At 39.2% G+C, this 144,179-nt stretch overlaps 2 protein-coding genes across 5 annotated transcripts; both read right to left on the bottom strand.

Annotated features, from left to right (window-relative positions):
• Window positions 1-55,386: 55,386 nt before the first annotated feature.
• On the bottom strand, window positions 55,387-99,677 carry SMYD1 (SET and MYND domain containing 1). Of its 3 annotated transcripts, XR_014173535.1 has the most exons (11): window positions 99,517-99,677; window positions 86,631-86,807; window positions 77,350-77,563; window positions 74,905-75,035; window positions 72,029-72,067; window positions 67,437-67,629; window positions 63,575-63,667; window positions 60,821-60,984; window positions 59,852-60,020; window positions 59,483-59,746; window positions 55,401-56,716 (listed from the first exon to the last, which is right to left on the bottom strand). XR_014173535.1 is itself a non-coding variant. In XM_081932151.1 (10 exons), the coding sequence occupies exons 1-10, from the start codon at window positions 99,660-99,662 to the stop codon at window positions 59,588-59,590; spliced, it is 1,485 nt and encodes a 494-aa protein (XP_081788277.1). In that variant the 5' UTR covers window positions 99,663-99,677; the 3' UTR covers window positions 55,387-59,587. The 3 variants fall into 3 exon arrangements, 2 of the variants coding, with proteins under 2 accessions (XP_081788277.1, XP_081788278.1); XM_081932151.1 differs by having other exon boundaries at window positions 55,387-59,746; XM_081932152.1 differs by lacking the exon at window positions 72,029-72,067 and having other exon boundaries at window positions 55,388-59,746.
• Window positions 99,678-119,243: 19,566 nt separating this feature from the next.
• On the bottom strand, window positions 119,244-141,433 carry BTC (betacellulin). Of its 2 annotated transcripts, XR_014173641.1 has the most exons (7): window positions 141,294-141,433; window positions 135,874-135,978; window positions 133,218-133,323; window positions 130,935-131,081; window positions 126,798-126,905; window positions 124,746-125,171; window positions 124,473-124,513 (listed from the first exon to the last, which is right to left on the bottom strand). XR_014173641.1 is itself a non-coding variant. In XM_081933802.1 (6 exons), the coding sequence occupies exons 1-5, from the start codon at window positions 141,337-141,339 to the stop codon at window positions 126,800-126,802; spliced, it is 510 nt and encodes a 169-aa protein (XP_081789928.1). In that variant the 5' UTR covers window positions 141,340-141,433; the 3' UTR covers window positions 119,244-125,171; window positions 126,798-126,799. The 2 variants fall into 2 exon arrangements, 1 of the variants encoding a protein (XP_081789928.1); XM_081933802.1 differs by having other exon boundaries at window positions 119,244-125,171.
• Between the last annotated feature and the right edge of the window lie 2,746 nt (window positions 141,434-144,179).

The following is a 144,179-nucleotide window of genomic DNA, read 5'->3' as shown; positions in this document are numbered from 1 at the left end:
TTGATGGTGGGAGACATCAGATCTCTTGTGGTTTTCCATTTTTGATCATATAATCCTAGCTTAAAAGGGAAATGTTCTGTGTATGGAATTTCCCTGTACTCTTCTCCAAATTTTAACTAGATTAGGTTAATTAATATGGGGGAGGGGGGGCTTACCATTGCCTGTCTTTACAATAAATTGCGTTCTACTTGCCTCCAGGCAAATAAGAGCAAAAGAAATGAAGATAAATTAATTTAGGTGCATCATAAATGAGTTGCAACAATCTGCATAGCCACTAGAAAGCAGCAAAGAGTACAGAAAAACCTGCTTCGCTACCTTCAAGTGGGCATATAGATTATGAAGTCCAGCTATGGTAATTATTGCAATTAATTAAGTAACTCATTAATTCCAAGACTAGCTGTAAATTTATATGGTGGTAGGAGTTACCGGTATTCTCAGTCTCAGATTTTAGTCTTTATTTCTTTATAAGTATGCATGTTACAAATATTGTCAGGTATATCACTGAGATTCTGTAAAAAGGTGGACAATGTTTAGGTTTGCTAGTTATATCTTATTTTTTTCATAAGGACTTCCAAAATCATCAACCAGAGCTTTTGCTAAAAAGCACACTAGGTAGTATATTGGATTCTTGGAAATAAGATACCAGATTCATATTACAGTAGAATACTAGAGGTCAGTTTCTGGTATTTTTTATATGCAGGCATAGACAAGCTGGCCATTGCCTTCTTTTACCCCTTATAAATATTGAATCTGACTTTTTGAAACTTTGCTCTTGTCTAGTAACAGATTTGCTACAAACTTTCCTCCTCGGAATTGTGTCCCAACTCATAAATATTTTGCACTACAGTCTGCAGAATCCCTATATAAAACCCATTTAATGTAATTTTGGATAGGCATATTGGGCTACATATTATTGTCTGCTATTGTTAGCTGGGAATCAGCCAACTTTCCTGATCCTTCACATTAAATGTTAGATCTTTGTACAACACCATTAGTCATGACAACCATAATTTATTCAATCTAATTTTCTAGTTTTGATCAGCACAGAGAAAATACCACCACTCAACTCCCTCTAACCATAAAAAATTAGTTCATAACTTTCTCCTCAATGTTGTTGCTTTTTCAATATTATGAACTGTGCATGTGCTGACATATATATCAGAGACAGCATAAGGGAACATGTGACAAAATGTGTGAGATGACACTGTAAGGTCACTACTATTCCTCCAACTGACCAAAAGAAAAAAAGAATACCACAGTGCTATAAACTCATCACTTGAGCACTCACAAAATAGACTGGACAAGCATTTATGTAGGATGATATAAGGATTCTTATCCTGAGTAGGGGGTTCTACTAGAACATAGACCCTTCCAGTTCTGTGATTCTATGAATATCTCCCAGAAGGTTCTATTCCCACCAGCTCAAGTTTCAGTTAAAAAAAAAACAATTGTGGAAGTTACAACCAAGACTTTTTGGAAGACATGAAACTGCCTGTCCCTATTCAGTGGCCTTGAAATATTGAATGATTTGGGAAAGGATGGAATGGAACAGGGGAAATGGAATCCCAAAGCATCACATGCCATTTGTACTTCACGAGAGGCCTTTATTGAACTAATCCAAAACTGGAACATTTTGCAGTGTGAGATTATCACCAGGCATAAGACTTCATGCCATGGTCTCTGTGCAGTCACCTGTAAAATAAATGATAGATCCTGGATTGTGGCTTGAAAACAATAGAAAATGGATTCAAAAGGTTTGAGAAACAATTGTAGCCTAAGTAGAATATATACAGTAGCTGCCCCAGATCTCTATGCTCTTTGAATTGGGCTAATGGATTAAACTAAGTAACTAACTAGGGTACAACTACAGGAAGTAAGCCACCTTGAATTTAGAGGAATATATATTTTTTAAGGAAATATACATTGGGTTATGTAAGAGGATGAACATTGAAGGCCATAAAATTCATAATTCAGGAAGGAATCTGACAGTTTCTTTTTTCTAGAAGATCTTCAATTCCTCTAAATATTATTGTAAAACCAAGTTGAATTGTTATAATTTCTCTTTGATATACATTCACTTAAAAAAACCAGATCAGTTGGCAAATGATAACTGGTGTTAAATAAGGTTCTAATACTCACAAAGCTGCAAGCAATAAAAGTATGATGGAGGGGGAAAAAAACCTCCATTCACCAAAGTACAGTGAGCTATATTTACTAATAAACACAGCCGCATTGCCTGCTTGGATTTATGTCAATTGCAGCAGAAAGAGGGAGAAAACTAAGTATGTTTTGAGATCAGCACCAACATGCCAGCTCCATGACAGCTGAAGAAGGCAGGGGTCATGTTTACTGCAAGCAAAGACACACGTTACAGCCATATTATATGTGTAGTACGCAGATTGTATTTGTTTTTATTTCAGTTTGGAATAAGTGGACCAATGCTGCTTCTTTTTCTGTGATAATAGGCATATTCCACCAGAAAGACACACAAGTTCCTCAAGAATCCTTGTACTACCCCATTTATATACTGGGAAATATCATACAGAAATATGTTATCCCATCGTTTTATAATAAAAAAACAATTTCTTTATTTGCATGAATATGGAGGAGTTTTTTGTATGCTTTTTTCTAGCGTGCATTATCTATGATTTAACTAAGAGCAAACTGAATCAGTCCTATTTTTTTTCTTTCCCGTTCTTCTCTTCTCTTCTCTTCTCTTCTCTTCTCTTCTCTTCTCTTTTCTTTCTTTTTTGTATCCCCTCCTGGCAACTGCCTAGACAAGTCCCTGCAGTTTTCTTGGCAAGATTTTTTGGAAGGGACTTGCCCTTGCCTTTTTTTAGGGCTGAAAGTAAGTGAGTGACCCCAAGGTAGCTTTATGCTTAGCATAGCACTAGAACTCACAGTCTCCTGATTTCTAGCTTGGTGCCTTGACCATTACACTAAAGTGGCTCTTTTAGAAGCTTTATGTTTCCTAATTTCCAGGCTCTTTGTATGTAGTGATAGCACTAATAATACAAATTTCTACGGCTTGCATATTTTCCAATTTATTTGACAGAGTGGCAAAAACAACACCTATTATCTTCCTTACCTTACAGCACATCCCTGACATTAAGAATATTGGGAAATTTAATCTGCTAAGCACCTCAGTTTTCTCCCCATATAGCTATTGAATGTCTTTACCCACTGCTCCGGAGAGAAAAGCTATGTGAAGCTAAGTTACTCTGCTCTTCTTACTATGAATGTTCCTGCTGTTGTTTAGGAGATTTGGACCAATAGGAACAAAACAGATTACCAGTGTAAAGCATAAATGCCAACCATTGCATTCATATTCTGTCCTTATGAGTTCCAGACAAGTTTGAGCTACCACCAGAGAGATAGAAGGTAAGATTTTGAGCTGATCAATCGTTGCTCTTCTCTTTTAGTTTTCTTACTTTTTTACACAATTGACCAGCAATCAAACTTGCCAAGATTAGTAATTTAATCCTCCCTGAGATGACATAAGATTTAATGGCGGACAGATAATTACAAATGCATAATAATTGCTTCCTGATTTTTGCTCCAAAATACATAGGAATGTGCTGAAAATTCAGATGAGTGGACACAGAAGAATCCCAGAGATTAGAGACTGGACAAAGATGACTATTTTATAACACCGTTTTTTTGATGTTCACAAGCAGAACCTGTATTATGAACAATCATGCATAAATATGTCCTATTTGCAAACCTTTAGAGAATTATATATAGAAGCTTTCTTGGCATTATTGTAAAATGCAGGCTTTAATTTTCTGGTCTTAGCTTCCTTCTTGATTTTTTTGACACCTTCGTAAGGATAGATGTGACTTCTGAGTGCTGTGCCAGACACCATAGGTTTGTACAGTTTCTTTTTTCTTTTTAACTATAAACTTTAGATTCACTGTGACATTCAGGGTCACCTTTTCCTAGGATTATTTTATAGAAGTAAAACTTCTTCTGTCCTAAAACTTCTTTTTGATTTTTTTTGTTTATTTATTTTTGTTTAAACCAGTGATTCCAACCTTTTTTTGGCCATGCCCCACCTAAGCATCTCTAAAATACTGATGCCCCCCCCCTCCCGTGACATATAATTATTACTTTATCCAAAAAATGAACTCTATTCACACGGAGGAAGCCTAAAAGGCCATTAACTTGGTTTAAACAAAGTTCAAATTGCCATAATTAAAAATCAAATTGCCCCCCCCCCCATGGGGCATGGGCCTCACTTTGGGAACCACTGATTTAAACAAATAGTTACATTAAGCCTATTGGGAAGCATGAAATACCAATTTTGCTTGATATTTTATTTTTAAAATTTAAAATGTCAGTGTTTGCTATTGAATTTCCATGGCCATCTTGGGGAGCTCTGAGCACTACAAAAAAGTGGGTGTTGAGAGTAAATGTAGCCTTGAAAATGTGGAGCATGTAGTTTAAAAAGCAACATAATTGACACCTCAGCTAGTGCATCAAAGTCAACACTGTAGCTGAGGTCCCAACTTTCCCAATCCTGCAAAAAGAAAAGAAAAAGCACACTAAATTCTTTTAATATAAGCCAAACTGCATGACTCGTTTTGTGCCCTACAGCTTCCTTTTCTCACCATTTGAATGAAACTGGGTGAACAATCTGCCAGCCTGGATTTCTGCTCAATAAAATTAATTTGATGTCAGGACAAGCATTCCACTCTATAGGAGGAGCTACTCTGTGTGCATTTGGATAGAAGTAAGTGTGTGTGTGTGTCTGTGTGTGTGTGTGACTGTGTGTGTGTGTGTGTGTGAATAAGGGACTGTATTTTTTTTAAATGAACAGTTCCCAGTGGAACAGCACTTTAGTGTTTGGGACAATCCACAGATTGATGTTGGCACTTCTCAAGGCTTAGCTGGCAAGAAGATCTTACCCGAGACAGATTCCCTGCTGGGATGATGTTTAGGGAATGTAAATGGAATAATGAAGTCTTTCCAGCTTGGGGGATATCAGGTCAGGGTTTGGAATTTGGTTTCTGTGGAAAATTATTTTCTCTACCTTTCTTTTTTAAGTTCAACCTAGCACTTGTTTGGCTTATTTCCTAGCAATGTGTTTACTCTATTTGAAACTCTATGAGCAGTTTCCTATTACTATATAATGTCCAAGGAAAAAGTTTGTGACTGTTTGCAGGGATAGATGTTCAGTTAATGATAACAATAAACATTCTCTGCTGGTCTGAACTTGAACTTATCCATGCAGTAATAGTTACCATCTTAATTGTTAGCATTCAGCTTTGACATTCAATGTTTTATATCAGCGTAACATCAATGTGGAGGAGTGTAAACTTTCAAGGTAACCTTCCCCAGAATGCTGCCGTTGCCTAAAAGTAGAACTTCACAAATTTCTAATGAATATAATTGCACATTTTAAAAGTGCCAATATGGGGAAAGCTACTTCAGACTTCCAATACAACCCTCTGTTTTATATACAGTATACTATATTGTTTATTTTTGTCCTATTTATCCTTTGCTAAAAGCCTTGCCTTTTGTGGAATGAGGCTCATAACCTTTACAGTCTGAGTGAGTAACTATAGCCATAGTCAGCTCCTGAATGCATATATGCTTTACTCTGTTCTGAACTATCCCAGATTTCTGGATTCACAAAATAATTTGACATATATGTTAACTAAATAAATGAATTTGCATCTGTAGCAAATGCATAAAAAGAAATCAAGGTTTAAATAGTCAGACTGTTTGATTGTACAAATGCTATCATTATCAGTAACTGACCTACTTAAATGTGTTGTGTTAACACACTGTGATTCTGCATTAATTTACACATAGTTTAGATAAATAATTTTCCATTTATGATCTTAGGACAGCTGTAGAAACTTTGGATAGCTTGCAGTGCAAGATCCAATGTAAAAACCAACACATAAAGAACTAAAATCTTACTGTGTTACTGTAACTCTCAAAATCTCATGCATCTTTTTATACTGCTTATTTAAATAAACATTAATTTTGTTTGTTTATTTATGTTGTTTTGAGTTGAATATACAAAGCAAACGAAAATACACAAAGTTAGAAAATAAAACTAAGATGTACAAGGCATATAGTTCATAAATACAAGCTCCTATATCAACACTTTAACAGCTGTGTTTCATTTTATACTGTTATGTAGTTGGGGCCATGAATTTATCCTTTAAAGGATAAGGATAAGTCTTTTAACTAAATAGAGCATAGAGAATCCACTCTCTCTGTTTTGATGTAAGTTTCTATGCAGTAGGAATACAGTTCAAAAGAATATGAGCATCCAAGAATATTAAATTTGGGATCCCAAAGATGTCATGTGCCAGTGTGCCTGCAGATGCATGCCTACAGATGCCACTCTAATCCATGGAAAATCAGAGAGGCTTACAAAATTCTCCCGGTAAGAGGATTAAAAAGTTGCTTCATAGTAATAAAAAAGGCCAAAAAAAAAAAAAAAAAAAACCCCAAACAAATCCCAAAGTGCAATTGCAATAAAATTTATAGCAATGGACTAAATGTGTATAGACCAGAAATGGGTTGCTCCCAGTTCGGCCGGGTTCAGCCAAACTGGTAGTGGTAATTTGGCCTGGGTCACAGAACCGGCAGCAACCCAGGCTGGCCATGCCCCCAAACTGGTTCCCCATTCTCCATTGCCATTGCTGGCATCTTGTTTATTAGCTTTTAATGGTCTTCGTGCATGTGCATAACCATTAACAGTGAACTGTGCATGAACAAAACATGCATGCAAGGAACTGGTACCGGTTGCATAGGAACCCACCCCTGGTATCAATATACTATAACAGAAGTTTCTTGTCACATGTTTCGCCTCTAAGTCCTGGAAGGGCCAAGTCTTAATGGCTTTCTGGAATGTTGGCAGAAAATGGGGGAAGGTGTCTACTGTTCCAAGGAAGTGAGGCTTTGACAGAGATGTCCTATCCCAGGATCCCTTTGGATAATGTTGTGGGAGGGGAGAAAAAAGAGAGCCCAAGCAAAAAACAGTAGAGGTAGGCAGTCCTGAATAAGTCCATGTCAATACAATACAATACAATACAATACAATACAATACAATACAATAGTAGAGTTGGAAGGGACCTTGGAGGTCTTCTAGTCCAACCCCCTGCCTAGGCAGGAAACCCTATACCGTTCCAGACAAATGGCTATCCAACATCTTCTTAAAGACTTCCAGTGTTGGGGCATTCACAACTTCTGGAGGCAAGCTGTTCCACTGATTAATTGTTCTGTCAGGAAGTTTCTCCTCAGTTCTAAGTTGCTTCTCTCCTTGATTAGTTTCCACCCATTGCTTCTTGTTCTACCCTCAGGTGCTTTGGAGAATAGTTTGACTCCCTCTTCTTTGTGGCAACATGTCATATAGGGATTTATAGATGACAAGCAGTCTCTTGAACAGTCCAAGTAATCCTGGGCAACTCCCAAAACAGATGTGTTACATAGGAATACCTAGTGCAGTGATGGCCCAAAAAGTGGCCTGAAAATAGGCCTGGGGAAATGGCCCCCAAACCAGCCTGTTTTTTGGCCATTTTTTTGGCCATTTTCTGGCCTGCGAAGAACAGTTGGCCGGCATGCATGTGCACGCCAGAAACTACAAGAGCATCTGGCAATGGCACACATGTCCACAGAGAGGGCTCTGCGTGCCACCCCTGGCACATGTGCCACAGGTTTCCCACATTGATCTAGGGGCACCCATCACTATTTGGGCTGCTGAATGCAGTCCAGTTGAAATTTCTGAGTGACCAGAGTTATCCTTTTAAGACTTCTGCATACATTTGACTATGATTAATTGATGTATTCATTAAACTTAAGCTGATTTTTAAGATAATATGCATCCTACTCCTGAAACCCAGAAAATAGGATAATATGTGCATTTCATAATTAAATGCCTCCAAGGAATAGTAGAAGTTAAAAGTTTTTATTTTATTTTAAGAAATCTAAGGGAACAAGTCCTTCCCCAAATTATTTTAAGGTTTATGTTTCTATATATAAAAAATATTTTGTAAGGAGATGGGAAAACTAATATTTTGTAGGCAAGGCCATTGTACTCAACTGGATGAAAATATAGATTCAGATTTGTCCTCATTTGTGGAATCTAATTTGTAAAAATACTTTTGCACCACTTTGAGCAACCTACAGTCACCTCCACTGCAGAGCTGCCACCTTGATCCTACCTCTTACAAACAAATGCCAGCAGTTACCAGACATGTGCAGATCCAATTCATTCATTAAGCTGTATGGAGAAGCTTAGCTGCAAAAGCAGGGCCAACGTTCCATTCCCACCTCTGTGCAGATTACTTTGTGATGGGGGAGGGAGGGGGAGGGAACCAGTTTTGTGCTTCAAACTGGCAGGTTTCGTATTTTAAACAGACATCAAAGGCCAGTCTGGAATGTGTGTGGCTTTCCAAAGGAGGGAGAGATGTACACCTAGTGATCATTATAAAGATATTGTGATTATTATCAAGGCGTAAAAACCAGGAGAAAGAGAGCATCATGCCTGCCAACAATACTTTTTATTGTTTTCTCTCAAAAGCATTTCATTAAGCAGTATAATCATTTTAATATTCATACTGCTTTGCAGCCATATTTTCTTTCTCTCTCGGAACTTTTCAGTTTGTTCCATTCTGGAACATGTTCTCCTTGGATCTCGAGGAAACTTTCTTACCCCTCAGGGCAACAGGTGCCTAGTCCACACAGCACAGAATTAGCACAGAACAGCCAATCCCACTGACACAAAGAGAAAAGGGGATTTTTTATATATGTACAAAAAGAGGGCTAATTAATGCAGCTAAATCAAAACAATTATATTTGCCCAATTTATCACAGGGACTTCAATGGTGAGTTGTTTGCCACCCAAGAATTTTACTTTGCTTTTCAATGCATTTTACTCAACCAGGGAAGAGATACTAGAGTAAGTTCAACCTCCATGACTGACACCTGGAAGCTAGAAACTGCCAATCTTGGGATCAAAACTTGATCCCAAGTCCCAGGTGTCTATAAGACCGATGTTCATTTTGGAAGATCCTTGAAAGAGATGCTTGTAAAATACCATACAACATGTGAATTCCCTCTCCATGGCTGCCACAAACAGTAGATCTGAGATCATTCCATGTTCAATTTTGATTAGAAATGTATGTAAATAAAATGAGAAAGGAGCTTTTAATCTGTGTTAATATTTCATATACAAACGTTCACAGTGTGTGTATGAAAGAGAGAGAGAATAACATATTTAATACTGTATTCACATATGTAATTAGCTTTTCTTGATTTAAAAAAAGCCAAATGCAGTTATGACGGTTGAAAATAATGAAAGTTTGAATGGCATGGTGGAAAAACACATCTGATGTTCCTTCCACTGAAAATGGCTCCATACAGGAAGAAAGGTACAAGGCAATCTGTCTACTATGGTTTATTTCAGTCCTTCTCAATCATTCATCGTATGTTTTAGGCTCCAGACCCTTATCATTTTTGTTGCTCTGCTCTGCACTCTTTCTAAGGTCTCAACATCTTTTTTGTACCATGGAGACCAGAATTGGATACAGGGATTATTAAGGGGGAACTAGGCATAATTTAATCAAGTCCTAATAGAAATGAAAACACTAAATTCCTTGGATTCCTATAAATGGTGAAGGATAGCAAATCAAGAAATAAAGCTTGGTTAGACATCTGTTAGGGAAATAGTAGTTAAATTGTCAAGTGACTCTAGAAATTAGAGATGGCAATCATCTAAAGCAGTGTTCACCAACGAGAGTCCATGGACCACTGGTGGTCCATGAGAATATGTTGGTCCTCCGCAGAAAAAATATTTGCATTTTTTATATTGCACTAAATCAGGGGTCCTCAAACTGCAGCCCCTGGGCTGGATACGTGTAATGAATGTTTGTGTTGCTGCAGAGAGTCTCCCCCTTTGGGGTCTTTTCATGTCAGTTGGAGGAGGGGAGAAATTCCAACTTGGAGTCTGCTTCAGCCTCCTGGTGCAGGGCTTTGGCCGAAGGCTGGAGGGAAATGCCACTGGTGGCAAAGAGCTGGAGGGCCTTGTTCCAGTTGGATTGCATCATGGCCTGGAACATAGTCCTCAGTGAGATGTTTCTGCTGAGCTTCCTTCTCGATCAGATCCAATTTTAACTGAGCCAGATGTTTTGCCAACCCTTTCTCATCGTGGCTGCTTAGCTCCAACAACTGCTTCCTGTTAAGTCCTTGCGGTTACGACCGCAGGGTGTCAATCAAGGGAAGAAGCCATCTTATTTGGTCTAATGCGCCTACCGGCTGGCGGGAAAGTTGCAGCCAACCAATTGATTATCTCTCTGATAGCTTAGATATGAAATGCTGTCAGAGAAACCAAGAGTTGCTCTAAACTGTTCTGTTGTTGTTCTAATAAAGAAGTTAATGGTTAAACGTTTCTGTTCTCCTCAGTCGCTCAGTACTGAGCACTGGTGACAAAGATGGAATCATCTTAGAACTAACCACTTCAGATCCCCGATCTGCGCTACAACAGAGAATTAATCACCTCAGAACTGACTGAATTTTTTTTGCTATGACAGCCGTGCCTCAGTTTGCCACATTCGGATCAGGTCAAGAGTCCTGAGATGCTTTCATAGAATGATTTGAATGTTTCCTGCATGCAAATGATTACGCAGGAATATTGGACGATCGCAAGCAGGGATATTTTTTAAGTTCCCAGGGGGTGGAGATGTTCTCCATAGCCTGAGTTCTGTCAGTCCCAGCTCCTGTACACACCATCCCTTGGGAGGTGTTGCTGGGGAAACTGAAGGGCCACTATTCACCCGCTCCATCTCACATAGTTAGTTGGCATGCATTTCACCAATGCACGCAGCAAGATGGCAAAACGGTCAGCCAATATATGGCTTCCCTGAGAAATGAAGCCATTCAATGTGAATTTAGGGACTTGGAGGAGGTGCTGCTGGAACAGTTGATTTGCGGAGTTAGAGATTTGCAGTTTCAATGCTGCTTACTAGCCTGCTCTGAGTTAACGCTTCAGGTTGCGATTGATGAAGCCCACGTGGCTGAGCTGTCAGACTGCTCCACGGCTGAAATCCATAGATACCAGGCAGCCCACAGCCAAGCCTCAACTCCAGCCACGATTAATCAGCAAGAGTTTGATGACGGCAATGAGTACCTTGAGGATGAAGATATGAATTGCCTCAAGTTAGGTCCAGGACAGTGAGGAAAATTGACCCTTAAATTGCCTCAGACCGGCTGTTTGAGCTGTGGCGGGAAGCACCTGAGGGCTACTTGCAAATTCAAAGTGGCCACTTGCAGGAGTTATGGAAAAAAGGGCTACTTTGCGTATGTTTGCCAGGCCATTGTTCTTGTAGTGGACCAGACAGGAACACAGTTCCCCAGCAGATAGCCAAGCAGACCCCTAGAAGACCGCTACCCCATTGGTGAGAGCCAGGACCAGTCCAACTGATCAATTAGAAGCACATCTGAGGGGAAACCTGGCCAACCGAAGATGTACCTCAATGTTTGCATTGAGGGAGCTCCGTGCAGAATGGAAATAGAGATGGGGTCTGCCAAGTCTATCATTGCATGGAGCACCCTCAAATGCCTTATACCATCTATCACCCAATGCCGACTGTAGCTGCAAATTAAGGGATTATCAGGGCAACCTTAACATTTTGGATAGTGGGCTATTCCAAGTGGAGCATGCCACTTTTAAAGGGCCATTGCCGCTAATTGTTGTGGCTGTGAACCCTGCGCTATTGGGGTTTGAATAGTTTGCAGCTTTGGGGCTTTCTATTACAGGAGTCCATGCCACCATGATGTCCGATGACTGCACCGACATGGCCAGGGAGTTCGCAGATGTGTTTAGCAACACCCTAGGTAAATATACAGAGTCTCCAATAACCTTCGACCTAGATCCGCAAGTTACCCCAGTTAGATTAAAAGGCGAGGCAGATTTCCTTTGCCTCATGGGCTAAATGGGAAGCTGAATTGCATAAGTTATTGGTGCAAGGCATTCTGGAACCTGTAGATTATGCTAAGTGGGAGACCCCTATAGTCAATCCTATCAAGGCGGACAGCTCCATTAGGATCTAGGCTGACTATAAATCGACCATAAATAAAGCCCTTCAAGCCAACCTATACCTTGTCCCAGTGGTGCAGCAGCTGCTGCACAGCTTGGGACAAGGCTTGGTCTTTGCCAAACTTGATTTGGCCCAAGTGTACCAGCAGTTACCTATTGATGATGCTTCGGCTGACATGCAGATGATTGTCACCCATAGGAGTGCCTTCCCATGCCGTTGACTCCAATTTGGAGTCTGTGTCGCACCAGACATATTCCAAAGTATTATGGAGTGGCTGCTCCAAGGGATCCCTGGGGTTATCCCTTATTTTGATGATGTGCTAATCTCTGCAAATAGTCAAGCTGAGGTCAAGGACAAATTAAAATGTGTCCTGCTATGTTTCCGGAGCGCAAGCCTGCAATTAAAAAGAACAAAATGTCATATTGGAATTGCTGCAGTTGAATTTCTTGGGTATCTGATCAATTCTAAAGGAATCCATCCCACTCCCCCTACCATCCAACCAGTAATGGCTGGGCTGAGTGAGTGCTTTGCTCGGCCAAAGAAGCTCTGAGTAGGATGAAGGCAGGAAGCTTAACAGACAAAATTAATTGCTATCTGTACACACAACAAATAACTCCCTGCCTAGTGTCCAGCAAGAGTCCAGCTGAGCTTCAGATGGGCTGACGACTGCGAACCATATTAGACAGGTTACACCCATCCTACGCAGCCCAACCCTCGCAGGAGGTGCAGAGAATTAACCGGAAGTTTCAACCAGGGGACTGGATGTTTGCCCAAAACTGCAGTGGAGACTTGAAATGGTCAAATTACATATGTAACTGGGCCTATTCTTACAGGATCCGATTAGACGATGGACAAATATTGTGGCGCCACATAAATCAGCTACGGCGCTGCGACCAATCGGCAAGTGCAGACACTGGATGACCACAACCACACCACAACCACACCACCAGATGCCTAAGGCCACCTACCAGCCCCAATACCATGTTCCAGATGAACCCCTGTCACTGCCTGAAGTGTTCTCATCGAGAGTCTCACTTGCTGATTCCGAAAGGCCTACGATTGTGGAGTCTCTAGCAGATGGCGATGCGAAGGTTCCAACAATGGAGGGGCAGCCAGGACATGTTCCCTCTCTGGCACTGGCCCAAGAACTGAGATGCTCTGGGCATAGTCGACAGAGGCCCGCCTACTTAAAGGACTAAGCCTGGGAAGAAGGAGTATTAGATCCTTGCGGTTATGACCATGGGGAGTCAATCAAGGGAAGAAGCCATTGTATTGGGTCCGATGCACCTGCCGGCTGGCAGGACAATTGCAGCCAGCCAATTGGTTATCCCTCTGACAGCTTAGGTATAAAAAGCTGTCAGAGGAACCGAGAGTTGTTCTAAGCTGTTCTGTTGTTGTTCTAATAAAGAAGTTAGGGTCCTGTGGGGCCCTAAGGAGCCCGGGCAGGCAGGTGAAAAGTGGAGGGGAGGGGCGGGTAGAGGCTGGCAAGGCACCCCTTGACATGAGTGACATCAAATTGGCCATGCCCACCCAGTCACATGACCATCTAGCCATGCCCACCCAGCCGGTCATTAGGCAGATCATAATAGTGGTCCTTGGAATTTAAAATTATGAATTTAGTGGTACCTGAGGTGCAAAAGGTTGGTGACCACTGATCTAAAGAAACTTGACTGTCTTGCATGGCCTCACTTATTCAGCAACGCCTTTGCATCTGACAGCCTTAACACAGAAAATGTAATGCAAACTGGATTAAAGAGGAGGGATGCTTATTTTGACATTAGAGATTAAAGAATGGCTGTCTGCTGAGATTAATTTTTCCCCAATTTAGGTCTGATGGACTGCAGTAAGTTTTATCAGGAATAAGATTTCATGTAATTGGATCTCAGCAAACTGCAACACAAGCTGTCAGTTGCCTAGTAGAAAATGCAAAACATTCAGGTTTGTTTTGCTTTTGTCACTTTTAAAGTACCTTTTTCTATCTCAGTAGATAGTAATACCTGGATGATTTTGTCTGGTTTCCAGAGCTAAGCAGAGTCAGGTGTGGCTCTCATGTGGAGAAGATTCCTTCAGGAAATATAAAGCGATAGATTAGAGAAAACTAGGAAAATGAAAATGTGTTGTGGAAGAAACAATGCCAAGCACTTTTGTTTCATTGCTAAGCCAAAAAACCTACTTGTTTGTATTCATGAAGCCTTGAAGAACCAAGGCTGACTTGAAGGAGTCTTAACCTGACCATAGAAAAAGAAAGACAACATTTAATCAATGTTTAGCCTTACCTATTAAAAATAACAATTAAAAAACTTGGAATAAGTGCTTTACTGCAGTCTTGCCCTTCTCCTCAACACAGCTATTCCATAAAATGTCTCTAATTGTCCACTGATGCAAATGAGTTCTCATTAGTTCTTGGATCCACTGTAAAGTATTTTGAATATTTTTGTGCTTCATTGATCCTTTGTATAAGCCATAGGAAAAGTGCAAATGGAGAGGTGCTCAAGAGTTCCTTTCACTGACATGAACAAACATGTCTTTGCAGTCTGAGGTACATACAAATTCAGCATCTCCTTTGTCATACATGTGCTACTAAAACTAAACCAATAGATGCTTTCTTACTGGTAAGGAAAATTTGTTTTGAATTCTAGTATTATTCTTTGGTGAATTTTGACAATCCACTGATGTTGAGAGAAGCATTAGTGAGATAGAATGTGTTTGTTTGTTTGTTTGTTCGTTCATTTGTTCATTTATTGGTTGATTTAGCTACTCTTCTCACACTGGTTTGCCTAAATTATGCTTTGTAAAAGTAATTATTTGCAATAATTCAATTGAACAAACGATACAAGGTTCAAATCATCCAAGCTTATGCGTCAATAATAAACTATAGTGGTGATGAGATTGAAGAGATTTATGATGATATGGCTCTACTTCAAGACAAAGAAAAATGCTGATACAAAATACTAATGGGTGACTTTAATGAATGAATAGGAAGAATACTAACTTGAGAAAAAGCAACTGGCCCATATGGAAGTGGTGAACGAGATAATAGAGTTAACAGATTAGTACAGTGATGGCGAACCTTTTGTGGCCAAAAGCAGGAGCGCAGAGGGGTCGTGCCACACCCATAATGCTATGGGCACGACACCAGTGTGTATGCATGCACGATCAGCACTCCCCCCATTTTAGGTGAGCTTTTTTCGCCCTCTCCAGGCTCCTGAGGCTTTATAGGTGCCTGGGGAGGGCAAAAACAGCATCCCCTCTAAAGGCTTCAGGAGCTTTCCTGAAGCCTCCAGAGCATGAAAAACCAGGCTTATGGGCAAGCCAGAAGTTTGGGAATGGACTTCCGGTTTGTTTGTGGGGTCAGTTTTAGCCCTCCAGAGCCTTCAGGGGCCTTCAGGAGGCTTCCCTGAAGGCCCCGGAGGGCAAAAAACAACTCTACGAGCAACCTGGCAGTGACTTCCAGTTTGTTTGTAGGGCCTTTTTTTGCCCTCCGGAGCCTTCAGGGAAGCCTTCTGAAGGCTCTGGAGGGCTAAAACCGGCCCTACGAGCAAACTGGGAGTAGGTTCCCAAACTTCCGGTTTGCCCATAGGGCCAGTTTTTCATGCTCCAGAGGCTTCAGCTCCTAAAGCCTCTGGAGGGCGAAAAATGGCTCAAAAGAAGGCCGAAGTCAGCTGGCCAGTGTGTGCATGCACGCTGGCCAGCTGACAGGGCAACACCTCACGTGCCCAAATAAATGGCTCTGCATGCTACCTTTGGCACATGTGCCATAGGTTCGCCATCATGGGACTAGTAGATTTTGCTAAAGGATAGGATCTTTATGTCATAAACACATTTTACAAGGAAAAATCTAGCAAAAAATGGACATGGATGAGTCCTTCTGGTACACAAGCAAAATTGACTTCACATGACATTGTGTCATGTGATAAAACCATATTCTGAAATTGTACTGTCATCAATCACTTTAATGTTGGAAGTGACCATAAAATGATACAAGCTAAAGTGAATATAGACTGTCAAAAAGAGCATATAAAAATGATAAAGAATCCCAAAAAAATGAAAATAAAGAGTGATAAGCTGTTAGAGAAGAGCAGCAATTTTGAGGTTAATTTACCAAATCACTTCACTCTATTGCACGAGTTGGAAGAAATGATTAACAGTATGGAACAAATTAACAACAATTCATGTCCTTAAATCTGCTACATCTATAGCACCACAAAAAAAATATTTTGTACAGTCAAAACTCTCTGCTGAAACTATTGATTTAATGAAAAAACAACAGACAACGAAGAATACTGAAAGTTTCATTAATAAATGGGAGTACATTGAACTTCAAGAAGAAATGTGTCAGTTTAACATGAAGCTTGTGTAAAAGGCAATTGAAGAAAACAAAGGGATTAAAAGAGCAAAATGCAAGCTTGTAAATACATGAAGAAATAATTTTGTATTAAAATATGAAGATGGCTTTGTGTGTAGAACATGACAAGAAATGTTAGAAATAATTGGAAAATTCTATTCAGAGCTATACAAAGATCAAGATTGCTCAAAAGTAGTAACACTCACAAAAGAGGGGAAGCCAGATATCCTAGTAGTAGAATGCCATAAAATCAGTGAAAAATGGCAAAGCTTCAGGAAATGACTGAGCGTATTATGGTTGAAATGCTGAAAGCTGATGGTCATAGTTTACACCACATACTAGCAAATCTATACTCAAGATGCCTCAAAGAAGAAAAAATATCTAATGTGATTTGAATAATCAATGCTGAAAATGCTGAAGTGATTCTTATACACAAAAAGGGACATGAGATGATATAAAGAACTAGCACCCAATAAGCCTTCTTTCAGTCATCTACAAGGTTTCCACCAAGATAATAGCAAAAAGAATATTGAGAACATTAAATGATGCACAGCCAAAGGAGCAGGCAGGGTTCAGAATTGGTTAGAACACAATGGATCACATCCAGGTTGTTCAGCAAGTCATTGAAAGGCACAATGAGTACACCATCCTCTGTTCATGGCTTTCATTGACTCCAAAAAGACATCTGACTCAGTATTCCAGCAAACAATAATCAATGCATTGCTCAAACAAGGTATAGACACTGTTTACTACCTAAACTTACTGTAATAAATATATGAAAAAACAATGACAATAATTTGCTTTAATGATCTTAAAGTGGAAATCAACATAGAACAAAGTGTACAACAAGGTGATGCAATATCTCATACCCTTTTCTCAGTGTGCCTTGAAATATTTACAAGCTAGACTGGGCAAAAAAATGGAATAAAAATTAATGGCACCTATTTGAACCACTTAAGATTTGCAAATGATGTTGTTCTCTTCTCACAAGACCCGGAAGAGTTACAAAGACACATGCAAAAGCTGCTCAAAGCAGGAGAACCATTTGGCTTAAAAATAAACCTGAAAAAAACCACAATTTATGTTTAATAAATTTACTAAGGAAAGAAATAATTATTTCTGGAGAAGACATAGCAATACATATACCAATAGCTTGGCCAACAGATCTCAATGGAAGGTGATTTTTTTTAAAAAGAAACTGAACAGCATGTTAAATGTGGTTGGCAGGCATTTGGTAAGTTAAGTGTAATTTTCAAGACCAATCTCCCCCTATGCTTGAAGAGAAAATTTTTTTTTATCAGTGTGGGCTACCTGTTCTAACATATGCTAGTGAAACATGGACACTAGCTTTGCAATCAATACAAACTCTGCCAAGGGTACAAAGAGCCATGGAAATATATATACTCAGCATCACAAAACAAGATAGAAAGACCTGCACATTGATTAGAGAACAAATGGAAATATACAAAACCATCAAAAGAATAAAAGAAATGGATATGGACTGGTCACATAGCAAGAAGAACTGAAGGCAGGTGGACGAAAGCAGTCATAGGAAGGATTCCACTTGATAAAAAGCATCCACAAAAGAGACCTAAAACAAGATGGAGCAATAACATCTGCAAGTATTGAAGGCCCATCTGGCAAGGAAAGCTCAAGACCATATTGGTTGGAAACATGCAAAAAAGGCTTTCATCCTGCAGTGAATAGACAATAGCTAGAATAATGATGATGATTTCTTATACATTTCTCTGGCTTCATCTGATCTCATCTCTGGTGAGCCACTGGCCACATTCAGACAGGGATAGGCACTTTAATGTCTCTAATGGGAGTTCTGGCATGACTACAAAATCTATGCTGGTTGCAACTTGGAAAGGGGCAAAGCCAGTACTGCTCTGTACTGTATTGTTATATGCCACCTCTGCAAATGGGAGCAGGTCTTCCCAATTATCTTGCTGACATAACACCTCAGATACTGCTCCTATACACCATTAGTATGTTCACAGGCACCATTTGTCTGAGGATAATGCAAAGAGTTAAGACCTTGGATGATTCCTAACAATTTCAAGAATTCTTTGCAGAATTGAAAAGTGAATTGCACTCTTCAATCGGAAATAATTATTTTGGGACTCCCATGCAGATGATAAATCTCTTGCACAAACAGATTTGCCAATGTTTGTGTGGAGGGGATTTTTGAGGATGCTACAAAATGTACTTGTTTTGAGAAGAGATCAGTGTTACAGTGTTCCCAGAGCTTTCAGGTAGCTCAACAATGAAATCCATGGAGAATTCTTTCCAGAGCGCTGAGGGGTTAGCCACCTGCTATAATAGCCACCTTTGCTTGCCCCCCATTCCTTTTGCAGCTTCACATTCACTAGCCACATAGCCTTCAATGTCTTTTTTCATGCTTGGCCACCAAAATTGATGTTGGATCAGGTGTAGGGTTTTAATGAAACTAAAATATCCTGCATTTTTAGAGTCATGACTCTGCAACACTAAGAGTCTTTGGCTGGTGAGCACAGAGTTTGATTCCCACCCATGCGACCCCATCGCATATGCACACATTGTCTGTTTTTAAAGAACCATGTCTTGGAGCAGGGCTGTTTTTATTTCTAGGGTCATGCCCTTAGCCAAATTGGGCTGCATTTTCAGTTGGGCACTGGTGGTGACCGGTGCCGCTATTTGATTTGAGGCGATGATGGCATTGACCACCTCTTCCTTGGCACTACTATACTGGGGCATTCTGGACAGGGAAACTGCTAGGAAGTTTCCCCCCTCAGGCATGCGGGGGTTTTATGTGAAGCTAAACCGATTGAAATATTATGTTCATCTCACTTGTTTAGGAGACAACTTAGGGGTAGTTTTCAATGCCCCCAGATTCTTATGATCATTCCAGTTCTTGTCCCATTTCAGGAAATGTTTCCATGTGAGTAATGCCCATCTCACTGCATAAGCCTCTTTTCCCCCAAATCATCCATCTACAGTATGCTCCGGCTCAGGCAGTTTTTTGAAGTGTGAGTGCATGGTTGTAAGAGTCCCTTGGGATCCTTCTGGTGAAGGACCACTGTGACTGCTACACTATTTGCATTTGCTTGAATGATGAAAGAGATATTGGGATATGAGTGTTTCAGAATTAGCTCAGTAGTGAATAGTGTCAAGTTTTTCAAAAGCCACCCAGCATTCCATGGACCATTTAAGGGGATTTCCAGACTTAGGTTTTCCCTCCCCCTTTAGTTTTTACCAAATTGGTTAATGGCAGAGTAATTTGAGTGAAGGCAGGAATGAATTATCTATAGAAGTTCACAAAGCGTAGTTAGCTCTGCAACTGCTTTCAGGCACATGGTGCCTCCCATACTAATATCACTTGAACCATTTCTGGATCCATTTCCACTCTCTCATGGGAGACCAGTAGCCTAGTTAGTCCAATCTGAGTTTGTGAAATTTACATTTGGAAAGTTTCACATACAATTGGGCTGCCAATAGTTTTTGCAGGAACACCTTGTCAGATTTCCTAAAAATGCCCCAACTCCCAGCGTTGTCACACCTCTACCAGCTTAACATGCTCATCCATGATTTTGGTATAAATTAAAATGTCATCTAAACAGACCAAGACTCTCTAGAATAAATATTCATGCAGGATTTCATTAATTAGTTGCATGAACATGGTGCATGCCACCTGTAGGTCGAAAGAAAGAATCTTAAACTGAAAGCAACCTAATGGGCAATTGAATACTATTTTCCATTTGCCCTCTAACTGTTGGAATGCTACTGGCATTTTAAGTTTACAAAATTGCATTCCAATATCCTCTACTATGAATGGGTTTATAAGATATTGGGTATATCCAGAGTCCAATAAAACTGCTAATTCCACTTGCCATCCCAATGAGGTTACTTTTAATTTTACCCTCACTGCCATTAGTTTTGAGTAACCACACACCAGTGGATCATCATTGCTGCTGCCATGCTCTCTGACCAGCTTCTGACTTTTCACTGGGATATTGTCCTCCTTGTTGGAGGGTGGGGAGAATCCTTTGACTTCATCTCCTTCACTGATAATAGTCTTAGCTTTGGCCGTAGCTTGCTCTCTTTTTGGTGGGCCATGCCTCATTGCTGGACCCTCCCTTGCCGATCTTTGATGGGCCTTCTTCTCCAGTGCTTTACTCATCCACTGCCCTCACTCTATGGTTTTACAGATAATGGTGAGGTCCACCTTCACCTCATCAGCCAGATTATAACACTCCCACAAGGTTCTTGTGCCCACAGGACAAGCAGGTGGTCAGGACCTCTGACTTGAGGCCTTTTTGGAAATATTCCAAGTGTATACAATATTGTGGCCAGTCTGGGAGATTGTTAGTCAACATCAGAATTATTGGGTGTAGGCTGTAATTGATCGTCTGTCTTGTCAGATGGCCTTGATCCTTCCTTCCACTTTTTGGTCTTCCAGGGGATTTATGAAGCATTGCCTCAGGGAGATCATGAATTGGTTGAAATCATTCACCTCCTCGGTGTCAGCATCGTGGAGTGAAATCACCCAGTCAGCCTCTTCTCCCTCCAGAGTCACAGTGATGTAGTTCACCTTAGCTTCATCATTTGAGAAGTTTGAGCCATGATGCACCATGAAATTCCAAACCTGGATAATGAAGCACCCTAACCTTTCTACTAAACTTCAGCAGAACTCCACTGAACTTCACTTTCAATTCTGGGATTGGATGGTCATCTTGCGTCACTGGCCATGCTGAGATCAGAGGTGCAGGGACAGCAGGCTAAGCTGCTGGTGCTGGTGCCTGCCCAGATGCTGGTGTGGGCTGCTCCAACCCTCTGGCTCATGGTCCTGTTGGAAGTCTCCTTTCGGGTTTGTTGTAGGTTGTGCCATCCCCCCAGACAGTATGGCGTGGCTCTGAATCCTTGGGTGATGGTCACCTTTGTCAGTGGTTGCTCTGCTTTCCCAATGCCAGGAGACCATTGGGGCCATTTCCTCACCCTTGGTATGCAGCTGGTACGATTGGTGAACCTTGAGGAGATTCAGCCCTTACTTTTGTTTTCTCCAAGTCTTCCCCATTACATTTCCCCCCTACCCAGAGTTCATGGCAGTCTGTCACCAAATAGTAGCAAAGCACAAGCAAGCATGAGGTGGCAGTTGACAATTAGTTGGGGAATGACATGAATTTCATTTCCTTACTGGTCAGTGGTTGGACATGTTTACTAGAAATGGGTTGGGAATTAATCCTGTGCACAAGCATTGTATACATTCTCACACAAATTCTTCAGATCACTCTACGTTTTCCTAGGAGGGTTATTGGATGAATGGAGAAGCCGGGTTAGGAGGAAAATGATGATAACCTCTGCTTCCCACAGATCCTTGTTCTAGAAAACTGGAGTATCATAGATGCTTGAGCATCATAGATCCATTATAGCTTGATGAGAAGTGGCAAGAACTTAGGTTAAGCAAACATGTTCCACTTTCAGCTCTACTAATTTATGGCTGGGCTGTATATTATCATTTCTGAAGCCAACATGATACATTTGTTTGTTTGTTTGTTTGTTTGTTTCCTGTCTAATTGTTCACAAATAACTCAATGTAGCAAACATATCCAGCATAACTTTCTCCTCCTATTTTCCTGACAACAACTCTATAGGATGAGTTGGGCTAAGAGAGAGACTGGCCCAAAATCATCCAGCTGGCCTGTCATGGCTGAAGTGGGACTACAACTCAGTCTCCTGCTTTCTAGTCTGGTGGTTTAATCACTAGACCAAAGTGAATCTCAAACACATAAGATGATTCTTTACCAATTTTGCATATTGGTTAAGGACTTGTATTTTCCATACTAAACATAGCATTTTCCTTTAGCAGGAGAAAGAATCATATGATTCAGTATCATGTGTAGTTTGGCAGTAAGTAGAAAAATTTAGGCTTTTTAAATTTTATTTTATGTTGCAGAAAGCGATAATTAAGCTTTACTTAGATTTTCAAATAAAGACTTGCCATGCAAAACTGTTCAAGACCACACATGTATTTTAAAAAATCCAGGGCTGGAGGTGGGCTTGGGACATTTCTCTGCTTGAAAGTGGAGATCTGTGTGGTCTCTTTGGCTCCCTTAATATAAATCTATAAGCTTAATAGAAGAAAGTACCACTTTTATCTTTTGATCTTTGCCTTTTAAGCTATTTAGCAGCTCTGAGTAACACCGAGTGGAATGGGGGATTGGCTTCATTTTCTGCAAACATATGTACATAGATGCAACTCTCCATGACACAATATGTATGATTGTGTATTGCAAAGATGGCACACATCAAAGAGATATTAATTGACCAGAAGGCCTGGCAATGTAAATTAAGAACAACTGCAAGCTTCACAATGTGCCATTTCCACCCCCAATCTCAGGTAATAAATTTGGGAATCTATTAAGAAACCCATGATATGGAAAGATTAGATCCATCAAATACAATTTACAATCAGTTCTCCTTTATAGATCTCAATTCATTGCGTAGTTTTTACATAATTCATACCTATTGCAATAAGGCTTTTATAAAAATCTTTTAATGTAGATGGATCTTGATGAATGCTACTAAGAATATTTAAGTTTCAGAAACAGTTACGTTTCTATTCTTCAAAAAAAGTCTCTGTCTCCAGACCTATGGTTTCATTATGTGAGTTTCGCCTATTGAGTAAAGATATTGTCTTTTATAAATAATGATGAATGAGGTTAATTGAATATTCTTGCAGCATCTCAAAATTTTATTGAATGAAATCACTCAGTAGTTTTCTCAATTGTGTGTTTTTAAAGTTATTACATGACTAAACCAAGATCAAGAGGCAGTTAAATGAGTGTGTGTTAATATACTACGGTGTGTATAATTCCTAGTTGGTAGGGTGCGGGCAACAGTATATTGGCTTGCAAGGTGAATCCCTAGTTTAGAAATCCTATGTAATACAGAAAGTGTGGATATGCTTGTGATTAAAATTGGGCTTTGGGATGCTTGTGACATACTGGACAAAATATGGCAAAATTGGCCAATAATGTGGTTAGCATTAGCAGGGAATATTGCATATAGAATGACTACAACTAAAACAACAACCTGCCATATAGTTTTCTTAACTAAACAGCATTATGTAAGTATAAACATAGACATGAGCACATGAAATGAATACAAATAGATGGGGACAGTAGGACAGGGACGGAAGGCACGCTGGTGCGCTTATGCATGCCCCATTACAGACCTCTTAGGAATGATGTGAGGTCCACAGTAGACAGTTTAAGGTTGAAGCTATGGGTGTTTGAAGAAGTAACAACGGAGTCAGGTAGAACATTCCAGGAATTGACCACTCTATTGCTGAAGTTGTATTTTCTGCAATTGAGTTTGGAGCGGTTTACCTTGAGTTGTATCTATTGTTTGCCCGTATATTATTGCGGTTGAAGCTGAAGTAGTTGTTGATAGGTACAATGTTGTAGCAGACAATTTTGTGCACTATGCTTAGGTCAGACCATAGGTGGCATTGTTCAAGGTTGTCTAAGCCCAAGATTTCAAGCCTGATGGCATAAGGGATTCTATTATGAGCATATATTTAGTAGGGAAAACTAAATGAATAGTTGCAAGTTATATAAACTGTTGCACTGCTATGTAAACACCGAGTGGCTAAGGTGAAGGAAGTACAATATTTTGAGCAAATATGGCAAGTTAATAAAGTAGAAACTGGATAGAGTTTATGAGGTCCTGAAAAACAGAGACGTGAGAAATCAAAAACACAGAAGACATTAAGTATGATGTGATGCCCTGACATGGTGTTTATAAGGATAATAGATGTGAGCTAATTTTACTATGTTTTCATTGCTTTTTGTCTCTAATGCGTTTCATTTGGTTTATTTACTATTTAATATTTATGACTCCTTTTCTACATTCTGCATAAGATTGCTTATTTTAAAGGAGAAGAATGTGATGGGCATATATGTACATACAGTACAAAGTTAAATGCTCTTGCCAAATATTCTGGTGTTCAGTTAATTAATGGAAGGATGCCATTCACATTTCTTTTTTATCTGAATGATGGCAATGTCTTGGACCAGCCTGCTTCTTTTTTTAGCTAGTTTCCTTTTAGCATATCCTGTTTTAAGTCCTTGCAGAAAGGGCACTGCTGAGCTTAGGTTCCACCAAGAGCTCATCCACATAGCCATTTCCCCCTATCTTCAGGGGGATAAGTATGCCAATCTGTGCAATTACTGTCCTCATAGCTCTGCATTTAGAACAAGGTTTTTCTCACAAGGTGCATGTTTCTACTATTACTGCTGACCAGGGTGCTGGCCAGACTCTACCAAGTGCAGAGAGGAAGGAAGGAAGGAAGGAAGGAAGGAAGGAAGGAAGGAAGGAAGGAAGGAAGGAAGGAAGGAAGGAAGGAAGGAAAGAAGATGACTCACACTTAATACTGAAAGATGAGAATACTGCAGCATTTACTCCAACAATAAATGGCCATTCTGGTAACTCAACATGAACAAATATGAACACTTGGAAAGATTCAAGTTTTAATTCTTGACATACAACTACATAGGCTATATTTTGACATGCTAATAGCTGTTATCTTAATTATTCTGAAATGTTCAGTCAAAGTTTCTTCTTTTTCTGAGGCTATTATACCACACAAAGGTATCCTTGGAAGTAGCGTCCATATGATTTCATGTTAAGACCAGCAACAGGGTTCCTAAACACAATTTTGTTCAAATGTTTTTCCTTTGTTTTCCCCTTTGTCTATTCATTTCTTCACTTACTAAATTTGTATACCACTGAATGCAAGAAACTGAATCACTGTCATTCACAGCAAAAACATAACATTCTTTTTTCTCTCTTCTTCTTCCCTTCCCAGAGAAAAGCCTACAGTCTCTCCTTTTACATTCCCATTCTCCACGCTATCTCTACAGTTATTAGAGACATATGTCGCTTTTGTAGTTAGCCTTTAGGAAAATATTTCCCTGTATGAGAAGCTTCTCAGGGCAGTTTCAATAAACTGATACACGGTTTTGATGTTTAATTCTAAGCAATGAAGGAATGATCTCACATGTAAAAAGTACTGGGAGACATAACCATTGAAATTTGCAATTCTTTCAGTTTTTGCCCACTGCCAAGTATTATCCATTAACTCTGAATGTGTCCCTGGTCCATACTAAGACCAAGTGTTTTGGTTTTTTTAAAAGCAAAAATACAGATGCAGCAAGCACAAGAAAGAATACGAAGTGCCTTGATGGGCACAGAGATAATAAATCTGTGAAACTCAATTTCCTCACTAATGTCTTGGTAATCATGATATTTTCTGTTGTCATTTCAGCCTGACTCATCTTCTGTATTAAGATGAAAAAGGAAAATAGATACAGTCCTTTAAAACAGTTGGAAAGAGCGTCCACTAATTAAGACTTGGTGACTTTTACAAAGAATCTCTCCAAAGCAGTTATCATTTTAAAAAAAGAAAGGGATGGAATGGCTAATGCAAGTTCTGGATTTTGGAAAAGCTAGGAGATTATGAACAGTTTTATTACTTTGTTTTGGCCTGGAAAATTAAAGGTGCACAGCAAAGCATGACATTCATATGTGGATTATCAAGGAACAGTAAACAATGGGCAGGACTCTAGCCAGGAACTGGGTGATTTACAGCTGATACTCTTGACAAAAGGCAGCTAAGCACAAAGCAGGAAAGCATCAAACATCACAGAAACCTAGAAGGCATGCAGCAGGGATGATCCCAGCAGATGGAGTAGGCTCAGCTCTCTTTGAAAAACAGAAAAGGAAAGATAAATATTGGATTCCTCACACATTTCCATTCTGTTTTGGAGATTAGATTCAAAAGTGGAGGCCAAGAGATCAAGATCATGATGAGAAAGTATTGAGAATGTGTCAGTGTATGCAATCTGCTTAACTGATGTTCAAAATACTGTATCAATGTGCAGAATATTAAAATAATAAGCACAATGATATTGACGGAAGAACAGATTTTTTTAATGAGCGAAGTGTATTGTTTCTCCCTTTCCTTCCCATCCCTCTTTCTCTTTTTGCTTGTATGCAGAAGTATAGATTTTCTCAAAATTTAGAGGAAAAGGTGCAGAAGCTAAGGAATTTGTAATGATTTTTTTAAGCAAAGGGGTTTTAAGGTAGGGATGAACATTGGAAGTGAAACAGAGCTGAAGCAGTATTTTTTTCCTAAATGAGTACCATGACAGAAAATTCACAAACTATATATAATGGTAGAAAGTTCTGCAACTTGTGCAGTTGTTAGTGAGTCGTGCCTAATTTCAAAACATTTTTGATCATGTTATTAAACAAAACTATTGCAGTTGCTTTCCCCATTGTTGGCTTATTGTTAGCTTATCAGAAGCTAACTGGGAAGGTCAGAAATGATCACCATATTACCCCAGGATATTGCAACCATTGCAAAGTGCCCAAATTTTGATGACATGAACATGATTTACAACAGCTGCAACTGTTGTAAATGTGAGGAGCTAGATCACTTTTTTCAGTAACTTTGTATTGTTAAATTAATGGTTGTTAAGTTGAGGAGTATCTTAGTAATTTATAGTATGTTCTAAAGGTATCCACGTCAAAATAGTAATGACTACATCACTTTAGCATTGCCAAAACGATGCTATGCATTGTCTCGGTAATTGGGAAATGGCCAAAGCCTGCATATCTGAATCCCAAATGTCTAGCAAAGCTTCAGGGGGGCTGGATTCACTTCCTGTATTCAATTCAGGATGCAGATGGATCCAGTCTGTGTCTTTCATTTATATCAAAAAGTGGCTATTGGCAAGTGGTTTGGATATGATCACTTTTTGATCACTAACAGAAAAACAACAACCAGGAATTAAATTTGGAACTGTGTGAATGAACTGTTCAAATGAATATCCCCTACAATTGCCTTCCACATATATTTTAAATTGCTTACTGGTCAGCCAATAATACACATTCTGTTTTAAGTACCAAGGTCTGTTTATGCAATCAGCAGAACCAAAGAGTAGTACTTTAAAATATATGCAACTATGTGTGTTTATGACTATATGAATATATTTAATATAGAATTATATTTAATTTCCCATTTCAGATATTCATTTGCAGATATTTCCAGCTTCCCCACTCACTTAAAGAGGGCCCTTTCCATATGGTTTGGATTGCAATTCCCAGAATACCTAGTCACAATAGCCTCTGTTCTCATCCCTTAACAGCAAACTCTAAAGGTAGTATATGAAGTTTGCTTGGACTGTGTTTTAATCAACTGTTAATCAACTTAACTTCTGACCTGAGATAGTTTTGGAGAATGGTAAAGTTATAAAGTTATATAATTAATATTTGTCCACAACTTGTTTTGCTGAAATCCATTTTAGAATCCATTGCAAATATTTGTACTAATGGTTTGGTGGTGTGAATAGTCCTCATTTAGCAGTCATAATTGAGACCAACAACTTGGTTGGTAAGTGAAGCATTTGCTAAGTGAAACTTGAACTGTGCTTATGATCTTACTTTAGCTTTCTTTTACTTTACATTTAGGTGGTAAATGTGAAGATTGGTCAAAAAGTTATTTTTTCAACACTGTCGTAACTGAATAGTTACTAAAAGGGCTATTGCTCAAAGGGGCTGACCTGTGTTTTTGTTGACTGCTACTAGAATGTGCATCATTAAACACTGGAAAATTACCACTGTGGCACTGCAGTTCTGGTGCCAAAATGTTTGCCATGTTGCCACAGCAGAGAAATTAGCCTCTTTATCTGTCTTGTGGTCAAGCTAAAGTTATAGCTTTCTGAAAAATATGGTCTGATTTTATATCTTGCACACATGAGGGAATCATAATTGTCTTGGGCTAGATAAATATGTTACTGTATGGAAGAAATATTAAAATATTATGCAGTTTTACGAATTGTTTTTCTTGTCTCCATTTTTCACTCTTATATATGAATTGTATTGCCCTTATGGATGTTGGAACCTTTTAGACATAAAAATTACAAAAAATATTAATCAGTTTATTTGGATGGTTATGCCATTCCTCTATAGTACCCCTTGTGTGTCGTTTCTCTTTCATTTTAGCTTCACAACAGATAAGATATGTCCATGTTGGGGGAGAATGATTCCAAGCTAAGCCAGCTAGTATTCAGAATGAGCAGTGAATTCAACTCCTTCCTGGCCAAAATTCAATTATCTCCCTAAGGTTTTATTCTGGCTTATAGTATATGTTTCAGTGGCATTAATTGCTGTATAAGTCTTGAGAGAAAGGGGATCCCTCCATGTAAACCAAAGGCAAGTTGGAGAGTTCTGATCCAAGCTTGCTGCAATATCTTATTTTAGCTGTCTTCTTCCTTTCTCTTTCCCATCATTTGGATACAGAACAAAGCAGGAGAGATTTAGCAGAGTGTCAGGAAGTAGCTTCAGGCTAATCCTTTTGCTGACACTCCCCAGCACCAGAGGGAAGTAACAGAGATCAGCCAATCTGGCATATCAAAAGCCTTCTAATTATGTCACTGAAGAGACTTGAGCCAATTCCAACTTTTGTATTCATGGAGTTTCCAGCAAAAGAATCTTTTTTTATTTAGAAAAAAACCCAGGTAATTTTGAAATCCTAGTTTGAAGGAAAAGAAAAAAGGAAACAAATGTACTAAGTTAAATGTGTTTTAGCTCAATGCAATATCAGCACGTAACCATGAATTCTGCAACCTGGTGACCTTCAGATATGCTGTGTTTGCAACTCTCAGAATTCTTGGCCACAACTGCCACTCACTTGGAATTAATTAGGGTATCTGCAATCCCATTGCATCTGAAAGGTACCAGGTTGGAGAAAATGATGACTTTGTACAATATTCTCATTCTCCCTTCTTTTTACAATTCCCACCTTACATTGCAATATCAATATACAATAAATTACAATCATATTAATTGTAATATCAATGCATATATACACAATATAATTGTATATTACAATGCAATATGCAATGCAATACATGAGCACATAATAGATACAAACTCAAGGTAAACCGCTCCAAACTTGATTGCAAAAAATAAGACTTCAGCAACAGTGGTACCATATTTTTGGCGTATAAGACGCACCTTTTTCACTCAAAAAAGAGGCTGAAAATCTGGGTGTGTCTTATACACTGAATAAAGCATTTTTTGCCTCATGAAACCCTGCACCTTTCACCAAACTGGCTGTGCATAGCCTGTAGGAAGCTTTTACACACACACACACACACGCCTCCAGGAGTACTCTATAAGCTTCCTAAAGGCTATCCATGCCCCATTTTTTACGAACAACGGGCCCATTTTTGCGAAAAATGGACTGTTTTTTGCTCGTTTTTGCCCCCCCCCTCCAGGAGCACTCTGCAAGCTCCCTAAAGGTTATTCATGCCTTTTGGGGGGGGGGGGGGAATGGGCCTGTTTTCATGAAAAACGGGCCATTTTTGGGAGGTTTGCAGAGTGCAAACCCTTTTTTTAAAAAAAAATCCTCTTCAAAACCTTGCTGTATTTTATACTCCGATGCGTCTTATACTCTGAGAAATATGGTAAATGCCTGGAATGCACTATCTGATTCTGTTGTTCAAACCCCCCTCTGACTCAAACCCCCATAACTTTAACCTTAAACTGTCTACTGTTGACCTCACCCCATTCCTAAGAGGTCTGTAACGGGGCATGCATAAGTGCACCAGCGTGCCTAATGTCCCTGTCCTACTATCCCCATTTATTTGTCTCCATTTCCTGTGTTCTTATTCATGTTTATTCTTATTCCTGTTATCTTGTACATGAGTGACAAACTAAACAAACAAACAATGAATTATGAATAAAACTTAATTCTGCGTACCCAGGGAATATTTCTCCAGGTTGTTTTAAAATTTAAATGATCCAGAGACTCACTTTACATTACATAGAGCGTAATATCCTAATCATGTTTTTATAGGAAGGGACTCAAATTACTATGTGATATACTTTTTAGAAACAGAAAAGTATACAGGTCATCAGTCATAGACAGTATGGGAGACTATGCTGTGTATACTATCTGGTTACAACCACTTGTGTTCTAGATGGTGTGGGGAGGCGCTGTCTATGTGTATGATAATTCACAGGTAATTCTTCTTACCAATGGAAGAGAATATTTATAGCTCAAAATTGAACTGTGAGGTCCTTGGTACTCTCTGAGCTTTGTTGTTTTCTTAGACATTTCATGATCAAACTAGATAATCTGATTCCTGCATTTTTCTTAATTCACCACTTTTATCTTCTGTGTGGCCTGGGACGTTCTGCTAAATTTATTGACTTTCCATTCAAAAACAGAGTAAGTTATAAAATCTCCATCAAGTGGAGCTACTGACACAAAGATGTATCTATGAAGTTTTCTTGGCAACAATATGGAACAATTGTGCTATTGCTTTCTTTGGGATATTTTTTTAAGTTCACAGTCTGGCTAACTATTACCCTAGATCTCACTGACAGTTTCCACTCCCAATAATAACCAAATCCAATACTGCCAGTGGGGGGATTCAGCAGGTTTGCATTGGTTTGGGAGAAGCGTTAGCTAACTTTCTGAGCAGTTTGGCTGTTGGAAGAAACAGCCTTTTGTTTTCCCCACCTTACAGAGTTAATCCTGTCAGGAAGGCAGGAAGGGGACATTCTGGTGTGCCTCTGTGAGTTGTTTCTAGCCTAATCCTTATCTTTATCGCTCTGCTTAAGTGTTTTCAGAAACTGCCTCTGCATTTAAGCCTTGTTACATTGTAACAACTAATGGTTCTTGGCAGTATATCCAGACTTTAGCCTGAGCTTCTGTAGCCTGAGCTTCTCTGGAGGTTTTTTTTTCTTTTTACTTTGCTGGTACTTTGCTTTTCTTATTAGGGTCTTGACTTTCTTAAAGGGGAAAGATTGTTTTAAGTTTTTTACACTGCTTTACTGATTCCTGGCACTGTCCTTTTGGGGTGTACTTCCAAGAGGCAAGCTTGACACTCTGTCTGATTTTTTTTACTGCTTTTCTGGGGGCATGTGATCTTTCCTTAAATCTAGATGATTCCCTTAGGATATCTTGTGAGGTGAATGAGATCAATTGGTATCTTTAAGCAGTGCACATGGATCTAAGGATTACTTGTCCTGGGTGGGAAAGGGTGCTTTATCAGTTCACTGAGCACAGGAGTCTCTTGTCCATGGGGATTCTTCAGTTATCTTCAGTTACCATCAGTGAGTAATCATGTGCCTTGGCCACTCCAAAGCAATGCAAGAGACTCCTATCCCAAAGGTGCTTTTTTCAAACTGGACTTGATTTCCAGAAAGTCCAGTTGCCTCTTGAAAAAGCACCATTGAGACAGGAATCTCTTGCATTGCTTTGGAGTGGTCAAGGCACATGATTGATCAATGATAGTAAGATTTTAAAAATAGGTGGTAGGGATGTGGATACTCCCTCCAATTCATTTTAGTTTTCTCTCATGATAATAAGGCTTAGAAACATGGCACCAGGCTTTAAGTTTATTTAGATATCTGTGGCATGTACTAATACTGAATTAATACTATACTGCACTGAATACTGCTTAGCCTCGAAGTCCTCAAAAGAGCAGCCAGTTGCTACTATTTCAATGCACATTGAATTGAAAATTTGCTTTCACCATTCAAACATATATCTTATTCTTATTCCCCTTGACCTACCCTTATTATTCTAGTTTGATCGCATATTCTGTGGAGTATTAAGACCTTGATATTTTCATTTCTTCTTGATAATTATATCAGAATTAACACAAATCAAGCAAATCCTCCTCATATCTGTTTGTAAAAGCAAAGCAATTCATTCCAGAACCTTATTAAATCAGCTCATTTTAATATTTAACTATTAAATAGGGTACACAAGTAGTGTGCTAATGAAGGGTAACAATTCTTCTGTTTTTGCATGTTTTACTGTGGCCTACACAGAATATAAATGGAAAGAAAGCAGCATTATAAAAATAAGGATCTTGCAGCAAGTTTTTAGTCACAACCTGCTTCTAGGTTCAGTCAATGTTCTTTAGTTATAACTGAATTTTCACCCTCACAAAGATAATGCATGTTTCCTTTTTATTGTAGATAACAAAATGATAACAGATGATAGCAAGATAGCATTCTGACACATAGCCCTATATATTTTTTAAACTAAGACTGTAATAAAGCTTATTGATACACATATAAACTTTTTCATTTAAAGGTAGATATAGATAGATGGGGGGGAGAGAGATGATAGATGGAAAGATAGAAAGTTAGATAGAAAAATAGATATATTACTCTTAATTAAAATAATAATAAAAACAGTATAATACTCCCTCCAAATATCACAGAGAGCATTTATTTATACAGGAAGCCCTTGTTTAACAACTACAATTGGTACCAGTAACTCCATCAGAAGGGCTGCAGTTGCTAAGCAGAAAATTACGTGACTGCAGCTGGTTTAATGACATCACTTCCAATTCAGTTGTTAAGCAAATCACCATAGTTGTTAAGCAAGACATCATGTTACTGCAGCTTGTGATTTTACTTTCATATTGTCCATTAAGTCTGTCAAGAGCTAGTTGAGAAGCCTACCAATGGTGATCATGTGACTGTGGAATGTGTGTATTGTAAATGCTCTAAATGTATGATGATTGCAAAGTTCCCAAATGGCAATCATATGATCAAGAGACACTGCTATGGTCATAAATGAACTGCTTTGAAGAAGTATTTAATAATACCTATGTGTTTGGTTGACAAGTGAATGCATGACTATGCCATCTGAAAGCATTTGCCTAAACAATTTCTAAAATGGTGATGCCAGAACAAAATAACTTGTTGTTGTAAATGAACAATCAGTTGAGTCGTAGTTATTGTGATATCAAAGACAAATAAATAGCCTGTTTTCAAATTATTAAATGTTGCCAACTTGTGACTTGGTTGACATAATCAACAAGAAAGGTCTTTTGGCTCTTGAACAGCACCAATTCATTTCTAGCTCTTGATTACGAGATTCTTCCAGAGAATACTGGAATACTCTCCAATATTCTTAATTCATCAGTGGGAAATACTCCTTGAACCAACCAATAGAGGAAGATTAGATCCTCCGTAACCTGTGTCATTAAAGAAAAGGTGGGGCTTACCAGGTCTAAATCCTTCCTGTTAGTTAAATACCTAATTTCCCCTCCCAGCATATTCCTGTCTATCCTTTGATGTCCATGAGTGCAACAGATCTAAAGCAACCACAGCGCTTGATTCGGTTTAATCAATTTCTAATACATGTCTTAAACTCCCAGTTATGAGAGTTACCATCCAGTACTTCCTAACAGAATAGAAATCTTGCCTTAAAAAATATTCAGGATTCTAGGAAGAAAGAGGTAATTTAATATAGCATGAGGCACCCAATATATGAACACAAATAAGTTCCCTCTCTGAAATGCAGAGTCCATTGAACAAGGATAAATATTGTCCACAATCTGGGTTTGACAGTGATGGCATTTTCTTTCCCAAAGGAATGATCAGGAGAGAACTTTAATCTCTACTATGTAAATATAGGTAGTTTATTTATTGGAATGAAAATGCTAGATCCAAAGTGAAATGCATTATTCTCTATTAGCTAGTTCTTTACGATTTCAGAGCAACATGTAGATTAATCTTGTTACAAGGCCAGAATTTCTGTTGGAAACTATCTTTAAGAAATCTTTTTAGTTTGCTTTAAAAACCAAAAAAGAGAAAGGAAAAACCAAAAAATAATCTTCCCCAAAAATTACAAACAAAGGGAACAGGAAGCAAAAGCATGTAAATCACTCAGTCCAATTTTTAAGCATATTATTAAAACTGACACATCTTTTAATTACATTGATAGAACTAAACATAGAGAAACATAGAGGCTGCTTAGGTATTTGTCAAGGGACCTTTCATTAGGATTTCTTCAATGAAGAAGGATTCCAATCATTTAAGTTAAAGTTTACAAGCAGGAAAGAATATGCAGCTACCAGCTGTTACTCTTATTACAGGCTCAGCTTTAGGCTGCAATGACCATAGCTGATCTTGAAAAGCTAAACAGAATCAGACCTAGGTATCAGACTTCGGATGAGAAAGCACCAGGAACTACCAATTTGTAGGCAAGACTGGAACTGAAATTCCAGATTGGCTTCACCCAAAGGAAGAATATTTAGCTGGCATCTAGTTAAAGCTCTTTTCACCTGACAGATTTGATACGTAAAAGTACCTTGGGATCTGATTAAACTAAATGGGCAAATTCCTATTAAGGACAATTTGCAGCTCCATCCAATGTCTTCCTTTCTATAATTCCAAAATTAATACATTTATCATTTGGGATGGTGGAAAAAGCCCAAGACTCCATTGTTTTTTTTAAACTGAGAATTCAGCCACAGTTTGCACAGTTTACACTTTCACTCCTGACTTTTAAACACAATCCCAGATAACTGCCATGTCATAATCACTGTATTCATGCCCTGAAGTTGTAGCAAAGCTTTAGGAATCTGGTAGCCTAGTCAGAGAAAGAAAAATTAGAGTCTTTTCAACAGGCCCCTCAGAACATGGGTCCACTTGCAGATGTGTATGCCCCAACAAACCTAATTCACATGTTCAATGGGGTCTATGATCAGAGAGTCTGTTTAGAAAGAATTGGGCTAAGAAAGCCCTATTTTAGGATAGTCCTTATGGCCATTGAATACAATCTGTAATTTGTGGCAAAACATATGATTTAAAAAGAGCTGTGATCTTCTGCCCTTTGTGTCTGAACTTTCCTCTCAAATTGTCTTCATCTTAGACTGGGGCTTGAATAAGTTTGGAAAGTCCTTAAACCTCATTATATTAAACTTTAGTTTACTGCTAGCCAGAAAGCAGAATATATTCAAGCTTTTGCCAACCCTAACCTCAACTGTACTGCTTCCTATTAATATCATATCACAGGATTGGTTCTGCAATAGTTCGCCTAGAATTATTCATCAGTGTAATCTAAAAGGCTTTTGAGTAATATTCCCGGGCGGGGGGGATAGCAAAGGACTTATGGTGACAGGCCATATAAGAAAAATAATTAAGAGTAAACAATAAAGATGCCAACAAAAAAATCCTGTTTTGTTTATCAGCGGTTGGCCTAAGATTCCAATCCAACCTTATAGGAATTGCAATTATACAGATTTTTAATCCGCCCTAGCAAGAGAGATCAGATGTACCATGAAGGATATAAAAAGGGATAGGTAGGATCATAAGGTGAATCTTATTAATGTTTTACTATCTCTATGAATGTTCTATATGTTGAAGATTATATTATACAAATAAAATCAATTTATTTTTATTTATTTTAATCTTGATTAAATAAACCAATTTTGTATTCTCTCTTCTTCCTCCCTACAATCTTTAGATCCTTCGAGACAAAGTTCTAACATCTGCTTCCTCGTATTCTCTTTGTTTCTTCTCTCAAAACCCTTGGTATCTTTATAAAGCCCTTTTCATAATTCCAATAGAAAGAAGTATCCATGTCACTTTTCATATTCTTACTGTCTCTTCCCACAGAAATTTTTGTAGCTTCAGCTAATTCCTTTTGTAAATGTAGATAAATTATCCATATTACTTGTCTGGCTTAATGTTTAAGTGCACTTTTAAAATTATCTTATCACGATCCAGATTCATTTGTAAGTCCATTATCACTTTATAGTGGGCTTTTTAATCCACCTTTAAATCAATTTCTGTTTTATTCAGTATGCCTTGATTCTCTTCAGTGACACCTTCTATAATAGTAAATAACTTTATAATTTCCTAAACTTATTCTTTATAAATCTCTCTTAAAATAGCCAGTTCTTAATCTGTTTATAACTTTCTAAAGTCAAGACAAACCATTCTTGTACATTCTGCTCCAAAATGATTTGCAAATCTTTAAACTTGTAGTTAAACATTTTTTAGAGGATTTAAGCAAACTCAGTGATTTCAAACACTGAAATTGAAGTGACCGAACAGAGATTTGCCATTCTGAAAATTCTCAATGTTTAAGAAGCAAGAAAAAAGAAAAGGATCCAAGGTGATTAAGAAGTAAGCCTAGGTCAATATAAGCTTGATGTAGAGATAGCCCACAGTAAACAGAACTCACTATCCCAAATGCTCAAGAGCAGTCAAGACAGTGGTGGGTTTCAATTTATTTTACTACCAGTTTGTTTGTGCTCACGCGCATGCACAGAAGAGTCCAGGTGGGTAGGTGGTTTGCCCGATCCGGGGTGAACCGGCAGAAATCCTCCTCTGATTCAAGATGATTTAATAGGGAAAGTGTACTTCTGAAACCTTGCAGAAAAATGTCCCTTGAAGTTGCTTTGACAATGAGTGAGGAATTAATAGGAATTAATAGAAGACACCCTCCATTTCTGCCATTCAGAATAAAATAAAATAAAGGGATATAGTTATACTAAATAAACCAAATTATAGTATATTTTCATTTACTTATTTAGCATAGTCCTCTGTCTTCTTGAAAGCAGCATACAATTGTGCAAAGTATTTTTAATGACTAAAGACAGTGTTCCTTTTTAAACAATGAAGTCTGCTTGCAAATATTGTAGAATACATGGTGAGAGAACAAATATTTTTTAGCAATGCAGACTGTGATCCTTTTCATGGATTATATCAGAAGATTATTCTACTTTTATCTCTGAAACATTAATGGTACCTAGTTCATTTTCTTAGGAATAAAATGAGATTCTAATTCTCTGCATGGATATCTGGTTTTGATTGTAATTTCATATTTCTACAAAACTAATTTTCTGATAGCAAATATCTTAGATTTATATTTATGAAATTGCTAAACTGGGTGTGAAAGTTCTTATGCAGTGATCTGATAAGAGGCAATATGTTTTCCAAAACCTATTTTTTTCTCATTAATTTATCTGAATGCTCTATGTTGCTCCAGAAGCAACTTTGAGTCTCCCTGTTATTATTGGTGCAAATATTTCTATGCAGATTAGAAAGCAGTAGAATGGCATGAGAAGATCTGAAAAAATCTCTCTCCTCCAATCAGCCTTAACCTGATACAATTCAGATGTTTTACACTTATGCTCTCATAATTTCCACCCTAGCTCACCCTCCAGGAGTTTAAGAAAGTAAAAATATTCATCTTTGAAGTTTGTCCTTCTAGGGACTAGTCCTACAGAAGCCATGCAAAAATTCAAATAAAATATATTAATTCAATAGACAGGTTCTCTTGTTTATTTGTGTTAATAACTCTTCTAAAAATCTTATGATTGCAATGGTATTTGTAATTATTTAGATTGCTTAGTAATTTTTGGGGAAACTGTACATAAAAATATAAATGTAAATCCTAGAATCACATCATATTTTACTACAAAAACATTTTTTTAAAAAAGTAGCACAACTAATATTGTTACTTTCCACTGTAATTTTTCTGAACTACTTTCCTTCAACATTTTACATCTTTAGTATATATATAAAAAGTTATTAATCCAAACTGTATATATTTAATTGTTTAAAATATGGGCAACATTGGATATTAATAAGGGAGAGGAAGAAGGCAGGGGAAAGGGAGAGATTAAAGGGCATTAAATATTTTCTTGCATGTTAGAGAAATCTGCAAAACATTTGAAGCATTACTAAATGCAGTTGAGCACACATTTATCTTTCTCTTAAATAAAATCTATTCCTCCCCCCTTTAAATGTAGTTGGTTGTTAGCAGCTATGGATGAGTCCTACTTTATGCTGCACATCTGGAAGTCAGGAAATCAAGTTTGAAGCTCACTGTTATGAAGATGACAGTGGGGGTTCGGGGTGAAAATCCAAAGGTTTAATGAAGCTGGCTGGGATTGGGTGTCTAAGGTGGCTCAGTGAAGCAGAAATGCAAACACATTATCACCTGAGAACTTGCTCCAATTTCACACCAATTAAGAAGGAATGAGAGGGGAGGGCTGCTGCTACTGCCCCACTAAAGAGATGATGGCTGATAAATGTCAGAGTGGGCTCAGGGACACATCTCCGGAGGCTGAAATGTGACTTTGAGATAACTTCGCTCCAATGTTGGTTGTTGTTTTTTTAAAAAAAATCTTTGGAGACAGTATGTCATTACCTGGATTCTTCCCTTCCCCCACATGGGTGATATTAAAAGAGGGTTCACCATTCCAGACACATCGTGGAAAGGAAGTAGAAGACAATCATTTTGAGTTAGCTTTTGATGTACATAGGACGATTCACGCAAAGGGTTTTTTTCGGAGTTTGATCCTGACATCCCCTTTAGTCTCCTCAAACCGGCAGCCTGTGTGCATGTGGAAGTCAACACTAGGAATGGATATGGGAATTAGGCGGTTCTAACTATAGTAATTAAAATGTTTCTCCCTCACTTAAAAGCTGGGACACAAGGAAATTTAATAACATTGTTTCTAAACTAAGAATAATGAACATTTTATGCTGTGTAAATGACTTTATGTATTGTTTCCCTGTAGCTTCTATCAGAAAGATCTTGATCCCACATTATCTGTTTTTTTAATGTACAAACTTCCATTCTTCACTCGCATGTTAGGTGACCATTTATCAATTTCTCCCTCTATTGTAGCCAACATTGCAGTATAACTGGTAGCACTGCAGCCTTCCCTATTTTTTTCCTCTTGAGAACAGCTGAAAATTAATTAAAATTTTAGCAACTGGCATGTAAGAAATTCAAAGCAAGCAGGATTTTTATCTTGAGGAAAACCAAGACCATGGTATTATCTTTAGAGTTAGAAATTAAAAGTGTCAAATAAATGCTATTGGCAATATTTAAAAAAGTAGGGCTGCTGTTCTTTTTTCTTGGCAGAATATTCAAAATTCAAGAGATAAGAGGAAAAACTCAAATTTCTGCACTCAATTTTTAGAATTTTTGCCTGCTGCAAAGAGATGTATTGTATGATAAACTACTGCATTTATGTTACACACAGCCTTGGTGATTACGGTATATGAAGGACAAACTACATCAATCTATCACAAACTAATAAAACGTTTGGTTCCTTACAAAACAGCTCCCTCTCTTAGACTTTTTCTAGGAATGACATTCAATTGTCCAGTGAAGTAGATTTGTAGTGGAGGAAAAGTATCTTGAGGCACAGGAAGAAAAGCCACAACCAAGACAAAAGTGAGATAAAAGAAATCTGAATTTGGGTAGGAAATGTAACTTGAGAAAGCATCTCAGATAGGACCCCTCCTAGTCCTCACAAAGATAAAGGGTGGGGTGGGGAAGCATATTCAGACTTGCAAGATTTTGTTCCTGTAATCTTAAAATAAAAATAGTATTAGTATTCATAATTTTGGTTTCATAAGTCTAGTCTGCCTTGAAGAGCTGACAGGATTGGATAGTTCATCCTGGCTAAACAGGGTGCCCATCCCCTACCCCCACCCCACTCGACTTCCCTATTCTATTTCACATTGCCCAGCCCAGGGGAAGATACTCAAATGAAATTCAACCAACATGAAGCTCTCATTTGTTTTGCTGCTTATTGGGTTTCCTTGTGCAGTGAGGAATATTGGTGCTTGCAATTTTTAGTCTTTTTTCATTCCAGATCAAAGCGGATTCCAGACTGATCTGAATAAACACTATCAGTTCATCCCTTATGTCGCTATCTCATCACACATGAACAATCCCATTCCTACCTTATGTCAGATCCATATCATGAAGGAAACTACACAAAAACATATGAACAAATTCATGGATGGCTTATGGGGGCAGGGTTAGAAACTCACTTGCTTTTCTTATCATTGTCCTGCAAAATGTTTTTGTGATCTGCAAGTCAAAATAGTGCAAGAAATCTATAGGTTATGTTACATACCAGAAACTTTGGTAATGGTTTACACCAAGGTCCTCTGTTCCGGTGGGAACAGAGATTCAATCCGATTGGTCAAAGGGTCTGACAGCTCCCTATAAAAGGGCTGCTGTCAGACTGTTCACTGGAGTGTACATAGTTGACTTGTGCTAATAAGGAGCTATTTGTTACTCTGAAGCCTGAGTGTGCCTTCATTCACCCGATCTAACACTGGCAATGAAGATGGGATTGGAAGGAAACTAAGCAGACAAAAAGAGCACGACAATCCAGCAAGTCAATTCAGCCTGAAGCACGCCACGGCATCAAACAGCCATCTTTGAGCAGTAAATTCAAACATGGTCAGGAACACAAGATGACAACGCACACCCCACCGACTCCGTACAACCCAGCCACCGATTACTGGGAATCCTACGTGATGAGGTTAGATTGCTTCTTCGAAGCCAATGACCTCATGGGCCTTTCTGAAGGCTGGAAAAACAATATGTTCCTGAGCTACTTCGGACCAGAGGTGTTCGAAACGGCGAAGGATTTGTCCGAGCCAACGCCACTCCAATCGGTCGCTTGGTCGGTTCTACAACAGACACTGAGGACACACTACGTTCCCAGACCATCTAAATATGTCTGGAGGCACGAATTCAACATCCGTAACCAAAAAGAAGGGGAATCCATCAACGAATATGTTGCGGCGCTCAGAAAGGTCACAGTGTACTGCGACTTTAGAGATCTTGATGAACTACTACTTGACCGCATCATAAGTGGTGTTAGGGACATTGGCCTGCAGAGGAGGTTATTAGCAAAGACTAATCTTACTCTCCAAATTGCCCTAGACGAAGCCAGGGCTACTGAGTCTTCAATTAAATCAACAGAAACCCTGCAGCACCAAAATAGTCCAAAGAGCGCATGGAAGAGCGCAGGCATGCTTCGTGAGGCCACAGAGCCTGAAGGCTCGGAGAGTGAAGATGACAGCTACCACATGCACAGTAATTGCACCAAGCCAGCACGAAAATTTGAACCGCGTTTCCCGCCTTGTGCCGGCTGTGGAGGAAACAACCTCAAAACACATTGCCGTTTCCGCGATGCCATCTGTCAACGCTGCGAACGCAAGGGGCACATCACTAAGGTCTGCAAAAGCGATCGCCCCGCTACAACCTGGAAGCCCAGAAGCATACCTAACCACCAGCAGAGGCCCAACCAAGGGGCATGGCAGCCGCCACCACGGAGAACAGAAGGCGACACCAGAATCACCTACCACACCTCCATAAGCCAAGTCCGCACAAAGCGGCCAAAAAAGGTGAAAGTCACAGTCCTCATTGAGGACTCTCCATGCAATATGGAGATCATCCTTGACCATAATGGCTTGGGCAGCGCTCAAACAGGCTATCCCTAGCCTTAAAAAGCATCAGCTGTGGATTCCAGATATCCGCCTTCGCGACTACCAGGGGAACTGAGTCCCCATTGTGGACCAGGGAACCTTCCAGGTGAGGTTCAAGACCTTCTGCGGCCAGCTACAAGTGACGGTAGTCAACGGAGACCTACAGACCTGGGGCTTGACTGGTTCGAAGCCGTGGGCCTAGAAGTGACTGGAATCAACGCCATACGAGACAAAAGCACTGAGGAATTCCTTAAGGAGTTTGAGGACGTCTTCGGCACCAGTCTAGGTAAGTATGAGGGGACTCCAATATCTTTTAACTTGGACCCCAATGTAGCCCCCATCAGGCTAAAACCCAGGAGAGTACCTTTCGCTCTCCATCCTAAAATTGATTTGGAATTAGACAAATTGATTGGCCAGGGAATCCTAGAGCCGGTAGATCACGCTGTGAGACCCCTATAGTGACACCTGTCAAGCCTGACGGGTCTGTCCACATCTGCGTGGATTACAAGTGCATGATAAACAAAGCTTTGCAACAAAGCCCTTATCCTGTACCCATTGTACAGCATTTACTGCACTCATTAGGCCCCAGAAAAGTTTTTGCAAAATTAGATATGGTGCAGGCACCACGGTGGAGGCCCAAACCATCGTGATGAACAGGGGTGCATTCAAATGCACCCATCTTCAATTCGGAGTTAGTATCGCCCCTGGACTGTTCCAAAGCGTCATGGAACGGCTTTTGCAAGGGATTCCAGGAGTTGTCCCCTATTTTGATGACATATTGATATTGACTGCAAATAAGGCGCAATTATTTAAAAGATTGGGAACTGTTCTGGCCAGAATCAGAGACAAAGGCCTCTGCCTCAAAAAAGAAAAATGCCAAATTAATATGCCAAGGGTTGAATTCCTAAGGTATCTCATCGATGGCTCTGGGATTCACCTGTCCAACAAAAAACTTAAGGCAATCCAGAACGCCCCTACACCTCGCAATCAGACCAAACTGCAGGCGTTCCTCAGGCTTCTTAACTTCTACAGTGTTTTTCTCAAGCAGAAAGCCACAGTTGTTGAGCCTTTGCATTGGCTTCTCAGCAAACATGCCAAGTGGTCCTGGGGCAGAGCTGAAGCAGCTGCATTTGCCACGGTGAAGAAACTGCTGCCACCGGACATGTTTTTGGTCCAATATAGCCAGACCCTGCCACTTGTTCTAATGTGTGATGCTTCCCCGTTTGGCGTAGAAGCCATCCTCAGCCACCACATGCCCAATGGAACTGAGGCACCCATTGCCTACTACTCACGAACATTGTCTGCTGCCAAGCGGAACTACAGCCAATTGGACCGTGAGGCTCTGGCTGCAGTCGCCAGCGTGAAACAGTCCACAAGTACATCTACGACTTTGAACTTATTACGGATCACAAACCATTGCTGGGATTGCTGGCTGGGACCGGCCTACCCCTGCTTCTTTGTAGCCATGAATGACCAGACAGACAATCTTCCTCGTGGCCTACAGTTATCGCCTCGTCCATTGACCTGGCACTACCTTGGGGCATGCCGACACCTTGAGTCGATGCCCACTGCCTGAACTGCTTGCAGACCCTACCCCTGAGATGCCAGTCCTCCTCAATGACTGTCTTGAGGCTGGTCCTGTCTCGTCTTGTGATGTCGCTCGTCACTTAGCAAAAGACTCTACATTCCGACAAGTTTTGAACTGGGTGTGGAGGGGGTGGCCCAAGGGGGCTGTGGGATCTGAATTTAAAATGTTTTACTGCAAACACGATGAACTGTCAGTAATAAATGGTTGTTTACTGGGGGGGGGGGAACCTGGTCGTTGTTCCACCCAAACTGTGCATTGCAGTATTAGAGGCCTTGCACGTAGGGCATCCTGGAATTGTCAGGATGAAATCTTTGGCCAGGAGTTATGTGTGGTGGCCTAACATGGACAGGAAGATAGAAGAATGGGTGGCTACCTGCACACCATGCCAGAAGTCCAGACCAGCTCCCCAGAGGCGCCCGCTAAGGAGTGGGAGTGACCTCAAGCACCATGGTCTAGGGTGCACATAGATTTTGCTGGCCCTGTTCATGGCCAGACCTTTATGTTAGTTGTGGACACCTACTCGAAATGGCTAGAAGTAGTACTCATGACCTCTACCATGGCAGAAGCGATCATCAAGGCACTACGGAGACTTTTCTCCACTCATGGCCTACCCGATGTTTTGGTCTCTGACAACAGGCCCCAATTTACGGCCATGCAATTCGAGACCTATTTAGCAGCACAGGGAATCAGACATGCCCTCGTCGCTCTATTCCATCCGGCTTCTAATGGTCAGGCGGAGAGAAGGATGCGATCTGCAAAAGAAGCCCTATCCAGGATGGGCCCAGGAGATTGGCAAACACGGGTTGATCAATTCCTCCTCATACAGCACATCACACCAAGTGCTACCACTGGTAGAAGCCCTTCTGAGCTTCTCATGGGTCGCCGGCTAAGGTCCCACTTAGACCGGCTACACCCAAACTATTCTGCCGTGTCGCCCCCAGATTCGACCACAGTAATAGGATCACTGGACCTCGCTCTTACCTATTAGAGCTTGAGGATCGTCGAAATTGGAGACGGCACATTGACCAACTCAGTGGCCGCATCTCCAACTCCAGTCTTAGGCAACCAGAGGTAACTCCTTAAGAGTTAGCCAAAGCCCTACACAAAAGGAGCATGAATTCACTCCTTCTACAGATAACTCAATTCCAAAAGTACCGGGGCACTTATCTGTAATTGTTGCAGGCCCGCAGCGAGTTCTGAGCGAACCGGCTCCAGAAACTCCAGCCAGGGCCTGTGAGAAGTTCCAGGAGCTTCCACCAGGCGAAGCAGTGGAAACAACAGATCCATCTGACCTGACTGAAGAACACCCACCAACTGAACTACGTTGAGCCCATCTAAGAGGGAAGGGGTGTTAGATACTAGAAACATTGGTAATGGTTTACACCAAGGTCCTCTGTTCCAGCGGGAACAGAGATTCAATCTGATTGGTCGAAGGGTCTGACAGCTCCCTATAAAAGGGCTGCTATCAGACTGAACCTTCGCTGGATTGTACATAGTTGACTTGTGCTAATAAAGAGCTGTTTGTTACTCTGAAGCCTCAGTGTGCATTCGTTCACCCGATCTAACAGGTTATGTCTCAAATAGATTGGAAATGGGTTACAGATGCAGAAGTGACATTGTTTAAAGTGTTAATAAACAAAGATGGTAAATAAAAGACCAAAGATTTTTGTTATATTTTTTGGTTTTTTACTTTGTAGAGTGTTACAACAAATAAATATGAAATTTTCCCCAATGAACATTTCTTTCTTTAAAAAAATAAATAGTAATTTATTTTAAATTAATAATTAAAAATAAATGAGTGAGGTTGTAGAGTGAGTAGTCTTCACTGGAACATTAAAGTAGTTGAGACTGGAACATCTTTAAAGATAAAATGTGGACAGAAAGTCTCCATATTTGACCCATGGAAAGTGAATGTTGGCTGCAAAGTGAAGTGCTTCCCATATACACACATTTCATTTATCTGAGATCTCTCCTTATCACCAATGAAGGGGAGGAATTATACTTGTGTTACTTTGCATTTCTTATATTTGTGGATCTAAATATACCCATTGGGCTGTTTATTTCAAGTGTAAAGATAATCACATTCACACATAATTCTTTCTGGTGTGCCTTAGAGAAACCTGGAGATCCCAATTACATTTTTGTAATATCTGCACAAATGTAGGAAGCTAACCTAATTGTACCAATTTTGGAAGCAAAAACTAAAAAACAGAGCCTATCTATCGAGAAAAGATGTTTCTTGATTGAAAGCAAGAGTTTTGTTTGTGGCACCAATTGTAATAGAATCATGATTCAAATTAGGCTAGTCCTGCCTAAACAGAATTTACAAAGAGGATATATTGTCCCTATGTTTTGGATATCTGGCTTGCTCATATGTAAGAATCTTTAGCTGGATGAATCATGGATACTGGGGAATATTAATTTTATACTCTGGAGTTCATCACACTGAGGAAGGCCAGCTCCTTAGGGAAAATGCCACTGAATTCTATGAGGCCTACAGCAAAATATATGTTCAAAGAGCAAGGGCTGTAGTTAACTAAGATTATTTTTTCAGAATTGAAGAAATGTCAGCAACAAATAAGCTCCTTATACTAATTTGTGATCATAAGCTGGTAGAACGACAGAATCACCAAAGCCCATAGGTTTTGCAAATCAAGCCGGTCAGTGTGCAGATAAATGTGACTTGCCCAGTCAACATGGGATTGGCAGGGAGGCTGTACAGGGAAATCATTAACTGGAGAAGTAAATTAACTGAAAAGATCTGTGTTGCAACAGAGCAACACTAGTGTTTTGTTTTGTTTTTACAGTGGATAATCACATAAACTGAGTACAAACTTTTTATTTCTTTAACAAACTTTTTATTTCCTTAATAATAATGATAAAAAAATAACAACTTCTCCTACATTTGAAGAATGGAGGGAATAAATAAAATAGCCAGGCTTTGTAGTTGCAATTTGCTGGAAGGCATTCCTAAATGTATTAATGATAATGAAATGTCTTGTGTTTCTCTTTTAAATGGTGCTCTTTCAGGCTGTAATTAAATACAGACACCCAGCCCTCCCTATCTGCAGAGGGGGAAAAAGAACGGCAGAGGGGGATCCCCTAAAGGGCTCAAATGCATGATGAGGGTAGCTGGAGGGGCATCAGGGTGTTAACTAAGCCCAGCATGCAGTGTAGCCATAGCCAGCCAGCTAAAACTCTTCTCCTTCAAAAGAGTAGCTATTGGTTAGAAAGCCCTGGCCAGAATACTCTGACGGGGGTGTGCATCCCAAGGAAGGATAGGCGGAAATTTGACAGGAAGGGGGTAGAAATATTTTTCTTCCATTGGGGAAGCCCAACATCATTTCCATAGATGCCAAACCGTCTGAACCATTCCTTTAAAGGCTGATTCTCCAACTCCCTAAATGAAAAGCAGCAGCTTTCTTTTTTCAAATTATCTTTTAGAGCACAACGTATTTCCTTGGATCGGAGTGAAAGAAACACAATCTCAGGAGAGAGTTTTGTGTCTGAGCATCTTTATAATATAATGGGAACTCTGGGACATTCTTTCTGTCACAAGACTGGAAGACTAATGTATCTGTCCCATTAAAATTTGGCAGATGGCTTAAGGATTTCTTTAGAGTCATTCAACAATTGCAGTCTTAACAGGTGTCTGCAAGATGCAGTGCTTTCATGCAAAATAATTAAATGAGCATTATGAAGTTGTAATATAAGCATTTTTACTTCAACAATAACAATAACAATATACAAACATGAATTGCATTTAAAAAATAGAGGGTGGAGGAAATAAATAAAATGACCAAGCTTTTGTAGTTGCAATTTGCTTGAAGGCATTTCTAAATGTATTAATGATAATGACATGCCTTAATGGTATTAAATAGTACTGGCAAAATGAACTAAATAAACTTATGAAAAGAAACAGTCATGAAACAAACAAAAAAAGATAGACACTGTTGGATTTGCAAAATATGCTCCATGCATGTGTTTATGCCCAAGGAGGACTCAAATTACACCTGTACCAAAATTTGGTAATTCGTACCAAACAAATTACTGGAAGAAAAAGTAAAGGGTATAAAGACCTCTAGCCACTCTGAGGTTCAACCTACAAAATAAGAAATTCCAACCCAAGCAAGGAGACTATATCTAAGCTGAATATAATAAGGAACAAATAACTACTGGATGAAACTTTACATGAACCTTTAAAGATAGATTGAGGGAAACATGTCACTCATAGAAAAACAAAACTCCAAGACCAATGCCCTTGCTATCTAGTTCAGCCGAGTCCAGGGCAATCCCACTGGAACTGAGCAACCAATTTTATATCTCTGGAAGAAAGTATGCAGATACCTGGAAAAAGGACAAAAGGAAAAAGTGTCCTCGTGATAGGAACAAAAATAGCCCAGACTTCCCCAGGAAAAAAGTCAAGTGTTAGTGATAGGAGATTCATTTCTCAGGAGAACAGTATCATCCATCTGTAGACTGGACATTCATTCTAGAAAGATATACTGTCTCCCTGGAACAAAAATCAAGGGTGTGTCTGAAAACTTTACCAAAATAACCAAGCTCATAGATTACTATCCGTTTCTTCTTCATATAGCGATGAATGACACAACAATGAACCTAAAAACAAAATCAAGACATTACGAGCAGCTTGGCCAAAATATAAGTAGTTAGGAGCACAGATGTTTTCATCTATACTTCCAACAAAAGGTCAACATCCAATGATGGATCAAAGAAATAAACCACTGGTTTAAGAGTTGGTGCCATCAAGAAAATTTTGGATTCCGAGACCATGGTCTGCATTACCTACATGAAGAGCTTTTAGCAAGGGATGGGCTGCACCTTACAAGAACCAGGAATAATGTATTTTGAAAATGACTGGTTCAGTTTATTTGAAAGGCTTTAAATTAAAAACTGAGGGGTCTATGTGACCAATATTTAGGATCTTTAGCACCTAATCCCAAGCATAACCCCCAAGGAGTTAGAGAATGATAAGAAGGAAGAAAAACTCAGATACAAATTAGGAGATGTAGGAAGCATACCCAGGGTCAGACATGAAGGATTCCAATGGATCTTGATAGGGCTCTATCTAACAAAATGAAAGTCTCTACAATGTAGAGAAAAGTAAAGTCTTACACTTAGGTAAGAAAAACCAAATGTACAAATTAGGTGAAACTTGGCTCAATAGCAGTAACTGTGAGAGGGATCTTGGACCCTTGTGCACAGTCACTTAAATATGAGCCAGCAGTGTGCTGTAGCCACCAAAAAAGCCAATACAATCCTAGGCAACATTAACAGAGGCATAGAATCAAAATCCCATAAAGTAGTAGTAGTAGCTGTTTATAAGGCCTTTGTAAGACCTTATAAACACTTGGAATATTGCTTTCAGTTTTGATCACCACAATATAAAAAAGCTATTGGGACTCTGGAAAGGGTATAGAGAAAAATAACAAAGATGATTAGGAGGCTGGAGGCTAAAACATAGGAAGAACAGTTGCTAGTATTGGGTATGTCTAATCTATTGAAAAGAGGACTAGGAGCAACATGATAACAGTTCCAATATTTGAGGGGCTGCCACAAAAAAGGGGGTCAAAGATGGCTAGACAAGAAGCAATGATTAGAAATTAATCAAGGATAGAAACAACCTAGAACTAAGGATAAATTTCCTGACAGTGAGAACAATGAACCAGTGGAATGGCTTGTATTCAGAAATTGTGAATCACTGGAAGCTTTTAAAAAGAGACCGAGTAGCCATTTGTCTAAAATGGTGCAGGGTCTTCTGCTTGAGCAGGCAGTTGGACTAATAGGCCTCTGAGCTCCCATACAACTCTATTATTCTATGTTCTACCTCCAAGATCCCTTCCAATTCTGTTATTCTATTATTCCATCTGTTCTAGGAATGAAGATTGTTCATGTACAATGCCACTAAGCATATAAAATGGGCAGAGCCTGCGACAAGATGCTCCTTTCATCATTTGCCCCACCTGCCCTCTCCACTGGTGCCTCTGCAGAATGCCAGCTACTATAACAGCAATGTGATTAATGTGAGGCTTGCTCAGTTAAGTTAGAAGCTAATATAAGTCACTATAGTTGCTTACCATCCAGAGAATATGGTGTGTATAGGCCCGTGATGGTGAACCTATAGCACACATGCCACAGGTGGCACATGGAGCCCTCTCTGCGGGCACAGCAGCCATCACCCAGCTCAGCTCCACTGTGCATGCACATGCGCCTCCCGCTGGCCAACTGATTTTTGGGTCTCTGCCATGCATGCTGGAGATGTGCATGCATGCCTGGGGGGGAGGCAGCATGTCCCCTTCCGCCCTGTTTTGGGTCTAGCAGACCTTTCTGAAGCCTCTTGGGGCCAAAAAAGGGCCACGGGGGTCAGCAACCCCCCACGCCCCATTTGGTTCCAGGAAGCTTCTGTTTCAAGTAAAACACTGTACAAGCCATCAAGAATATAAATATATACATACAACAGGAACAAGAAGTGCCTCACAGGAGCAGATAGATGTAAATCCTAGAGAGGCAGGAAATGCATCACAAAACAATGTACATGAATGCTAAAGAGGAATAAAGCTGCATTCATAACACCTGTAAGGGCTTCAGGGAGGCCTGGTAGGCCCAAAATGGGGCATGGGTGTGTGTGGCACTCGCCAGCACATTTTTGGTCCCTGGAGGCTTCAAGGAGACCTGCTAGGCCCAAAATGGGGGGGGGGGTCACACGGGCATGTGTGGGTGGAGCAGGGAGGTCAGACATGCATGCCCAGGGGCAGGAGGGGTCGCCTGCGCATGTAAGAGGGGATGGGGCGTGCGGGGGGGACGATATTGCATTATGGGTGCGGCCATCCATGCGCGCGCTGTCGCATGTGCGCTTTCAGCACCTGAGGAAAAAATGGTTATATATAGGCTATGTTTAATTACATTCTGTGCTAGTGTGTTGGATTTTATTTCAGGGCTGACTAAAGTTTAGAGCTCTTTTAATTACTCTCCATTCCAAAAGTCTTCTCAATTCTTAATAATTTTATATATTTATTTACATATTAATATATAAAAAACTACTTTAATAAAGTTAGTAAAAAATTAGTAAGTGAAGTATATTTCTTTACATTATTTAGTGTATCATTTGTGCTTGATTTTTCATTGACATATGTTAATGTCTGGTAGAAATGGTTTTGTTTTGTTAGATTATTATCGAACACAAGTGAAAAACTTCTGGCTCCCATGATTAGGGGCCGCCAACCCCCAATACTGGTCTGTGGCCTGTTAGGAAACAGGCAGCACAGCTGGAGATGAGCATGATTGAGCATATGAGACTGAAGCCATTCCCCCTACCCAGGTCTTTGGGAAATATTGTATCCTGCAAATACTTGATGTCTGGTGACAAAAAAGTTTAGGGACCGCTGCTCTGGACCTGCCTGCCCCATTATTTCCAATCAATTGTGTGTGTGTGTGTGTGTGTGTGTTTGCGCGCGCACACAAACACATACATACATCATACATACATACATACATACATACATACATACATACATACATACATACATACATACATACATCTCAAAGCAGTTACACCGGGCAGCATTAAAACACTTAACATCTAAAGTTATTATGACTTGATTGGGAGTTCATGTGTCATTGGTTAGGCAGGGAGGTTGAAACAAAACATCCAGTGTTACAGGAGTGTCCATCTTAAGGAGATCTTTCCCTTTTCCAGCAGCTTTGGATGCCATATTAACATCGGAAGCTTCCACACTGCCAGTTTGAACACTACAGAATTATCCAGTTGCATAGAATTGGGGGGGGGGAGAGGGGGTTAAATAAGATGTGGATATTAAAATAATATCAATACAAAACATATTTGGGGAAATGTTTATGATTGTCTGAGGAAAATTCCAGAAAATATGCTGAGGTTAGGCTTAGGTGACACAATTTGCAGGGTTCACAGACTTTCAGAATATCAGTTTTCACATGATACAAACAATTCTATTATTATTTATATTAACAAAAACAATCCTAATTACTTATTTTGTCAGAATTGTATATGTGTATCAGTGACGGGCGGTCATTGGAGGCAGGGGAGGCAGAGCCTCACCTCTCATCATGAAATAATAATATAATAATAATAATATCCACAAGGGAGTTTCATATATATAAGAGGAAGAGGAGGGAGGAGGAGGAGCATGCGGGGGGCGGTGCCAGCTGGGCAACCGGCGGAGGCAGGAGGGTTCTCGGAAGCGCCAGTAACCTTCCTGCCTCCGCTGTACTTTGCGCGCTCCTCGTGACTGCAATAGACGTCCAGAAGTGGCAGGGGCTTGATGACGTCGCCGCAGCTGCCATGCGCGGACAGACGGAGGTAGCGAGTGGTGCTGATCCTCCATCGCTCGCTCGCTCACTCTCTTCCGCACGGACACCTCGGCGCCACTCTGATTACCTCCGTCCGGCCGCACCCAGCAGCGATGTCATCAAGATGAAGTGGCTTGGAGGCAAAGCGCTCCGCAATCCTTTTCTGTGCGTCTGGCGTTTAGGTAGATAGCTGGATGTCCTAAACGCCAGACGCACAGAAAAGCAGCTGCTGTTGGGGATCGCGGAACGCGAGCCGGTGAAGCGCGCTCAGGAAGGCGGGGAATGGGATCACGATCCCATTTGCCACCTTTCTGAGCGCGCTCCGCCAGCGAAGCACTCCGCAATCCTTTTCTGTGCGTCTGGCGTTTCAGGAAGGCGGGGAATGGGATCACGATCCCATTCGCCGCCTTTCTGAGCGCGCTCCACCAGCGAAGCGCTCCGCAATCCTTTTCTGTGCATCTGGCGTTTCAGGAAGGCGGGGAATGGGATCACGATCCCATTCGCCGCCTTTCTGAGCGCGCTCCACCGGCGAAGCGCTCCGCAATCCTTTTCTGTGCGTCTGGCGTTTAGGTCGGCGTCGCTGTGGCTACATCCGGCCGGCCGGACAAAAGAGCGAGCGAGGCAGCCTGATCAAGCGAGACAGAGTTGAGCGGGGTAGCCTGATCAAGGTAGCCTGATCAAGCGGGGTAACCTTGAGCGGGGCAGCCTGATCAAGCGAGGCAGGCTTGAGCGGGGTGAAAGCGCAGCCCCCTTCGTTGCTTTCCCATTCACCCCGCTCAAGCCTTGCCCGAGGGAGCTGGGGATCGGGCTTTGGGTTGGTGGGAGACCTTGAAGGAGTGGGTGGGGAAGGGACTGGCGCCGGTGGAGGAAGCAATGCTACGCGGATCAGTGCACTCCGCGGTCCCCTTAATGTTCACTCAGGAAGGCGGGGAATGGGACGTGTGCTGGAGGCTGAGGCTGCCTCAGCCTCCTGCACACGTGGTCCCATTCCCCGCCTTCCTGATGACGTCACCAGCCTCCCCAGCCATAACCCTCACCGCACGTCACTGATGTGTATGTATTATATTTAAGTATTGTTTCCAGGTTACATTATAATTTATGAGAAAAATCAAACTGGCCAAAATCAGTACTTTTTTTAGCATCTTTTGGGGCCTCTAAGCTTTATATAGTTTAGGGCTTCTTCAAATCTACATCTGTCACTAAATGGAATCCATCAGCCTTCATCAGAGGGAAAGGAGAGGCAGAATATTCCTCTCCTTTACCCCCACAAATAAGAGGAAGGAAAGACTGCAAAGCTCACAGGGAAAGAAAAAAAAGCACTTCAATTCAAGGGATCGTCTTTCTTCTTCCTCTCTATCCTAAAATCCCATGTTATTTACTTCACAGCACTTTCTTCTAACCTGCCAAATACTGATAGTTCTTACAATTAATCCCCCAATCATGGAATGCTTTTGATGTGAAGGGGATTTTTAGAAATATAATTATTCCTTACATTTTTACATGAGGGTGTAAGAGTTCTTTTACAAATGTACAACTTGTAGAGACACCAGATTTATTGACAATTTGTATTGCTACACAATGAGATACAGGCAAGGATTACTGAAATCTGGAAATCCTGTCTTTTGGCAAGGAAAATTTCCACGATTTTATTGGGAGTTTCCCTTTAAAGATATGAGTGCAGGATCTAAACAAAAAAGAGAGGTGGGAATCCTAATACCCCACCTTTCATTCTCATTTTGTTTAGTAGTGGTTTTTCAATGAAAGAGATCACCCTTCTTTGGAAATCTGCTTCTGCCGCTTATTCAACCTCCTATTTCCTCAATTTAGGAAGAACCTTGTGTTAATTAATTCATGCACATATTTGTTTTGCACAATACTGCAACCGCAAAATAGCTCTTTTGTATGTTTCTAGGAAACAGGAGAGGGTTGCTGTTCATGGAGTACTTATACCAATGAAGTTGAGCTGGATAGACCGTCATATACATTCAAAATGTGCTCTGCATACTCTTCTTATAAAGGAAATAGAGTGCAATTTAGTGGTCATTCCACAATGACATGATGCACTTTGAAAAAACTCCAAAAGGTAGGACTTTTCCATATTTGAGTATTTTCCAAATTTGAGTCCAGGGGGCCCCAGAGTTCCCCAGAACAGTAGCCCCAACCTTTGGGCCACCAGAGACCAGTTCCATAGTTTCACATACTCCCATGCATGCAGAGATTAATTTCGCTTGTGTGGACCAATTCCTAATGGGACTGGTGCTGGTTTGTGACCCAGCAGCTGGGGATCCCTGCCCTAGAGAGTTTTAAAAACATGCATACAATTCCATACTCCATAATATCAAATATGTTATGGAACAAATTAGGAATTACATTAGGAACAAATGTGGAATTAAAAAGGGAGACAGCTAAGTATTAGCTGTATTAGTATAGTATTAAGTCAGAACTTGTGGGTGCTTCATCACTGGAGGTTAGGGTTAGGGTTAAGAAGAGACTGGACAGTCTGAAATGATAGAGACTCCTGCTTGAACACGAGGTTGGACTAGAAGACCTCCAAGGTCCCTTCCAGTTCTATTCTGATTGATTGATTGATTGATTGAAACAGACATGGGAGCCTGCTGATGCTTTGGTGTAGTTCCTGGAACTCTTCCTGCTTCTTCCGGCACTACCATATGGCATCAAGCCATTTTAAAAGTTCTTTTGAAGTATTAATTATTTTAAAAAATTACAGAGAAAAGCACTAAACATTAACAATATAAAATTCATCCATAGATTTTAGGTTCATACAATTTTTAAGAATTAGGATTTGTGTATTAAAAAGTGTTAAATTGCATTTTTCATATTTTCCAGAATTATTGATGATTGTATACTTTCCCTATAGTATAGGAAATAAGATGTTAAGAAATTAAAAAAAATATATATTCAACTGTTTCTCTTCAGAGTTTTAGATATGTAGACCTATGAGTTTTTAAGTTATCAGTTAAATCTCAAACTTCACTTTCAGTCTTCTGGATGCAATTACCAAAATATTCTTCCTGATAAAAGCAATTCAGCTGCAGTCATGTAGTCTACATTCTGAACACAAATAATTGATTCCTCTGCAGACTCCTAATCTTTCAGAAATCATTCACTCTTTTTATCATCAAATATTATAATCAGTTTCTTGGTTGATTTGTTCTTTTAACAGAGTCAAAATATATCCTTTTTGTGACAGTATTCTTGATATTTTCTGTTTCTTGCTTTCTGTTTATTAGTCAGCGATTAGTCAGTTGGAGTATCTTTACTGATATAGGTAATCCTCGATTTACAGCCATTAATTCAGTGACGTTCAAAGTTACAGTGGCACTAAAAACATAAGTCACTTTTTCAGTGCTGTTGTAACTTTGAACAGTCATTAAATGAATGGCAAACATCCATAACCCCATCCGAATGAAATAATTATTATTTAGGAACAGTTTTAAAATAGAATGTGGAATAAATGTTAGTTAATTACATTTGAATTCTAGTACTCTGCTAGAAGCTAGGTAGGTTCAGAGTCTGTACTTAGGACCCTCCTAAGTGAATTCTGAGTTTTGAAAATTAAAATCCAGCTGTTTCTCAGATAAGTATCCTTTCCATTCTTTTCATTAAAAAAACCCAGTGATTGATTGCAATTCGTTAGATTCATTTAATAAATATAATTTTTGTTGTGATTATACTCAGTAAAATTACTATAAAATGCAACCCAAACCTCCTAATTTAGATTTGAGATGAATGGATGAATCTCCTTATGGTCAAGTAAGTGGCTAGAGAAGGAAAAGTAGAAAGTCATAAAGCTGAACAAAGGGGAGCATAAGCCTTCAGTGATCTGCGTTAGAACTTGGGTTTTCTTTAATAATTGATTCATAATTGGAACCAAAAATAAATGGTGCTAAGAAGCTTTCACAAGCTTCAAAACTGATGCAGATTGTATGAATATATTAACTTTACGAATGGAACAAGTCTAATAAAAACATGAATAGTGGGTGCCACCTACTGGTTACTATATGCTTGCTTGTATAAATAAATATGATAGATCCTGCAGGTTTACAAGGATACTGATTCTCTGGCAATTAAGCAGCAGGTTTGAATAATATTAGAATAGAACAGAATTCTTTATTGGCCAAGTGTGATTGGACACACAAAGAATTTGTCTTTGTTGCATATACTCTCAGTCTACATACTGTAAAGAAAAATAAAATAGAATACATTCATCAAGAATCATAAGATATAACATGTAGTGATAGTCATAGGTTACTAATAAGCAATCAAATTATACTAGGAAACAAATAAAACAATATAAATTTTAAAGATACAAGCAACATGGCTATAGTCATAAGTGGAAAGAGATAGGTACTTGGAAAGAGATAGGTACTAGGAAGGAAGAGAAGAATAATAGTAATACAGTTTTAGTAGACAATTTGACAGTGTTGTGTGGATTAGTTTTTAAGCAGATTGATGTCATTCAGGAAAGAAACTGTTCTTATGTTTAATTGCTTTGGTGTACAGTGCCCTATAGTGTCGTTTTGAGGGTAGAAGTTGAAACCATATGTCCAGGATGTGAGCGGTCAATAGATATTTCCACAGCTCCCTTTTTGACTCGTGCAGTATACAGGTCCTTGATGGATGGAAGGCAGGTTGGTAACAATGGTTTTTTCTGCAGGTTATTACTTATTACTAATAAATAAGACAGTGTTACCATTTTCCTGTTTAATTAATCACATTAGGTTAAAGACAGATGATTCATTAAATCAGTTACATCCATATTCACCTTGAATATAAAGCAGTGTGCTTAAATTCAATAGCTTTTCAAAGATGATTATCATCCCTGAAATGTGAAACTCTTGACTATGAATATAAATAATAGAATATCAAAAAATGAAATGGGCATTAAAGTAATCCACAGAATATGCAAGAAAAATGTGCTGCTTGTAACTGGAGATTGGAATGCCGGCAGTTTATCTATGCCAATCCACAGATTTGAACAGAACAGAATTGGAAGATACAAGGGATCTGGGAGGTCTTCTAGACCAACCCCTGCTCAAGCAGGAGACCCTGTTCTATTTCAGACAAATGGATGTCCAATTTCTTCTTAAAAGCCTCCAGTGATGGAGCACCCACGATTTCTGAAGGCAAGCCATAATTCTCAGTCAGGAAATTTCTCCTCAGTTGCTTCTCTCCTTGATTAGTTTCCTTCATTCTTCAAACAAACAAAATAACACTTGTATACTTGGATAATACCTATAAACATGGAGCACACAGAAATCAAATTGATGATATTATTAATAAAGGTAATTCTCTCTTAATGACCCTAATTGGGACTTGAACTTTTTCCACTAAATAAAGCAGTCATTAGGCAAAACATCACATAACCAATTAGCAACAGTAGTTATGGTAGTCCTGGTCATAGTTATTAGTTAAGACTTGATTGTTAGGCGAGGACCTCCTGCTTCTCCTGCATTTACCTTCTGTTTCTCCCACCACCTATTTCCCTCCCCATCCTTTTAACCATCTGACACTCAACCTATTCTTGCAGCCCCTCCCAAGCTGACCTTTGTTGTCTTTCTCTCATTGTTGACAAGGGGCACCAGGCTAAAGTATCTGCTGGCTGCAAGCCTTTTAAAGGCTTCTTGAAGAGTTTCCCAAAGCTTCACAAGGCCTCCATTTGTCCATCACTGATCATACCATTTATACCACTGCATTTTGAACCAGTTAGATGGTCTAGAAGGGCATCTCCATGTAGAACTCATTGCAATTATAAGGTGACTATTATTGGGAAAGGCCTCCCAGTTAAAGAAAAGGCGGAACTGGTGCACAAGGTAGATCTCTGCAAAGATCCTCCTTGTCACAACTATCACCTGCCCATTGTAAGTCCAGGAGGATACCCTTCGCCCCCCCCCCCCAAGTTGTACACTAATTTCAAGTGGTGAAGTGCAGCTCCATTCAATACTAAAGGTAAAAGAGTAAAAGGGGTACAAACAGGTGCAGTCACTCAGTCTTTTCAGGATAAAGCCAAAGTCCATTCCTCCCCATTCAGATCCAGATACTTTCCAGACCACTGATGAGTGTACTGACAACTGTTGTGGTTGAGCTTATGTTTGAGACATACAACTGGGATATCATAAGGAGATCAGTGAAAACATGTTGCATAGGGAACAGATCAAATAAAGGGGGAGGAGCCCACAACAGAGTAATGAATGCAGCAAAATTCTGAATATTTATGCCAATGTGATATTTCAGATTTTTTCTTTTCAATAAATTTACTGACGTTTCTAAAATTCCGATTTCACTTTGTCATTATAGGGTACTGCATGTAGATTAATGAGAAAAAAATGAATTTCAACAACTGTAGGATCAGGCTTCAGCATAACAAAATTGACAAAAGTGAAGGGGTCTGAATACTTTCTGAATGCACTGTATACTCCTTTCTCCATTTAACCATCCACCATTCCTTCCCCATAACACCTAATATGTTGTGAAGTTTTATTTTCACTTAATTTTTATACTAAGACATGCCTCTGTCTATATTTTCCTGGGTATGTACAGAAGGAAGCAAAAAATAGTCATGAAAAAAAATATTCCCAAATGCTTGTATGACACTGCTACATGAAGCAATTCATAACTTCTCCCAAACATTTGCTCTTTAGAGATTTCTTTAGATAGATTTCTTATATATCAACTCCTTTAGCTGATTTCATTATTAAAGTTTATGCTACCAGCTTTGTTCATTATTACAAAGAACCCCAATTATCCATATTGTGATAGAAAGGGTTTTTCAGAATTATGCCAATCTTATGTCTTTTAAGCCATTCTAATATTTTTGAGTGTGTGTATATTGATGTGTATTGATATATCTTTTGCACATGATTGCTAACAAAATGAGTTGAAATAATTATATTATGCTATTGTTTTCCTATTTGCCAAAACAGTATATATTTACTGTGCACATTTTGCCTATTAAGATCAAGACATTTAATAATTTTGTCATAATTTCATATGTATGAAGCTCTTATCTCAACCTAAAATATGGAATGGAATGCAGTATGGTTCAAACTGAGTTAGGAGCAAAAACCGTACTGTAATTACAGGAACTCTAAATTTAAGCATTATTACTTGTATCATTCCAGTGAAAGAACAGTCATCAATTACTTCCTATAATTTCAACACCTTGAGCTGTGATGAGGATGTCTGACTCATTTTGCTCCATGCAAAATCCTCATCCCATATGAATTTTCATTATTCATCTTCTGTTTCCTTCTTTCTTTATTGCCCTTTTTAGTTTGTTTAACCTCTAAACTGATCTTTGGTCAATTAAACTTGGGATCCTTTATTCATTCTCTCTGTTTTCATTCCCCCAAATTCCATAGCACTGATTTGTTTTTAATGATAGCCTGATAGTATTTGTTCTTCTCATTCTAGGTAATAGAGTGTAATATTTCCTGATTCATGGTCTAAAATTGGAAATAATTCATGAAGACCTATCCCCCAGACTAAGAAAATAAAAAAACAGAGTCCTTCTGATCTTTTTGCCTCCAGATTGAGAGGAGGCAATATCTTCAGCTGAGGAGCAGTTTCCAATTTTTGCACACCCTTAATTTATGCAATCCTAATCATTTCAGTGTAACCTAGGAAGGAAGGATGGCTAAGAACAGTATGAAAAGCTAATAATATAAGTTTGACAACTAAAACCTGGTCTATATGAAGTTTTTAACTAATTTATGGAGGGAACAGTGTACCTCTAACTTTCTGTATGCAATTTTTTTTCACCACATTATTTCAATAACCCTACTTTCAAAAGAAATACATGAGTCTAGACAAAATGACATTTTTGAATGTGTGTACTAACCTTAACTGAATTAATTGTTTTAAAGATACATATTACTGCAAGAGTTTTATTAATAATTGTGAAGATGTACTGTGTGAACATAACTAAATAAATATGATAAAATATATGACATTTTTCCAACTATATTTGTTATTTGGAAGCCAACATTAAGGATCAAATACTTTTTCCCTTGACATATCACAGTCTTTCTCTTAGCACAGGAAATGCTGATGGTGCAGTAGCTGCAGGAATATGGGGATGCATGTTGAGATCAGCAAAGGAGCTTATTATTGCTTCTTCTGAAAGAGGCCAACTGAAGCCTCATTGGTGGGCTCAGGCATGATCTGGATCTTTTGGTTCTTCAGAGCTGCCTCTCTCATCTTGTAATACATAAATTCATTCTGCTGGAACATGCGTAGCTCCATCTCAGACTGAATACGCATGGCCTAAATGAATGCAAAGAATTTTTTTTAATTGTATCATTCTAACTGTAGTCTGTGGAGGAAATCCTTACTTTCAAAGTTAACTCTTGACACTTGAAAATCACTTACTTCCAGATCTTTGGTAATTGGATGAGTGGGTCCATGTGTCACCAAAAGAACAGCATAAGCTTTGCAAAGCATCCCATGGCCTGCTTCAATAAGCCCAGCATGCCAGTGGGTGACCCCAGCTCTCATGAGTGCCATCCCAAGCTGGGCATTTTTGGGATGGTAAAGCTTTCTGAGGAAAAAAGAAAAGAAGCATGTTATACGAGTTTTTTAAAAAAAATAACTTTTATTAAAAACTTATCATAGAATAAAAGACAAATCAAAAGAAGGAAGGAAGGAAAAAGAAAGAAGGAAGGAAGGAAGAAAAGAAAGTAAGTAAGCTAAGAAATACAACTTCCATCTCTCTTTTCAACCAGGAGTTGCAATTTTATAATCCCTCTTAGATAATATTCAAGTTCCTTCAGCCCTTCAGGTAATCTATAGGTCCAAGTTTTAAACATGCCTGCATCTCCAAGGAACAGGTCAAAGAGTGAGGAAGGGGTAAAAAAGGAAGGCCTCCACAGTTCTTTGCTGGGTGAAGTTTACTGTTTTAAAAATGACATTGTGGATAGATCATGATATACAGAACACAAATATGCAAAGAGGGAAACTGATAACTGCTAACCCATTTGCAGCCAGCCAGAAATGGAATCCAAGATTTATACCACAATGGCAAATTTATTTGGGACTAAGTAAGAATTCTATTTTGGTTACATATATACAGGGGGAGAAAAAACACTTCACTTACGTAAAATATTTATATTAATCCTTCCACTTGAAAGCATAATTAATACATTTAGGCCTTCTACAGTACTGTTACGACCCTAACTTTGTTATATTGATTTCTAAGAATCCTAAATGCTTGTCCTCATTTCTTTCGATTATGGGTGTTTTTGTGATTAAATAAAAGAGGGTTACCAAGTCTGCTTATTTTAACATTTCTATGAATAGATTACTGAAGAAGAGAGAAGAAAGAGGACTCTGGTCACATACAGGTAACCATCCACCATCTGTTTTGAATAGTCAGAAGCCTCATTGAAGAGCTGGAGGTAAGAGAGAACTTCGGACAAGATGCTAAGAATTCGCAGCAGATAAATATTGGTTTCTCCCAGCACTGGATCCTGCCTTGTTAGACAGTCTCGGCACAATTTCACCACCTGTCACAATCACAAGAAGAAAATAATAAAAAAGAGGGACTGAATAGAACAAAGAGGTCTCCCTCTAGAGGACATAGCTCTAATGGCAGGTCAGTTTTGAATGTGGATATGAGTTGTTTCCATAAACAGTTCCCCCATAATTTTTAAAAAAAGTTTTATAATTCATCTGGAATAAATGTAGAGAAATAGTTCTAATTGGCTCAATAATAATGCAATAACATTGAGTACAGTTCTATACTTTTATATATTTTAAGTGTGACTCCAAATTATTGTTGTTAAAAGGTAAAGGTTCCCCTCGCACATATGTGCTACTCATTCCCGACTCTAGGGCGCGGTGCTCACCTCCGTTTCAAAGCTGAAGAGCCAGCGCTGTCCAAAGACGTCTCCGTGGTCATGTGCCCGGCAAGACTAAACACCAGAGGCACACGGAATGCTGTTACCTTCTCACCAAAGGCGGTCCCTATTTTTCTACTTGTATTTTTACATGCTTTTGAACTGCTAGGTTGGCAGAACCTGAGACAAGTAATGGGAGCTCACTCTGTTACAGGGCGTGAGGGATTCGAACCACTGAACTGCTGACCTTTCTGATCGACAAGCTCAACGTCTTAGCTACTAAGCCACCATGTCCCTTTTAATCTTACTAATTACCTAACACCAAATAAAACTGAAGCCAATGTCTTCTGCAATTATAAAACTGTAAAACAGCAGATTTGTCCCAGGAAGTTTTATGAGATGGTGACATGAGCATCAGAATTGTCTCTTATTTCAACTGCCTTCCTTTTACACTTTGAAGGGAGTTAGTTACCCCAACGGTTTTTACAGGCTATGCATCCAGGACCTTTCTGGGGGCTTGGACTTCATCCCTTGGATTCTTCCAATTGAGCATTATATGGGAGGGACTGGAAAGAAGCTATTATAGTCATTCTTTCACGTCACCAGTGAGTTTTTTATGCACACGAGCACTTAACTAAATACTCCCTATAATTATTAAATTCAATTAAACTGAATTAGATCTTGTTTAATGTTATCTCAGTATTTTGTCAGTTTCTGTGGGCTCGAAACAGGTAAAATTCTGCAAGCAGAAACTCACCAATCTGCATCTTCACAGTCAATATTTCAATAGGTAGAAAATTAGATTATATAGGAAAGATAATTCCATATAAAAGTCCATAAAATGTATTTTAGAGCTTATTTAAATAAATGTTGTATATTATAGATTTTGTGAATGATTCCTTAAAATACAATAAAATAAATCTAATCATATGAATTTTAAATCAATCCGTTATTTATACTCTCATTTTCATGTTCAAAATAATATGAAATAATATTTCAGCTTGAAACGTTTTGTTATTTTGCATACAATGAGGAATACAATAATATAGAATTTAAATCTGTATTAATTGTATTTATTGTTACATATTATGTATGTTTTCATTAGTTTTTTATACTTAATTGTAGCATTTTCGACTGATCTTTGGCTGCAATAAATTGAAACACTTGTTATAAATGCGCATAATTTTCCATAGATTTAAACCAGAGCCAAAAAAAAACCTACATGCTTCATAGTTTAGATTATCTGGAGGTTAATCACACAAACAAAGGTCATATTTGTTCTAGATTAGCACCATCCTTTCAACCAGCATTTCCACAAAAGGCAGTTCCACATTTAAAATCTCCCACAAATGTAATAGCTGAAAAGACAAAACCAATATAAACTATTACATTTTAGTCAAAATCTCTATTGAGATAACCAATCTTACTTGACCCTCTGTACCAATTAATTTAAGAGATGGTGTACTTTAGATTACCTTTCCTGCTGAGATGGAACAAAATGGGAATTTCATTCATATATTTATATCTAAGAGTCTGGTTATCTATCTATCAATTGAAGAAATTACAATACAATAATACGAAGAGACATTCATGAGTGATTATCTTGTGGGTTGCCAAAATCCAAATGGAAAATAAAAAGCAAAACTACTGGCACTAAAAAACCCTCACAAAATGGTCACAAAGAACTCTATCATAATGGCCTCCATGAGAGGGACATCCTAACTCTAGATTGGTATAGGTGTGGAACAGCAGAATATGTAAAGCACTTTTCTCAAACATAGGGTGCCGTCACACATGCAATCCTCTTGGGAGGGAAGATACGTTATGACAGATATATCTGAAGATAATGTGTGGCAAATACTTTATTTTGAACAAGTTTCCCTTGGTTGTCAAAAAGTCCCATACTCTGAAGCAGGAGCTGGCAAAGTTTTGGCAGGGTGAGGACTTTTAAAATTTCTCTTCTTTTGGACAATAACCAGGACACGATCCCTAAAAGTAACAAGAGTGAGCTTTTTGTTCCATTTTTAACTATTATAGAAAGGTCATTTTCCTAAGCACTTTTGTTTCCTTACTTTAAAAAATGACTGACAGTTGCCATTTTTTGGCTGATTATTGCTGAATTTTGACGTTCACATAAAAGGGATTAAGATGGCCCACACTGCAATGGAGTCCTAGGGGGATGGAAAAAGATTGCCCTGTACCAGTTAAATTAGTGTGAAGGAAGTAATTGCAGAAAATCCAGTGTCCAATAACTTACTTCATGGTATACTCCATCTGAACGAGCTTTATCAATTTTTTCCATGGTTTCTTTGGAAAACTGAATGACCTCTTTCACCACTTCTTGAGATGGCTGTGAAAAATAAGGGGAACATATTAGAATGTGCTTCCTAATTTTTCTTGTCAAAGAGCATCATAAAATAAATCCAATTTTCTTTTTATTATCAAGATAATATCTTGGAACAAACCTTGCGAGATTCACTTTAACTCATTTATTCTATTGGAACAGATTCAAAGAATGGTAATGAAGATGAACAGGGTACTAAGAAGATTGAAGGAGGAAGATATATTGAGTTTTGAGAGAAGACACCAAGAGATTTTAATGGCATGCTTCAAACAAATGAAAGGATGTCACAGAGGAAAACTAACACTTACTCTCTTTTCCCAGAGGATAGAAGAAAATAATAAAAATAAGTTATGGGAAGGCAAAACCATTTGAATATTAGAAAAAACATCCAAAATGTAACATAGTACCATCAATTACCTAGAGAAATTGTAGCCTTCTTTTCACTGGGTACATTAAAGTGCAGATTAAACTGTCCAATTTAATGTTTTCATCTGGATTAAATTAAAAAATTACATTAAATCCTGAGCAGAGAATTGGACTTATTGGTCAAAATGGTCCTTCTTATACTATGAAAAGTAGGACAGCTGAAATAAAATCAGCATTAATAGGTACTATACTCATTCCCATCATCTTTATAGACCAGTGATGGCGAACCTTTTTTGGCTCGCGTGCCACAAGTGGGGAGAGCGCAGGGGGGTCGAGTGCGGGCGTGCCGCACCCATAATGCAACACACGACCCCCCCCAAGTGCGACCCCCCCATTTTTACATTTCCCCCCCCAGGCTCCAGGGGCTTTATAGGAGCCTGGGGAGGGTGAAAAGAGCCTCCCCCGACCCCCCAGAGGCCCTCCGGAGGCTTCAGGGACTGTCCAGAGGCTTCCCTGAAGCCTTCGGAGCGCTTAAAACCACCCTCCGAGCAAACCGGAAGTGACTTCTGGGTTGCTCGGAGGGTCGTTTTAAGCGCTCCGAAGGCATCAGGGAAGCCTCGGACGGTCCCTGAAGCCTTCGGAACGCTTAAAACCACCCTCTGAGCAAACCGGAAGTGACTTCCGGGTTGCTCGGAGGGTCGTTTTAAGTGCTCCGAAGGCATCAGGGAAGCCTCGGACGGTCCCTGAAGCCTTCGGAACGCTTAAAACGACCCCTCCGAGCAACCCGGAAGTCACTTCCGGTTTGCTCAGAGGGTGGTTTTAAGCATTCCGAAGGCTTCAGGGACGGTCCCTGAAGCCTCCGGTGGGCGGGGGGCTCTTTTCGCCCTCCCCAGGCTCCTATAAAGCCTCTGGAGCCTGGGGAAGGCGAAAAATAGCTTTTAAAAAGGTGAACTCAGCTGGCCAGCGCGCGCCTGCGTACTGGCCAACTGACAGGGCAGCACCTCGCGGGCCCTGACAAATGGCTCTGCGTGCCACTTGTGGCACGCGTGCCATAGGTTCGCCATCATGGTTATAGACCATAGATTTCTCCAGCTTTCTACGATGACTCAATGCAGCTGGTTCAGTGCGGCCAGCTGGGGGCAGGCTTCTCGCCACCACCGAATCCCTTCTGCCAATTCACTGCCGCCATTTCTTCACAAGACATCTCAACACCTGAAATTTCCTGTAGATATAACTTGCTCAGTGTTGGATGGAGAATGAGTGTCAGTGTCAGTGGGGAGTAGCAATCGGCGAGACAAGAGCCATGTAGGTGGGCAAGTGAGCAGGGTGGCAGAGGGTGGCAGCGGTAGGTTGGCTGTTCCTCAAAAGCAGAACAAGCAGTTCAGCTACAGTAGAGGATGGGGCAGAGGGTGGGCAGGTAGTGGCAGGTGGGGGCTTCCCATTTTAACCCCCTCACTGTTGTGGTTGCTTCTGCACCTTGGCTCTAGCCTGAACAAGCAGTTTGGCTGCGGCGATGAGCAGGGCAAGTTTTTCTAAAGCAACGCTGCCATGGGTTTCCAAGTTTTGTCTCTTAAAGTGCCGCCATTCTGCAATTTTTTTTAAAGCACCGTGCCTCTTTAAACATTTTCTTTTAGAGTGCCGCTGCACAGCCAGCAAAAGAAACCATGCAAACTGGCAGCAGCGCTTAAAACAAAAACTTGCAGAACTGTGGTGTTATAAAAAAACAAACTGGCAGAGTGGCAGAAGTCCTGCCCATCATCCCACCTATTGTCACAGCCAAACTTCCCATTCAGGCTGAAGCAAAGGCACAGAGACAACAGTGGTGATGAGGGGGTCAAAATGGGAAGCGCTCCACCTGGTGCCACTGCCACCACCGCCCAGCTTCTGATATCCTGTTTGCTTGCTTCCCATCTGGCGCAACCCACGGCATGGAGATAATGGTGTGGGAGCTAGCAGCATCAAGTTGTATCATTCCATTCTCTGTGATGGTTCTGTATGTTGTCAAAATAGCAATATGTTTTCAGTGTCCAACAGAAATTTGCCTTATAGTGATAAATCTAGAGACAAAACACCACATGCAAACTGCTACTTGCAAAAAAAAATCATTGAAAATCCATATTTGCAAATCAGTGCCAATCAATTTGTCAAGTCAAGCACTACAAAGCTGCCAAATTAAGTAAGCAAAACGACATGAATTTCAAGAGGGTATCTCTAATGCTAGTCTGAGTAGAAACAGCATTTTGAAAAGTGTAAAAGTACATTCTCAGCCAGACTTACAGTGAGTAATTAAAGAAAGGTAAGTTCATTTGGTGTTTAAGATTTAAGACTAGATAGCAGGAGACTGTGAATTCTACTCCTGTTTCAGGCAAGGAGCCAGTTGGGTGACTTTGAGTCAGGGACTTGTCCAGACAGTCACTCGAGTCTCTGAAATATTTTCTTTCCATAGTTCTCACACCTGGTCCATATTGACTCTTCTCCACCTAAACTGCACTCCTTCATTTCCTTACCATAGTTTCTCACAGGGAGCCCAATACTTGGAAAGTTTTAATGAAGCTAACTAATAGTGATATACAGTTAAATAATTACCTTGGATGATGATGTTTCATGTTATAGTGAGAGCCAGAATCAGAGCATTTTAAGAAACATCTGGCAATTTATTTCTGGACAAATAAGAAATTCAGCAAGTTAGCAGTAAAGATATTGATATATAGAAGATATTGGCTGCTTCATACTCAACCACAGGCAGAGGAGAGCAGACTCCTTGTATTTGTTGAAGACCAAGGACACTAAAGATTTTTTCAGCAAAATGAAAATAGAACATATACTTCACAGTAAAACTTACTTCGTTATATTGATTTTCTCCCATACATTCAACTATCTGTATATTCACTTTCCTTAAATTTCCTTGGTGTCCTAAGAGATAGGTGAACCAACAGGCCGCAGCTGGCCTTCTGGATCAACTGATACTACCCCATAGTATATTCTATCCGCTAATCTTCTGCAACACAGAGACATTTATCTATAGGTAAATCAACCTATTAAATAATTAAGTAAGGGTAGATACACTCTGTTTCACCAAAGATTGAAGCCCAGAATTGCAGAAGTTCCAGAATGGCAAAAAAACAAAACAAAACAAAACTGCATCTTAGTATTTCTTTGTAAGGTTCTTGGCTAAAACAAGATAAATTATACTGATCACATTAATTAATTTGTCAGGTTTGTGTGCCAACTTTATCCTCACACCAAAAAATTTGTAAATTATGTTGGGATGGGAGGCAGTAATAAGCCTGAAGTAATTCAGCAAGCTGCCATAGCTGAAGGCATATTTGAATCCAAATCTTTTTGTTCCCAATTCAATACTTATCCATCTATATTCATGGAAATATTTTGAAATTTGTCAAAGTCATACCTTTTCATTCCCCTCTTTTAAAGCCAACATCAGGTCATCTTTGATTCCTTTCTGGCAATGCTCACAGGTACAATCAAAATAATACTGTTTTTTCAGTTGCTGCTTTCTGTCTTCACTGACATTGAGAAAGTCTATATAGGAAACAGTCAGCTCTTCTCCTACAGAGATCTTACTCAATACACGTAGCTCTACCCTAGTTTTAAATAAGGCAAGAGGCATTAGATCAATTGCAATAATTATCTGATTCTATAGTTTAAGATTCTTAGGAAAGAAACTCTTTAAGGATGTATCTTCCCCAAGCAAAGACAGGGATTACTTTATGGAATTTTTGTCTTCTGAACTAAATTCTGAACAAGGGTGAACAAAATTCTGTAATAAGAAAAGATCAAATTAATGCCTACATAATTCATGGAAAACAAAACCATTTTAATTCTCTTTTATTTTGCATAATTTATTGAGGAGCATTATTCTCCATATTTGGAATTTTTGCCAGCTTTTATTAAACATTGGTAGAACAAAGTGGCCTTGTTTTCTGATTAAAGAGAAAATCTCATTTAACAACCTCTATAATTTCAGCATGCAGTGTCCCATTTTGAACAAATTCTAAAAAATTCAAAAGTCATATACATAGTGTTCACTGTCCTTTAATTAATATTAACAATTTTAAACAATTGAATTTTTATAAAGTTAGTCTATTGTGTAACCTAGAGTATAATTTTAAAAACATCATTGTGAAATTCTAGATAAGTGTCTTCTCATTTTATTTTGTCATACAAATTACCTTTTCATTGACATTTTCCTTCTTACTTTTAGCACACTCACTTAATATTCCACTTTGTAGCTGCTATTGAAAATTACATATACTGTAGTTATTATTCACACAGCCACAGTTAACCTATAGATAACTTTCAATAAGTGAGTCAGCCGGAATGCATGCTAAAGAGGTGGACCTATTCATGAAGTTGAGGAAGTGGGTCACTTGCGGATACTTTCCATCTATTATTGTTGCCACCAGCAGATAGCTTTTAGGTGGCATCATCCAGGTATTTGGGTAGAGTGGATTTTCTTAGCTTTAGAATTTGAACCTGAGAGATTCAGCATAGTCTCTAGACCAGGAATGTCAAACTGGAGGCCCGCAGGCCAGATGTGTCACACACTGGCCACACCCACCCCAGCTCAGCAAATGGGAAAAAAGTCACAAAACATCATTTGATGGCAACGTGATGTGGTGAGTTTGACACCCATGGTCTAGACCAACTGAATCGTATCTGAAATCATGTACATGAAGTGCATTGGTTAGAAATAGAGCTATTATGATAAATAAGCAAAAGCAGACTTGCATACACATGTACAGATACATTAACCGTGCCATTCCTAAACATTCAGCTTTAGAGCACATGAATATGTTCTTGCCATGCACCCTCATCACTCCTACTTTCTTCCCTTCTGACAGTAATGTCAATACTATGCCTTAGTAGTGCGTTATAATGAAATTAAAATGTCTATCCGAATATAAAAAGCAATGCTTCCAAATTTGTAATATAAAGAATTAGTTTCTCTCACATTCTCAATCTTTCTCCTGTTATTCTTCCTTTAAAAAATGGTATGGTCTACAAAAACCTCACATACTAGAGTTGATTTGGTTCATTCCAGTTTCATTTTCAATGCTAGCCCAGAAGTATTGAGAAATATGTGGTGAATGTGACGTGCAGTCAGGTGAGGCAAGTGAGGCACAGCCTCACCTCTCATCATGAAAAGAAAAAAAAAAACATACGAGAGCTTGCTGTGAGGTTTTAGTGAGCTCAGCCTCTCAGGCGACAGCTGAGGCGAGGCTGAGCTAGCTGCTGATGACTCTGCTTAACTGTTAAAAAAAGCCTCAAAAAAGCGCCCTCTACTATGAGGCAGGACTTTTTGAGGCTTTTTTAACAGTTAAGCAGAGTCATCAGCAGCTAGCTCAGCCTCGCCTCAGCTGTCGCCTGAGAGGATGAGCTTGCTAAAGCCTCACAGCAAGCTAAAGCCTCACAGCAAGCTCTCGTATGTTTTTTTTCTTTTCACTCTCTTCTCCCATTAGCCCCAAAAGCCGTTTCTTGACAAAGAAGCCTAAGCAAAGGAGGGCTGGGCAGAGGAAGAGGGAACTTTCCCATCGAATGACTCACTGCCCTAGACTCGAGGTGACCCTCAAAGTTGCCTCTTGGAAGGAATGACCCGGCTTGGCTCCCGCTTCATCTCTCCTGCCTCTTCGCTTCTCTGTTCGGTCGTTGGGCGGCAGATCGAAAGCGGGAGCCAAGCCAGGTTATTCCTTCCAAGAGGCAACTTTCCCATCAAATGACTCACTGCCCTAGACTCGAGGTGACCCTCTCTGCAGTCCCTTTCATCTGGCCGGGATGCCAGCGAGAGTGTTGGGCTGAAGGAAGGAGGGATACACACTCTCTCTCTCTCTCTCTCTCTCACACACACACACACACAAATGGCAAATCCGAGCAGCCGCTGCTGGGAGCCCATCACACACGTTCAGGCAATGGGGGGGGGGCTTTCTTGCACACCTTCTGAAGGCATGCAAGAAAGCCCCCTCCCCTCATTGCCCGAATGTATGTGATGGGCTCCCAGCAGCGGCTGCTCGGATTTGCCATTTGTGTGTGTGTGTGTGTGTGTGTGTGTGTGTGTGTGTGTGTGTGTGAGAGAGAGAGAGAGAGAGAGAGAGAGAGAGAGAGAGAGAGAGAGAGAGAGTGTATCCCTCCTTCCTTCAGCCCAACACTCTTGCTGGCGCCAGCGAGAGTGTTGGGCTGAAGGAAGGAGGGATACACTCACACTCTCTCAAATGGCAAATCCGAGCAGCCGCTGCTGGGAGCCCGTCACACACGTTCGGGCAATGGGGGGGGGGGCTTTCTTGCACGCCTTCAGAAAGCTTCTGAAGGCATGCAAGAAAGCCCCCCTCCCATTGCCCAAATGTATGTGACGGGCTCCCAGCAGCGGCTGCTCGGATTTGCCATTTGTGTGTGTATGTGTGAGAGAGTGTATCCCTCCTTCCTTCAGCCCAACACTCTCGTTGGCGCCAGCGAGAATGTTGGGCTGAAGGAAGGAGGGATACACACTCTCTCTCTCTCTCTCTCTCTCTCTCTCTCTCAGCAGGCGAAAGAAAGTGCTTTAGTCAGTGGGGTGTCGGTGGAGAGGAGAGAATGCCTGAGCTCTGCCATGGGCGAAAGAAAGTGCTTTCCCCTAGCGAGCTTTCCCCCGTGGTCCAGGCCAAGCTGCAAATGATCAATTGGCGGCTGCAGCTCAGATAGGGCGCTTCTTGGTGGGCTGGAAGGCGAAGGGAAAAAAAGTATTTTGCCATGCTGGGAAACGTCATGGCAAAAGAAGCAGTTGGTGAGGTTGCTGGGAGAGAGCCCAGGAGGAAAGGTGCATGCGCAGAGGAAAGGAGAGGAGAGGAATCTAAGGCAAAAACAGCACGTGGCTCTCCCCGACTAGCTTCCTCGCCCCTCGCTGCTTTTCTCCGGTTGCTGCGTTTTGTTGGAAATCCCCCCCCCCCATAAATCTGATTGTGATGACATTGGTGCCTCACCAGCCATAAACCTCACCGCACGTCACTGGTGGTGATTACCTTAAGTTGCTCTTTATCAGACTGATCTGACTCTGAAGTAATACATTTATTAGCACATGAGTTTAACCACAACTTCCCAGTACAAGTTTTCACTTTTTTTTAGAAAGAATGTTTCTTTACGTGCCATATTAACTACTATTACACTCACACACATACAGGGACAATCACACTTTCTTACATCAGCTGTGAAGATACTTGGTTTCAAAATGTGCAGTAACTTCCACTAAGGGCTTTCTTTATAATCAGCTGAATCAAGGAATGGATTTCTATAATTTACATCACAGATATACAAATAACTCCCTTCTTTATTTAAAAGATTCTTTTGAGTATTCCTGGAATGTACACAGAATAAATATCCAAGGATTGTACAGAAATTTGCCAAGAATGCTCAAAAAACACTTGAAGATTTTCAGAGGCCCAGTGGTCTTCTTGTCTCTTGCCAGGCCCTCCTGAAATTACAATCAAAAACTTGTCATAAGGTGGGAAATGGGATGGAAGGGATGGAATACCCAATCCCTCTCCCCAGCTGAAATTAGTTGTAATCAACGCAATCAAAATTAGAGAAAGGGATCTCAGGCAATCAGTCATCTGCAAATAAGATGAAAGATTGATAGGATTTATTACCACCAATACAGGATCTCATGCTGTCACTACTGTGGAAAGGAAAGAGGGAAAAAGAAAGTAGTACTAATGTTAAGGAGGATGGGCAAGTTGACCTGATAAGACCAGAGGAGACAATCACAATTAATATTATAGTTGTTGTTGTTATTGTTGTTGTTATTATTATTATACACTACAAAATGCAGGAAGTATTAAATTAAGATCTGGCTTTAGAGGAACTTAGTTTAGGGATTACAGAAACGGTGGAATTATGCGTCAACAGACATTTCCAAAATTGGGTTATTACTGTCTGTGATTCGTCTATACTGATGCAGGATGACAGAGAAGTAGTGAGAGAAGGGAATATATTATGCTTTTAAGAATAACCCACCTCATCTGGGTGTGGAACATTGATCTTACAGCCTCATGACTGGAAAAAAAACAGACACCTGCAGTTTTACAAAGGTAGAAACACTGGAAAAGCAGTCTGAGCCCAGATATTTAGTAGATTGAATGCTTGGAGGCAGCTATACATTGACATGCATGTACCAAAGACAACATTAAAGGTGCATCTGAAATTATAAGATAGAAGCTTAAGACCATACAATTTACAAAGGCTAGACAATTTCCCTTCTCACACAGGCTTTGGCTGTAGCATAGGAATACTTGTATTTCACCACAATTGATTGACTGACTGACTAGTTTTTCTTACAGTGGGGGAACCAGAGTTAAAGGCAATCACAGAGCTTGGGTTTTTTTTTAATCTCCTGGCCCTCTTGGGCTCTCTCCTCCCCATCCAAGAGAAGTTTAGTTTTATGAATAAGGTGAAACTAAGCTCCAAGGTTTAATAGAACCTTCCCTTGGCATAGGTAGGCCTTACTTAGCAGATCAGCTTCAGCATTATAGCATTAGTAGCAGCAAGCAGAACTCTTTTTGCAGTCTACTCACTATAATTAAAAAATATACCACATGTGCTACCTTACTGAGTTCACTACAATTATAATACAAAGTATCAGTATAAAAAGTAGTGCCAGACACAATAAAATGTTTTGTCTTTAGCTATTTCCACTATCTGATTGTAGGTTTTCTTCTAACACATAATGTCTGCTTTATTCAGGCTTTCTAATAGCGTTCATAACCACTAAATAATAGAAAGGATGGATGATAGATATTGGACCAGAATGATTTACGGTACTTTACTTTTATGTTTTGATCCATCCCAAAACCTTACAATGGGGGTTATTTTCAGGCAACTAAGATTATACACTAGAAGTAAGTGTCATTTATTCTTATTCTCCTTTTGACAGGATACGAGTGACAAGTAGCAACATAGTCTAAAAGGCAGTCTCTGCTGCTGAACCAGAGAAAGTTGGATCTTTCAACTCTGTAGCTTCTTTGTATTGCTGGGAATGATTTCCAACTGGGCTTTCTCTCCTAGTATCAGTCAATCCATATCAAAATCTGTATAGGATTTTTTTCCCATAGTAGTAGCAGAAGGCATAGCTAGCTAGGTAAGAACCTTCCCTTGCTGCTTTCTTTAAATCCTCTTGTGAATTGACCTATTTCATACAGCCCTGATCAAAAGGAATGGCAAAATACTGGCTTTAATTAGAGCAGCTGTAGTGCAATGCAAATGCCCCTCAATCAAATAGCCAGGGAAACAGTCCCCAGCAATAGAAAAAAAACTGCTAGAGCATAACACAAGTTTTTCAACAGCATCCTGGCTTTAGTTTTGGACACTTCAATTCCCTCCTTGCCCAAAGTTCTATTCAGGCATGCTCAGAAATAACACCCCATCCAATGAAGTATGACAAATACAATCACCCTCTCCCACCATGGCAAAGAGGCTCTACACGATCCTTTTCCCATTCAAGGTAGATGGCACAGAATTACGGAGGGAGTCAAAGCTACCAGTGATATTAAAAATACTAGACTGATATTCTGAAATTCTGACTCTGCACTGTGGTGGTATTTGTTTTTAATCAGCTTCCAAGGACTGCAGAGACATGTAATAATGCATTGAGATCACCCAAGTAGTAGTTCCTGGGAGAGCCTTGGAAGTAGGCAGGTGTTATGGCAGGTTTTAATAAAGTAAATGTCTTAAGCCTACTAAAGTTTAACATATCTATTTATTTTCTAATTTCTAAAAAAAAAGACGTCAGAAGTTTTCCCCTGAATGCTGGTGTTTTGCTACTGAATACTACATGTGTGATTTAGGAATTCCAGAAGTTACAAGCAAGGATCTGAGAGCCATAGAACAAAACTATGAATTGTGAGCTCCTCATCCCTGAGCAATAGCATCATTAATTTAAATTTTGCTTCTTATTCAGAATTTATATGCTTCTCCTGCTATTGACGGTTTTATGAGGGAGTTAGAATATATGTATAGCAACATTCCAGAGCAGTGTTTCTCAAACTTGGCGACTTTAAGTCCTGTGGACTTCAACTCCCAGAATTCCCCAGCCAGCATAGCTGGCTGGGGAATTCTGGGAGTTGAAGTCCACAGGACTTAAAGTCGCCAAGTTTGAGAAACACTGTTCCAGGGGGATCACATTTGGTCTTCCAATTATTATCCTCTGATTTTTTTGAAGTAGATTTCTTACAATTATTGCAATCAAAGAGATAATATCAATGGAGCATATTTTAAGAGAGAACATAGTTGTCACTATCCTTTCTCTAAGAAGATGACTGGGTGCTTGTCTTTTCATGCAGACCTGTTTGATTGAATAACATTGTTTGATAGTGCAGATTTAAGAAAGATTGATTCTGTCTATTTTTAGAAATATCATTATGACCCTTAGTGACTTCCATCAGCAGATTGATCAGAATTTCATTACTCAGTAAAGCTAGGAATTTATTCAAATGAAAAAAAAAACCATAGTAGTTAAAGTATTACCTCATTCAACCATTTTCTTAACTTATTTTTCTAGGTCCAAGATTGTTCCTTGTTCTTGACAATATACCTTGAGTATAAGCCATTGAACCATTTAGTGGCATAGTCTTTACTGAATAATTTTCAGCTTGCTAAGAACATTGTAAAAGCTTCCTGCATTCCTATTCATTGAAATGAGATTTCTGCAAGATAATGTTTCAATGGGTTCCCCATTTTTCTAGATGTGTTCAGCAGTGGCCATATTATATATGTTCTGGAAATGGAAGTCAATGCATTAGAGTTAAGCTATCTTTCCTCTGGAAAGCAGATTGTTTTCTGAAAGACTTAGTTTTAATCTCTGAACAGAAAAGAGTATTGAAGAGAAGAATACTTACTTGCCATTGTTAAAGATGACAGTGCAATTGGGCCAACAATCATGATTCACCAAGCAAAGATTGGGGAAAATGCCGACGCCAACTGCCTGAAGTCCTCTTTGGTCACTCAGGGTGAAACCATTGCAATTGATCTTCACCCACAAAAACAAAAAGAAAAAATAAGATGGATCAGGAAAACAAAAAAAGATAGATGAGAGACAGCCAGTTTTTGTATGTATAGAGCAGGGGTAGTCAACCTTTTTATACCTACTGCCCACTTTTGTATCTCTGTTAGTAGTAAAATTTTCTAACTGCCTACCGGTTCCACAGTAATGGTGATTTATAAAGTAGGGAAGTCAATTACATTTAAAAAAGGAAAGTGCTTCATTATCGGACAAAACCCCTACCACCCACCATGAAAGCTGGAATGCCCACTAGTGGGCGGTAGGGACCTGGTTGACTACCACTGGTATAGAGAGATCTATTTCTCAGACAGAATTTGGGAACCGAAATATAAATTGATGCACAGTTCAACTCACTCCATTAATATCTATATTAAAATCATCACAAGTTACCAGACAAGTTATATACATATATAAATCCCCAAAACATGTACAGCAATAATATTTCCCTCTTTCTTTTTCCTTATCATTCTCACTACATTTCTTTCTTAATTTTCCTAATTCATGAAATCCTGCAATAGACACATACATGAAAGGGTCAGGATTTGGTCATGTGGTTGTAACTTCTATCTTGCCCCCTTTTTCGACAAATTAGCTATCAGAGGAGGGTATGACTGATTATCTTCCAATCTACAAAATTTTGTGAAGGATTCAAATGTGTTTTATTAAGCCCCCCCCCACCTATTGGTTGGAGGTGGGGTGGAACAGCATGATTTGGGCTAAGTCAGGCATGTCCAAAGTGCGGCCCGGGGGCCAAATGCGGCCCTTTTTCAAATTGCAAGCGGCCTGCAGCCTCTTCTCCCCACCGGAGTTATTTGTTTAGTCTTTCATAAAATACCGTATTTTTCGGAGTATAAAGATGCATCTTTTTCCCCTCAAAAAAGAGGCTAAAAATCTGGGTGCATCTTATACACTGAATACAGCATTTTTGCCTCCTCTCTGCCCCCTTCACCAAAATGGCTGTGCATAGCCTTTAGGAGGTTTTCAGAGTGCTCCTGAGGGCTGTGGAGGGCATAAATGAGCAAAAAACGGGCCGTTTTTTGCTCAACTTTGCCCCCCCAACCCCCAGGAGCACTCTAGAAGCCTCTTAAGGGCTATTCATGCCCTTTAAAAAAAGGCCCATTTTCACGAAAAATGGGCCGTTTTGGGGAGAGTGCAAAAACTTTTTTTTAATTTGCCTCTTCAAAATTTTGGTGCGTCTTATACTCCGAAAAATACGGTAGTCAATTCGCATTTAATGTTAAGGGTTCAAAGAATGTCAGGCTGAATGATCGGCCCCACACATTTTCACCTCACCAAATCTGGCCCCAAAAAGTTTGGACACCCCTGGGCTAAGTAGTCCCAAAGGTGCTTTTTCAGGAGGCTACTGTACTTTCTTGTTTTTTTTTTCTTTGAATTCACTTCTCATCCAAGAAGCTTCTTCAGTTCTGACAGGATAAGAAGAAAAAATCAAAAAAGTCCAGTTGGCTCCTGAAAAAGCACCTTTGGGACAACCATGACCTGGATGACTGGGAATCTCTACAGACCTTTGGGCTAAGTAGTTTAAGAATTTAGTGAAGTTCTTAACCAGTCAGTAGATTCCTGATACGTAATTCTAAATACCTCAGATATACCCCATAATCCTCCAGCTTTTCATCTTTAGACAGTTAATTACCATCTTCCTGCTGTAAATGATGCCTACATTGGTGTGTCAGAGGACCAAGAGCTCCATTAAACAACCAAGTAGTAAGGAAAAGGGCTAGGAGGAAAAAAAATCACTATTCCACATGTGCGCAAAACATGCATTAAGCACACACGCACACGAAGTGCATCCCTGAGCGAACCGGCAGTAAAAGAATCCAGAACCCTCCCCTGAGCCACAGGTAGTCTGGGGAGCAATAAGAAACATAATGTGAATATAATTGACTGCATTCACACATTATCCAGGTAGTCCTATACTTAGAACCATAATTGAGACTGGCAATTATAGTTGAAACTTGGGGTGGTTATAAAGTGGGCCATCAGGTGAGCAGAGTCGATTTTGGCTTTCAAAATTTTTGAACACAATGATTATAAATGTGGTTGTTAAGCGAATACCACAGTTGGTAAAACCATTGTTTGTTATGGAGCTTTTCTTCCAAAATACTGGTTTCAGGAAAAACTTATAATCATTCAAACTGTTGTGGTCACATGACCCTGGGCATTGCCAACCACTATAAATGCAGGTTGATTGCAGGATGCATTTGCTTTAGTTGTCCAAGTTCCCTCCCACAATTCCTTCCAGACTTCAACAATATATACATACCACACCCAATATGTGGGAGATGTATTGCATGCCAAACTGTTTGCTCTCAGGTGGCCAGAACTCTAGAAAACTCTCCAGATCCATCCTCAGCTCCTTCTTTTCCTCCTCCCCAAAATGTTCTACATGGTTTTGCAGACTGTCAATGGAAACCAGACACCCCTCGGTAAGGCTCCCTCCTTCTCTTTCAATTCTCCACAGGATTCTGGCAGCCAATCTAGTTAGAGAAGAGTATATTTCAGTGTATAAGTATATGAAACCTTGTTTTTTCCCTTTTGTTCAGGATTCTGGAAGTCTGCTTTGAAAGCCCCTGCAGTCTTCTAGGCAAGATTTTTCAAAATTGGTTTGCTATTGCCTCCTTTCTAGGACTGAGAAAAAGTGACCAATGCAAGGTCCAAGGTGGCTTTGTGCCTAAGGCAGAATTACGTAAAATTCATGGGCTTCTGGTTTCTAACCTGGTGCCTTCATCTATATACCAAACTGCCTGTCAGAAACTATACAATGAATTGCAAAACGTGGTTATTTTTCTTAATATTTTGGGAAATGGAAGTGTGATACCCTCAGCATAGGTAGACTGTAATCAAAATTAAACAGGTCATTCTTGCATACACAAAGACTCTTAGGGCAGCTGAGAGGATTCTGGCTTATGTCTCAGAATCAGTAATGGTACCCTCTTTTCTTCACTACTGGTTCGGTAGTGGGAGCATGCATCTGCAGATGTGCATGTCTGGGCATATGCAGAATCTTCTGTGCATGCACAGAAGGTCAGTGATGATGACTAGGTGGGTCGGTGGAGCCTCACGCCTCTGTCACTACCGATTTACTTGAACCGGTGCGAACCGGCAGAATACCACCTCTGCTCAGAATGCTTGGTATAATTTACATAATCAAGCAGACTCTTCTTTTTAAGCTGAGATTCATATTTAGGTACCCCAAAATAATCAGCAACATCTTTTTCTGTTGGTCAGATAAATGTATAGGTTTTTTGCTCTTTTAAGAAGCAACACCCATTTGGGCTATGTACAGATTTTTTTAAAAATAAACCCTTCTTCTTTAAATAGACATGGAAAAGAATACAAAGATTGGGAATAATGCAAGAACTTTGAACAGTAAGCTATTCTGTCTGGCTAACTATCCAGTAGTTACCAGTATTGTTAGATACTCATACCAACTACAGTGGTTTCCATCAAGGTCCTCTATTCTGGCGGGAATAGAGGTTTAATCCTATTGTTTGAAGGGTCTGACAGCTCCCTATAAAAGGGCTGCTGTCAGCCTTTGCCGGATTATTCTCACTTGTGTTATAATAAAGAGATGTTGTTACCGTTAAGCCTGTGTGTGCCTATCCATTACCCAATCTAACACTGGCGACGAAGATGGGATTGGAAGGCAACTAGGTGAACCGAAAAGAGCGAGGAAATCCAGCAGGTACATCCATCCCGGAGCTCAGCACGGCTTCGAGCAGCCATTTTTGAGCGGCAAACTCAAAACGCCCTCTGTACACAAAATGGCCATTCACGCCCCACCGACTCCATATGATCCAGTCACCGAGCCCTGGGACTCGTACATGCTACAATTTGACTGCTTCCTCGAGGCAAACGACCTCATGGGCCTTTCTGAAGGCTGCAAGAAGAACATGTTCCTCGGGTACTGTGGCAAGGAAGTGTTCGAGATGGCAAAAGACCTCTCCGAGCCGACACCACTCCAATCAGTTGCCTGGTCCATGCTCCAGCAGACGCTTAGGACTCATTATGCGTGCAAGCCGTACAAGCACGTTCTCCGGCATGAATTCAATATCAGGAACCAAAAGGAGGGTGAGTTGATCAATGAGTACATTGCCGCACTCCGTAAAGCCATAGCGTACTGCGAATTCAGATACTTAGATGAGCTGATTCTGGACCGCATAATATGCAGTGTTCTGGACAGTAACTTACAGAGGAGGTTGCTCGCAAAATCAAACCTCACTCTGCAAATTGCCTTGGACGAAGCCAGGGCATCAGAATCAGCTGTCAAATCGACTGAAACCCTGCAGCGCCAAAGTGCGCCCCAAGAAGTGCGGAAAAGCACATGCATTCATCGCGAGGCTGCAGAGCCCGAGAGTTCTGAAGAAGAAGATGACAGCTGCTGCATGCGCAGTAGCCGCGCCCAGCCAGCGCCCTCTTTTAAACAGCATCTCCCGCCTTGCGCTAGCTGCAGAACAGATCATGCCAGATTGGTTTGCCATTTCCGCGATGCAACCTACCAGCATTGCGAGCGAAAGGGGCACATCGCAAAGGTGTGCTGGAGCAAATTCCCTGCCACTGCCTGGCAGCCTAGAGGTGCACCAAGCTGCCAACCGAGGCCCAGCCAAGGGGTCTAGAAGAAGCCACCATGGCGCTCAGAAGGTGACGACAGAGTCACTCACCACACATCGATCGGACAAGTCCGCACCAGGCGCCAAAAAAGCTGAAGGTCACAGTCCTCATCAAGGACTCTCCATGTGAGATGGAGATCGACACCAGGTCATCACTTACCATCATTCCATGGTCTACCCTGAAACAGGCTATCCCTATCCTCAAGAAGCAGCACCTTCGCACCCCTGACATCTGCCTATGTGATTACCAGGGAAACTAGGTCCCCATCATGAGCCCAGGCACCTTCCAGGTGAACTTCAAACAGTTCAGCAGGAAACTCCCAGTGACAGTGGTCAGCGGCAACCTGCAGAGCCTCCTGGGGCTAGATTGGTTCCATGCCCTGGGCCTAGAGGTGACCGGTATCAATGCCTTGAAAGATGACGGCGCTGAAGCCATCTTTAAGGAGTTCGAGGATGTCTTCAGCATCAGTCTGGGTAAGTATGTGGGGACCCTAATTTCATTTAATTTGGACCCCAACATAGCCCTAATAAGGCTAAAACCCAGGAGAGTGCCTTTTGCTCTCCGCCCCAAAATTGACAGGGAAATTGACAAGCTCATAGGCCAGGGAATCCTAGAGCCGGTCAACCATGCATGTTGGGAGACCCCTATAGTGACACCTGTCAAATCTGACGGGTCAGTTCGCATCTGCGCAGACTACAAATGCACAATTAATAAAGCCCTACAACAAAGCGCTTATCCTGTACCCATTTTACAGCATCTCCTCCATTCGTTAGGCCCTGGAATTTTTTTTGCTAAATTAGACATGGTGCAGGCATACCAACAATTGCCTGTAGATGGCGCTATGGTGGAGGCCCAAACCATTGTGACGCAAAGGGGTGCATTCAAATGTCACCGCCTGCAATTCGGCATTAGTATTGCCCCTGGACTGTTCCAAAGCATCATGGAACGGCTTTTTCAGGGGATTCCAGGAGTCGTCCCCTATTTCAACGACATCTTGGTATCAGCTGCATATGAAGCACAACTTTTAAAACGAGTACAAGCGGTTTTGGCTAGAATTAGAGACGAGGGCCTCCGCCTCAAAAAGGAGAAATGCCAAATTAACGTGCCAAGGGTTGAATTCCTCAGGTACCTGATCGACGGCTCTGGGATTCACCCGACCACCCAAAAAATAAAAGCAATTCAAGACGCCCCCACACCTCGCAATCAAACCGAGCTGCAGGCGTTCCTCAGGCTCCTTAATTTCTACAGTGTCTTTCTTAAACAGAAAGCCACCCTTGCTGACCCCCTACATTGTCTACTGGCCAAAACCACGAAATGGACCTGGGGAAAAGCCGAGGCTGCTGCATTTGCCACAGTAAAATGACTCCTATTGGCAGATTCGTTCCTCGTCCAGTACAGCCAGACCCTGCCGCTGGTGCTAACCTGCGATGATTCACCATTCAGCATCAGCGCCGTCCTCAGCCACCGTATGTCCAATGGAACCAAAGCCCCTATTGCCTTTTACTCCAGAACTCTATCCGCCCCAGAACGGAACTACAGCCAGTTGGACCATGAGGCTTTGGCTGCTGTGGCAGGAGTAAAAAGGTTCCATGAGTACCTTTAAAGAAGGGATTTTGAACTGATCACAGACCACAAGCAGTTGTTGGGTCTACTGGCTGGGGACTGTCCTACCCCAGTGTCGTTATCACCCCGCATGACCAGTTGGACTATTTTCCTGGCTGCCTACTCCTACCGCCTTATCCATCGACCTGGCTCCACTTTGGGGCATGCCAATGCTCTCAGCCGCTGCTCACTGCCAGAACTTCTTGCTGACCCTACCCCCGAGATGCCAGTCCTCCTCATTGACTGCCTGGAGACTGGGCCTGTCTTGTCAACTGACATTGCCCATCACTCTGCAAAGGACTCCACAAGCAAACAAGTTTTGAACTGGGTGTGGAGTGGGTGGCCCAAGGGGCCTGTTGGGGCTGATTTTAAAATGTATTTTGCTAAATGCGATGAATTATTGGTGGTAAATGGCTGTCTACTGTGGGGGGACTGGGTTGTTGTTCCACCCAAACTGCGCATTGCAGTATTAGAAGCTTTACATGTAGGGCATCCTGGAATTGTCAGGATGAAGTCTTTGGCTAGGAGTTATGTGTGGTGGCCTAACATGGACAGGGAGATCGAAGAATGGGTAGCTACCTGCACACCGTGCCAGGAGTCCAGAGCAGCTCCCCCAGAGGCACCCGCTAAGGAGTGGGAGTGACCTCAAGCACCATGGTCTAGGGTGCACATTGACTTCGCTGGCCCAGTTCATGGCCAGACATTCTTAGTAGTTGTGGACGCCTACTTGAAATGGTTAGAGGTAGTCCTCATGACCTCCACAACAGCAGAAGCAGTCATCAAGGTGCTACGGAGACTTTTCTACATGCACGGCCTGCCCAACATCTTGGTCTCTGACAATGGGCCCCAATTCACGGCCATGCAATTTGAGACCTTCCTAGCAGCTCAGGGAATCAGGCGTGCCTTGGTCACGCCATTACATCCGGCCTCCAATGGTCAGGTGGAGAGAATGGTGAGATTTGCAAAAGAGGTCCTCTCTAGGATGGGCCCGGGTGATTGGCAAAAATGGGTTGACCATTACATACTAATTCAGCACATCACACCCAATGCCACTACTGGGAGAAGCCCTTCCAAGCTTTTCATGGGTCACCGGCTAAGGTCCCACTTAGACCAGCTATACCCCAATTATTCTGCCTCATCACCCTACAAGCAAGATTCGGACTTTTAGTGTAGGGGATTTGGTATATGCCCACAAGTGCGCCGGGAGAACTCTGTGGATTCCTGCCACAGTGATAGGCATCACCGGCCCTTGCTCTTACCTCTTAGAGCTCAAGGACGGTAAGAATTGGAGAAGGCATATTGACCAACTCCGTGGCCACCTCTCCAACTCCAATTTTAGACAACCAGAGGTAACTCCTGCATGAGTTAGCCAAAGCCCTACCCAAACGGAGCAAACACTCACTCCTTCCACAGTCAGCTCAACCCGAGGGTACCGGGAAACTTATCTGGTTTTGTTGCAGGCCCGCAGCGAGCTCCAAGCGAACCGGCTCCAGAAGCTCCAGCCGCGGCCTGTGAAAGGTTCCAGGAGCTTCCACCAAGCGGAGCTGCAGAGCAAACAGGTCCGTCCAACCTGCCCAAGGAAACCCCTCCTACTGAGCTGCACAGGTCAGGCAGAGCTACCCAAAAGCCCGCCTACCTGTGTGACTACATTACCAGTAGGATTGTTCTATCTAAGAGTGGAGGGGTGTTAGATACTCATACCAACTACAGTGGTTTCCACCAAGGTCCTCTGTTCCGGTGGAAACAGAGGTTTAATCCTATTGGTCGAAGGGTCTGACAGCTCCCTATAAAAGGGCTGCTGTCAGACTCAACCTTCACTGGATTGTTCTCACTTGTTGTGTTATAATAAAGAGCTGTTGTTACCGTTAAGCCTGTGTGTGCTTATCCATTACCCAATCTAACAAGTATCATTCAGTTCTCTTGCACATGTCTGACTTGGAGCTACCAGATATGGGCTGCATCAGCCATCCTGGACAGCAAATATAAAGGGATATCACTGGTTGAAAGGTTATGTCTTTGCAAAGAAGGAAATCCTTCTTTGCTGCTCATTTTACAGAGACATTTAAACAAAATGTATCTTCCCAATAATTTATAGGTATCGTGGCCATTCTGGCACCATTCATCTTCAGTGCTGTTTAAAGGCAAATGGATGGTAGTCCCAGCACAGGTAGCTAGATTCTGCACAACAGCGCTAATGTTTTGTCAGAACCTGATGGATAATCCATTATAGGTGCTTTACACAATTAATGCATTGCATCTTTTCATATTATTATTTGGTTGCATTTTAGTAACTAATGACTTTATAGGCCTTCACAATTTAAGGACTAATATTATATTATAGCTTAGATCATGTTCTTGTTTACGTGCAATTGACAGATAAGATGCCGAATAATGATTTTAACATAATTTTTGTTATTTGTTACTATTTTATTCTAAAAATTTTAGCTAGATGCTCCTTGAGTATTTTTTATTCTACTGGTCTCTATAATAAACATTTGAGTTGAGATATGATCTGTAAAAAATCTGGATGACCATCAGAGAGCAAGAAATAAATTGAACCTTAGTTTTTCTACAAATATACTCACAGTTGGAAGCCTTTCAGGAGAACTAACTCTCTAGCTAGAAGCATAGTTTCCATTGAAGTTCACAATGCCTTCCTGTCTCATATATCACAATGGTGTATTTTTATCCAGCTCCTATAAATAGGATGTCTGATAAGTGTGGAGTTCCATACCAGTAGCAGCTAAAATTGAGGGATTGCGCAAATAGCCATTTCAAACATTCTCTCAAACTGCCTTCCTTTAATAGAATATTAACATACTCATATAACATTTGGAGTGCCTACCTGTCTTTTTAAAAATAACTTTCTCAGTTTTTGTGATGAGCAATGTAAAAAGACAGAGATATCCTCCACATAATTTGCCTTGAATACTGACTAACCAATCACCTAATGAGCAACTGCCACAAAACTGAGAATCAAATCCAACAACCATTATACAGGTGGCCCTTGTTATTTGTGGTGATTCTGTTGTAGTGTGAAAGCATGGAAATAAAAAGGCCAAGTCAATGGACACTGGAGATTAAATTCTGGAGCCTATGGTGGCCCTTTTTTCAAGTGTTCCCCTTTTTTTTCTCCTATTGAAGTCATAGTTGTCCAATATTTGCTCCTCCTCCTCCTTACTCAATCCCAATAGATCCTATTCAGTCTGTTCAGGTGTTTAGTGTGAGGGGTCCTGGGTGCTCTTGAGCTTGGTTGTTTTCTTGTAGACATTTCATTACTCAATCTAGATAAAATAATCAGTACTAGTGCAGATGGAGTTATCTAATTTGGGTAATGAAACGTCTGTAAGAAAACAACAAAGGTCAGGGAGCACCAAGGATCCCTCATTTCAATCCTGAACTACAAATATTCTCCTTTATTGGTTCGATATTAGTGGTCAGTTGATTGCAGAAACTGATAAATTTCTTGGTAATGGAAGAAGTTACTTTGTTCCTACTACTTGGTTCATAATGACCTCTCTGCTCTGCATGGTTTTTCCAAATCTCAACAAAGGGCCTTCTTGATCATGCTGCAGATATCAATGATATTTGTATCCCCTAGATCCTTATAGCTCATAGTAACAACTATGAGGTGTTTGGGATAGTCCTCTGTCCTCTGAATCCTGCAGCCACAATACTGATGTTTTCTTCCATTCTCCAAAAGCAGTGCTATCTGCAAACACCAGCATTCTGAGGAGGGACTTCAGAGGACAAAGAACTATACAGTCATTAAGCCATAAGCATCCTGTGGATAGAAGTAACATCCAATCAATCTCATATAAATCTCTCTCAATTTATCTTCCAGAAGACCTTTTCCTGATCTTTCCACCTTCTGAATGTTGCCGGACTAGAAAAAGAGCCCTTTGGAATTTTAGGCCCACTACCTATAAAAATCCCACCCATCAATCACTGAAATTATCTCAATTTTTGCAGATATTTATGGTTTCAGAAGGAGAGAAGATACATATACAACTGAACCTATTTTGGCTTCCGTGTGAGTCAAGAGTCTTTTTAACAGGAGAAAAGCACTAATTGTAATTATTGTGAGGATGCAGTGTTAATGTGAGGTCCTCACTTTTTATGTTAGAATGGGAGTAATGACGAGACTATATATGTGTGACATTTTCATTAGACTCCATTGGAAGTTGTTTTTTTAAAAATCTGCATTATAATTTACCTTCTACATGTGTTTTTTTCCGTTTTAACTTGATTTATTTCTCTTTGGTATTTTAAAGGAATCCTTTAATATTAAAATAATTTTAAAAATTGAAGCTATGAACCAAAATTAGACCAAGAAATATTTTAGACAAAATAAGTTCAACAAATAAAAATGTGACAGCAATAAAAGCATTCACGAGCATTAGCAGGGGAGTAAATGACAACATAATTTAGATGTGGTATCTCAAAATGCTGATATTTGTTTATTCGTGTTGGACTGCAAATATGTAATTGTAATGATTCTATGATAATTTCACTGGGAATATATTGTCAGTTTCACATCATAATATTTTGATTTGGATAAAGATATAGGTAAAGGTTCCCCTTGCACATGTGTGCTAGTCATTCCCCATTCTAGGGAACAGTGCTCATCTCCATTTCTAAGCCGAAGAGCCAGCACTGTCTGATGACAATTCCATGGTCATATGGCCAGCATGACTCAATGCCAAAGATGCACGGAATGCTGTTACCTTCCCACCAAGATGGTCTCTATTTTTCTACTTGCATTTTTGCATGCTTTCAAACTGCTATGTTGGCAGAAGCTGGGGCAAGTATCAGGAGCTCACTCTGTTCCACGGCGCTAGGGATTCGAACCACTGAACTGCCGACCTTCTGATCGACAAGCTCAGCATGTTAGCCACTGAGCCACCGTGTCCCCTGGATAAAAGCACAGGTTTCATCATTTCATCACCATCATTTGGACCATAATGTTCTAGAGAAATGAGTCTTCTCTGTGAGCACTAAAATGAGTGAAATTGTGAGGGAAAATTGCAGATAAGCAATCACTACAACTAGAAAAATATTAAAACTCTGTCTTCCATTTTAATAGGCAAATCTCATTCAATGCCTCCTTTCAGTGTGATCCATTTCATGTACAGAGAAAAGCATAAGCAAATTAGAGTAAAACATTGCAGAGAATAAATGTTTGCCATATAGACTTTCCTTCCAAGGGAAAGGGATTAAAAATTGCCCTGCATTTCACCTTGCCTGAACCTTGAACAAAGCTGTCTTTTAAGCCATAGAGTATTTCATTACAAACTCATTAGTTCTATCTCTCAGTACTGATCCTTTCACCTGATGTTTTCATTTGGAGCTGCCCCACGCTTTTTGATTGCAGAACATTCACTCTTGTGATTCAGCCAGGCATCCTTCTGGCAGGTGCGATCACAGTAGTGGGCAAACTTGCACTGGCCACAACGATGGAGTTTCTCATGCCTCTTGAAGCAAGTGTGGCAGACAAGGTGAGTGAGGCTGAAAGGAGGAAAACAATGCTTTAATCATCACTTGGAAATTGCAGTTCAAATCTTAATAAGATATGCTCCCAGATTTTTAATGCCCTTTTTTGAAGATTATATACATAGTCTACACACACACATATACAGTATATACACACACAACCATACATTACATACACAACATACATTACACACACACACACACACATACACACACACACATTTCCTCTGTTTCATTTATTCCCTACCTCTCTCAAGAGTTCGAGGCAATCTCATCTAATTTTATTCTCTGTTAGATACTCCCTCCCCCCCTGGTGTTGCAGCAAGACAATAGTAGTTTCCACTCAGGTCCTCTCTTTTGTATGGGAACAGAGAGGCCCCTGATTGGCTGGAGCGCTGGACAGCTCCCCTTTAAAAAGGGAGCTGCCGACCATGCATTCAGTGGATGCCTGTCCTTATACCAATAAAGAGCTGTTGTATCGCTAGCCTATTGTGCCTTTCATTACCCGATCTAACATTCTCCTTATTTAAAAAAAGGCAAAATTGTTTACAACTGTGAGCAGGAGAACTGTGAATCAGTTGGGCTGAAATACAATAACTACCCCAAAGTCACACATTGTTGAGGGAGACTTGAACCTCGGTAAACCAAATCTTAGTGTGAAATCACATCCACTTCACTGACAAAATATTTGCTTTGGGCAGAGAGGTCCTATCAAGGATAATTTTAAAATTAAAATTATCAACAAATGCAGCCTTGGACTACATTGGCTTTTTAGGCAGCTGTTGACTCATACTTACCACTAGGACACCTAGATCCTTCTCACAGTTACTGCTGTTGTGACAGATACCATCTATTCTATTCTTATGCATTTGATTTTCCTGCCTAAGTGCAGAAACATACTTTTCTCACCACTAAACTGCATCTCATTGGATAAGGCCCAATGCTGTTAAGATCCTTTTGAATCTTGAGTCTTATCTTCCAAAGTGTTAGCAATTACCCCAGCTATTATCATCTGCAAAGTTGATGATTTCCTCTTCTATTCCCACATCTAAGTCATTTATGAAGATCTTGAAGAATACTGAGCCCAAGATCAAACACTGAGATAATCCATTGCATGTTTCCCTCTATGGAGATGTAGTTCCAAGTATTCCCTCCAAGTAATCCACAGCATTTATTTTAAAAAGGCAATAACGTTTGTCTGGCATGATCTGTTTTTAACAAACCCATGCTACCTTCTACTAAATCACCTTGTTTGTTTCTAGATGCTCACAAATTCCCCATTTGATTTTCCCAACTAGTGACGTGAAGCTGATTGGCTTCTAATTTCCTGGATCCATTATTTCCCCCTTTTTGTAAATTGCTGTCATATCAACTCTTTTTCAGTACTTTGGAATTTCCCATGTGCTACCTTTGAAGGATTACATTCAGTGGCTCCGAGATTACATCTCCCAGATCCTTCAAAACCCTAGGATGTAAATCATCTATCCCAGTTGATCTGTATTCATCGAGAGTGGTTAGGTATCCTCTTACTAATTTTTTTTAACCTATTTTGACTTTTTTATTGACTTGCTGTATCTCCCTCTAATAGGTTAGGCTGTTTCTCCCTTTTGCATAAAAAACAGATGTAAAGAGCAGGCATGGCTCCACAAATGCCCAGCTGTGATACTCTTTTTCTTAGGTTGGGCTCAATAGATCATGTGAGATTGCTGCTGCTGTACCAGCCTCCCTGCTGCATGGCAACTTCCCTACCCAGGCTCCTAGACCTTACCGCAGGGCTGGCAGTGGAATTCTCCTGGCTTATAGTTCTGGGGGACTTTTATCTGCCATCCCTGGGGTGGGCTCAGAGGTAGCTCGAGATTTCATGGAAACCATGACTTCTATGGCTTGTCCCAGGTTATCCAGGGCCCAACTGGGAATAGTGGTCACACATCCAATTTGGTGTTCTTGTCAGAGCAGTACCTATGTGACCTGGAATTGGTGGACTTGTCCTTCGTCTCCCATCAAGGTCAGATCACAGTCTGGTGGCAATGAATTTCTCAAGAGCTGTACCCCGCACAGGATGGCAGGATTTATTAGATCGGTCCACTCCTGGTGACTACTGGACCCAAATAGGTTCCAGAAAGAACTGGGGGTTATAACTGCAGATCTGCTATGCAGCCAAGCTATTAGTCACTGTTTGAAACAGAAAGGTGACTGAGGTTTTAGATAGGATTGCACCTATGTGACCTCTCCTTACCCATAGACTTCTCTGTCCTCCATGGTATACAGAGGAACTGAGAGGGATGAAATAGATGAAGAGACATCTAGAGTGCCACTGGCAGAAAACAGGATAAACTTGATCAAACATGGGTAAGAGCTGCTATTAAGGGCTATCTCATGACAATTTGTGTGGCAAAGTAGAAATACTTCTCCACACTAATTGCATTTGCAGATAATCAACCGGCAACTCTCTTTAAGGTGAGCCATCTCCTCCTGGGGAAGTAGGAGACTGAGATCCACCTGAAGGGATGTGCTGAGGAATTTCTGGATTTTCTGGAAGATAAAATCACTCGACCATGCCGAGTTCGATGCTGGTGTGGTTGCTGGTCTGGTGGAGCCCCTGAGTCAGGTTCTTATCCTGTTATCTGGGAACAGTTTGACCCTGTTTCTCCCGAGGAAGTGGACAGGATCCTAGGAAGTATGTGTCTTAAGCAGCTGTGTTTGACCCATGTCTCTCCTGGCTGGTGAAAGCTTCCCAGGAGGTGACAGGTAGCATTAATCTTGCTGTGATTAATGCTTCTCTACAGGAGGGGGTAGTTCCCCAGCACATTAGGAGGCTGTGGTCCACCCTCTTTCTCAAGAAGCCATTGCTGGATTCTACCCTTTGGGATAGATAATTTTTGACCATTCTTCAATCTTCCCTTTTTTGGAGAAGGTGGTTGAAAAGGTGGTTGCGTGGCTGAAATGAATTATCTGGGCCTCTACTTGTCAGGAATTTGGCCTGGATATGGGACAGAAATTGCATTGGTCATGCTTTTTGATAATCTCTGGCAGGAGCACGATTGGGGTACTGAATCCATCCTCGCTCTACTTGATTTCGTAGTGATTTTCAATACCATCAACCGTGGTATCCTTCTGGAGTGGCTTCGGGGGTTGGGAGTATCCTGGTTCACTTCCTTAAGTGATGCCATAACTTCCCTTTCACAGTGTCTGGAGGCTGTTGGGGTAGCAATGGGTTGAAACTGAAACCTGGCCACATACTCACTGCAGCTAGGATTACTTTCACACAAAACTGGAAAAAAATCAATACACCCGCAGATGAAACAGTAATTAGAAAAGTACTCGAATATGCACAGATGGACAAAATGACAATAGAACTAAAAGAAAGAGAAGAATCGGATTTATATAAAATATGGAATAGTATTTATAAGTAGCTAGAAAACAGAAGCCAAAACAGAAAATAGAGAATGTAAATATATGGTGATGTAAATAATTAATATTATTATACATGTCAGTGCTGCTGTTGTTATATTATAGGACAAGGTAAAAGCAATAGGAAGGCAATGCAGAAGGGAGAACTATAAAGGCTAAGCTTGAAAGCTGATACAGAAGGCTGTATAATTACTTTATATTGTTATGTATGTTTTGTTTTTTATTTTTTCTTGTTGTGTTTTTCTTTTTGTTTTTAAAGATTAAAACATTCAATAAAAACTATTTTAAAAAAAGAAACTGAAACCTGGCAAAACCGAGTGGCTCTGAGTTTGTAGTTCTTTGGCCCATGGAGAATTGCGACCTTTGATCTTGGTTTAGGTGACAAAAAGATCCTGTGTGTGTAATCTGGGGATTCTCCTGTACTCGTGACTCCTGCTCAATTCCTTTGGGCGAGTGCGGCTTGTGCCCTTTCCTGGACCAACAATCCCTTCTCACAGTCACTCATGCCCTAATCACCTCTTGTCTTGACTATTGTAATGCTCTCTACATGGGCTGCCCCTGAAAAGCATCTGGAAGCTCCAATTGATGCAAACTGCAAGGGCTCGCACACTTTTGTGCAGACCTCACTGTGCACTTGCATCACCTCTCCTGGGGAAGTTGCATTGGTTGCCGATTTGTTTCCAGGTACAATTCAAGGCACTGGTTGTCACCTTTAAAGCCTTTAAAGGTTATCTGAGGAATCATCTGTTGCCAGTCACATCTACTCAACTCAGTAGAGTGGGAAGGCAAGGAATGCGGGTCCCATCTCCTAAGGAGATACATCTGGTGGGACCCGGAAGAAGGGCCTTCTCCGTGGTGGCTTCTTCCCTCTGGAACAGCATCCCTCTGAAAATTAGACTGGCCCCCAGTAACACTCTTTGAAAGGCCTTGAAGACATAGTGGGAAACCCAGAGTGTGACGGAGCTCATTAAATGGCTGGTATGAATATGTGTTGTCGCCGGATAGGGGTCGGGAGGTTATTTTATTATTTTAAATTTTAATTTTTTTATTTCTTTTATATTGTGCTTCTGAGTCACCATGTGTGTATAGGCAGAATATAAATTATCTAAATAAATAAATAAACAAATAAATAAAATAAATGAATACAGCAGTTATGCTTTCCTCCTTCCTTGACTTTCTTATTGTTTCTTACATATGGAAAGAAACTTTTTTTAATGGCTTTTGGCATTAAAGGTAAAGGTTCCCCTCACACAGATGTGCTAGTCATTCCCAAATCTAGGCGGCGCTGCTCGTCTCTGTTTCAAAGCCGAAGAGCCAGTGCTGTCCGAAGACGTCACGTGGTCATGTGGCTAGCATGACTAAATGCCGAAGGCTCACGGAACACTGTTACCTTCCTACCAAAGGTGGTCCCTATTTTTCTACTTGCATTTTTACATGCTTTCAAAGTGCTAGGTTGGCAGAAGCTGGGACAAGTAACGGGAGCTTACTCTGTCACGCAGCACTAGGGATTCGAACTGCTGAACTGCCGACCTTTCTGATCAACAAACTCAGCATCTTAGTCACTGAGCTACCCACTTCCCTTGGCATTAGTTGGTGGCTTTAGCTCATTCCAGGTCTAAGCTTTCCTGACTCCCTGCTTACTGAGTTGGGCTGTTTGTTGGTATTCTGGAGGTGGTTAATAGATTGAGACGAGTCCACCCTTACCCCATGTGCCCCTTTTTTGCATTCTTTGTTAATTTTAGGTAAATATTTGATTTTTATTATTTTATTATTTTATGTTTTATCTTATGTATGCTTTATAAAACATATAAGCCACCTGGAGTTGCCTCTTTACGAGATGGGCAGTATATAAATGTAATAAATCAATAAATCAAGCATCTTCCCTTTCAGAATAGATATATAGATAGATAGATGGATTGGTTAGTTTGATCTAAATTACCTTTAAGCTTGTATCTTTTGCTGTGCTGTAAAAGTTCAGACACTACTATCACGATCTTATTTTGTGGTGAACTAATCCCCAGCCCACTTTCTGAAAGTCTGTTGTGGCAGCCTTAGATTCAGAATCAAATTAAAAAAAAAAAAAAACACCTCATAGAATTGCTTCCGATAAGCAAAATGCAGGATTGTTAATAGTGGGATTCCCACAGCATTCCTAGAGCAGATATAGTTGTCTCACTCATCAATCTCTAATGGTCCATTTCATGGGCATTCTGCCATCTCTTCTTGAACTTGGTTATCTCTCTTAACAGCTCTCTGTAGAAATCCAGCACATTTAATGAAAGGAAGAACGTGTACAGAAAAATAAAAGGCACTTTCTCCATGCTTTTCTTCCTATGCTTAAAATATGATAAGGTCACCGAGTTAAGACAAAGCCAAGCCTGATGACAACTGAAGTGTAAGCGAGACTGTCACTTTTAAAATGGCTTTTCCAATTGCTCTGAAGGAACCACACAAACCAGGCAGGAACCTTATGGCATGCGCTATGCAAGGCTGACATCAGTCTGAAGTACCTGACTGGTTTCTATCAACTGTCAAGTTAGTGAAGTGAAAGGATGCTGTAGACTTTGTTCTCCTTATTAGGAAACAAGGAGACAGGAGTCTGGTTAAAAACAATTATAGCCCCTTTGTGTTCAAAATAGGGGGGGGGAAGAAACTTTGATTTTAAGTTTCAATGATTAGACTAGATTAGATCATATTGTTATTGAAATGGCTTGTATTTACTAGAAATATAAAGCAAAACGTTGAGGCTGTATTCACTCTGTAGTGAAAAGAGTCAGAAGTCATTGTTTTTCTTTCTCTCTTTTTTTACCATACACTCTTTCCCCTTTCCCTTCTGATCTCTATTTCCATTTGTATTTTATAGTGCAATAAACTCTAATAAAAAACACTTATAGTTCAATCCATCTGTCATAGGGATGTGAGGAAGCTGTGAAGGATGGTAAGTAGCAACATTTCTCAGGAAATAGATCCCATTGGGTCATAGAAACTGCAAATGTATCTTAACTGAGGATCAGTTGAAATCACTGGGTGGCTAAAGTCCTGTGAAAAAGAAAGTATACCCTTTTGAGCCCTATGGTTTTACAGTACATATCAGGACATAGTAAAAATCATCTGGTCCTTAGTAGTTCTTAAAAGTAGGTAAATTTAACCTCAGATGAACAACAACACATATCATAGAATGTCATCATTTATTTTACAAAAAGAAAACCAAGTTGCATTTACTTACTTTTAAAAACTGCTAATGACCAGATGATTTTTAATATGTCCTAATATGTAAAACCATAGAACTCAAAGAGGGTGTACTACAGTAGATCCTCAGGTCACAAACGCTTCTGACCACGACCAAATTGGATGCCGACCAAAAATTTTGCTATTTTTTTTTTGCATCTGGTCAAGAACAAATACTCAAGTGGTGATCAAACACAGCCGCTGCAATTTTTCCTGTCGCAGCGATTTCCCCATCCATGCCATTTTTTAAATGCACATGCGCAGTCAGTCTTGCTTCTGCTCACAACCAAATCGGGTTGCGACCAAAGTCATGGAACGGATTACAGTAGTGACCAGAGGTTCTACTGTATCTTTTTTACATGAGTGTATATGAGCTGTGGTGACACTGTGGTTAGAATGCAGTATTGCAAGCAAATTTTCCCTACAGCCAGGAGTTTGAGCCTTCCATTCTTCTGAGGTTAGTAAAATGAGGGCCCAGATTTTTGGTGGCAATATGCTTACATTTCTAAACAAAATGTCAGAGTGCTGTAAAGCACTATAAGTGGTATATAAGTGTAAGTGCTATTGTGATTGATAAGTCTTGTGTATAGGTTACTAAAAGAAAAATATAAATAATGCAAATACGAGCAAGCTTTTCCTCCAAGCTTTAGCCTATTCATTGTACCCTTTGCATGAGACATCAACAAAACATGTTCAGTAATTATGTCCTCCAATGTAATCTGAAAGATAATCAGTCTATTAAACAATGATTTACATTTAAATAGTTTAGTTTGTTCTAAAAATTTAAGATCATAATTTTCTGGCAGGGCCAAAATGAGAAAATATGGTAAATTAAGTAAAAGAAATGCCAAGCTTGCTCTAATACCATATTCTGGGTCCTATAGCGACCAACCAATCACTAGGGACCACATTTGGTAGGAAGATAACGGTGTTCCTTGGGCCTTTGGCGTTTAGTCATGCCAGCCACATGACCACAGAGAAGTCTTCAGACACCGCTGGCTCTTTGGATTTGAAATGGAGACGAGCACTGCTCCCTAGAGTCAGGAACGACTAGCACATATGTGCAAGGGGAACTTTTACTTTTACCTTTAATGACAAGGAAGTAGGGAAGTAAAGACCGCATTTTTTTCACCATTCATTGCTGGGCCAGAATAACATTACTGTCCTTATAGCATTTCAGTGACGGCTGGGTAAAACTAAGCAGATGCTGTAATATAAAAGGGCCTAATACTTCAAATGATGGAGGGAATGGTGAGGGTGACCTTGCTTTTCCTTCTACTTGTTAGATGCATACACATATTAGACTGACACTTTTTCTGTCATATACATAAACATGACTGTGGTTCTTGCACAGGAACATTGTTAAACTTCACTATATTATTTCAATGTTCATAAATGCATTACCAAAAGGATCACATTGACCCACAAACAGTTCCCAATACAGCTAATCTGAGATGGAATTTGTTTTTGAGAATTGAAATATGATACGGGGGAGGGGCGAATGTTGAATTCCATCAACCATCTAAGAGTATACTGAACTAATTTCCACAATTTACTATTCTCCAGCTGTGTCGGCATAAAAGAATCAGTGTTCTCACAACTCCTGAATGCTGCTATTGGAAGCTCTGGGACTGGATCCCCAATATATCAGGAAATAGAAAATTGATAACATTTGCCTTCTCCAACTGGAAAAAGCTGCTATGACTGCATGTATTTTTCTCAATGAAAAACTGCAGATCTCCAGAAAATTGATGTTACACAATAGTAATGACTTTCATTCAACAATATCCTAGCAGCTGCAGTTTTAAAGTTATTTATAAAGATTATTGCCATATATACATTGTAATCAGGCCTTCGAGGTTCAGGGTCCAGGTATGTCTGCAACTGATGCAGCAGCCTAGCCTTGGGTCCTGGAGAACTTCCAAGTTGTAAACCTTTTTTTCAGATGGGAGATGTCTCCCTTCAGAACAAGCTAAGTTATATCTGGATAGACACAAATCCATTCCTGCTAGCTTTCAAGAATAGCTTCTTTTTGCCCTAATCTACAAACATTAGATTTCTACATACCGGTACTATTTTGCAAAACTTAAGATACCCAATTAAACTCTTCTCTGTTGCCCTCCTCAAAACAGTAATACTAGAATTCTGGCCCTCTCCAGTCAAGCATTTGGTGATATGCCTTCTGCAGTTCCTCTAAAATCTGTAGACTAAATAATTATTGGTATCTCACATAAAATGTGAGTTTAGTAATTCCATTGATTAATTGCTGTCAGAAAATTTATCCTTGGGAAAGGGGCTGACGTTGCGACAGCACAATGTGCGATCTTGGTGCTCCAAGATTGCAGTCAATATTTCTGCCGCTGGACGGTCCATTCAGACCTAAACCGTCCTGCAGAGATGGTGATTGAGAAGGACACCTCCTGCTGACCTCACGGTCACCGCAAAGTCCCTGAAAGATCCAGGAATAGCCCTTTTTTTAGATGACAGAAACACAGCTAATGAAGCTGCTGAAGTTGGCACAGCTCTGGAACAGGAAGAAAGCAAAAAGAGAATGTGTGTCAAATTGGTGAGGAAATTTTATTATTAGAAAAAGACCAAAAATTTAAGTTAAATTAAAATTGAAGATAGAAGACTGTAAGCAGCGAAATTAATCTACATTAAACTTAGTGTGTTATCCTGTTTCTATTTTTTTTCATGGATGGAATTTTTGCAAAGGCTCCCTATTCTTTAAACTGAATGGATTAATTTTTTGTCTTCTTTTTTCACTTTTGCTTATACCTATGGATTAAAATTTTCCTTCTTTTTTTATAATGCTTGATTGGATTGATTGGATTGTTTTTGATCTCCATTTAAGGGTTTTTTTTTCTTTCTTAAGCTTGGAATATAAAGAAGATAATAAGAAGGATTATGAAGAGGGTTGTAACAACAGGAGGAAAAGCAGTTACACTGCCATTTAGAGGCTGGAGGCTGGATATATTGTTTTTTCTTCTTTCTGTTTGATCACTTGAGATTCAAGGTTCTTTCAGTTTGTTTACTGAGAGTGATAGTAGGAAGAGCACAAGTTGTTTATACAGGTGCTTTTTGGGAGTTCTATCACTAGCTATTGGAGGGAAGACAACATTTTGACTTGAAAGATAATAAATGAACCTGTTTGAAGTTTATTAAAATAGCCTTGAATCCTATAGTGGCAGTGCCTGTAAAATTGGAACAATGGCGTAGCAGGAAAAAGAAACTGTAACATTGCAAATGATTATGTTTGAAATTTAAAATCTATTAGTTGTGACAGAGAGAATTGAAAAGAGATTGGAGAATATGGAATACAAAACAGAAAAAAATTGATGGAAAAACTGAGGATGTTCATCAAATGAAGAATGTGGAGGACAGAGTTCAAAAAATGGAAGAAAAAAATGAGCAAAGAGATAAGAAATATGTGGATACTGACAACAAAGTGAGCGTGGTTGGTAATGGCAAGAGCGGAATATGGAAAGGGGAGATAGATGGATTGGGACTCTACCCCAGGCTTCAAAGCACAAAAGAAGAAAAGAGAGAAAAATTGATGGAGATAAGGAGAGAAATTTTGACAAAAGCACCAGTGATAACCAAAGATAAGCTGATGGAAAGAGCAGATGCTGGGTTTTGAGCTTTTATGAGATACGAAAGGAACAACATGTTGCGAAGAGAAGTTCATGCAAGATTTATTAAGAAAGTAACTAGAATATTAATGCTACAAGTGGCAAGAGATATAAGACTGCACTATTACTGGAAAGATACAGGTTGATGCAATGAAAATGTATAATAAAAACTAAGCTAAATTTAGTTTATTAGTAGCATGTATAAAATGAAGTAACAATAGCTATAGTTAAATAATGATTAATAATGATAACAATACATATAGATATATTAGTTTGATAATATGAAATTTTATATAAACAACACATGGAGAATATGAGAGGAGGTTTAAAAGCTTTATCTAGAATATGTTATAAAGATGTATTGTGATTGGATGATTTTAAGATGATTTAATAGAATGTTATCATATAATCCTATTCTAGATTTTGAATATTATATATAAAAGGATGTAAAAACAATTAAAGTCAAATTAAGGTTGAGATATAATAATCATGATAAACATGAATATATGTGAATTCAAAATATGTGATTTGATATTAAAAGCAGGTGGTGACTATGGAAGAGATGCATGGAAATACTCTAACCAACTGACACACTTTCTACAATTTGTAATGGAAGATGGCTTTTTTATTTTTATGTTTGTTTGTCTTTGTTCAAAAATAAATAAAAATTGTTGAAAAAAAGAAAAGAAAATGTATCCTTATAGGATAGATCTTTCTTTGACAAGGTTCCACCCATTACTTTTTGTCCTGCCCTTACTGCCCATAGAATAAATCAAATCCCTCTTGTTTGTGATAGCCCCTCAAGTACTGGAAGACAGCTACCATGCCCCCCCCAAATCCTTATCTCCAATAGGCTAAACATGCTTAGCAATCTCAACTGTTCATTGTACGATTTAGTCTGCAGACCCTCTGTTATTTTTATTGCTGTTTTCTGCACCCATTTGAAGTCTTAACAACTTTTTTTCTATTGTGATGACCAGAACTGGATGTAGTATTTTAGGTGTGGTCTCACCAGTGCAGTGTAAAGCAATACTATCACTTCTCATTGTCTTGACTCTATCCCTCACTGCATTCCTTCACTGGGCTATATGTTTGAAGAAAATGTTCCAATGAACATCCAAAGGTTTCATGTCTGGGGGAAATAGCAACATTGGATAGTGATGGTGGTGGACAAAGCTAGCTTACCTACAAGCAGTTATTCCAAAGCTGAGGAATTCCCTCCCAGCCAAAGGGGAAAGGCTCAAAGAGATTTGGGAGGGTGAACTAAAGAGGCAAAATAGCATGTCTAAATATAGCACCAGGGCTCAAGGAGAGCACTGATAAAGCCTTTATTACTATTCACACTTGGAGAAAAGGGGTTAAAGAAAAACTTACTGCTTTACTTTATGGTGTGCTGAGTTGATGGTAAAGCCCATGTTGTTAGTCCTACATCATTTTTTCAATTTAGCATATGTTCCCTATGAAAAATCAATCATCTCTTTTAGATATTGTTAGTAAGAAGATACAATATAGGTATACAAGGAGTGGCATCCTTATTCCTGCTTCAGGGAGAAATGGCTTGTCCAACTCTGGCCACATCCAAAAGCAGGTAAGGCAAGGCTAGTATATTCCTCCAGAGTATGATTATGGAGGGCTCTAGGACCTACAGAAATCTGTGAACAAAATAATCTAGCTTAACAGGCTTTCCTATTTTATAGATCCATATTCACATGGATTATAAAACAGGGGAATCAAAAGAGGTACAGTCTTACAGCTAAGGCATTTTCCACCCACATTGCCTTTGCATTCATGATAAATGAAGAAGTCACAGTCATCCAGTAATTCTGGGAATTCCACCTGAGATCTTCTGCATTTATATTCTGATTCTTTTTTAAAAGGCCAGGAATTTAAACCATCCTTTAAATTGTAGAGAAGAAGGGATCTGGAAGCCACTAGGGAAATATTTTGTGATATCTTATTTTCATCATTTTGTATTAATAACATCAGAGTAATAGTTATTATCAATGAAACTGCCAGTATGAGCTTCTGGATATACCAGACTGCACAATCACAGTTGATGGTTGATAATATCTAATACATGTACTCATATAGCACTATTAAATGTTCTTCTACATACACCATGAGCATATTAGGCTGATGTTGCATAGTTGTGGAGCATGGTTGTGGGGTATCTGAGCCCAAAAGGCAGCGATTTTTTTTAAAGGTACACTACAGCTTTCATCAAGGTAGAGATGAAAAGTGGAATCTTCTATCTCATCACTGTTATATAAAATTAACTCTGTCAGAAAAGTCTCTTAACTCCTATTTTCTCATCTGGAGTTGGACAAGGAGTCTTAACTGTGAGTCTTTACTTTCTACCTGATTAGGAGATAATGACATCTCTCTTGTATCGTCTCCCACTTGCATTCCGCACTTGCTTCCTAACAATGCACACATTAATTTTTCCTGCTTACCTGTCAAATACCACCGCAGCATAGGCTCGCTCTGCAAAAATTACATCTCCAGCCCAAAATTCTTTTGTTGCTTTTAGCCCCCTGCCTTTGCCTTCTTGATTGAACACTTCAACTGTTTCCATGCCTCCTCTTTCTGTACAGGACATCTAAGCTTTGTTACACAGGAAGGTTCCCAATGACTCAGATTTTGTATCACTCCTGCTCTTTAAAGACTTCCCAACTTTCAGAGAACCAATCCTATAAATGGGCAGTCTTAGGACCTCCCAAATAGTACCCTTCCTCCATAAGGAACATGAAAGTCTTTTTTAAAGTTCATCAAATGTCTTTGCAGAGAGGAAAGAAAGGTTGGCAACACATTATCAAGGTTGTCTTCATGAAACCATGAGTAAAATTCTATTACTCTTTGAAAAAAATGATCATGAATAGTTACAAGAGTTCTGTCTCCTATTGGGAAATTAATGTGTGTTCTGGAAAGTATTTTTAGAAACCAGATGCTTCTGCCTGTCAGAGATTAACAGCTGAGAATCTGTTAAGTGGAATGAGTGCTATGCAGTTTCTATTAACATTTAATACTATGTACTGTCCTTTTAAAAAAATTAAACAATGATGCATTTGTTTCATATGCAATCAGAGCTATGCTAGGTTGAAATTGAAGACTAGGGACCCCAAATATTCTATGGTAGACAAAGTAGTTGATGATAGTGGTTGATGACAGCATACAGAAGCCAGTAAACCTTGCAGGAATCACTTTCCAAAAAGGTAGGTAACTGCTTAACCCTTAGGAGAAACATTTTAAAAATGTTACTTATGTTGTATTAAATACTACACTAAATATAATATTATTCTCTACTAAAGATAAGTAACACTGTGTGCTGAACCTCTGTACTAAATGAAGTCAAATTTAATCACACTACAATATGAATTCCATTGCCTGGGAATATAAATTAAAGTTACTGTTGATACATGTATTGTAAATATATTTTACACCAAATAATAAAGAGAGGATGGGAATAATAAAAGTCTTAATGATGTCTTAATAAAAAGCATTCTTGTAATTCCTGTTATTTTGATTATTTCACTGGGCATTTTTGCAATTATAAGAACTAGAATGTTTCATTAATTTATGCAATGACTTTAGAATTCAAACTCTGCCATATAACATCCCAGACTTAAATGTCAATAAAAAAGACAAAAAAAATATGTCTGTTCTGACCCAGGCTTCCTTAACAAGCAAGAAGAGGAATCTTGATCATGGCAAAACCTCTTTTATTTACATGACTGTGAATTCCTTTCATTTATAATCACCAAGGCTGCAAACAGTCTTTCAGGTGGTTGTTCATCAAATATGAACCTTATCTCATTTGGTGAGCTACCAAATAACTAGTTCCAAACCAGAGGTAGATTGCTCCCAGTTTGGCCCAGTTCGGCCGAATCGGCAGTGGAATTGTAGCCGGAGTCGCAGAACTGGCAGCAACCCCGGCTCACCATGCTCCTGTTTCCCCAATCTCTTATGCCATTGCCAGTATATTTCTGCGCATGCGCAGAACAATATTTAGTCAATTGCATGTGCGCCAGCAACGTGTGACCAGCGCATGTGCGAGCACAATGAACTGATACCGGTATAGGAACCAACCATTGAGAGGAGGAACTGACATCTCAATGACACGACATGCAATCTTGGAGTTCCAAGATCGCAGTCAATTCTTTTGCTGCTGGACAGTCCTTTTGGACCTAAAACATCCCGAAGAGATGGTGACAGGGGGGAGTATGTCCTGCTGATCTCAGGGATACTGCAAAGTCCCTGATTGATCCAGGAGAATCTCTTTTTGCCGGTGACAGAAGCGCAACCATTGAAGCTGCTGAAGTTCTGGCTCCGGAATGGGAGGAAAGCGGAAAGAGAAACTGTCCATCTGGTGAGAAAATCTTATTATTATGAAAGAGACTACCCCCAAAAAAATTAAAGCTAAATTAAATTTAAAAACAGAAGAGAGTAAGAGGCAAAATTAAGCTACATTAAACAGTGTGCTATCCTTTTTTTAAAAAAAAATCTTTTACGGATGGAACTTTTGCAAATGTATCCTATTCTTTAAATTGAACTGATTAGTTTTTCTTCTACTACTTTTTATATTCTTTTTTTATACTTATGGATTAAAATCTTTTTCCTTATTTTTATAATGCTGGATTGGGTGGGGTTTTTTTTGCTCCATTTAAGAATTTTTTTTCTTTAAGCCCGGAATATAAAGAAGATTTAAAGGAATACAAAGAGGACTGTAATAACAGAGGGAAAGGAAGTAACACTGCCACTTAGAGGCTGGGGACGTGGAAGGCTTGGAAATATTGTCTTTTCTTTTTTCTCTTTGATCATTTGACTTTGCATTTCAAGGTTCTTCAGCTTGTTTACAGAGAGTGATAGTGAGAAGAGCATGGGTTGTTTATACAGGTGCTCTTTGGGAGCTTTATTGGCAGCTGGAGTGGAGTGAAAACAAAGCCTTGTCTTGAAAGATTATAAATGAACTTGCTTTAAATTTAATAAAAAGTTTTGAATGCCAGAGTGGCAGTGTTTACAAGTTGAAAGAATGGCGCAATATGAAAAAGAAACCTTAACATTGCAAAAGATTATGTTTGAAATTCAAAAATTATTAGAAGTAACAGAGAAAATCGAGAAGATATTGGAGAACATAGATCGTAGAACAGTAAAATTTGATGGAAAAATTGAGGATGTTCATCAAAGAAGAAAGTGGAGGTCAGAGTTCTAAAAACTGAAGGAAAAAATAAACAAAGAGACAAGAAAATTGTTGATACTGACAGTGAACTGAGCATGGTTGGTAATGGAAAGAGTGGAATATGGAAAGGGAGATAGATGGACTGGAGCTCTACCCCAGATTTCAAAATATAGAAGAAGAAAAGAGAGAAAAATTGATGGAACTAAGGAGAGAAATCTTGTCAGAAGCACTAGTGATAACCAAAGATAAGCTGATCGAAGAAGCAGATGGAGGGTTTCGAGCTTATAGAAGATATGCAACAAGCAATAAGTTGCAAAGAGAAGTCCATAGAAAACTTACTAAGGAAATAACCAGAATACTAATGCCACAAATGGCAAGAGACATAAGACTGCACTATTACTGGAAAGACACAGGTTGATGTAATGAAAGCTTATAATAAAAAATTAAGTCAAATTTAGTTACATTTAGAGCATTATGTATAAAATGAAGGGATAATGGTTATAGTTAAATAAATGATTGATAATGATAATAATACATATATATGTATTGGTTTGATAAGAGGAAATTTGATATAAATTGCAAATGGTGATTACGAAAGGAGGTTTAGAAACACTGTTATTAAATATAAGCAATTTTTATTTAGAACATGTTATAAAGATGTAATGTTACTGGATGATATTGGGAAGAGCTAATGGAATGCCATTATGTGGTTTTGCTTTAAATCTGGAATATTTTATATAAAAGGACATAAAAACAATTATAGTCAAATAAAGGTTGAGGTATGATGATAGTAATATATATATATAAATATATTTGATTTAAAATATATGATTTGATATGAATTGTAGGTGATGACTGTGGAAGGGATGCACGGAAGTTTTTGTAACCAATTGATACACTTTCTACAATTTGTAATGGAAGATGGTTTTTTGGGGGTGGGTTGTGTTTTGTCTGTTTGTGTTTATTCAAAAATTTAAAAAAAATATTTAAAAAAGGAACCCACCCCTGTTCCAAACAGAGGGCAAGGTAAAACTTGGCACAGAGTCTCTTATAGTTGCAAACAGAACTTTTCTCTCTTGACACGACCAAATGAACTTATCGTTTCCTGCTAAAGCCCTCTCTTTGTTCGCTCCTCTTTTGTTTCCTATGGGAGGGCCTAATCACCTCTAAGGTGTGGCTTTACTGTTAAGTTGACCCTGCTTTCTTAGTTGTTCTTGTCTTCTGGCAGCTCTCTACATGCACACACTGGGAACGGGCTCCAGCTGTTCTTCTGCCTCGGTGCTGTCTAACTCCCTCTCTGCCTCTGACGCAGAGTCCTTGTCTGAGTTTTCCACAAACACCAGGACTGACCCATGTTCCTCCCCAACCTCCTCATTGTCCAATTCTGCTGCCAGTTCTGCTGGCTGCCAACGGGCCACAATAGTCTGGCTAGTGGATGAGGCAGTACCTGAAGAAAACAGAATAAAGAGTAAAAACTGGAGAAGATAACAATTTGGAGAACAGTCCTCCAAATAGACTGTTGCAAAAAAAAGCAAAGATTATACCAATAGTCATAGGCACCTTGGGTGCAATCTCAAAACAACTGGAGCACCATTTGAACACCATCGGCATTGACAAATTCACTATCAGTCAATTGCAAAAGTCAGTTTTACAGAGAACAGCTTACATCCTATGATAATATCTCTAATGCTACAAAATACCAACATCTGTCTATCCCAGATCCTTGGGAAGGACTTGATAGGTGGGTAAAAATGCCAAATGCAGTCTGAACATCTGGCTTACTGTGAGACAATTACCTATTTACTAATAATGATGTTAAAGTTGATAATATAATTCTTAATAACATTAAAAATCTTAATAATCTCTAATGCATTGTGGATATTGGTAAATAACTTGAATTGTTAATATGACTACAAAATCGATTGCCAATATGAAATAGAATCTCAGAAATCTGGCTATGTCTTTCTTTTTTTTCTTTTTTCTTTTTTTTCTATTTTTATTGTTTTAATTAAACAGAAAACCCACACAAAAACACTCTTCGTTACATTTTCCAGAAAGCATGTCGATTGGTTACAATTAAATTTCGTGCGTTACTACAATCATTCTTTATATTTCATTCAAATTGAATTGTACATTTTAAATCAAAAATCTTTATACCATCAATATACCAACATTCTCATTTAACTATATTTGTTTGAAAGTACTTTTGTCTAGAATCATTCATATTTATATTATAATAAATGTCATCATGGGTTATCTGTTAAAGAATAAACATTTTAAAAATGAAAACATTCTATAAGCAGCTACAACGTTCTACTTATTTATCACCTAGAATTAACTAATTTTTTATTTTTATTTTTATTATTTTTTCCATTCGATTATGTTTTATTTGGGTTTCACCATTCTTAACTTTCTTATTTTACCCATAACTATTATTTTTAAGTTTTGTTACATTCCTTCATTGATTCTTATTTCTTTCCTCCATCCACCTATACCATTTATCCCATATCTGGTAGAATTCTGATTCTTCTTTTCCCTGAATTTCTTTAGTTAGTTTGTCCATTTCAGCACAGTCCATAACCTTTCTTATTATTTCATCCTCACTTGGAGTTAGTTTGTTTTTCCATTTCTGGGCATAGGCAATCCTTGCTGCCGTTATTATATGTAGTATTAAATACTGGATTTCTTTTTTGTATTTCGCAGACATTATTCCTAATAAGAAGATTTCCGGTTTCCATTCTATTTTAACTCCCGTTATTGCCTCCAGCCAATTTTTTATCTTTTTCCAAAACTTTTTAGCCTCCTCATAGGTCCACCATAAATGGTAATACGTTCCGTGTATCAATTCGTATTTCCAACATTTTGGGGAGCTATTTGATGATATTTTAGCTAACCTTGTTGGTGCCAGGTGCCATCTATAAAACATTTTATACTGGTTTTCCTTGTATGCAACTGAGAGTGTCATTTTTAAGTTTGTTCCCCAAAAATTTTCCCATTTGTCTAATTCAATATTATATCCAAAGTTCTGTGCCCATTTTATCATTTGTTCTTTCACAATTTCCTCTTCCATTTTATACTTCAGGAGAAATTTATATATTCTCCCTATCATTTTTTCTATCTGGGCTTTGAATGATTTTATCCAATTCGTGTGGTTCTGTTTCAATGTCATATAATTTGGTATCTTTATTGTATTTAGTTTTGATTTGAAGGTAAGTTAACCAGTCAACTTTCATGTTCTGTTCTGCCAATTCTTCAATTGTTTTTAAGTTTCCCTGTCTATCAATTAAGTCTCTATATCTTAGCATTTTGTTCCAATCTATAAAATTTGGATGAGTCGTCCTTTCTGTCGGTGATAGCCAATTCGGAATTTTCACATAGTGGGTTTTTTTTATTTTGAGCCATTTTTGCAATAACGCTCTTCTAATTAAATGCTTTTGAAAGTATTTGTGCATTTTATTTTTATCATCCCATAGGAATGTGTGCCAGCCTGCTTGCAAATCATGGCCTTCCAGAGTCAAAATTCTTTTATTCTTTAGCTCTATCCAATCTTTCACCCATGTTATTGATACTGCCGATGCGTATAAATCCCAATTTGGTAATGCTAAACCTCCCCTCTCTTTGCTGTCTTGCATTGACTTTAGTTTAATCCTCGCTTTTCCTCCCTGCCAAATAAACCTAGCGGTTATTTTGTTTAATTCTTGAAAGAATTTTTTACCTGGATTAATAGGTGCGGCTTGCAACAGGAATAAGATTCTTGGTAAAATATTCATTTTAATTGTCGCTATACGTCCCATGGGTGATAGTTGAATATTTTTCCAATTTTCTAACTCTTTCTTTATTTGTATCACTAATTTATTATAGTTATCATCTTTAATTGTGGAACATTTTGCCGACTCCCAGATCCCCAAGTATTTCACTTTCTTAGTTATTTGCATTTTGGTTATTACTTCCAGTTCCTCTTCTTGCTTTTTTATCATGTTCTTGGTTATCATTTTTGTTTTTATTGTCTTTCTTGTTCGGCATTATTTTACATCATGTTAATATCCTGACATTCAAAAGTTTTTGAAAGCATAGAATGTGTATCTATATTATTTTCTTTCTAATTACATTACTAGTTTCCAGTCACATTAATATTAAACCATCTGCTCTGCAATCCAGGTTCCGTTTGACTATATTTTAAAAGGTCAGCACATAGACCACAGACTTTTGACTATCCATCCGTTGCAATCTGGTTTTATAAAGCAGTGGAAAATGATTACTTATAAAATCTACAGAATTTTGTACAGATAATCAAGGAGTGTCAGTTTCTGCAAGGATTTTGTTATAAAAAGTTAGAATTCCCAAGAAGTAAATAAATGTGTAAGAATTGTAAAGAACATTATATGCTTCATAACATGAAATGTTAAAAATGAGATTATTTCAACACTTTTTCATATTTATTGGACATCTCAGAAAAATGTTGAAAAGAAATTGACTATTTCCTAGTTATAACTAGCTATAACCTAGTTATTTGCGGGATCGCATTCTGCCCCATACATCCCTGCGACCAATTCGCTCTCACAGAGAGGGACTCCTCCGGGTGCCGTCCACCAGGCAGTGTCAGAGGGCGGCGCCCAGGAGTAGGGCCTTCTCTGTGATGGGCCCAGCCCTCTGGAATGACCTCCCTCCAGATATCAGGATAATGACCGATCTCCGCTCCTTCCGCATGAAACTCAAGACCCACCTGTTCCAACTAGCTGGCCTGGCTTAATCAGAACCTTCTAATCTCCCTGGCAATTTTTAATACTGTAAATGTAAATTTTGGGTTTTTAAACTGTTTTAACTGTTTTAACTTATGGCTATTTATTTTAACTTAGTGGCTTGCACTTGCATCTGTATTGTTAAGCATTGATGTTACCTCCTCCATGCCACACTTGTATATTTGATTTGATTGTACGTCGCCCCGAGTCCCTTTGCGGAGAGGGGGCGACTGATAAGTCGAATAAATAAATAAATAAATAAATATTAATTTCATTATGCTGGAAGTGTAAAATGATGAAATGAACACTTATAAGTGGAAATGGACGAGATCATAATGCAAAGGAGGGCCTTGCTGGTAACTCTCATTTATGGAATTCCAAACCTGCCGAGGTTCAATCAGCTTCCTCTCAGTTGAGCTCCAACATATTAAGACATTTCAATTTTATTGATTGAGTTTTACTCGTGTTTCACCATATTTGGTGAAATATTTGACCATGTTCTTCCTTTCTTACATTAAATTAGATTCTGCAATTGTGCTTTATGTATATTTGATGTTATTTTGAGTGTTTAAATAAGGAAAATAAATAAAATCATCACTATTCTGAATTTTTATAAAAAATATTATAAAGCTGTCACCCGAGCCTTAAATGTGTTATTCATCATACTGCCAATGTAAAACGGAAACAAATATCATGCTAAATCACATCTTATTTCAATTGTTTCTTCCCTGGTTTTATCCACTGCCAAGTAAAATTCTCCATTTCCTGCTGGAGGTCAATAAAACAGCCTGTTCTGCTTTGTAATTAAGCTTGCCTTCTACATTTTCTAATAGACCTCTCTAATTAATTGCATTGGATAAAACAGCAGGAAACTGATAAATGAGGCAACTGGTTGCAAGTTCAGCATTGAGAGCAGATCTTGGGAACCAAATATTACACTAACATTCCAGATACACTGGTAAAAACTCTTGCTATTCCCCACTGGTTAAAGAAATGTCTTCCAATCCCATTCCTAAATTTACTCTTTTTGGCAACAGTATAGATATATGCTATTGTCGTCTGAGTTTAATGTTGGACTTCCCCTCATGGGCTTATTCCAAAAGAGGTCCATCTTATATTAGCCATGCTGTGGATTATTTTGAAATTTCTAACTTCAATTTCAACCTTGAATGCAAGAAAAAGCCTCCAGAAGAATTGCTATAAGGTTTGCTATAAGAATTAAAACAATGTCAGAAAGGGTATAGGAAAATGAACTTGCCTTGAAATGGGAGGAAAATTTCACCTGTTAACCAGTAATGGAAAGTTTATTAATCTAATAAAATACATCAGGATTACATGGAGACAACTCAAACAAGCCCTAAAAATGTGATGATATAGCCCCACCATGTGGCACAACATCAACCATTGCTGTGTTTTAAATCTGATTAAGTAATTGAAAGTCACATTTTTAATAAAGTTAGTTGGAAAGGGAAGTACCAGACTCCTGATTTATTTATTTGTTTATTTGCTATCATAGACTAACAGAACTCTTTTCCTACAAAGTATTTTAAAATAAATCTTAGTAAGGATTATTTTATTTTACTGCAATCAAAAATATGGAATTGTAACAATGACCACAATAATAAACAATGCAATTGCTAGTGCCAGTTTTGATTACTAAAAAAGGGGGGAAATTAAGTTAATTTAATTCCAATCTCACTGTATTCAGCTATTAACTACACTTCTGTAAATTTTTCCCTGTAAAGGATACAAGATTGTTGAAAGATTGATATGTATGTCTTTTTTATTGTGACACCAATTTCATGGTGTTCTGTTTCCTCAGATATGTGAAATGTATGGTTCCATTATTTGCACGTCTATGCGAAATGCGGGTAATCCTTGATTTACGACAGTTCATTTAGTGACCTTTCAAAGTTATAATGGCACTGAAAAAAGCTCCTTATATTGATTTTTTACATTTACACATTTACAACTGTTGCAGCATTCCCATGGTCATGTGATCAAAATTCAGAAGTTTGGCAGCTGATTCGTATTTATGACTATTGTTGTGTCCCAGGGTCATGTGGTCATATTTTGTGACCTCCTATCAAGCAAAATCAATGGGGAAGCCAGATTCACTTAACAACTGTGTTACTAACTTAACAACTGCATTGATTCACTTCACAACTGTGGCAAGAAAGGTCATAAAACAGGGCAAAATTCACATAACAACGGTCTTGCTTAGCAACAGCAATTTTGGGCTCAATTGTAGTCATAATTTGAGAACTATCTGCAATGACTGAAGTTGACAATTTGCTTTGACTATTTTATTTATTTAATTACATTGAATCAAAATAACGTTAAAAATGTAAAGCAGAGATGACAATATAACTTTAAATTTAATCATAACAAGTATTTTAAAGGAAAGAAAAGAGCCCTGGCAAATTGTTATGCACAAAAGAACACTAAAACTCACACACTTCAAGCAATATGCAGAGAAAGAATAGCACACTAATGACAGACAAATTATAAATTTAGAAATGGTTACTAAAAGAACAATGAACTCAAGAAGAATCAATAAAAAAATTACATAACAAATCCAAAGTCATGTCACTCAAGACCAAGCAAGACAAAGTATTCTGGGAACTTACAGAAAACCACACCAATAATTGTGGGCATGGAATAACCAATTATTCTTTGTAAATACATCCATAAATAAGAAACATTTTATCTGGAATTGAATTTGTTTGTCATCTTTGAGGAGAGGAGATACTATGGTCCTTCCAAAAGATAGAGTTTTCTGCAAACACAAATCCAGCATAAAGTGCTTGGTAGAGATCATATGGCCCCTCAGCAGAGTCCTGAAATGAAAATCTTGGAGGAAAGCAGCTATCTTGTGAAGTGAGTACATCAGAAGGAGCATAGTTAAGAGTAAAACATGAGAGTTGTCATTTTTTTCCATTTAAGAAACGCTGAAGTAAAAGATAATTACTAGATGAGCTTTAGAAGGCCAGGGCTACACAATGTTCCAAGCAAACTGATTGCACTGTCCAGGTGATAAGTAAAAGTATAAAAGTTATCCAAGTGATGAAGTAATGTTTCCAACCATTTAGGAAGAAAAAGCAGTACATATACATAAAGGAGTACTTTGTCCTTATAAACAATGAAGGCAAGAAGATATGCAGTTTCCAAATTAATAAGATGACAACATCACTACAAAAAATGATTACTCCTGATAAGAGGAGCAACATTTGGGTGTGCCACATTTTAGTTTCAATAATCTTCTCAAATGAGAAGAGCCTAACAAGAAGGCAACCTCAGAAGCAGAACGTATGTAGCAATGATTCTGAGCCATCAACCAGCCTCATCATTCCTGACCTGGAGCCAGCAAATATAGAAGCCATCTCCACCCAGCACTCAGGAAATTTGGTTGTCTCAAGAAAGAGTAGCGACGCATAGATTCATAGGCAGATTCAGCCACACCTGATCAAGATCAGCTGTGTTTGGGCAGGGTTGGGTACTGCTGGCATTTAAGGAGAAACTTTGGCTTAGCAAAGCTACTAGAAGAGCAAGTCCTGATTGTCAAATCCTTTTCCTAAAAGGATTACTGTCTGGGTTCCAAGTAACACACCCGTAGCAAACAAAACTCTGAGGCAGGTAAATTCCTAAAACAAATAAGTTTATTGGATATGTCATATTGGCACAAGCTGGTGAAAACTGACTCTTAACTATTCCCACGGTTTTCACCTAATTAACATTTTCTCAAAACAATTAGTCACATGGTCCAATCAGGATACTGTCCAGTTGCTAGGTGACTCCAGTCCCCTCCTTTTGAGCACCTGCAGGAATGCCCTTAGTTCCCAAGAGAAGTATTTTGTTTTGACTATAACACCCCAACTATCTCTATTCCCCAGTCCCTGTCCCTCTTCTCCAGTGTGTCGGTGCTGAAGTCTCAAAATGGCCTCAGGCAGGCCAGCTTCAGCACTGACAATTACTTTATCATCTGATTCTTTCTCTTGCTGATATTTTAGAAGCTTGTGGTTTTGGTGAGTTCTAATTGTATACATATGCGAAACCTTGACTGAATTGATCATCTTGAGTAACATGAAATGTTTATTGCACCGTTAAATCAAATAAGAACCACCATTTGTGAGTCCAAAAGGACAGCAGCTTGAATAGTTTTGCCATTAATATAGATGGGGGGAAAAGAGAAGCTTCAGATGAAAAGTTGAAGTGATATTGGAAGACAGACATGTATTATACTTTTACTGAAATGCTTTATCACTGAGCTAGAGAAAAAAAGAAGTATATTCTAATCAAAGAGAAAAGGAAGAGATGACTGCAGAGTATACCTTTATTAAAGTGAGCTCCAAGCTCAATCCAGGAGGAAGCCCAAAATATAAAGAATCTAATATTGCAACTGAACTGGGTTTTTTTATTATGTCATCTAAGGATTTCGACTTCTGAGAAACCAACTTAACCTTCTTTAATTTGTCCCAGAGGGATTATAAAATCAAAATCTGAGTAATAAAGCAGAAGGAATTAAGCTCTGTATTAAGCTCTCTCAGTAGCTCAGACTAGGAAGTAGCTGTCAGGCTACTTGATAGGGCTTATTAGAATGAATACAATGGTTTTTTGATTCATATAAGCTACCAAAAAGCAATACATGACCAATTCCATCATATAACCAATTTTGTTGTATTTAAGTACAATGACAATAAAGATTATACTTATTCAGATTTATTAGATGTACATAGACAGAGTTTATATGATGTTTAAGGTCATAAATCATTGGAGTATATTCCGTGCATTAGCATTAGAAGCTATTTAGGTCATGATGCTTAAGTGTTTCAGAAAGGATGTATAGAATCCATCAATATTTATCTTTCTTGATGGAGTGCTTGGCTAAATATAAAACTGACAAGTCCCTATATAGAATAAAACGGATCACACATTGTCTCCTGGTGGTCTATATAAATAAAAACGCCACATAAGATAACACAGTATTCAAAAATAAAGACATTTCCTCCTTGCCAGTCACATCTACCAGACCCACTGGAGCGGGGAGGTAATGAATGTTGCTGGTCCCATCCCCTAATGAGATACATCTGGTGGGGCCCAGAAGAAGACCCTCCATGGTGGCTCCCTCCCTCTGGAACATCATCCCACCAGAGATTACCACATTTTTGGTGTATAAGACGCACCTTCCCCCCCAAAAGAGGGTGAAAATCTGGTTGCATCTTATACTCCAAATGTAGCTCCATCCACCCACCCGCCCACACCCTTCTGCCTCCGTGCGTCACATTTTTGGGTGGTTCCAGCCAGTGGGAATCCTCACTTCCACTCGAATTTTGATAACAAGCTTTCTATCCTTTAAAACAAACTCTCATTGCATCCGCTCTCATTGCATCCGCAGAGAACCGCCCTGCCGCCCTGTTTCGGGTGTCCCGCTCCCTTCTGTTTCAGAGGCCGCGGGAGGCCCCTCTACAGGGTAGAGCAGAGGAGTTTGGGAAATATCTGCTGGATAAAGTCGCTCAAATCCGGAAGGATTGGGTCCCCTTCAGTGGTCCAGTCGAGACGCCAGTGGCGAGTCTTGAGAAACCTTTTTGGGAGGAGTTTGACTTGGTTGCCATCGAGGATTTGGACAGATTGCGTGGACGACTGCGACCTACCACATGTTTGCTGGACCCGTGTCCCTCCTGGCTTGTACTGGCTTCCTGGGAGGTTACACGCGACTGGCTCCTGGGCCTAGTGAACGCTTCGTTGGGTGAGGGGTCTCTCCCGGCCGCCTTGAAAGAGGCGGTGGTGAGACCCTTGCTCAAGAAGCCTTCCCTGGACCCTACGGAGCTGGCCAATTATCGTCCTGTCTCCAACCTTCCCTTTTTGGCGAAGGTTGTAGAGAGTGTGGTGGCTTCTCAGTTCCCACGACATCTGGAGGAGAATGATTATCTAGACCCGCGCCAGTCCGGCTTTCGCCCTGGGCACAGCACTGAGACGGCCTTGGTCGCATTGGTAGACGATCTCTGGAGGGCCAGAGATAGGGGTTGCTCCTCTATCCTGGTCCTATTAGACCTCTCGGCGGCTTTTGATACCATCGACCATGGTATCCTGTTGCACCGACTGGAGGGGTTGGGGGTCCGGGGCACTGTTTTGCGGTGGTTCGGCTCCTACCTCTCCGGCCGGACGCAACGTGTGTTGGCAGGGGGGCAGAGGTCGACCCTAAGCCCCCTTACTTGTGGGGTGCCACAGGGGTCGGTCCTCTCGCCGCTCCTGTTCAACACATACATGAAGCCGCTGGGTGAGATCATCCGTGGTTTCGGGGTGGGATATCATCTGTACGCTGATGATACTCAGCTGTACATTTCCACCCCGAACCACCCCAACGAGGCCATCGAAGTGATGTCCCGGTGTGTGGAAGCCGTACGGGTCTGGATGGATGGCAACCGACTCAGGCTCAACCCTTCCAAGACAGAGTGGCTGTGGGTTCCGGCCCCCCGGTTCAACCAGATAATTCCATCTCTGGCCATTGGGGGCATTCAACTTGCCCCCGTGGAGCGGGCGCGCAATTTGGGCGTCCTCCTGGATGCCAGGCTGTCCATGGATGAACATGTGACAGCCGTGGCCAGGGGGGCGTTCCACCAGGTTCGCCTGGTGCGCCAATTGCGCCCCCTATTGGACCGGGACGCCTTACGCACAGTCACCCATGCGCTGGTGACGTCTCGCCTGGACTACTGTAACGCTCTCTACATGGGGCTCCCCTTGAAATGCACTCGGAGACTGCAGTTGGTCCAGAATGCGGCCACGGGGGTGATTATGGGGAGTACCAAGTACTCCCATGTGACACCTCTCCTGCGCGAGCTGCACTGGCTCCCTGTGGTCTATCGAGTGCGTTTCAAGGTTTTGATTACGATCTTTAAAGCGCTCCATGGCTCAGGACCTAGTTACCTGCGGGATCGTATTCTGCCCCATACATCCCTACGACCCATCCGCTCGCACAGAGAGGGACTTCTCCAGGTGCCGTCTACCAGACAGTGCCATGGGGCGGCGCCTAGGAGCAGAGCCTTCTCTGTGGCGGGCCCAGCCCTGTGGAATGACCTCCCCCCCGGATATTAGGACTACTACTGACCTCCGCTCCTTCCGTGTCAAGCTCAAGACCCACCTTTTTCAAATAGCTGGCCTGGCTCGACCATAACTTAGTAACGCTCCTGATGGGTTTTTAATTTGGTAATTTTATTAGGGGATTTTAAATTGTATTTTTAACTGTCTTTCACTTAAGTCCATCCTCCTCCATGCACATATGTATATGTCTCTGTTTTTTGTATATATGTTTGTCTTATGTGTATTTTTATCTGTTTGATTGTACGCCGCCCCGAGTCCTTCGGGAGAGGGTTGCGGCTAATCAAATAAAATTATTATTATTATTATTATTAAACCCTATCACCCTACACGTATTTAACTGGAGGGGGTGGAGTAGGGGTGGGGATGCCCCCATCTTCCTACCTATAACTGTAGGCATTGAAAGCCTGGCTTTCGTGCAGCAAGGCCCAATAGAGACACAGCACTTCAGCACTTCAGTCCTTCTAGACGCTATCATCTCGAAAAGACGCTGCCCTGCACCTTTGCTGTCTCGGTTAGAGCCTGATTCCCAAAGTGGTCCTGGGAAGTGGGAGGTCGGAACTCGTTTGGTAAAGGGGGCACTGCACGAGAGGCGTAAGGCTGTTACCACTATATCCGCCACCTGGAATGCCTTCATTTCAGATCCGTCACCTTCTGTACATCCAGTTGAAGATCCACCACCCTCTTCCCTACATATTCATATAACAGGACAGCTTTATCATGGCAGCTATTTGAGTGGATGGTGAACTGCCTCTGTTTCCAATCATGTTCCATCTGGATGGGGAAGCTGCCACCACTAGGCTCCAGCAGGTTCAGCAGAGCTGCCTGCGCCATGGAGGAACCCCCCATGCCTTTCTCCCCTCCTTTCTGTCACTGCTGGCTGCTTCACCTTTGTCTGCTTGTGGTGAAGGGCTAAGGCTCAGGGGAGCCCAGGCAGGCAGGGGGGAAGAAAGTGTGGAATGGGGGTGTTGTGTCTGAACCAAGCAAACACAAGGTGTCAATCAACACTAACCAAATGCCGGGATTGGCTGATTCATGTAGGCGTCACCAGGGGGAGCTAAAGTTGTTCTGATTGGTTGACCAGTTTGACAGCGACCATATAAATAGCTGTCAAACCGGAGCTCATTGTTCTGTTCTTGTAATTACATAGTTAGTGTTCAAATAAAGCTAATACTTTAGTTACTGTGACTGGATCGCCTCAGAATATTAATTCAATATTAGTACATAATACTGGCGATGAGGAGTTTGCTAATGTCCACACAGAGTTTCCTGTTTATTAGGGAGTGATATCATACCACAGAATGTCTGCTATTCCAAGTTTCGCCCCTTTCTCTGCTCAAAAGGAGTCATGGGAGGCTTTTCTGTAAAGGTTTGAATGTTTTTTGCTGGCACACGATTTTGCTGAGGTGCCAGAACATAGAAAAAGGGTTTTTTTTCCCAGTGCTTGTGGGCCAGAAATGTTTAGTATGGCCAGGGCACTATCTGTTCCAATGCCTGTTAACACCGTTCCATGGGATGTCTTGATTACTAATTTAAAACATCATTATTCCCCCGCTCCATCTAAAATAGCGAGAAGACATGCCTTCAGACAGTGTCTACAGCAGGAGGATGAATCAATTTGCCAATATGTGGCCAAACTGAGACATGAGCTGATTCCTTGTAATTTTAAAGAACTGGATGATGCTCTTGTGGAGTAATTTGTATGCGGAGTTAGGGATATTAGATTACAGTGCCGGCTCTTAGCTAAACCTGAATTAACATTATAAATACCTGTAGATGAGGCTAGAGCTGTGGAGCTGGCAGAGAAATCTTCCAACCAGATTCACAATAGAATCAGTGGGGCCACTCCACTATTTTTATCTTCCTCCATTAATCAACAAATAGGACAAGACATTGATGATTCTGATGACCTTCAGCAAGTTGGCCAAGTTCAATCAAAATTTTACCTCAGAGGTGAGCCCGCCCAAAAACAAAATGTATAGGAAGGGGGAAGATGTACAGTACAATCATATTTGAAAGGTTGTGTTATTACAGCCAATCTCAATAAAAGTGGTTTTAACCTTCCATTGGAGGAGATCTCATTGTCTTATCTACATAGTGGAGCTAACAATATTAGAGTATAGTTGTTCTCTTTTATGGCCATTGGAGTTTAAATTGTGCATTTCTCTTTTCTACTTTTCTCATCTTAATGGGCACTTGTTGTATACTTGTCATGTTTTATGCTAGATTGCAGTTGATCTTGACATAATTACATTACTACTCTGGGAAATTGTAGTCAAAATATAATGCCTACAGTCCAGGCAAAGACCTTCCTCTGATACATAGAGTTAATCTGGCTATCATAGTTGTCAAGATGTGAAAAAATGTAGTTGGACAGATATCTACTGATCTTCACTAGGATTGTGGTCAGCAGAAAGAATAGAAAATAGGAATCCATTCCAAGAGAAACAGAGATCTTCAACAATCTCTGTTGCTAAACACAAGGAATTGATTGTTGTCCCATAATAAGAATAAACTAATCTTGCAGTTGTCTCTATATGATTTATTGCCTTTGTCAACACATGCAGTTTCTATTCATGGTGTCTCTTCTGCTATGGCTGGCTGAGCTGGTTGACAAGAATGCTGTCACCTTCAGGCATGTGGATTGCGGGGTTAAAGATAAAGTTGATGGAAAATCAATGCTAAATCTGTAATATACAGTGCAAAAGAGGATTCCATTAGACCTCCTTCTTTAGTTATATCAAGGATTTCTCCAATTAGAATTGAATATGAGGTCACAGAAACAGCTCTTTGAAGGCCCAGGGTTCCTTCTAAATTATGAAGAGCTTAAGCCTACTGATGCATCACAATTTTTTTCAGAAAGAAGTTATTAAAAATTATAGACAATTATACAGATTACTAAGAAATCCAGAAAAACTGAATTCTGCTCTCTCATTTTGTCGATATTGTCAACTTAGTTAACAGGTTATCTAGTAATTTTTAAAAATAATATGTAAACTACATTACATTTTTACTACTTTGTCATGAGTTTGTAACAAAGAATAGTTGTTGTTTTTTCAGTTTGCTGAATGGTATTTGAATGTAAAATTTAAAGTAATTTATCCTCCCAAAGGGCCACTTTTTATCATATTAATATGAACAGATTCTTATCATCAAAAATATTACACTGATTTTTGAACATTTTCTTGGCATATTATTTTTTCTTCTGTTCAATCATGTTCAGTTCTCAGAGAAATATCTGCAGTTTCCTTGGCAAGGTTTTTCAGAATTGGTTTACCATTGTATTCTTCCCAGAGATAAAGTAATGGCCCAAGATAACACAGATGTCTTTGTGCCTAAAAACTAGAACTCATGGTCTCCCCCCACACACACACACATACTAGTCTTGTTGTATTTGGGTCTTTCCCCATGTAAGATTGAGATTGTCTTGGCAACGTTTCGGCGAGGTTTCACTCACCATCTTCAGGCTGGTGTTTTCGGCTTCGTGTCTGTGTGAGTAAAGTGTGACTTAAACACACAATCCCATCACCACCCTGCACAGATCAACTCTGTAGCCAAGACCCTCATCTCCAGAACCAAACGCCTAGCCGACAAAAACCACCTGAAAACTGAATTACACACTCTTACAAACGTATTAATTTCCAACGGATTCCAAAGAAACACAATTACCAACCTAATCCAAAGGGAGACTCCCCCGAAAAACTGAGACACAGAACAAGACAACGACATCGCCCTCCTCCCTTACATCAAAGGCACCACGGATAAAATCAGCAAAATTCTCCACAAAAACAATATCAAGACAACCTTCAACACTGACCAAAAAATAGCCAACATCTTAAGAAACCCCAAAGACAAAATCCAGCTAGAAAACCAAGGAGTCTACGGAATACCATGCAAAATCTGCCCTGCAACATACATAGGACAAACGAATAGTAGAACAAATGCACACATCGCAGAACACAAGAACGCAATAAGAAAAAAAGAAAAAACTTCCTCCCTTTTCCAGCACCTTAAAGCTACAGGACATGAAATTAATTTTGAAGGAACCAGGTTAATCTCCAAAACTGAACACTTCAACAAGAGAATAATATAAGCTATCGAAAAACACCCCACAAAATGAATAAACGTGACGATACCTCTCGTCTACCAGACATCTGTAAACCAGCCCTAGCCAACAAACGAGCCCCACCCACCACCCAGGCCGTTACAACACAAAACAACGGACACACAGCCAGCACCAATCAGCACCAATCTACCAATCATGATAAAGCCACACATCCAATCAATCCACTTACTGAAACAAAGCCAGCACTCCATCCCCCCTCCCCCAAGATTTATAGAAAGATGGAGATTTTCATGGGTGTAGGTATGCTGTTCTTGTTGTATTCAGGTCTTTTTCCGTATAAGATTGAGATTGTCTTGGCAACGTTTCAGCGAAGTCTCACTCGCTATATTCAGGCTGGGTTTTGGGATTAAAGTGTGATCGGAGCTGCCGTCTTTCTAAAATCTTGGTAGGGTGTGTGTATATATATATAACATATTATATTGTGCTATGTTTTGTTGCCTTGCATTACATTATATATGCTTTTAAACGTGTTCACTTTATTTGGGAGGAGACTGATTTAAACTGAGCCAAATAGAAGCTCAAGTCTTTTCCACTAAATTTGGTGATAGTAAAGAAGTAAATGGGAATACCTCCAACAATTTAAAATAGCCAATAGCAGAAAAATTCTGTGATAAAAACCAGAAACAAGGAGAGCTTGGCCTGTTACCCAAGATCTTGTAGAAGGAAATGTCTCACATTTCCGTATTTATTATATTCATAGATCACCCATGCCGAATTATCTGGCCATTTAGCAAGTTCTGCTTCTATAATGCCCCCAACTCTAAATGAATGGCGTGGATTCTTCCTTTGTAGTATATATGAAAATGGCTGATACTTTTCTGCCATTACCAAGCTATGTTGCAGGAAGTTATATGCCCAATTTCCTCCTTTATAAAAGTCAAAATTCACATAATTCTCCTTACTGCTGGGCCATGGGATGGCAATAATCTTCAGAAAAGCCCTTTATATGCATAGTATCTCTGCTCTTCTTGACATAGACACCATACCATCCTTTTTAAAAATATTTTATTAAAGTTTATTATAACATAAAATGCAATTGGAGAATAAAAATTAAGAAAAAAGGGGGAAGTGCAAACTGTAAGAAAAGGAAAAAAGAAAAAAGAAAGGGGGGGGGGAGGCCAACTCTTGCTCTTTCCAACACAGTAAAATACTAATACAGTTATAGATAGTGTAAGGTCAAAATTATAATTATTAGAAGCCTACTCTATAATTTACACAATTCTAAATTCAGTTAATTTTTATTAAAATTCTAAATATCATTTTTCCCTATATAGAACATAAAAAACTAGAAGCAACATCTCAATAGAAACAGGACCAAATAAAAATTCTGCATTTAGAGCAATTTACATCACAATCTTAACCAATCCATTTTTCTTTATTTCCCCCCTTATTGTAAAAAGTAATATATATTTCTATTTAGGCTTATTAATATTTGTAGACTATCTTCATTCATATTAACAAAATTCACTATACTCTTTCAATTTCTTTAACCTTACAAAGAAAACTTTTATATTTTATATCCATTTTAAAACTCCAAATGTTTCTTTAATTTTTTTTCTTAAGTTAACAAATTATAATACATATTTCTTTAACTTCCTCTTAACATATCTACCTTCAAATTCTATTTCAATAAAATTTCACTAACTTTAGGAATTACTCAAGCACTACATATAAGAAAAAGAAAAAATAATCAAATCCATGTTATAAACATGAAACCATACATTGGAACTTTCTTTTAGTTACATATATCAGACAAGTAAAAAAATCCATCCTAACTTCAGTTAGCTCATTAAGTCACTCCTTCCAACTTATCCTCATAAATTACGTTTTTTAAAATCTGGAATGTCTATCAAATAAATATAAACTTCTCTTTTCCATAGGAGATTCTTAATCTTGTTAGTATCCATAAAGAAAAAGTTCCAAACGTCTCTTGAGGATTGTTGATTTACTTGAAATAATTTTATTTCATTTGCACTGGAAAGCTTGTATTCAAAACATCTCATAATAGTTATAATTGATTGGTGTCAGATTTGCATTCCAAAATTACAATTATTTCCTTTGCATTGTTAAATACTTGTGGAATATCCTTTGTGGCTTGGTTAACTTTCTGCAAATAATTGTATCTCTGGATTAGTCAACTTTCTTCCAATAGCTTGAGTAATTTGTTTCTCTTGCTCCTCTTTCATACATCTTCAGAACATAATTGACCTATAAACTGATTTTTTTTTTGTTTAAATACTTCTTGAATATAACTTTGGCAATCTGATGCATTCAATATTTCTTCTATTCTCTATTCTTCTTCTTCCTCTATAGTTATAGTTATAGTTTTATAGTTAAAGAATCGACTTTCACAAATCAATTGATATTTCTGCCCAATCAGAATTCATTAAAATCAGAAGACTTTAACCACCCACAACAAAAGGTCCAAAGTTATTGATTTTAACTCCCAACATCAAATAAGAGTGGCAGATTCATATAAATGATAAAACTACAACTTTTTATATCAGTGGGTCTCAATCTTCCTAATGCCTTTAATTTAATTTAAACCCTTTAATACAGTTCCTCATGTTGTGGTGACCCCCAACCATAAAATTATTTTATGTTTTCTGTATTTTTTAAAAAAATATGTGGTTTCCGATGGTCTTAGGCGACCTCTGGGAAAGGGCCGTTCGACCCCCAAAGGGGTCCCGACCCACAGGTTGAGAACCACTGTTTTAGATCCTTATGTTTCTCCATCAAAGTTAGAATAAAAGTACTCCACACTTCCTTATTTTAGTTCATCTCCAGCAGCCCTCTTCCTTGTCATTCAACAATAAGAATGTCTCAAAAATGGTGCAGAGTTTCAGAAAGGAGCAGTAGGCTGTGACTGAAATGAGCCTCTTTTACCTTATTAAAGATAATCATCTAATAATGTGTTCAAGAAGTGAAAGGCATGACTTATTGCCCATTTGAAAAATGAATTCCAAAAGTTGTTTTTTCAACAACAAAATGATTGCAGACTTGTCCCCAGCTGAATGGCTCACTGACTGCTCTGAAGCACAGCTTCCCAAATCTTCTGCAGACAGCTATTGTAAGGAGGATCTTGTGGGATGATTCTAGGACTCTTCCTAATCCAGGAGAGTCCTGTAAACTGAGGGAACACAGTTTCCTTGTTAGTAAACTGAACTCCCTTTCATGGTGCTTTCCCCTAGATTGGTTAGTCAGTCACCTTCACCAGAAGCCACTGACACAATGCAATTCTGTAAGTTCTAGGAAGTTCTGAATATGGGTCTGCAAAGGCTGATAACCTATATTTATTTATTTTATTTATGTATTTATTTTACTTATTTAGTTTGTCAAACATGTACAAGTTAACAGGTATAAGTATAAACATGGACATGAGCACATGAAATTACAAATAAATGGGGACAGTAGGACAGGGACAGTAGGCACACTGGTGCGCTTATGCACGCCCCCTTACAGACTTCTTAGGAATGCTTTGATAGAGATCATGATGAAGAATGCTAGCAACATTTAGAATTTTGATGTTTCTCATTATTGACTACACATAAACTATATAAATATATCTCCTTGTCCTTAAGATAGCTGTTCCTAATTTGGTAGATATCAAACTACCATTACAAAGCATAGTTTACATATACAATTACATTCAAGTCAAAAAGCTTTCTTAATAGCTTATAAAATTTATCATTCTTTTCATATTGCTGAACACAATCTGTTTCTTCTCTCAAATGCTGTGGAAGTGTAATATGCTTCATAAAAAATAATAGACTCCCATATCTCCAGATATTGAAAAATATGACGCATATTGAAGCATTATATAAACCAAGGTGCCATAATTTTATACAATAATTATATATTACAAAAAAAGGATATTTATATTTGTAATAAGAATTGCACCATGTACATGAACAATTAATTTTAGAAGGCATGTGGAAATCACACTGTGCAACTCCAGGACATCACATCATATCTTAACACCAGGTTTGACATCAGGATCCAGCACAATTAGTTAACAGCAGCCTGACCTCCAAGGAGGTCATATTGTATATGCTATTAGTGACCCCCAATGCAAAGTCTGGCATGCTCCTGAATGCCGTAGAGCAGGGGTGTCAAACTCAAGGCCCTGGCTGTATCTGGCCCACATGGTGCTTAGATCTTGCCTGCAGGAGAGTCCTGGAAACAGCTAAAGACTAGCCTGCGGTATCTCTGCCAGTGAAAACGGAGCTGTGTGCGGCCCTCCCAGGCTCCGTTTTTATTGGCAGAGGGTTGCAGGAGGTCATTGCAGCTGAAAACGGAGCTTGGGAACTTGTTTTCTCTGGCAGAGCACTCAGGCGACCAGAGACTCCCCTGACATGAGGGGTGTTGAGCTGGCCAGGCTCACCCTGACCATGCCCAATCCAACCCCCCGAGGTCAAACACAACTCTGATGCAGCCCTCAATGAAACACCCCTGCTGTAGAGCATAGACCCAATGATTGTGGTTAAAACAAACCAAAAAATATTATTTCAAAATGGAAATAGAATGGAAGTCCTAGAGGACCATCCTGCAAAATATCATTTGCACATGTCTTACTTAGAACCTTTCAGGTACAAAATGTGAAGCTGTACAAATACGTTTATACTTTTTACTGCATACAAATCTATATTCTATACAGATTTATTTATACTTTATATACCACTTAATCTAGTACTTCTAAGACCACATATGGAATACTGCATCTAGTTTTGGTCACCACGATACAAAAAAGATATTGAGACTTTAGAACAGAGCTGTCAAATTTCCCATCCATAGGCCAGATGCGTCACACACTGGCCATGCCCAGTTTAGCGAAGGTGGGGGGTGTCCTGATATGTCACGTGGCGCTGCAGTGACGACACAAGTTTGACACCCCTGGTCTAGAAATAGTGAAGAAAGAGAAGAGCAAAAAAGGTGACTAGGGGACTGGAGGCTAAAACATATGAAGATTATTTGCAGGAATTGGATATGTCTAGCTTGAAAAAAAGAAAGATTAGGGATGACATGACAGCAGTGTTCCAATATTTGGGGAGCTGTCACAGAGGGTAGGGGGTCAAACTATTGTCCAAAACACCTGAGAGCAGAAAAAGAAGGAACAGAACGTAACTTATTAAGGAGAGATCCAACCTAGAACTAAGGAGAAATTGTGCATCAGTGAGAACAGTTAATCACTGGACCAGCTTGCCTTCAGAAATTGTGGATGTTACTGAGCAGCTGAGGAAAGTGGTCGCCACAACTGTGAGCCATTGCAGAGGTGCAGCTGCAAGGCAGGCTAAGATTGTCTGGGAAAGACCTGAGCTCTAATGTGACAAAAGCTAGATTAGGGCTGGCCCCCAGACCTGGTAGATACATTTGGCCTTATTTGCTGTATTTTTTAGAGTCTAAGACGCAGCTTTTTCCCTCAAAAAAAGAGGCTGAAAATCTGGGTGCATCTTATACACACAGTACAGCATTTTTGGCCTCCTGAAACTCCGCCCCCTTAACCAAAATGGCTGTGTATAGCCTTTAGGAGGTTTACAGAGTGCTCCTGGAGGATGGACAGGGTAGAAATGAGTGATAAATGGGCTGTTTTTTGCTCACTTTTGCCTCGCACCCCAGCCCCGAGGAGCACTCTATAAGCCTCTTAAAGACTATGCATGCTCTTTTTTTGACAAAAAACGGGCCCATTTTTGCAAAAAATGGGGCATTTTTTGCTCGTTTTAGCAGGCACCTAACTCCCAGGAGCACTCTACAAGCCTCCTAAAGGCTATTCATGCCCTTTTTTTATGAAAGACTGCAGAATGCAAAAACTTTTTTTTTAATTTGCCTCTTCAAAATCTTGGTGCATCTTATACTCTGAAAAATATGGTAGTAAGCTTTTAGCCTACTGAAGTCTAAATTCTAGAGTTCATAGAGGGGCTACAAAGATACTCCCTCCCCCAGTTAATTGGGAAAGAAAGAGTAGGCACATAGATCTTTACAATGCAATATGGGGAGTAAATTACATTATGTGCAGCCAATTTACCAACAAGTTATGTATCAACTCATATGAATGATGCCATCCTAAATCCAATCTAAAGCATTGACTCAGAAGAATGAAATTTTTTAAAGCCACATTAATATGGTTATATTCCACTTCTCAGTAAAGATGACAACAATACTAACTGTAAAAGAAAATACGTAGTTCAAAAAGGCCACATAAGACAAAACAGCTGTGTCTTCCCTATTGTTTTTAAAGATCAAAACATTTAATAAAAATTATTCATTTAAAAAAAGGCCACATAAAACATGAAATCACCAATTAAAATTGCAGCTCTCTGAGCTTGTTTGCAGACGTTTTGTTATCTGAATATGTAACATCTTCATTGCTACAAGGGAGTATAATTTGCTCTCTTTTCATATACATACAGTAACCTGCTCCCACCAACACTGACAGGACAAATTACTGGATATAAACAGAGAGCAAACCCCATTCTCTTCTAGTACTGAAAATATTACCTGAAAGCAAACAACCAAGCTCAGAGAGCACCCGAGACTCTACGGTTCAACCCTGAGTTATTGATATCTCTTCTATTGATAAAATTGTAGCTATTAGTGAAACTATAATTAAATATAACTGCACAAGTGCCTATTTTAGCTACTCTAGAATATGCAATTCTACCAGACATTTTATCTATTTTGACTGCAGATAAAACACAAAGTTCCTTTTCAGGTTGACAAATTGAAGAGAATTAAATGTCAAATACTATGCTTCTAACATCTTTCACACATATAAGAAAATTCCTGTGTTTCCAACATTATCACTATTATTCCTATAATAATAATACTAGATTTTGTCAGATATCATATGTGACTGAAGTTATATACCCATGTTTATTTTTCCTTATTTATTTTCCTATCATTAGTCCTCAGGAAAGCCATCAAAATGAAAAGAGCACAAGTCTTTGGAATCTGCCAGTCAGCACTTTTGTTAACCTGTAGAGTTAAGAAAGAAAGCAGTTATTAGAACCATTATTGTGTAGTTCAGAGGCTCAGCAGATGTAAATCTCTCTGATCTTTGCAGTTGCTTATTATGGGTTAAGTATACAGAGAACTACAGATTTATTTCTCATCATTCTGGTGCAATAAGATGAAAAAAATTCTGAAAATTATCCTATCACAAAAAAGTGAAGGCACGATAGTGTAATTTTTCTGCAAATCATTGGACTCGTAAGAACTACTCTGGTGAAGAAAATGTCACAAACTGATGGCAAGGTGTATTCAGGTGATTTCGGGATGAACATGATACTATCATCCACGTTTGTTTTTTTAAAGTGTCTGTCATAAACTCAAGAGGGGGGATCTTTTTTTTTTTTTTAACATCCTCTTTGACTACTCACTTTTCCAGAACTTTTGTTACTGCACGAGTCAAAAAGAGGCCGGGAAAATATTTACAGACCCCTCACATCCTGGACATAAATTGTTTCAACTCCTACCTCAAAATGATGCTATAGAGCACTACACACCAAGACAACTAGACACAAGAACAGCTTTTTCCCGAACGCCTTCACTCTGCTAAACAAATAATTCCCGCACCACTGTCAAACCATTCACTAAGGCTGCATTACTATTACTACTAGTCTTCTCATTGTTCCTATCACCCATCTCCTCCCACTTATGACTGCATGACTATAACTTGTTGTTTGTGTCCTTATGATTTATATTGATATTGATTGTTTTCTGATTGCTTATGACCATCATTAAGTGTTGTACCTTATGATTCGTGATGAATGCATCTTTTCATTTTATGTACACTGAGAGCATATGCACTAAAGACAAATTCCTTGTGTGTCCAATCACACTTGGCCAATAAAGAATTCTATTCTATTCTATTCTATTCTATGTATTAGAAGAATAACTTCTCAGTTGCTTTCATTTACAAATCAAGCTGAGCAGAGGGCACATGTGCAAAATTCCTTGCTATGGTTCACAAAAGGGAGAGGCAGTGCAGGCCAGGCAGGTTTTTCTTTACATGTCTGAATACTGAAATTGAAATGACCCTGCTGCACTCTTTCTGAAGGGCCTTGTTTCTGCCATCATAATAAAAAAAAAACCACATTTTCTCATTTAATTTCACTGTGTACTTTCTCAATGGAACAAATTTATGTAATGTAAATAAACATTATCCATTTGGTGTGTGATGATTTTCTTTCCTTCATTGTGAAAGAAAATAATATTTAGGGGGGGAAAAATCCTCAATCTAGAAAAATATCTTAAGAAACAAAATAAAGTCATGTCCTGATTACATTTCCATTAGTATTGGCTAGTAAAAAAAGGAGATTATAGCCACTATGTCAATAAGTTAAGATACCTGGGAAAACTATTAGTTAACTATGAATGACTTGCCTGTTCACATAGAAAAATATTGCTTACTCATTACATGACTATAAAACATTCATTTAGTAAGTATCATTGAGTGTAGTAATCCATTAAACTAAAACTAACTTACATTAAATAAAATATTATGAATTCAAATTCAAATAACATAATTAATTTTGAAATAAAATAAATTATCCCTCATTTTCACGTTCCCAGGATGTAAAATTTTAGAACCATTTTTACCTTCATTCAATATCCGTCTCAAGTATATCATCAGTTTTCATTGGCTGCTCATTATCACAAGTCCCAGATTCCTCCTGTTTCCTCTTTCTACGCTTTTTCCGACAATAACTTTGAAAGGAAGTAAAAAATTAAATCTATGAGTTACAAATTCATAATGCAAATTTGTTACCTATCATCAGAAATTATTTAGTCTAATCAATATTTGCATTTGTGTATATATAAGGTAAAGGTAAAGTTCCCCTCACACATACAGGTGAAACTCGAAAAATTAGAATATCATGCAAAAGTTCATTTATTTCAGTAATGCAATTTAAAAGGTGAAACTAATATATGAGATAGACACATTACATTCAAAGCAAGATAGTTCAACCCGTGATTTGTCATAATTGTGATGATTATGGCTTACAGCTCATGAAACCCCAAATCCACAATCTCAGAAAATTAGAATATTACATACAATCAATAAAACAAGGATTGTACATAGAACAATATCGGACCTCTGAAAAGTATAAGCATGCATATGTACTCAGAACTTGGCTTGGGCCCCTTTTGCAGCAATTACTGCCTCAATGTGGCGTGGCATGGAAGCTATCAGCCTGTGGCATTGCTGAGATGTTATGGAAGACCAGGATGCTTCAATAGCGGCCTTCAGCTCTTCTGCATTGTTCGGTCTCATGTCTCTCACCTTTCTCTTGGCAATGCCCCATAGATTCTCTATGGTGTTCAGGTCAGGCGAGTTTGCTGGCCAATCAAGCACAGTAATCCCACGGTCATTGAACCAGGTTTTGATGCCTTTGGCAGTATGAGCAGGTACCAAGTCCTGCTGGAAAATGAAGTCAGCTTCCCCATAAAGCTCGTTTGTGGAAGGAAGCATGAAGTGCTCCAAAATCTCCTGGTAGACAGCTGCGTTGACCCTGGACTTAATGAAGCACAGTGGACCAACACCAGCAGATGACATGGCTCCCCAAATCAACACAGACTGTGGAAACTTCACACTGGACTTCAAGCATCTTGCAGTGTGTGCCTCTCCATTCTTCCTCCATACTCTGGGTCCTTGGTTTACAAATGAGATGCAAAAGTTGCTCTCATCAGAAAAGAGGACTTTGGACCACTGAGCAACAGACCAGGTCTGTTTTTCTTTAGCCCAGGTAAGATGCTTCTGATGTTGTTTGTTGTTCAGGAGCAGCTTGACAAGAGGAATACGACATTTGAAGCCCATGTCCAGGATTCGTCTGTGTGTGGTGGCTCTTGATGCACTGACTCCAGCCTCTGTCCACTCCTTGTGAAAGTCCCCAACACTTTTGAATGGCCTTTTCCTGACAATCCTCTCCAGGCTGCGGTCATCCTTGCTGCTTGTGCACCTTTTTCTTCCACACTTTTCCCTTCCAGATAACTTTCTATTAATGTACTTTGAGACAGCACTTTGGGAACTTCCAACTTCTTTTGCAATTACTTTTTGAGGCTTTCCCTCCTTAGGGAGGATGTCAATGATGGTTTTCTGCACAACTGTCAGACTGCACAGCAGTCTTTCCCATGATTGTGATTCCTACTGAACCAGACTGAGAGACCATTGAAGGCTCAGGAACCCTTTGCAGATGTTATGACTTAATTAGCTGATTAGAGTGGGACACTTTGAGCCTAGAATATTGTACCTTTTCACAATATTCTAATTTTCAAAGATTGTGAATTTGGAGTTTTCATGAGCTGTGAACCATAATATCACAATTATGACAAATCACGGCTTGAACTATCTTGCTTTGCATGTAATGAGTTTTATCTCATATATTAGTTTCATCTTTTAAGTTGCATTACTGAAATAAATGAACTTTTGCATGATATTCTAATTTTTCGAGTTTCACCTGTATTTGCTAGTCATTCCTGACTCTTTCAAAGCCAAAGAGCAAGCACTGTCCGAAGACGCCTCGCTGGTATGTGGCCGGCATGACTAAATGTTGAAGGTGACAGAACGCTGTTATCTTCCCACCAAAGGTGGTTCCTATTTTTCTACTTGCATTTTTACATGCTTTCGAACTGCTAGATTGACAGAAGCTGAGACAAAGAACGGGAGCTCACTCTGTTACACGGCACTAGGGATTTGAACCGCCTTTCAGATCGACAAGTTCAGCATCTTAGCCATTGAGCCACCACATCCCAGATGTGTTTGTGTGTGTGTGTGCATGCATACACATGCACACATGCACACATACATACATACATATACATACATACATATAAAACAACTGGTTTCTAATAAAACTAAGTAAGTGTTGCAAGAGTATGTCTATGGTGAAGGAGAATGTTATCTCCGACTGAAATCAAAGCAGAGCAGCATTTGCATTCAGGTCAACTCAAATGCAGCTGTGTGATCTGCTTCATTTATCTCTGAAGCCGTTCTTGTCTTCAGGCAAGCACAAATTCTGCTAGCCATCCAATGGAGGTCAGAGGGAGCATGAGAAGGACTGCATGCATGGCTCTATCCACTGTCAAGTCTTCATATATTCAAAAACACAAGAGTAATAATAAAAAATAGTTTTATATTTGTACTTGTTAACTTTCAGCTCACATAAACAGTATCTCCAGTGAATGTTCATTAACTGTGTTAATTGGAGAGGTTTCTTAAATGGAGTGCCATAGGTGTTATTTCTAAATTTTCTGCTCTTCAATAATTTTATAAATGGCTTGGATAAGAATTTAGACTCAACTGGGGAATCTCTTCCCTTTTATATACTGCTGATCCATAATTTCTAGTAGCCCCGGCCAATATGACCAGCACTCAGGAACATTAGAGATGTCATGAAGATTATTAGAGATGTCATTATATAACATCACAGATTGTCTATCACAGGCTCAGAAAAAAGGCTACCAAATTTGCAGCTGATAAGAAGCTGCGAGGAATAATTTAAACCAAAAAGCAATAATCAATATATATTGATAGGTTATAAGACTAAGTCCAAATCAATTATTAAAAAAGGATAATCTGTAACATGTTTTAGCTATAAAAATTATATACATACATGCATACATACGTAACACATATCCTAGACAAGATCAAAGGCTCCTGGTCCAAAATTCTACATGGGCTAATCCAGATATTATGGATCATCCATAACAGAATGTAAGTCAGCAGTATAATGCAGCTATTAAAAAGCTGAAGCTCAGATACTTTGGTACCAAAGGAGAAGAGAGGACTCACTGAAAAAAAAAACTTAATGCTGAGAAAGGTTGAACACAAAAGGAGAAGGGACAGCAGAGAATGAGATGGATAGATAATATCATTAACATTGTGGGCAAGTCTGGGCAGACTCAGGGAGACAATGGACAACCAGGGGAACCTGGCAAGCCATGGCCATGGTGTTGGGAACAGTCAGACAGGACTTAGCAACTTTAAACAGCAGTTTTGAAAGCTACAATAACAGAAAGTACATTACCTAGGTTACACAAAATTCTGTTCTATTTCTCTGTCCATTTATTATATTATATTAAAAAGAATTACATGAAGTTTACTATTTCTTTGGAGCAATAGTATAACAAAACTATTGTACTTATACCTAAAGGTATCTTACCCACTGTAAAACATAGATGTGGAAATAAGTAAATTTATAATGCAATTCAAAAAATCTCTTTTTGAATTTCTACAGCTTTATGTAAACCAGTGGTAGTCAACCTGGTCCCTACTGCCCACTAGTGGGCGTTCCAACTTTCATGGTGGGCGGTAGGGGTTTGCTGTAACTCTGCTTTATAAATTTTATAAAGTAAAGTTACTTCCCTACTTTATAAATCACCATTACTGTGTAACTGGTGGGCGGCTAGAAAATTTACTACTAACAGAGATACAAAAGTGGGCGGTAGGTATTAAAAGGTTGACTATCCCTGATGTAAACAAACAATACTGAAGAACATAATTCTAACATAACTAGAATTAAGGAAGAAAATTTACCTCAATCAGGAATAATAAATTCAGTTTTATTTTCTTCGTAGATATTGTGTGTGGGAACCCATGTACACGTGCATATGATATTATACAGTATTAGAAACTTCCAAAAGTTACAATTGCTAAAGGCTGATTAACTTAATAACTACATTTGTAATTTCATGAAAATACATACAGAAGCCAAATTTTCATTTGGGTGTACTCACTGAGTGTAAGTGCAGATACATGCAATCAGGATGATAAGCATTACCATAACAGCTATCAAAGAAACCACCACAATTTGATTTTGATCTCCTCTTAGATGAAATAAGTCCAATCGCTCGCATCTTTCCCCAGTGTAGCCTCTCTCACAGCTGTAAAAAATATAGAAAAATGTTTTGCAAATTGGTTTTCTTTTTTCCTTCAGGACTGAAGTCTATTACTACACTAGCACCTATCCCACATACAGTATACACTTGTGACTAAAGCAATCGTTCCTAGCCTGGTTCATTCTATTTGAGTTAGATCACAATTCCATCACCATTAGCCATGCCAACTGGTGATTATGAGAACTATAATGTGACACAGCTGAAAGGTACAAATTGGGGAAACCTAGGACAGATCTGCAAACAAACTGCACATGCAAATAAATAATAGGGCTTGAAAACTGCCATCCAATGGAATTCCTGATCTAGAAGAACTTCAGCTGCATTCAGGGAAATATCACCTGAACATAATAATGTTTGTCAAACTAAACAACTTAATGTGTGGTCTTCAACTTCCAGAATTCTCTAGACAGCATTCTCTGTCGCCCTTTATGCTTGGGATTTATTAGGAAAAGATTTGGAAATAAACACACAGTGGAAGATTTGGTATATATGCTGTTTTTCCACATGTGATTAATTAAGGCATTTTGTGGCTGAGCACCCCATCAGTTGGACTAAATCAGAATTTCCAGATCAGTATTTTTCAAGCTTGGCAGTTTGAAGCTATGTGAACTTCAACTCCTAGAATTATCCAGATATACATGCTGGCTGGGAATTTGGGGGAATTGAAGTCCATACATTTTCAAGCTGCCAAGGTTGAGTAACTCTGTACCAGAACAACTCATCACAGAAGAAAGCTGTTCCAATTTATATCCTATACAAATTGAGTAATTTCTGGTGTTGTCGGAATCTTAAAAATAAAGATAAATGATAATAAAATAAATTAACAATAAAAACACCCAGAATTATTTTTCTTATAGAATAATTGGCACATCAGGAAACCTCAGTTGTCTTTATGGAGTATCCCTGATAATAGTTGACATATCTTACTGTCAGTCAACAATCTTTGATGCCCTATCATGGCCATAACTAGTAAGTAATGGAGAAGGTATACCTTAATTATAAAATCAGGACAGATTCAATTACTCCCACTATCCTCTAAGCAGATAGATAAAAATTCATTAATAAAGTTACATTAACTTTAACTCTAAATCTTTTTTAAAAATCGTATGCATGGAATCATCCAGTTCAGCAGTTGCATATTGAGGGTATGTATGAAATAAAGTTTGTAATATAGATACAATTAAGTCCAGAATTTTGCAATACCAAATCTAAGATATTGGCTTTTTTAATCTGATAAGAAACATAATTTTAAAAGTTATAATTCATAATTTTAAAAAATTAAAAGAATCACCACGCTCCAACTCGTCTTCAATCTCACAGATTTGTCATATGCAAAGTGGACACCTAAACTAGGGAGACTCCTCATGGGCATTCTTTAGGCAACGTAAAGCACTGCCTAAGAAATTTTATGAATTTCTTAATAATAAGTAAGGCTTTAGCATTTTAGCAATCTCCTTGTACAAGAAAGATTTTGTCTACTTATCAACATTAAAGAGAACCTGGAGCGAAATCCATAATTGGAAGACTGCATTATTATTTTTAAAGAGTTTTTACAGTTTTCACACCAGAATTGAAAGAACAGCTGAAACAAACAAATTCAAATAAGTAAGACATTTGACCATTAGTAAATAACAGATTCAAATAAGTACATATTTGGCCTGAGCATGACATATTCTTTGGAGATATCTGGCCATTAAAGTCATGCTTAGGTTTAAAGTAAAGGTAAAGGTTCCCCTCGCACATATGTATGTGCTAGTCGTTCACAACTCTAGGGGACGGTGCTCATCTCTGTTTCAAAGCCAAAGAGCCAGTGCTGTCTGAAGACATCTACATGGTCATGTGGCCGGCATGAATAAACGTTTAACGGAATGCTGTTACCTTCCCACCAAAGGTGGTTCCTATTTTTTCTACTTGCACTTTTACATGCTTTTGAACTGCTAGGTTGGCAGAAGCTGGGATAAGTAAAAGGAGCTCACTCCGTTATGCAGCGCTAAGGATTCGAACTGCTGAACTGCCGACCTTTCTGACCGACAAGCTGAGTGTCTTAGCCACTGAGCCACCGCATCCCTATTTGCTCAGGTTTAATTCTTGGGAAAAGGCATGTTTGGATTGGGAACCTACATGCAGGATGGAGTTTGTACTGCATCAACATAGCGGCATCTTCCTTTGACACAGAAGTACTTGTACTCCTCAGGACATTTGGAAAAATGCCCACTCAATCTCAAATCTAGAAATAAGAAAATAAAAATATAAATAAAAATATATATTAGGTTCTACTTAAAATACCTGTTCACCTGGATTACTTGCGACTAACTTTTTCCTATTGTGCTATTTTTAATAGTTTTTTCATTTTGAAGAATGTTTTCAATAATTGTATTCGTAATCCTTTTAATATCATTTTGAGTGGAAAATTCCATGTGAGAATTTTGTCTTCATTCCAATTATGGGATGCAAAGATGGCACATAAGCGCAATAAATAAACAATAAAGATTGTACTTTAACAGTACAATCTTATTCATATCTGCATAGAAATAAGACAAAAGAACATTAAAAATGTGTTAAATCAAATGAAATGAAATCAGGTGACATGATAGAGTTTGATACCATGACCTAGAAGCAACAAAGTTATAATCAGAAGCCAACATGGGTTTGTCAAAAACAGATTATGCCAAACAAATCCTATTTCATTCTTTGACAAAGTGACTAAATTAGTGGACCAATGAAATGCAGTGGACTTAGTGCACTTGGGTTTCAGTAGGCTTTTGACAAAGTAGACCAGTGGTGGACAACCTTTTTTTTCAACTGAGCCAAATCTCGCCAAAACCACGATTGAAATTTATTTTGAGAGCCACATTTTTAAAACCGAAAATACATAGGATGGTACACTGTTTTTAGTTTCAATAAACTCTGGCATTTGAAGCACGCAAGTCTTAAAGCTGTCAAGTTGCAAGACCCTTGCACCCCTAACCCTTTAGAAAAAAAACCCAGGGGTCTTCAAACCTGACAGCTTGAAGACTTGTGGACTTCAACTCCCAGAATTCTGAGAATTGAAGTCCACCAAGGGCATCAATCATATTAGCCCAGGGATCTGCAAAATTGGCTCTTAAGACTGGTGGACTTCAACTCCCAGAATTCTGATAATTGAAGTCCACCAGTCTTAAAACAGCCAACTTTGCAGACCCCTGTGTTAGCCCAAAGCCTGGTGCTGGGCCTTGCTCCCCCATTGGTGGAGCCCCAAGAAGCGAGGAGGGAAAAAAAGAGATGGAGGCCAAGGAGCTTCCCCACCCCCCGGCAAAAATCTAACCGGGGAGCCGGGCAGTAGCAAATTAGCCAATCATGCGAGGAAAGCGAGGTCTGACCAGGTGGGCAGCGAAACTCCAGGGCTCTCTGTTCTAATTCCCCATGAAAACTGTTGCCTCTGAAGCGTTTGTTTGAACCTTTAAGCGCCCCTTTCCCTTTTTTCTTTTCAACCCACAATGATTAGGGAGGATCCTGAAGTCGGGCGGGGACGAGAAGCAAGGAGGCAGAAAAAGAAACGGAGGCTAAGGAGCTTCCCCCCCGCCCCCTCCCAGCAAAAATCTAACCGGGGAGCCGGGCGGGCAGTAGCAAATTAGCCGATCACGCCGCGTGGGCAGTAGCAAATTAACCGATCACGCGGCGTGATCGGCTAATTTGCTACTGCCCGCCCGGCTCCCCGGTTAGATTTTTGCTGGGAGGGGGCGGGGGGAAGCTCCTTAGCCTCTGTTTCTTTTTCTGCCTCCTCGCTTCTCGTCCCCGCCCGACTTCAGGATCCTCCCTAATCATTGTGGGTCGAAAAGAAAAAAGGGAAAGGGGCGCTTGTTTTGAAGTGGAGGGAGGAGGGAGGGGAGCGGGCGCCCGGCACACAGAAGAGCCGCATTAAAATGTGTAAAGAGCCGCATGTGGCTCGCGAGCCGCGGCTTGCCGACCACTGAAGTAGACCAAAATATACTTCTTGGTAAGCTAGAAAAATATGGGATAGATAGCATCACCAGATGGATTCGTAACTAGCTGACAACATATTTATTACTCTGTCAGTCTCTGCATGGTGCCTTTGATTGTTTTGACTTTTTTTGTCTTTTCCCATGGGTTACATCTACCCTGACACCTTTGAAAATTCAAACGCATTTGCATCCTCAGACCCAAGGATAGTTCTTTCAAATCCAGATATTTTCCAATTCTTGACAATTGTCCCTGGATTTGGATTAAAAACTGCACTACTGTATTAATTTAATCTTAAATAGATTCTGTTTATTAATGGATTATTAATAATTGGAGAAGAAATGGGTGGCAAATAAATTTCATAATAAATAAATTCAAAGTTACTAATGATCAGTAACAGAATGTATGCATCTATATTTCTTTAAAGAATCATTAAAACAGGATATATTTATAATTAACATATTGCAAAATAAAAGCTTACGAATTGTGATTGCCAGTTTCCTAAAATGTTGTGCATTGTTACATGTAATTACAATGGAAAGTATTTATTCATTAGATTTCTCTCCTGCCTTTATTTTCTATATAACTCAAGATGGAATATAGATAATGCAAACTGCTTATTTTTCCCATAACAAATCTGTGAAGTAGGATGGGTTCATAGTTACTCAACTACCCATACTCAAAGGACAATTAGAACTCCTAGGCTCTTGATTCCTAATCTGTAACTGTAATTACTACATCAATTAATCAGCTGAACAGTCTTCCTCCCCATTATTGAAAACAATGCCATTGTCAGGAATTAAAATCTATCTGTTACCTGTACATGTTCCATTCATGTAATCACAGGAAAGCTTCTTGGTTTCCAGGCCAGCTGTTGCATTTTCACTGCTAGACACAGAGCTGAAAATCACTATGCCTTTAGTTGGGGAGGAAGAGATTGCAAATCATTTCAAAAGTAACTTTCAAGTACTTTTCAAGTAGCTAGACTCAAATTACAATACTACTTCTACTAAGTGTACTGCTTGTTTCTTGTTTCTAAAGATACAATTCCCGTTTCACTATCTGAATCCTAACAGCTAATGTGGGTTTTGCTATGCCTTAAGAAAATTTCCAGTTTGAAAAATTTCTGAATGGTATACTGTAATACTTTAGATTACTTACATTAAAGGTAAAGGTTTCCCTGCAAATGTGTGCTAGTTGTTTTCCAGTTCTATCTAGGGGCGGTGCTCATCTCCATTTCAAAGCCAAAGTCCCAGCGCTGTCCAAAGACATCTCCATGGTCATGTGGCCAGCATGACTCAATGCCCCGAGTTCCTACGGGGAGAGGGGGCGGTCTATAAATTTAATAAACCTAAACCTATTTAATAAACCTAATGCCAAAGGCACATAGAGCGCTGTTACCTTCCCACCAAAGTGGTCCCTATTTTTCTACTAGCATTTTTTATGTGCTTTCAAACTGCTAGGTTGGCAGAAGCTGGAACAAGTAACGGGAGCTCATTCCGTTATGCCAGGGGTGTCCAAACTTTTTGCAAGGAGGGCCAGATTTGGTGAGGTGAAAATGTGTGGGGCCGATCATTCAGCCTGACATTCTTTGAACCCTTAACATTAAATGCGAATTGACTACCGTATTTTTCAGAGTATAAGATGCACCAAGATTTTGAAGAGGCAAATTAAAAAAAAAGTTTTTGCACTCTCCCAAAAATGGCCCATTTTTCATGAAAATGGGCCTTTTTTTTAAAGGGCATGACTAGCCTTTAAGAGGCTTCTAGAGTGCTCCTGGGGGCTGGGGGGGGGGGCAAAGTTGAGCAAAAAAGTGGCCCATTTTTTGCTCATTTATGCCCTCCACAGCCCCCAGGAGCACTCTGAAAACCTCCTAAAGGCTATGCACAGCCATTTTGGTGAAGGGGGCAAATTTTTGGGAGGCAAAAAATGCTGTATTCAGTTTATAGGATGCACCCAGATTTTTAGCCTCTTTTTTGAGGGGAAAAAGATGCATCTTTATACTTCGAAAAATACGGTATTTTATGAAAGACTAAACAAATAATTCCAGTGGGGAGAAGAGGCTGCGGGCCGCTTGAAACTTGAAAAAGGGCCACATTTGGCCCCCGGGCCGCACTTTGGACATGCCTGCATTATGCGGTGCTAGGGATTCGAACTGCTGAACTACCGACCTTCTTATTGACAAGCTCAGAGTCTTAGCCACTGAGTCACCGCATCCCTTTTACTTACATTACCTATGTTCAATACACTTTAGATACTCATAACATTTTCCTTCAACTGTTTGAACTTTGAAAGGCCTACTTCTAATAGCACAGTGGCAGATGAACACATCTTTGCTAAACAGCTAACAGAACTTCCCCAGACAAGGAAAAACTGAAAGAGTGCCCATTTTTAGTCCACAGATTTGCTCTATGAGAGAAGCTTGACAAGATTTGAAGGGGCTTATTCACTGATATCAATATATCCTTCCAAGTCAGACTTCCAAGTCAGCCTACTATTACTGAATAATATTTTCATCACAGGAGGCCTCAAACAAACATTTCTAACAATTTATTCAGCAGGTGACCTGGAATTAATCCTCAATCCCCTTTATTAGCTCTTTCCCAAAAAGTTTTTTTTTAAAGAAACAAATCACTGTTGGGCCCATACATATATCAACTGTACAAAACAAGTCACTCTTACTAAAGCTTTCTTAGATTGGATAATGATATTCATAAATTATTTTTCCTCACCCTTATTCTTGCCTACAGAATGCAATTTATCCAAATATTTCCAATTTTGCACACCTGCACACTCTTTCACAAATGTGCATGTATGAAGAAGCCACAAAAAGTTTTTCTTTTTTAAAAAATAACTGCTGCAGCAATTTTTTTTTTCCTGGAAGCAGTGTTGTTCCCACTCCCATTGGGCAAATTGATGAATTGATGGCAATTTCAGGAGAATCCCTCTGCCTCTTTTCAATGATCAGTCCTTCTATACTAGGACACCATATAAAATTCAGTAAATAAATAAGAACTGCCAAATATCAAGAATATTTATTATAAATATTAAATGTCAACAAGAAATATTTAAGCCATGAATTCGGCCTAATATAAGAACCATGTAATAAAAAGCACATAACACCAAAAGATAATTAATATTTGCAATAGTTGGTCAATCTCCAACTTCTTGTTTCAGACACATTGGGATCACAGTTCCCAGAATTCTTAGCCAGCATATTTAAGGAAAATTATATTAGATTATGGAAAGTGTTATAAATCCAAGTTTAGTAACTAAAACAAGAATACTCTTAAGATACTGTAAGCGTATGGTTACAAAACGCTGTAACATAAATGTAAAATTTGTCCCAATTATGACAGATGTATAGAAAAATAGTACAAGTAACTTGGTAAATTTTTGAAGGCTTGATTAAAATACTATGCATCATTAAACTGTTTGAATTATGTAATTGAAACCGTCTAATAAAATACTTAATTACTGGAAAAGCCAATGAGTTCCACAGGTATTTAACTAAGCAAAGACTGCAACCTTAAGAAAGAAGCATAATTCTGTTCAGACACCTGACATATTAAATATGAAAGGTTTTTGATTTTTTAAATATAGAGTGGATATGATATTCAAAATAATAATTAGAAAATATAGATAATCAGTTCAACTTTGAAAGTAAGATAATAAGTAAGAGGGAAAATATTGAACTAAATATGCTTGAAACACAAAGCCAAAAATATGATCTAGAGTTTAAATAAAATTATCCACATTAAAATTTCAAAATATGTGTCTTTTTGAGATTTTGAAGGATACAGCAATTCACAATGTAATGAATAAATAAATAAACAAAGAAGCTACCATAGGTAACGTTCAAAACAAACACAACTATTGCTAACATTGCTATACCAGTATCTCAAAATTACCAATACAATTAAAAAAAAGAATGCTGGGTCCATTCCATGGCTGAAAGTTTTGTAGACAGGATACCAATTAAACAGTTGCATCTGTACAACAGCTGTATAGCTGTGTGTGTGTGTGTGTGTGTGTGTGTGTGTGTGTGTGTTTTGATAGAGACAAATAGGAATTCCTAAGGAAAAGGTGTGTGAAATTCAACATATTTTGCAATTATTGTTTTTAGATTAAAGAGAAATCTAGATTTTGGAAGATTAAGATTAAATTTGGCATTGAAATTCTGACTGCATGTTGCATTCACCTACTTCTCTGTGAGTTAGATGTTATTATTTATAAATTGCAGAAAATATTAATATGTTTAAAATTTCTATCTATTATAAGCATAACCATATAATTACTGTAAATTATAATTAAAATGGAATTATCCTCTTTCTCACACTTCCCTTTTTCCCTGGCTCAAGTCATAGTCCTGTTTATTCCATTAATTGTCTTGTTGCCTCCTTTATGTTCCCAAGGTCTGTTAGGCATTTATTCACAGTATTTGAATGTGAGATCTGTGGGTTGGTAGACAAGAGAAGAAATATCCGGGGGGGGGGGGGAATACAACAAGCCACTTCCACACTATTGTCAAAGAAGCAATATGAATGTCTCCATTTTGTCTCCAGGAGTTGAACTTAATTTGAAGGACACTTTATCTTGTAACACTTATACAATGGGCATTATACACCAGATATATGAACAGGTCTTTGTCCCGAAAGTAGACTTCATTTCCAGGAAAAGCAACAACACAACAGTGTCCCAACAAAGGAAGTAAGGCATGGAAGTTTTTAAACAGTGTGTTTCATCACTAAGCTTTGACTACTAGTATTAAAACATTCCAGGAGTTCCAGAAAAACATGTAATCCAGTTAAACCACTTGCAATATCTCAAGGCAAGTGCCATAGAACTAGAAAATATTCCAATATTTAAATTGCTATCAATATAAATAATGTGATGTTTAGTAAAATTAATTGGCAGAAAGTATTTCCAAAAAACTATTACTATCAAATAAACAAATCCAGACATATGTTCTGAATGCCAATATTTTAAAATAGCCCTAATTAATATGTTGTGGATTATAAATTACACTGATTCTCTTTTGCTGAAAAACAGATACTATGAAATGTCATGAGTTTATAATGCAAAGTTATAATACAATGCAAATTAACACAGAAATTATTTTCAATTCTCTATGATGTAATAGATTGTTAGTGATGTGTAGTGATATTATTGCAAAACTTAGTTAACAACCAATATAATTTAATAAGCACATTTAAATAAGAAATGTTACAAACTATATAGGCTGGCCTGTGATTAGACCAGAGCAGCCTTTCTTTACCTTTTAACTTGTTTCAAACTGTCCTGGGTTCTAAGGCCCCTTAAAATAAACACACAGGATAAAAATAGGCACTTAGGTACACTATTTAATGGGTATCCTGCCAAGCGAAGGCAACTTAATCTAATTGATGATATACTTGGCACCAGAAAAAAAAATCATACTTTGGATTTCCTTAGCCATAAAAAAAGTGGGTACTTGGTTCCAATAGCAAGTACCTGAATGCAAAACCTGGAAGGAAGGAAGGAAGGAAGGAAGGAAGGAAGGAAGGAAGGAAGGAAGGAAGGAAGGAAGGAAGGAAGGAAGGAAGGGTCTGACTTTATCATAAATGAGCAATGTTTTTCAGATGATGGAATAGATTTGACAATATTCCAAGAGGGCAGGTATGAAGTCTTGTCTTGAAAGCAACTATCTTTCCACAGAGTTTCCTATCTTTAAAAAAAATGATCTCTTTTTGTATTACAAAGTCACAAACAGTCATAATTGCAAGCACTTTGCTGTTTAAGTAGATTGAAGAAATGGATAAGTTCATTTCTTTCTTGCTTTCTTTTTTCTAGCAGAGTTCCTATCCAGGACAAGCAATAACACTGCAAGTGAAGCTAAACCTGCTGGGAGTTTGTTTATTAACTTACTTGCTTATTGAATGCATATGCTATTGATTGATTTAATTTATATGCCGCCCCTCTCTCTTATAAGAGACTCTTATAAGCTTATAAATTGCTTGGAAATCCCTGCCAGAGAAGAGAAATACTGACAGTAGGATTGAGTTACAAATGTCATTCTCTTTTCCGGCAAGGGTCCCCGGGCATAAGAATTGCATGACTTCTGTCAGAAAAGGACGCACCTGTTGAACGTCTGCCTGCCGTGAAGCTATCGAAGGGTGTTCTATGCAAGAACAGCAGCAAGTAGCCAGGAACCCACCCGACAACCGTGGTAGGTAGAAAGGAAACGTCAATCCTCACCCAGGAGCAGCAGAAGGCCGGAACCCAGAAGCGCGTCTAGAGCCATCAAAGCCGGGCTTCACCTCCACTAGCCAGCGGACTGCAGCAACTTACACGAAACAGCCACCGCCCCACAACTTGGAAAAGTCAGGAGGCGCCGCTGAGACAGAAAGGCGCAGCCTCTCCGGCAACCTGAGACAGGGGTTCCCCCGCCTCCTGCTTCTCCTGGCTGGAAGGCACAGGGCTTATTTGTCGCCGTCCGCCCTCTTTAACGCCCTGCGTGAAAAGAAGTCTCAGCCATCTCTGCCATCCGGAATCGCCCAAACACCTGGCGCCCTTGCTGCTCCTTCTCCTCCTGGCATGAACGGGGAGGAGGTTGGCGTCACCCTCTTTCCTTCAGGGATATAGGGAAATCTTTCCCAGTCTCAGAAGAGAAATATTACTTCTTGCTTTTGAAGTATTTATGCCACCAGTCAGAAGACTTCCTTAGCGATCATATCAGGCGCATGGGGGAAGGGGGTAATTAAAAGAAGAGACTCAAGGATGCGCTGTTGGCAGGGGCAGGATCCAGCCCTAACTGCAATGGCGAGAGACAAAAGCGATGGGAACCAAATATCTTGCCATTACCTAGAATAGCAATTAAATCCTTTGGCTGAATTCACTGCTCAGATTATTTATCCTGGGGGGGGGGGGGGGGGCGAAGGGCACCTTTGTAGATCTCAGCTCAAGAAGCATATTGTGGAAAAGAAACAGCAAAGAAAAATAGTTGATCTATAGGAAATTATTTGAAAATCATCAAACGCACTTTTTGATTATGTAAAGAGACCAATTAAGGATATAGTTATCAATGGTTTCCCATTTGCAGTTATCAAAAAGATTCAAAGTGGGCAAAAAGATTTTTGGCATAGAGAGACAATTTAAAGTACAATTGTGCATGATGCTGAATAACTAATTGTTAAAAATTGCACTGTTTTGTTGAAATTTGATACAGAGAAAGACCAGGTTAAAGAATGTATGACTAAAAATTTTGATTATAATTTACAGATTGATCTGCGGGAAAATAGGTGGTAAAAAACAATGAAAATGTATTGTGTTATGATCTCAAAAGGAATTTTTATAAAATGATGTGTAATTGGTATATGAAATTATCTAGAATATGTGAAGGCACTTCAAATCTATCATTTATCATGCTTGGTGAATATGTAAGAAAGCTAAAAAGTTTTGGATTCAAATACATATTTTTATATAGTTTTTTAAATAGTAATTTTCAGTTGAAGCCAAAATTTTTACTTTTAGGACTAATGAATATACAGAAAAAAGCCCAGAAGGTTATTTTAGTATATCATTATTATGGCAAGATTATCCACAAAGACAGAAAGATCATATGCTACTCACTATGGAGGAATGGCTGACAAAATTGAAGATATTGCTGAGAGGGGTAAACTAATTTATTTGCTTACAGAAAAGATAACATCTACATTTATTGGTGACTAAAAAAAACCTATGGACTCTTTTTGCATAAAAATGATTAGAAAGGACACATTGTAGAAAGAAGGGAATACGTAAAGAGAAATATTAAGATATAATTGTATTTAGAACTGCCGTAAAAAATATTGGAAGTCTGTTTGTATCTTTTTCTTTCCCTTCTATTCTTTTACTTTTTTCCTTTCTTACACTGTGTCTTTGATTCCTTTCTCTTTTTTTCCTTTCTTTATATTTATATTAGATTGATTCTTTTTATTTTAAAAGGTTTAATAAAAAAGTTATGGTATATATTTTATATACCGGTATTATATAAATTAAATAGGTATAAATATTATAAATAAAATTGATCATCTTTTAAGTCTATTCTGACTAACTGCTGTTTGTAAGAGCTACTGGTTGTAGATCTTATATCTAACAGCTTTTGGAGGGGAAATTGGGATAATAACATCCTGCATTTACAATACATGCAATACCCACAGAACAGAATGAAAGACTTAATGCTTCACTTCTGGGTTTCTTTTAGGAGCAAAAACCTGCCTTAGGCTAAACTCAGAGAGCCAGAGCAAGTATGAAGAATTATTGTTTGTTTTAGTAAAAGCTTTTGTTTTGTTTTTTTCTCAGGCTGATCTTGTCTAGGCTCCGAAACTAAGCAAGTTTGGGCCTTATCAGTACTTCGATGGAAGATTACCAAGTAAACTGGTTTAGAAAAACAAAAATCATCCTGGAAGAATCAATGGAAAACCACTTCCTCTATTATTGCAAAATAAACTATATGCATGAAGTCATCGGGATTCAAGAATAATCCCAAGGATACTTCATTTTTATCCAAATACATTATTTTTGTTCTGATGAAAATGAGAGTACCTTAACTCTTCACACTAGAATTATAGGCAAGCTTTTCTAAAAGATCCTCTAGGTGTCTACTACGACCTAAAGGACAAGGACAGAATTTGGGATATAAATAATAGATAGGCTGACTCCATGGCAGAGAAGGCCTATCTCCTGGGACACACCATATTTAGGTCCTTACCAAATGGTATCCAGAGCATGCCTGCCAGCTCTGATGGAATGGTTGATGTAATCACAAAGAGATGGTCCCTTAATAACTTTATGTATTTATTTGTTTGTTTTCTTTATTTCTGTGGCTCATGGATCAGCGATATGATACAGAGTGCAGATTCTGTAATTGCCTGCAGCCCTGCATTCTGCATCATGGATGGAAATAATTTTTCACTTCCAATCTTTTACTATTTCTTGATGATTCTCCTTTTAAGTAAATATTTTTAAAATAAATATTACTGAATGTTTTTCACAAAATCAACTTGCTCAAAATATTTATTTAAAGTATTTTTCTTTTGGTAAAAGTCTTATCTCTCCTCAGTTAAAATAATACCATTAATTGAATACAGTAGTTACACCTAT

Source organism: Natrix helvetica (assembly GCF_964273705.1).
Source record: "Natrix helvetica genome assembly, chromosome: Z".
NCBI lineage: Eukaryota > Metazoa > Chordata > Lepidosauria > Squamata > Natricidae > Natrix > Natrix helvetica.
Note: the sequence above shows the minus strand (reverse complement) of the source record. Positions and strands in the feature narration are given on the sequence as shown.

What these genes read in the sequence shown, in the direction of transcription:
- BTC (XM_081933802.1), bottom strand. Translation starts at nt 141,339, where the DNA reads ATGGCTCTAGACGCGCTTCTGGGTTCCGGCCTTCTGCTGCTCCTGG. An exon ending in CATGAATGGAACATGTACAG is followed by an intron (nt 133,324 to 135,873) that starts GTAACAGATAGA and finishes TCTTATTTCTAG; the next exon opens with ATTTGAGATTGAGTGGGCAT. An exon ending in GTACAAACTCCATCCTGCAT is followed by an intron (nt 131,082 to 133,217) that starts GTAGGTTCCCAA and finishes TATTTTTTACAG; the next exon opens with CTGTGAGAGAGGCTACACTG.
- SMYD1 (XM_081932151.1), bottom strand. Translation starts at nt 99,662, where the DNA reads ATGTCCTGTACAGAAAGAGGAGGCATGGAAACAGTTGAAGTGTTCAAT. An exon ending in TCTCCCACATATTGGGTGTG is followed by an intron (nt 75,036 to 77,349) that starts GTATGTATATAT and finishes TTGTGGGTGAAG; the next exon opens with ATCAATTGCAATGGTTTCAC. An exon ending in TAAAAGAGGGGAATGAAAAG is followed by an intron (nt 63,668 to 67,436) that starts GTATGACTTTGA and finishes TATTTTTCACAG; the next exon opens with CCATCTCAAGAAGTGGTGAA.